The sequence below is a fragment of the Grus americana genome, chromosome 1, assembly GCF_028858705.1.
Source record: "Grus americana isolate bGruAme1 chromosome 1, bGruAme1.mat, whole genome shotgun sequence".
NCBI classification, from domain to species: Eukaryota; Metazoa; Chordata; class Aves; order Gruiformes; family Gruidae; genus Grus; species Grus americana.
In genome coordinates this window covers 30,315,426-30,459,604 of record NC_072852.1, presented here as the reverse complement: position 1 = coordinate 30,459,604, position 144,179 = coordinate 30,315,426, and the positions used below count along the sequence as shown (strand labels likewise).

Sequence of the window (144,179 nt, the reverse complement as noted above, 5' to 3'; positions counted from 1 at the left end):
AGCTGGCATAAGATGCTCTTGTTCTGCCTGGTGTACAAGTAAGCAATAACACATTGTATACAGTAAAGACAAGAAAAAACAAATTTGTCATTCTCAAGCTTGAGAAATCTCGGGAATGCTTCTTAAATCATACTTCTTGCGAAATAACTTGTTTCAAAAACAATAACTGATATGATTGGTGATTATGATGATATTGTCCACAATAAATTAAACCCCCCTCAGAATCTAAGTATTGTGCTGTTTGTTTACCCCAGGGAAGAAAACCAGCTGGAGCCACAGCTGTACTGGCAGCAGATTTCACAGCCTTTAGGTGTAAGATATATGAAAAAAAAACCCCTCTTTAGACGGAGAAGCAAGACACTAGTATAGAGCTGTCTGAGCTACGGAGACTAAAAGCTACTAGAGCCATAGCTCAAGGTCAAATGAAATACAATTCAACTTTCTGGGTCTAATAAATGTAGTAGTTTAGATGATATAAAGATCCATCGGTTCTGCAAAACACAAGTGAAAGTTTAAAAACAAATCTTTACTGGAAGACTTTGTCTTCCTATTACTCTGAAAGAGCATGAACAGCCTTCTCCGGGTATATAAGCACTGTAAAAATGTATGGCGCTCTACGTGAAGTATGCCATCAGTGCCTCAGTGCTTGCATGCAATTACAATGTATAGTAACTGGGCAAAAATGAGTTTATTCCAAAATCATCCTCAAATTCTGTTTCCTGCTCCCCACATGAAAAAGCTGCCTTTGTTTAATCTTTAGGCTTGGTTTCCAAGTTAGAAGTCACAAGGAAAACTACAGTTTTTGGTGGGGAACTTAGCCGATAGAGAACTACAAGAACACATATCATATATTTTCTGGCTGGCGGTAGGTAGGTGTAAAGGTTAATGGGATCCAAAGGCACTCTGAGTTCTGGGAAGAAAAGTCTGGGGAGAGACTCAGCTTACTGCCATTCACAGCAGCTGTGGGATGTGAGAGTGCTGTGATTTTCTCAACCTGCTTTCCTGTCACTTAGTTTTTAGCTGCTTTGCAAAGTCTAAGTTTCAGTGATTGCTGTCCTCAGCTGTCCCTAGCATTATGTCTTATTGACAAAACTGCTAGGAAGAAGCCAAGCTCCCTCTTTCTGTCCGCAGTCGTATGGCCCGGGTCAGGGCTCAGAAGGCGAATTCACTCGGCACTGACAGGAGCAGTATGCAGGGAGTTCATTACTTGCTGTGAGTCACCCACCCAAGCTGCCAGAGAGAAAAAGGTCTTTTGTATTTTCTGCCTGCTCGTGGCTCTTGTTGCTGTTGTGCGACAGGAAAAACAAGGCATCCTTTGACTCTGTTTTTATTTTTAGATGCATTTTCTCCTCTTCCCTTATTCAGTATTTGACATCTAAAAAGCACTGACTTTCCTGCTGCTTTCACAGACCAGATTCCCAGAAGTGTTGTTTGGAAGGAACCTGTGGACGTCATCTACCCTATCTCCTGCTTGAAGCAGAACTCGTCCTGGAACTAAATCGGATCAGCCATGGCTTTGTCTAGCCAAGCCTGGAAAACTTCCAGGGATGAAGGTCCCTTAGCCTCTCTCAGTAAGTGCAGTGCAGCATGAGTAGCGACAGGAGCTGACCATAGGCTTTCCTTTTTCACAAGTTTGCTGCTTGGTAGGAATGCAATCAACAGAGGAGAGACTGAGTAATCTCTCAAATCCTTGTTGATGCAAAGTAAATCATGCTGTAATGTGGTCCGTGGTTTTTGTTTTATTTTGGTGGTTTTCATGAGGCATCAACTTTTAGAATCATATCAACTAAGAATGTCATCTTACTCTGCTTTATGTGGAAATTTCTATTGGCATGATTGCAGAAATAGAATGTAAAATGTAACTTCAGCACACCCCCATATAAATAGCTTAGAGCCCCTTTACCATGCAGAAGAAAATGCTTGCTTGCCACCAAGCAGTTTTCCAACTGTGTGGAGCTTTAAGGGAAACCAGAGATAGTAGAGAAATGCTTCAGAGAGGTGCTGCTAATGAAAAGATGCTGGAGCAAAGATGATTATAACAAAGCAGCAATTCTTGTTTCCACCCTCAGGTATAAAGAACAGGTGCTGGAAGGAACACTTACCTTTCCCTGATAGGACTGGAGCCCCTGGCATGGTTTTTTATTTTCTTCTCCATTTCCTCTCAACCCACAGGAAAGGTTTTCTGAGAAGTAATTATAATAGGATTAGTGTGTGGTGGGAGTAAATGTGCTTATTTGCAGTGTGACTAGGGAAGATGGAGTTAGGAGAGTAGAGGAATATTCTGTTGGATTGTCTAAATTCTCAAAATTCTGGGTAAGGGCTGATTGAGTTGGTTATTTTTACTTAAGGCCAGTTCCCTAATCATAAGTTTAAAAATGCAGTAATGCAGAGGAGGACCTGAGGGTGATGGAGAGCAAATGAGACAGGAGTTCACAATATGATGAAGTTGCAAAAAATGAGTACTGTACCAGATATATAAATAGGGTATGACTTTTAAGGACAGGAAAATAATTCTGCTTCATGCGGCTTTGCTTACACTTGGGAATACTGTGTCCAGGTTTAAAAAGATTTTGAAAATTTGATGGTATCCTAGACAGTCCTCAGTAATCTTAAGGTTTGGAGGAATCATTCCTGTGGAGATAACAAAAGAATTTAAGTCTAGAAAGAAAAAGCTGAGTCTATGAGCCATTCCTCAGCCTGGAATAACCCATGTTATTTCAGTTATGTGAGACAATTGCTCGTGTAAAACAAAGGGAATGTCCTGAAATCAGAACAACTGCCCAGCTATTTAATTCTAATGAGCTTTCAGTGATTTGCCCTGTTTCGAGAGTGACCTTATGTACCAGTATAGGCCACTGAGGTATTTCCCGCATCACAGAAAGTTGTCACATGCATCAAAACCAGGATGGTGTTAGGCACTAGACTCCCCCATACCAGCTTGTCTGCCAGCATGTCTTAAAAATACAACTTATTCCATCTTTTCCAGAATTTTACAGCTTGTGATTTACTACTTCTGAGCAAACACAAATGAAGAATACTTGTTTCTTTCCCTAACCATGCACAGAGGCATCAGCATATCAATCAGGAAATGTGCTTTATCTAAAAACATGGGCCTGGAAAAGTAACTGGTAGGTTACTACGGACCCATATGTTAGGTAGGTCAAGGTATCTGGTCATTTTTTTAGTATAGTAAGATGTGAACATACTGGATTAAAAACAGACAATGAGCTGATGATGTAATTAGGAGTTGCCAGAGTGGAGGCATCTACTGGCTCCAAACAGCTTCAAAGTTTTCACAGGTTGCTTGTTTGCAATGTTTTTAGTATGCACTGCATAAAAATGCTGGATTTGTCTGCAACATGTGAGCCTCAAAAAAAGAAGTATAATTTTTTTATGTAAGCTTGTGTATGAATTATCTAATCTCTAAATTTGTCCAACTGCTTTACAACTAGTTTGGGAAAAGCAGACCATTACCTAGTCTGATTTCTGTTCTTAGATGTTACATCTCTAACTCATCTTCTGTAGATAGCAACATCGTGGATGTCAAATACCAACAGGGTGTCAGGTAGATTTTAATGCTGTTTTAATGTACAAGTGGAGGCTGTGGGGCTAATGCCAAGAAAAATATACAGTCTTTAAATTGCATGATATCATAACCCAGTTTTTGCTCCAAACCAGGAGGAGACTAAGTAGCTAAAAGAGTTGATAACCAGACGTAAAACTTTTTGCTTCTAGGTGTAAGTAGTTAGTAAATAATTATCTCTTATTAAATATCCAATGAGAGAATTAGAAGACACTATTTTATGGGTCTGTACAGGAGAACAGCAGCATGTTTCAACAAAGTTGAAACAAACTTGAAAAAGTGAACAAAGTTTCAATTACCAACTGCTCCTTTTGAGAATTTTTTTTTCTAAGAAATGGACTTTTATGAACATAATAAATCATAAACTTTCTTTTATGTTATTTGTAAAGAGAAGCAACATTAGGTTAGGTCAGATGCATTCAAACTCTCCTGCCATCCCTTTTCCAGCATTTCATCTATTACACACAGCTACAAGAAAGCCAGGGATAATGTCATGAAAGATCTGTTTCTAGCGATGCGAGTGGGAGTGTTGCTGCTCTTCAGCGTTTTGTGCCCTTGAGGTGCCTTTCCATCCCTGCTGCTGCCTGAATCCCAGACATAACCCTTTTATAATGCAGGTTGGGTTGTTCTCCTGACTTCTTCAGTCCTGTCACAGATATATCTCATCAAGTACAAAAATTTCCATGAGCACGTGACCTGTCCTAACTTCAGTCTTTCTTCTCTCCACAAAATAAATACATTATGTTCAAGATGACCTTCCTCTTCTATAAGGCCCTTAAAGACACTTTATGGTATGCATCTGAGTTAAGACAGCAGCTGTCAGCTCAGGTACAATGAATCTGACTGTGACAACAGAAGAGTCAGGGGATGAGGCAGCGCTTTCCTGGAGACTGATTCAGGATCACTTCTGATCTCATTACTCTCTGTGCCAGGTAGAAGAGGAACTCGAGGCCTGCCTTCATGTATAAAAGCTCGCGGACTTGATGATGAATGAACGCATATGCAATTTTTATCAGGAGAAACAGGATGAACTCTGTACATGACAGATGCTGTGTTTTGTTTTCTCTTTCTTTTCTTGCTGTGTTATGATTTGAAAGCATGGCCTGAAAAATGGCATAGAAACCTGAATAGTGCCACATAGCTAGGGCTACTGTTAATGCAAATTATCTTTTGCCAAAGGCCTAGTCCAAGACAGAATTAAGGGGTTTATACACACATATAAATATGTATAAATATCTTCTGTGTATGTAGATGTATCTTTCTCCCCTTCAGTGTTCATTTTCAGGAGGGAGAAGACTTCATGAGGGCCTCGTGCCCTGGGAGGCCAATTCAGATCAGTACTGCAAGGTTCTGTTTCTTTTGTTTTGTGCCTTTTCATGTTTTTTTGTCTGAACGTTGGCCTCATAGTAATTTGTTGTCCTTTGGCACAAATGGTTTGCTAATATTTGGAGGCTCTTTTGGCTTCTCTCTATCAATAGCAGAATTTGATCATCCTTCATATTTATTTGTTACAACTTTATTTGCTTAATTGCCCTAGCACAGTATACAAATAGACTTCTAGGACCAACTTTTTGGCCTACGGTAGCCAAGTCTGACTTTCCACCTGGTCCTGTACAACACTAAGCCCTGCATTTGCTCCTGATGAATACAGTTTGTGCTATCTGCTGGGTTGCTTTTAGCCTTTGGTTTCCCTCAACCTCTAATAACGGAGAGCTAAAAAACCATCTATGCCTCACCCCATTGCCTTGCAATCAAATGAGAAATCAGAGAAGCCTATTGACCAAACTGGCTTAACTGCTTACCGTACTGACTTTAACCTTGGGCAGGAGTTTCTGTTTCAGGTGTCATCACACATGGGAATATTTATTTACTCCATCCTTTAGTCTGACTGAAAGGTACTTACCAGACCTGTGTGAGTAATGGATTTTGTTGTGGGGCAAGCATAAAAATCAGATGTAAAATTGTCTGGATTTACTCCACATTAAATGTATCATTCTGACTGGAAATGAAAATGTAATTTTGGAATGAAACTTGTTTTAATTAAAAAAGCATTAAAATTATTCACTTAATTCAACCCAGTTGTAATTCTTTCCGGATTTGCCTTTCCTCAGCATAATATCTGATCTCTGAAAATGTCTTCTACCTCTGGTGTTGTGTTCAGAATATCCATTTACTTTAACTGTGCTGGTAAATTAGTGGCAGCATTTTTTTATGGATACTAAAAATAGACTTTTGGGGATCACAGCTTGAAAGTGTCTTTCTCCATCTGACATTAATTTTCTAAACCATTTTTATATTTGGGGTTTATTTTCTGGTTCCTTCCTTCACTGATTGCTCTCCCCAAATACGGAGCAGTGCAGAAAGCTGTCTAATGCTCTTTTCCCAGCACTTCCTCCACATATGAAGGTCCTCATGTTTCCTTTTACATGCATTTATCTACTTACGTTAGCGGCTCATCTTCTTTTACCACATTCTTAGACTTCCAGACTGTGTTCAGTATCGTAGTCATTTTTGAATCATTGTTAATTTCTGCCTCAATCCTAGACCTACTTTTTCACATATGTACTTGGTAAAGCTCTTCATAATCCTCTTACCCATTTACCCAGCATTACTAACATGGATTCCTTTTTTTTTTTTTTTTTTTTGATGTTCTTGCTCTTTCTGAAGCCCTTGAAATTGGCTTTTTGGAATATAGCTGTTTACATTCTGAAAAAGATCTTTTCATGTTATGCCAGGAAAACAGTGATCACCTGTTTCTTTAATTGGGATTTAGTTCTTCAGAGAGGTGGATTCTCCTGTGCTTGAAATCTTTGATTTGCGGATCATGAAATTGTAACCTGTGTGATTTAGTCTTCTCAAAGCTTTACGTTAGCTTTGACTCATGACTAGAAAAAACATGCATTTGGAGAACCCACATCTAATGCCAACTTTCACAAATTTCCAGGGAAAGATGTGATTTTTAGATGTTTTAATAGACTAGACTAGATAGTGCTGACTCATGCACTTAAGGCCTATGATATGATTATGTTTACTGGTTTCTGTTGATGGTCTGTTGGTGGAGCCCCAGAGCCCTTCTGATACCCAGGTGAACTTCTTGTATTTTGCTTTTTGAAGCTTTGCATTGTTTCTCTTTTTGTAAATGGTATAGCTATATTCTCTTCAGACGCAATCTGGTACTGCATGCTAAATTCTGTATAATCTTAATGTACTCTATAAACAACTCATAATCTAAAAAGAATTGAGACATGTAACATCGATGTATAATTCATGCATTCATTTATAGAGGGTGCAATATGCACATGCTAGCAGTTTCCTCCGGGGCCTGCAAACTGAATTGAACATTGTTTTGACTTATGTTCAGTGTAGTGTATAGAATAGTAATTCTCCAAGATGTATCTTAATTGTCAGAGGAAGAAGTGAATTACTATCCAAAGTAGAAAGTAGGACAAGAAAATCTATGTCATGTCACATTTATTAGTCCAATCAGAATATGAACAAAGAGGAGGGACCATGGAAGTGCTAACCTTGTCAATCATAAAGGAGAACAGCCTCAAACTTGAGATTAATCTCATAGCCATTGTTTAAATGTTACGAATATCTTCTTTTATCAAGCATTGTCAACTTTTAACAGTGGCGTCTTACAAAATATATTAGAGATCCTAATGGGTGATTGGTTGGGAATAAGAAGAAATAAAATTGTTATGAATTTAAATCATTAATTTAGTCTTTAAATTCATGGGGCTAATGGCAAAAGCAGATACCAGTCCTTTCCTAGAACTTGTATGGTATTTTTCCTGGGCTTTTTAGCAAGAAGGATATCTATATTATAACCATATTTGATTAATCATGTCTTGTGATTTTAAAAGTACATTGGGAATGCGCACAAACTGTTAACAGGAAGAATCAAGAGTAGTGTTATGGGAAAGATCTCTTGTAAATGTTTGGGGATTTTTTTAATTTCTGATTTTTCCTTTGTGGTTTGGTTTATTTATTTATTTGAGTGTGTTGATTTTCTTCAACCTGTTTTTTAAAAATATAAAAAAATAAAAATTCCCTTCTGAAAAGATTTTCCTTTTCTTGGCTTTTTTTCCTTCCTTAGTTAATATTTCATACTTTTGTTCTTGCCCCCTTCCTGTTTTTGTCTCCTTTCCACTGTAGCTACGTTACCTCATCTCTGTAGCATTGCCTCTTTGAGGTCAGGCGTGACCTTTCTTTCTTTCCACTGCTCAGTATCTGTAAAAATTTAGAAATACTTAACTAATTTCCACTATGATTCACACCTTATCCATGAATGCTAAAGTCAGCGATGAGGGTATGACAGGGGTTTACACTGTTTACTCTGTGCTGTAAGTATCACATTAGCCCAATGCGGGCAGATACCTGTTTCATAGCTGAGGACCCTGGGACAGGAATTTCATTACTTCAGTCAGAGGCAGAGTCCGGTTGGAGCCGGGCTTGGCACGCAGCTCTCCCTCACTGAAGTGTTAGTCCTTATTCCTGTAGACCGAGCCGTGTCTTACACACTACTGGTCATGACAGAGGTTGTGTACAATTGCAAGTGGCTCCTGGCAGCTTTTGCAGGGAGCATGTCGTGGCAGGAACAACCCTGGAAATTTCAGAATTGCTTTCAAGCTGCCTCCAGGAAGCAGGGAAGTTGTAGCCATAAACTGCCCTTTCAGCCCTGCCTGGCTATGTGGAAGAAAACTAATTTCCAGAGATCTCTTTGTCTGTTAAGTACAGAACATTATGAGAAAACCTGTGAACATGCTCGGAGTGAATTTTGGCATTTCTAGCAACTCCAAAGCAGGAGAGCAACTGGATCCCAAAGGTCGGCTCTGGCTTGGGGAGGCTTTGTGACACCAGCCTCCTCTTCTGTGTGCTCAGGTGAACCAGCGCTAATGCCATCGGCATCAGCCAGGTTTCCTACACAGCAACGGAGTGCAAAAGAATATATCTCAGTGCTTTGGAGCCGTTATCTCTGGGGAAGTTTTGTCCCAGTTCTGCTTCTGTTGTCATTATGGGGCATGTGAGTGCAACCACCACAATGAGCAAGGTGATGACGTTTAAGAAATAAGATCCCCTTTGTACACTTTTCTAAAGGGTTTCTTTTGACCACAGGCTTTCTTCCTCACGCTCATGACAGCACCGGCAGCATGACACTACTGGTATCACATAAGCATGTTAGCACGGTGCATTAATTTTAATGAGATGGTGAATTTAGGGCAGCATATGACTACCGTAATTTGGATGAATTCGTCGATCTCAGCCTCTTTGTTGGAGCCCTGTTTGAAGCTGTTGCTGTGCCCACGTTACTCGAGCGCGTCTAGACTCAAGCCAGACCTGTGCTGGCTCCTGTCCAGCTATGTCAGCTCTTCCAGCACTGTATCCTATGTGCTTCTGCCACTGGGGTAAGCATGAGGGGCGTGAATGCAGATCTCCCTGTTCCTGTCAAAACAGGCACAGTCTAAAAGTGAGCTCTCGTTTGGACTAACCGTCCTTTCCAAACATACCTTCAGACTGGTCCACACACCCTGTTCTCCTCTGAAGGGGAGCATCTGAGTACACTCCCTTTTGCATAAGGAAACAGTGGATAGTAAATAACCAAGTATTTCATAGTTGTAGATCCCTTAAATCTATATGATTCAAACAACATAAATTCAGCCCCTGTCCCATGAAGTAAACAGTTTCTCTGTGAGATGAGGCACAACACAGAAATAAAATAAAAAGGAGCCGGGAGCACAAGCTGGCAATGAGGAAATACTAGTTAGCATGACGGACAATGGTGTGACCGCCAGCCAAATCTGCTGCCTGTCTGGGTTCTGCGGGCGTCACTGCGGAGGAAAAGTTTTAGGAGGTTTTAGAAGACTTTGCAGACTTTTATACTGACATGCACTTCACTGAGGAGAATTTTCAGAGGATTTTTGAAGACTTGGCAGACTTTTATTCTGAAACCTACTTGTACACGAAGGAGGCAGGAAGGAAAAAAAAAGCTACACAAACCTGAGACAGAGCTGCACAAAAACCGCTTACAAAGTTAAGAAAGGAGGGGAAGTACACCCCAGGCGCAGTGGTCGAACAGAGGAGTTCAAGAATTTAGCATAAAAAGAATGTTAAACAGGTGAAGAGCTGGTATTAAATAGTCACTTGTCGTCTGCCTCTGTCATAAGGAGGGCAGCAGGATGCCAGCCCTGCCAGAGCTGTCCTGCAGGTATCCTGGGGACGTCTTGTGCCCTACGCACAGCGGCAGAGGAGTGGGCAGGTGGCGGAGGGCTGCGTTTCTTCCCTCTCCTCCTCCTCTGTGCTCTCCACAGCAAGGGCTCGACCACCTCTAGACTCTGCTCCCACCTTGACTTTGTTTTTTTCACCCTACAAAGCCAGTATGACGGCTGCACCACCTGGGAAGGCTTTGGCATGTATTTTTCCACTGTTTGCAGCTCTACCTCCAACAGCAGTTGTCAGATGCTCTCTTGCCCCTTTCGTGCTCCCACGTACATCCCTGCAGGGTGGTGTGAAATACTGTCAAGCAGAATAGCACTTTATACCCACTTTACCCAGATGTAGTGACTGTGCAGAAGTCACTAAAGTCCACAGAAGCAGAGAACAAGTACATAGTGTTCTGAAAAGTAATTAGTCACTGTATGCGAAATATCAGTGAAGCCTTTGAGGGAGAAATTGCTAAATGAGTCAGTCTTGAAAAAGTGCACCCATTTAATCAAGTGGATTTAAAAATCAATCTGGTTCATCTGGTGCAAATCTCTAATGTAGATTTCCGTTAATCCTTTTAACCCTTGTGTATATCAATTTTGCTTGTGTCAGTAAGTTACTGATGGAGAGATGATATAATAAAGGGCTTACTACCCATGAATTAAGCGCTCCAGTGCCCAAATTCTAAGTGTTTGGAGTAAAGTGCAATCATACAGTAAAGCATACAGGCTCCCTGTGCAGACAATGGGAAGAATTAAGTGCCTGAGAGAGGGCTTGGACCAGCCCTTGTGCAACGGGAATCTTGTCCAAGTTAGTGATGGGGGATGTTGAGCACCGGGGTGTATCTAAACGTTTGCCCCTTTTTGGAGTTTTAATGCCTAGCCTGAAAAAAGGGGTTGTGAACCTGTGTCAAGAGCTCCAACCCATTTTTGGATGTCTGCAAACACATATAATTTTAGAAGCCTCGCCTTCTGTCTGGTTGTGCCTCCCACCTTCTGCATAACAGCCGAACAGATGGAGCAGGTGCCCAGGGCAGGGGAGCAAGCCCAGGCCATCAGCTCTCCTCAGCCTGGAAAACTGCTACTGGTAACTGCCTGTTTCACCAGGGGAGGCACCTCCCGCCCCTTCTGCAGATGTAGGGTACCTGGGAGCAAGGACCACAGTCATAGGTGAAAGTCTAGGGTGGTAGCTTAGGGGTGGGGTGTTTCCCCAGAGCAAGGACATTCTTGTTCCATAGCAAAGTCACAGGGTTTTAGCCAGCGAATGGAAAACAACATGCCACACATCAAGTTTTCAGGGAACAGGATGGCTGGGGGGTGCTTTGGAGAACCTGCCTCTCCCCATACGCTGCACTGATGCCTCTGTGCCTTCTCTGGGATCCCTTTAGAGGAGGCCAGAGGCTGAGGATTTGTTTTAACATGGCCTCAAGTTTATTTGGACTGAGGTCCGAGGCCTTGTCCATGCAGATGTTTGGAGCTGCCCTTTCTTACACCTCCTCTGTGTCCATGTTGTGCTTTTACATGTGATGTAAAGCTCTGCTTCTGGTTCCAAGCAGCAAAGAGGGACTGTGCAGAAGAGGAAACACGGAGTAGATTGCTGAAGCAGTGCTCAGGATTGCTGCTACCTGATCCCTTGTGCTTCACATATGTGTCTGCAGCACATTGTTTGGGAAAAAAGCAGGACTGGAGGGAAACAAGACGAGAACAAGGTCAACCTCATACTGCACAGCGCAGATCAGCAAAATTTCTGGGTCAGAATGGATGAGGCATCTAAGTACCAAGTGGAGAGGTTTATAGCATAAACAGCAAGGCAGCGTTTGGCCTTCAAAGACAAAATTTAACTCTTGATCATTGTAGGCACATGCTATCTGACCTCAACAAGCAATCCTAATACTGTTTTCATCAAGCTTATGGGGATTTTTTTCTTAGAGACTTGCTTGAAGAGTGCCGGGTTAGGCTGATGTCTAATTGAGTTACCTGAGTCTAATTCTGTTGTCATAATTGCCTGGGGGAAGCAGAAAGGGCTGGTTACCAATTAAGATTTTAATGTTATTAATTTAAGAAAGTTTGAAGGGTATATGTAGTCTAAGGAATCTATCTAATTGATAGGAAAACAAGTTAAATATCCTCTTGCCTAAAATTCTAGCTGTGTTCTCCATCCAGGGAGTTTTCTATTTTTACATTTGAAAGGTCAGGTCTTCGCAGCCTGCGGGAGGGCTGGCATAGCCATGTCATGAGAAGCTGAAATCCAAGCTGCAGCTCTGCCTCCCCACAATGAGGGGCTGAGTGATGAATGGGGAGACACCCTCTTCTGCAGAACAGCTGTAACTTGTGTTTCAGCCTGGTGTGACGTCAGTGTTTAGGTCTTCCAAAATCTAGCTGCTCTCTTCCAGCACAAAGAGTAACAGAACAAGAAAACAACCTACCACAAAGGAATAATGAGGACGAAAAGATTGCTTTTTCCTTCATAGCTCTTTATTGAGCAGTGATGAACCCTCTTCTAGCAATCATATGAGAAATGTTCTGCAAAATGCTTGCTACAAGACCCCATCCAGTTCATCTTTGTGAACCTCAGCTCACAACAGACCTGAAGTACAGAGTACTACATAGTTACGAGGAGTACTACTAAAATCTGGCAACCCTGCTTTGGCAGATAAAGATTGTTAAGTCTTCAGGACTGAATGGTTGCTCTAGATATTTGTGGTAATGCAAAAAAGTAATTAAATATTAAGCAGGCTCCTATTACTTCTCCCTTTTTTCTCCTAAACTTTTTAAATGAGAGGAAACATTGTGTTTTGAATGACTGCTAGAGCATGTAAACTGTTATCTCTTAAGTTATGTAAAGTGCAGCCAAAAAATTAATCTTGCAGTACGTTTTGGGTTTGTGTCTGCCAGCCCTGTAAACAGCTCCTGTATGGTCAGTGCATTCACTTAACCTAATAAGTCTTTTGAGATCTGAGGTGGCTTTTCGGATGCTGAGGCTTGTTCCAGTAAGGTAGCAATGACTATCTAAGGAGCAAAATGGCAATTTATAATAGAAGCTGCAGAGTTCAATTTCCCAGAGTTTGACATAGGGCAGGTCTGTCTCTGTGATCCAGAGGGACTCTGCTCGTATGACCCGGAGGGCAGACCATCGTCTACCCGTCTTCAAGAATGAGGCAATGGTATCGAAGCAGAGCTCTGTGTCCTTAATGGGCTCTTAGAAGCCATGATAGCAGAGAAGGTGAAGTACTGCAGTTCCCTCCCTCCTTCTGAAGAAAAGCCAGCACAGCATGTCTCTCTAGACATTACGTGTATAAAGGTAGAGAAACTAAATGTGATTTTATGGAATATGCTGCTCTTGGGGAGTTCTTGTTTCTCCTGAGTTACCTTATTTGTCACTGAAGCTTTAATTGTAAAGCTGCACACTGCTTTTGATAACACTTCCCTGGTCTGCAAGTGGAGAAGCCTTGTGCAGTAACTTGTACAAACAGAAAGTGGAACCTCCATTGGTACCTCCATGGCGTTCATGTAAATGAATACACAATGTGGAAAAAAAAAGGAAAAAAAAAGATTAATTTCTCTCTACAGTGAATAAGTGAATAAAGATTGGGTGAGGCTTTAGCTACCCCATTTGTTAAGAAGCTCATTTAGCCTATTTTCATACTGTTTTGGTGGTCACATTCTGCAAGGATAGCAAGTAAGTTAGCTAGTAGGAGTGATTGCCAAAATGGAGATTAACTGAATATTGCAAAATATTGGTTAAACATAGTACTGAATTCTTGTCTTCACATGGGCAAATTTATTGTCTGATTTACATCAGTGCAATCAAGTTTAAAAAAAAAAAGCCTCAACAAAGCAACATGACTAATCTATTGAAACAGTTCATTTTTAATACTGACTGTTGACCGCAAACTACTTACTAATGAGGTTCAGGATGTGAATTATTGTTGAAATGAATCCTTGCATAGTTTTGTATAATGTGTTGAAGAAAATCACACTCTGTTTGCAACATACTTCAAAGCAGAAAGAGATTAAATTAATTTCACATGTTATATTCCTTATGAAAAAGCCCCTGGCCCTAATAAGCATTTCCTACTGGCCTTTTTTTTTTTTTTTTCTTGATAAGGGAAGACTTACCTAAAATAGAAATGGAATAAGCAACTGCAGTGAATATTCTACTAAGTACTGCAATAATAATATGGTTTCTTTCCCTTGAGAAATAGGTACTAAAACATTAACATTAAGGACTTCTGTTCTGTGGTGTAGGTCTGCTCTGATGTATACTCAAAGATAAATCAGCCACTGATAATCCTGTCACAAATCATCATTTTTTGTGTATTGTCAGTATCATCTTTACTCATTTGTAGTAATTCATTACCTAGTAGTTAAATTGTTAGAACTTGTTTTCAGAACTCTGATGGAAAAAAAAAGACTATTCAGTTTTCTCTCTGGTCATGTTTCAGCCTGGTACAACTTCCTGATTTAATATAAAAATACCTTGCAAGTTCAAAAGAACCCTTTGGGTTATATTTATGCCTGCGGACTTTATGCTGGATGAGATAACGTTTGCCTGTGCTATGGTGGTGCGAGTTGTATAAAGGTCTGGAGAATAGCTCCTAGCTTGACTTGCAACCAGGTTTGTAAAGTTATCCTTTCAATTACCAGCCCAGATACCAAAGTGCCTTTGGGAATTCCAGCAGCTGCCCACTGGCATCACCGAGCACTCAAAGTTTACTTTGAATATTGTGAAATGTATATGCCAAAAAAATGCCTAATATTACTGTGCTTTTTGTGGCTTTGTACAGGAGGAGTCTGATGAACTGGCATACTGTATTTCAGAATGGAGCTGCTAATGTTAATAGTGACGGAGCACAGACATACATTAATGAAACACTTAAACGCTCTGCTGGTGAGAGCTGTGGCAGGTAAGTGCCTCGGAGTCAGTTGCTTCATAGAAGTCACCTTCATTTAAGTGTCCATGTTTCTTGCACATGGATGAGTTGCCTCAGAAAAGACACACAAAAGCCAGCACATGTGATTGTGGACTTGCTTAAATTTTCCGTTTAAAAATTCACAATTTTTCCTTTCATCTTTGGCTTGGAGGAATTAATATCAGTTATTTCTCTTATGGCAAGAGTTCCTGTGTTTCCAAGCTATGTGGCAGGGGAAAAGAAAGCTTTGGTCTGCTCAGTCATGACTTTGGGTTATTCCTTGTCTTCATTTGTCATTGCTCAAGGAGCTGCAGGTGCCATCTGTGCCGCCCTGCCTGCTCCGGGCAGGGGCTTGGCTGCTTGGCCCCCAGCTCCCCAGCAGCTCGGCCTCTTCCTCCCTCCTGCAGCGATGCCCAGCGATGAGCAGAGGTGACTGGGCTCTGGGAGGACTCCACCAGCTCTTGCTGCTGGCGGGAGTGGGCCCCGTGCAAACACTCCTTGTTGGAGGACCCCTGTGTGCCAGCTGTCAAAGAGAAGGTGAAAGGAGATGGCTGGAGCTAATGGGTAAGAAAAGGTGAAAAAACCCAACATCCCCAAGCCTGGTGCAGGGATGGGGCATGGGGAAGCATGGCAAGATGTGCACACACCTACTTGGACGGGAGGGCAGCTGGCACCAGCCCTGAAGATCTTTTGGCTTATGTGTTGGTTTTGGGTCATTTCATGCATTTTGATTTGGCGTTAGAAATCCTTAAGCCAGCTTGATCAGTAAACTGCAGCCTGACTTTGCCCACCTGTAGAGTGCCTGGGCACTGACTGCAGGGCCATTAACAGAGCAAGAAACCCAGCTCATGACCCAGCATCTAGAAAGCAGGTGTTATGTTATCTATCTTTCTGTGGATTCAGTACCCCAGAGCCCTAGCTTTCCTCTGTTTAATAAAAACCAGCTGGTGTTATATGGAAACCTGTTCAAATTGGTAATGCATTTTCTGTCCTTCACCACTGAAGACGGAATTTGAAGTAACCCCACTCTAATTATTTGGCAACATTATGTTTGGTTTTCTCTTTCAATACTTCTAATTGTGCACTGAAAACAAAACCTACTTGTAATTTTCTGTGGCTTTTGTAATTTGTTATTGGCTCTTATAGATTATTCAGTAACTCAAATTGCTTTTTCTCTTAATTGGGTCTTGTCTGCATTCTGCCCTGGCCAATTTTCAGCCTATCACCTAAATTGCTTTGTGCCCTAATAAGATTGACTAGTTGATACGAGGTAGTGTAACATTTATTTTACACCTCATATTCCCCTCAGCTTGTGTAGAGAAATCATTTTAGAATTAACATATTTTGCAGCTGATTGTAGTGGCCGGTGGTTTTCCAGAATGTCTTGCTAGCTAAAAATAACCAGGAGAAGACTGTTCAGTCAGACTTTTCCTTCAAATAGTGATTTTTTCAGCCATCACTCATCTTATAGTAAACTTTCCTGAAATCAGTTTTTGGGATTTTAATACTTTTCTCAAGCTTGAACTGCACTTGTCTGGTTTACAGACTGAGTGAGTTCTGTTGGCATAGAAATCAGAGGTTGCTGGAGTTTAATGGTTCTGTTTACGCAGTAGTTAATAAACAAGTGCTCAAATACACCTTCAGCTCAGGCCTCTCCCACTCCTGGGTCTGTGTTGCTGTTTTTTAATGCCACTAAGTAACCTCCTGTATTTTATTCAAATTAAATATTATATCATGGGGAATAGGCACTTCGGATAGGCCTTTTCAATGATAATGAATCTGCTGATCCTTGTTCTAAAATGGACATAACCTCGTTTCTAACTTCTCCTGGTTCATAAGACACAGTAATATGAAACTTGAAAGGCATACATTGAAGTTTTGGTATATGAATATTGCTGGATCTGTTTAACTTCCATAAAAATTATCCAGAGATAATTTGTGTGTGTGACACATAAGAGATAAGGTATTAAAACAGTAAAATTATTGTTTATTTGTTCTCAGATAGTCATCAGAGAAATCTTGTGAAAGGTTGTGGTTTTTTGCAAAAGAAGTAGAACTATAAGTTTACCTCACAAATGAAAGTTAAAAATTATATATTTATGGGAGCAGAGGGAGTGTGAGGTGGGTTACACCTTGTTGGCTCTGAAGAGGTGGCTTAGCTGTTCTGCTTGGCTACCTCCAGCCCAGCTGGGTTATCTCCATAAGCACTACAGGTGTAAGGGGCCAGTTTTAGACAGGCAATAGCTTTCAGGGCACTCCCATACCAGCCAGCTGAAGTACAGAACAGATGAAGCCATGCTGATACCTCCTTGACAAGGGAAAAAACCTGCTACCCAGCCCCCCTGCTGTTCTTCTGTGTGTGAAGAGCCCCGTGCGGCAGCGTCTCGCTGTCCTCCGCATCCAGCTGTGCTGCACAAAACAGCAACCGGCTCTTCAGACTCAGCGTGCTGCGAATGTGTAAGGCACACAGGGGTTTCGGGGACCACACTGACATTTTCTGTTGTTTCCTGCTTAGCAGCAAGTCTGCTTGAATGGGGAAGATAATCAATGTCGCATGTCACTTCAGGACATGGTCTAGTAGACATGGTAGTGTTGGGTTGACGGTTGGACTTGATGATCCTAGAGGTCTTTTCCAACCTTAAAGATTTTATGATTCTATGATTCTATGTGGTTTCTACCTCCTGACAGATCCCATTAGCTGGGACCGAGCTGAGCCTTCGCTGGGTCTTTCGGTTCAATAGAAATCTGGATGTGAAGTCTGCCTCTTTTTTGCAGCCGTGATTCCACAGTAATGATATCTTTCCTTATGTTACCTTCCCTTGCTTACTAGTAGGTGTCATGTTCTCCTTTCTCACTCTTGTTTCAGCTATTAAACTGTCAGAAAAAGCTAGTGCTTTCTTACAGTGTTGAAGCTGCATTTGTGGTTTTGTGTGAAAATATTTGTGTGGTTTTGTTTTTTGTTGTGTGGTGGTTTGTTGGGTTTTTTTAAGTGTTATAATTTGCAACGTGTATCTTTTGCTTTCCATTGCAGTATCTTTTACTATAAATTAATAGGTGGTTGCATGGCTGCATTCTTCCACAACCTTGTTAGGAAACATGAAAAAATGAAAATTTTACAGCAATTACTTGTTCATTAAAACTAAGCTCTAATAGAAGAGTAAGAAATCTATGTGTAATTTACTTAGAAGTATTTTCAGCACTGTATATTCATAAATAGGAATATATACATCTTTAAATTAGTGTGCACAATGTACTTAAGTATGTTATTTTCCTGTTTATATATCCCTACGGTGACAAAATGAAAAGCAGAAAGCATCATTATTAATGACCTGTAAGCAAGTATAAAGGTTATATTTGTGTGGCCCAGAAACAGGATTAAAAAGGAGACCTAATTTTATAGTGCTGATGCAGAAGAAACTCATATCCATTTTTCTTTGGCCGCGCACCATCTCTGTGTAGATTCATTATGAAGTTATTAAAACAACACTGTGTTATCAAACAACCTTAAAACTGAGGATATATCTAGGCTTTATTATTACTACCAGCCACTTTGATAGAATATAAATATCATATGGGATGTAATCACTGTATGCAAAGGCAGCCATCCTATAAACCAATGAACACACCAGGGTGTTACATATGTGTATTTTACACGAATTTTCATATGCAAGCTTAAATTAAAATAGCTTGTCTTTCTATAACTAGTATGTCAAAATATGTGAGAAACTGAAATGCAACTGTAAGAGTCGAATTTCAAATATTATTTTAAATTTCTGTCACTGTTCTGAGAAAAAATATTTCATGTAAATATTCCCTTCCAGTGTCCCCCTCTTTTCCACTTTTCCTTCTAGACCTGGGAGGAACAGCTCTTTTTTAATTTATTTCTTGCATCATTGTGTATTTTGTGCAAATATGGATTCTTCTTCCACACTATAGGAAATTTGCACTAGTGTAGTATGGAGAATTTTGAAGGGTATAACTTTTTTCTGCTGGTGTCTTCCTCACCGTTTTATGCAAGTACCAGGCAAATACATTATCATTTTAATGCCCTGAACTGGCAGAAGCATTGATTAGATGATGAGAAACAATAGGCCATACTTTTCCTCCCAGTTCAAACTAATTATAAAACCTCATGTTATAACATGCTGAAAATGTGGTCCTCCCTTTGAGGGAGGAGAGATTAGACGCGGTGTTCAATAGGTTGTTACGTGACCTCGACGTTACAAGAAGCTTCAGGATCCATGGGGAAAAAGTGGTTTTACCCCAGTCTGCAGTGGAGCTGCAGAGGGGATTTTTCCTAGCCTGTACTTTAAATTCCCTTTTCAGACAGTTGTGTTAAGGAGTTAAAGATGGTGTCGTTATGCAGAACCTTCTTGTTGAGAATAAGATATGCAATGGCATGCACCAGAAGACGAAACGATTTGAATAGCTTAGGTTTCAGCTATTTCTCACCATTCGGAGTTCGCAAAGAAGCCAGTTGCTTTGACCAGACCTGTATTTCTGCTCAGCATGTTGGAAAGGTCCTCCCCGGACTGGGGCTTCTCCTGTTTCTACTTTCCAGCTTTAGCTCACGCAGTTATAACGTCTTGTTTCATACCTCAGACACGAAGCATGGTGGCATGTAACTATCTGGTATTTTAATCCCGAATTTGGCTGCACTGAGCTGAGAGGAGCCATTCGGATCCGGCGAGTGACTGGAGCTTGCTCTGCCCCTGCCCTCTCAGCGCCTGTGCACGTCCCTACACGGTGTTTGGGGTTTGAGGGCTCCTGCTGATTTACACCTTCTGCAAGTGCATGTGTCTCTTCTGTTACTTTGCTTGTCTGGTTTCCCTCCGCTGCTGATGGCCCTGTGGTCTTTAAGGAAGACTGTCCCTGGGCTATTTACTTAATTGTTGATCACTTATGGTAAGATAATTTCCTTCTAAACTGATAAGTTTGTTTGACTAATTATTATCTTACTCAATGTTCTCTACTTTTCAAGTGTGAAACTAGGTGGTTTTTGTATCGTTTTATTGACAAAATCAGCTTTTTTTTAAAAAAAAGAAAAGAAGCAGAAATCATTACTGTGAGTAAAGTATCAGCTATTAGTGGTTTCTTGTGGGATTTATCATTACAAGTAAGTAGAACACTTACTCCCCCCTGACCCCTCTTAGCAAATTTCAGCTCTGTCACCCATCTTTCTCAAGTTTATAATACATGTTTGGTACAAAATCAGTGTGGCTTTACTACTGAAGCAATGAAAAAAATCTGCCCTATTTAATAGCTGTTCTGTGGATATTAATTTTTCTGTACATTGAATGAAGAGACAATCCCCTACTGCATATTCACATCATTCTTTATTTCTGATTGAATTGCTTCTGTCCACTGAACCTCATAGAGGATTGAACAAAATTTAAATATCAATTGCATCTAAAGTGTATATAAAATATTTTAATAAAAGGAAAAAATATTAATGTGTAGAAATAAATACAAGCTACAAGATTTCTGAAGGGAATTTTTGTAAACGATCTATTTTTCTATTGAAGATTACAGTACAGTTTGAGCTAATTATCCTCAGACATCTTCTTTATTATCTCCTCTGCTTAATGACAGCAAGTGTGGTTGTGTGTAATGGTGTTAATTCTCCCTTTATTCCTGTGAATCTCAGGCCTACAGAATTTCTTTGGCTTTCATCCATTTTTCGGTATTCTGGAACTTCTTCAGCGCAAGTTCTCAAATAAAAGGTTCTGCTTTGGCCCCTGAGGACTGTAACACAATACTGGAGGTGGAAGCAGTGGAGGCCTGACAGATTGTGTTCTTTGATCTTCTGGAACTTCTACTGACTTCTCATCCTTCCCCTGCCTGAGAAACTACTGGGGATAGAGAGGAACCACTGAAACTGAGGTACGAAAGCAGGGGTTTATAGTGCTCTAAATTCAAATGTGCAGAAGTACATGGATACACCCTTTATTAAAGGTAGTGATTGTACTAAATTAAAAAAAAACACAAAACTTTCAGCAAAATAAAAGGAAAGGCTAAAAAATTGATCAAGGAGCAAACCTGTTAAACTGCTGGTGTGCTCAGCCTACGATGCTGCAAACAGCAGAGGTCTTTGAAAACAGCCACAGAACTGCTTGCTTGTCTTGCTTGAGGTCTTGTGCTCGTACACCTTGTTGTAGCATGTGAACTCCAATAAAATTTTTTGTTCAATTGATTTTTTTACACCGTTATGTCTTGCTTTGCAAATAAATTAAACAGAAAATAGCTGGGATTTTAACAAGTGCACATCTCTCTGCAAGCAACTAGAGCAGAAAATCTTTGTAGTAATTGACCTGTTGAGACTAATTCAAATATTCAGTGGCTCTAATGTCTTCTGCTTTACTTCACCAAAAGCTGAATACAACAGTCTTTAGGAGTAACTACAGGAACTGCTCATTTATCCAGGCGATTATTTTTGGATAAAGGTAGGGAGGCAGGAAAGGGAGAGGCAGGAAAGATGCTGTACTTGAGCAGAGTTCAGTCTGAGAACCTGTTTTCAAGCTTGTTTTCATTACGAAGCTTTGGGGCAAATCTGTTTTGTGTTTGAAAGCTGCTATTACATTTGTTTCACCTTCATAAGAGGAAAAACCATGCTGGAGCACTTCATCTGGGATGTCGTCCTGCTGGTGGCTGCTGTACATTGCTTCTGTACCTGCTTTTATGACTTTTTGCAAACCCTGAGTAAAACATTTTTTTAAAACTGTTTCTTCAGGCCTAAACCCAGTTCAATTTTTCTCCATGGCCAACTTCTTTTTTTCTAAGGAAATTACAATTAAACATATTCATTGTCATCTCCACTGGCACGGTTGATGGTTAAATTGGAGACCTTGAGGCCAGCGGATGTTCATTTCCCAGAGCCTGTGTTTGGGATGTTGCCACCTCCAAAAGCAGACATGAAGCACAAGACAAGTGCAGCTGATGAGACCTGATCTAGCTCTTGGTAGGAGCCTCGTTACTCTGAGTTCGTTGAGTGTTGGACCTCCCCCTGGTCACCAAGCCCTGTCCTGCCCGTCCCCGGGCACTGCTGCTGGCCAAAACAAGTGTACCCCCAAGGAGAGGTGTGCGGAGTGGTTCAGTACCTATTGCCAGCATGTGACCCTGGGCACCAAAACTGTCCCTGTTGCAACCGTGGTGAACGGGGGGCCTGGAGGTTTGCTAGCCCCTTGGCTGGCACAGGACCCCCAGCCCTGGCTCCACACCACCTATGCTCCTGCCCAGCATGACCTCTGTGGGGTTTCTGCTCCTGCCTGAACCCCTGCTCCCCTCCCATCCTGTCAGTGGCCGTCTCTGGCTTCGTTCCTCAGTCTATGACCCCAGAATGATTCTCTCCTAGGCCTTATCAGATGCTGGAAGCACAGGCTGTGGCTGGACGTTTGACTTGGGCCTTCTCGACGCAATGCCTGCAGCACTACATCTTTCAGTGCCACCTCAAGACCCATGTATGCAAGGTCCAGGCTCTGGGCATCTGTTTGAAAAGGCTTGCCAGGCAGAGCAGCTGCTGCTAGGGTTGCCCGGTGTCCAAGAAGAGGTAAGATTTCCTCTACTACATGTTTGAATCCCATGCACTGCATGGAAAGCATATGGGACATGGCTTTTCCTGTACTTTTGCAATTGCAAGGCATATGGAAAAGGAGCTTTTGTACATGTGGGGCTGGGTGACCTGATCTGCCTGCACAAATGGGGTTTGTGTGCCCATGGCTGACCTGTGCGCTGGCAGCAGTGGCTCTTCCAATTTTCTGTGATAAGTCACACATCCGATGGGGACTGTCCTAGACTGAACAATGTTATCTGTGTACCAAGACAGTGGATCCCAATTTGCTATACATTCATTGCTCCGAAAGATTGCGGACAGCCAACCTTTGGTAAATAATGCTGAACTTGAAGTCATAGACCATAACTTTCTGAGTTTTTAAGAACTGCAAATTCCAGTTTGTGCTCAGGGCAAATCTGGATGTTTGGAGGCACCTGGTCCTCACAAGTTCTGGGTGGGATTTTCCAAATTCTTCCTGCTTGATATCAGACATGACGTAAAGAGAGAGTGTTTTCATCAGGTGAAGGGACCATGAGGTGAATGGAAGAAAGGACAGAGGTGATGTAGAAGTGACAGGAGATGTGGAAGAGCCAGCTGGTTTTGCACTGACTCAGCTGTATTTGTAGTCAACTTCTCTTTACCACATGTAATTTTAATCTATTTGTTTCTGTATTTTTATCCCAGTTTCATATGATGTTTTCTGTTTACCTCAGCTCCCCTTGACCAGCTTCTCGTCTGTTGGACCAGCATTAGCCACACTGAACAATACAATCAGTTTAATGGTGTTTAAGGATGTTGAGTTCCTACAAGGGGCCAGCACACAACATGTGCTGCTCACAAAGCCTTCTCCTCCCTGGGCTGAGCAGAGCAGTTCTCCACAGCTCATGTGGGCATGCAGGGGCAGAAAGTCCTCGGTCTGTCAGTACCGGTTCCCACCCCCAGCCCTCAGCCCCATATCAAAGTGCGACAGGTGAGAGATTTAAGAAGTAATAGAAGAAAGGTGAGGCTAACACAATTCTGTTGTGAGACAAAAAAAAATAAAAAAAATCAAAGACAGCCATTCATTCTGCTGCTCATAAATGGTTTCTCTTCATTTACCTTACAAAAAACAGTCTCACTTCAGTTTTTATTGTCTTCCCCAGCTCCCTGTGAAATCCACAGACACAGTAATCGTTCCTCATTTCCTCCTGTCAAACAGAAGGTGACATACTGAACAATTACGTTTTTTTGTTCATAATAAGCTACAAGGTCTAAAAGAAAGGAAAAAGACTCAGTTTTAAAATAGTCTGGAGAGTGAGAGGACAGTCTGCTGTCTCATAGAAGCCAGGTCTTAATTTGTAGTAAAGAAGATTTTTCTTCTTGAGGACTATGAAATAAATTTTACCTCTCACTGCTTTTGATTTTCAGCATTAACACTTGCTGGGGCAGCTAATCTACTTTCTATTGTCCCAACCTGAGATGATTAGTGGAATATCATTAGCTAAGACCTTTTTTGCTATTACAAATCCTGTTCTCAATGAATACAACCCTTTCTCCATGAAGCCAGTCTCAGTAGCACTCGGGTTCAGGCTGCCTGCGCTGTGTGTTGCTCCAAAACCGATTACGAAGCTGTCGTCGGGACACGGGCTGCGAAACAAAACCGCACGTGTCCTGGTAATTCTCTGCTCCTCGGTACACGTTGTAGGGCTGGCTGCTTCAAAAACACCCCACGCATAACCTGAAAGGCCAATTTTACTTATTGTTCACTTTCTTGAAGTCTTGAAGTCTTGTTACAGTGGTAACAGTTTAAATGAAGCTATAATGTATGATATGTACGACATAACATTCCAGTGAACAGATTAGTCCAAAATAGGTTTTTCAATTCGGTTATGAACAGTTGGAGACATGTCTTCCTCTCAATTTCAGCATGAAAAGGGGAAAAATTACTAAACTTGAAGTAACCTTGTATGAATGGCAGATGAGATGCAAGTGAAACGTGTTGCAATAAATAAATATACAGTTTGAGTTCTATAATTTTCCATTGCATTAATTTGTCTGAATATATTTAGATCAGTAATTTAGACTGGAAATTAAGGCTGTTTATGGCAACTGCTGTATGTTGATGGAAATATCATTTGATGTGCTGTATTTTAAAACCATGTCATTGACTTTTTAAAATTGCTTCAAAGTTAAGTGCACAAAATTACTTTACCAAAATAATGTTTTACCATACAATTAAAACATAAAAGATGAAAAGTTAAAGGTCTTGCATATTTTATGCATAAGATGTAATTTTTCTAAGAGCATTTACTGACTGAGAATTGCTTTCATAGAAAGACACCGTCTGATGCAGTCAGAATATCTTAGCCAAATCTTTCTTTCTCACCATTCTCTCTTTAGTTTTTAATTCTGCATTTATTAATATATGCACTAACTTAATGTTTGGCACTTTAATTTTTCAGAGGTTAATTGAGCCATCCTATGGTTACAGAATAAAAGCAGAGGTCTCAGGAAACTCTGTGGGAGCTCTGAATTAATGTTCCTTTCCTAGGAGAACATACCGAAAGGACAGATTTTCCTTTGTAGCACCTATGGACCGCTTCTGAATGAGAGCATCCTTTTCCTGTGCACCTGCATCTGGGTGCATCATTCTCCCAACTGGCTGCCCATTTTGTCATGAGCAACCCCAAAACCTTCACAAAATCTTTACTTCTTGGAGGGGGGCCAGCGTTAGTTCCAGTTTTATCCACATCAAGGATGGGTAGCCCATAGGTGAGTCAAGCTTTGCCAATGCCCTGGGTGTCCAGAGCAATCAATGGAAACAAACAGTCACTTCCTACCAGGATATCCTACCTCAAGAACTGTTGCTCAGCCCCAGGAGAAGACAGACGTGTTTTGCCTGCTCCTAGAGATGAGTAGTAGCGAGGAGGGAGTATGGAGACAAGTAGCAGGGATACTCGTTCCTGCAGTTCTTGGTGCTGGAAACCAACAGGCTCCAAACGTTGCCCACGGTTGCAAAGGGATGATTCTGGCAGGGAGGCTGGGGTTGTCTTCAAAGGGAAGAGCAAGAGGGTGGGTGTTTGAGGGTAGAGAAGGAAACTTAGCATAGGTAGCGGGGGAGGAAATCCATTAATAGGAATAATAAAACACTTGGAATGAAACTTCAATAGTTGTAAAATTGAATGCTGTTTTTAAACTAACAAGTAAGGCTTTGGCATGCTTAAAAAATTTCATTTCACTGGGAGAGAAAACTAGAATGGAGAAAGTAAATTTTCATTAAATACAGAGAGAGCTCTCATCCTGTATTTTCAATTGTTGACTCTGAAGGGGTGCTCAGAAGAAAATGAAAACCTGAATAACTATATGAATGCTTCCTGAATCTGCATCTCCTCTTTCTAATTGAAAATCATGCATGGCAAAGCCCCTGGCTGACAGGCAACATTTGGAGAAGTAGCCACTGATTCTGAGTGTCCCTGCTCTTGATTGCCTGTTCTGATATGCCTGACATTGTGCAATAAAAATAAACGGCAGGGGTGCTAACTGGCTTGTAGATCCAGAAGCTGCAATTGCATGGCCATTCCATTGTTTGTAAAGACACTATTTGTAATTGTTATCCATTATAATGAGCACTACAGTATTTATGAAGAGGAAAATGCAAACATCACTGTAGGCAATTAACAAATATGCCACTTTCAATATTTCCATCCAATTCAAGTTTAACAGAGACGTTATTCCTCATCCTAAAGATTTGCTCAATTTTTTTTTTTTACATTGAGAAATCATTTTTACATTCCCCCCCACCCCCGCTTTTTACACTTAGAAGCACTTAAAAAATGACTTGGGCCTGTTTAAAATGTGGATTGATTATAATAATATGGAGAATTTACATCAGTGCTTTGAAAATCCTTAGGAATGAAACATCACTTTCTAAGAAATTAAACTGTCAGATTCTGCCCCCTACACTTAAAAGCAGCCATATTATAAAATTCTTTCCATAAACTGCATTTTAAAAGCATTTGGAGTTCCCTTATTCCAGTTGACAGGTTGTTCCAAAAGTTCAGTTTTGTTTAGATCTTCCTTCTAATCCTTAGATCTGTGTTTAGATCTTCCCCCTAATTTCTAGGATATGAGCAATTAATACTCACTTGTTTTTGTGTCAGTTTGTTTTGTGACTTGGTAGATCTTTTCCCTTCCTGTTGTTTATCACTGAGTCACATCCTCCCTGAGCCTTTGGTCTGGTTAATTGCCAAACCAATTTTTTCTGGTATGATAAACCGGGCTTCCCTAGTCATCCAAGCAGTCTCCTCTGCCTCCACCTAGTTTAAAAGCGGTGGTGCTGAGGACCCGGTGCCCACATGTTTAGGAGGTTTCCATTTCGGACTTTATCTAGTCTCTTTCTATGAGCTGAACGCCCGCTAGCAGTGGGTGCATTTTAAACGTGCCTCTGGAGTCTGTCTTCCAGGTTAGTTTCTCCTGAATGAATCTGGTGCGTGTGCTCTATGAGCGCTCGGTGGTGTGAACCAAGGCATCAGCAGCAGCGATTCACTTACTTAAAAACCACCCTCCTGGCCCAGGCTGAAACGCTGCTGTAGCCAATCCCCGATAACACCGTGGCCCTTCCTTGGGCAACTGGGATTTACACCAATGTCCTTTTCCAAAGCTCTTTTCATTCCGTACACTGAGGGTCACGCGTGATAATTGGTTGTCACCCTCCGCTGCTATCCATTATAATGAGCACTACGTTTTGTTATGGAGAGGAAAATGCAGAGATCACTGTAGGCAATTAACAAATAGGCCACTTCTGTCTACCTCAAATGTCTTGATATTAATTTTTTTCTTATAGGATGTCAATTAAAAGAAAATCCATTTTTAATAGGAAATAATTTTAAAATGCAAGCACTAAAAGGCCCGATCATTTATACACTTCAAATAAATGTGCTTCTGAGTTTTTGTTTTAACAATTCCTTTGTATTTTTTGGCTATTCCAAAATGGCGTGATTTTACTAGGATCTAAATGTGTTGAAAGGCACATTAGCCAAGAGAGGGGGAAAAAGGAGCTATATATAGTTTTACTGTCCCTTTAGGGAACCATTGCTTGAGCTTCATTAATATGCATTTTAGCACAATCTAATTTACTCATATGGCTGGCCCCAGGTGTTTGGAAAGGCAACCAGAGGAAAATCAGATCATACTAAAATTAGAGACAAGAAATATTGAATGCCTTCCCTTTTAGGTCCTTGAAAGGCACATATTAATTATAACTGGATGAATTTATGAAAACTAATACTATGAACAGCTCCAATAGTAATTATTTTTGAAAAATGATCTCTACCCATAAGTGTATTCTGATAAAAGTGCACAGAAAATATTCTGCTAAAGAAAAAAAAATATATACTGCCCCCTCAAAACATTCAGTGTTTAGTGCAGTGCCCCTGCAACACCTTTGTGATGTATATTTATTCACTGAAAACCACAACACGAAGCCTCGTTTGTTGTGCGCTGCTTCTTGAACGGCTTCAAATGGGGCAGAGCATTAGATTTTGATAGATTTGCCCTGTCCTAAGGAGAGCGCATCTCTGCTGGATTACAAAAAGCCAAGGCCAGCGACACTGGGGAGGGAAAAGTGAGAAGGTGTGGGGGAAAAAAAGTTAAAAAACTGTCTCCATATGGTCCGATTAAGTGTTCTGTGCTTTCACCAAGTCAATAGGAGGCTTTGGCAAGCAAGCGTTCACAGCTGGTCTCTGAACTGCTAACGGGATGTAGTGATGCAATAAAGGGGCTTTATATATTAATTTCCTAAGTGTCATCTTGATTTGCAGCAGGAAGCGTAAGCAAAACATTGTCAAACAAATTAGCCCTGAAGGTGCCTTTGGAGCAGCGCTCGGCGGTCCTGCCCTTGCCCGGGTGCTCTGAACTCTTCAACCGGGGAGGTGCTTGCCTGGGGAAGAGACTATTTCAGACTAGGTCTGTAGGGCTGAAACACCCCAAATTACAGTGGTAGCAGGCTACTGAGGGATGCATATGTTATGGAAACACTTAGTCACCTCCAGTGAGATTCTAATCTGAAATATCTGAGTTTCCTATGATGCAAAACCAGCGAGACACCAGCAGAGAGGAGGGTAACCACACCAGTCGTAGCACAGGCGCCCGTATGACCCGTGCTTGGAGAAGCAATGCCGACTAACGCGGCTGCTCCACCCGGCTGTTCCCACCCAGGAGCTGGTCGACGAGGCTCTGGAGGAGCTCGGCTCTCTCCAGGCCTTATGAAGACTGTGAAGGAACCAGGAGGGTATCTCCCCACAGGGTGCTCTGAAGAGTTTTAATCCTCTTGCAAGAAATTTGGTAAGAGATCCTGTTATTTCAGCTTCGAGCCCAGTTTGCTTCTTCGTAAAGAAGCGAAGCTAGTTCTGTTTGAGTCAGGAGAAACCACACTGAAGTGTACTCACATGCAAATCATTGGCTGTTTGTCAGATACACGGTTCATTACACCTCAGTGAAGCACCATGGACAAACATTACTTTGATGTGATAAGCAGTGTGACATTAAAGGTGAATACTAGAGTGCGCTGTTAAGATGGAGTTTAAAATGTACTTACGGAAAGGAATAGAGTCTCCACAGAGGGTGCCATTTAAGAATAGTCCATCTAAAGAATATTCTCCTAAAGCAAAACATCAAAGAGGGGATAGAAAATACGTTTTAGGCCAGGATTCTGGAAGGAAATCAAAGACATATGAATTTCATTAAATCACCAAGAAGAAGTAGATTCAAAATGTACATGAAAAATATTGCAGTAAGTGAAAAGAGAAAATAAAATACCCAGAAACTGGAGAAAAATACAGAAAAGATGAGGAAAAAAAGAGCAATTTAGAAGTACCTTAGAGAAAGAAGTTATACTGGTAGATGGAAAAACATACATATGGGAAGCAGATTTTGCTCCTGCCTGACCACAAAAAAAAGCAAAGACCATTCCCAGAACCAGCCGGTACATAAATATGATCCTGCAAACTTCACAAACTAATTATGGGACCTTTTATAAAGAAAAAAGAGATGGTTGGAGCCTTCTCCTCTCTGTACTCATTGTTTCTCCTAGCCTGAGCAAATGAGCAAGTTTACAGGAATGAAAACATTGCCTTTAATTATTTAACTACCTATTTGCAAAAGTACATGCTTTTGCAATATGTCAATAAATCACCCTCCTCCAAGCATCTCAATAACATTGCTACGTTAGTAGGAATGACCGTGGACCTTAATGAGAAGAAGTTTGCTCTGCCCTGGCACTCCAGCAGCCACCCACTCGCGACTGCGACCCACGGCCGCGTGTGCAGGACGAGCTAAAAACCCAGCAGCGAAGAGGACCCAGAGGAGGGAAGCCGGCGTTCTGGTGCCAGCCTGCAGTGTGCCCGGGGATCAGGCTCTCGGCAAAAGGGACTGGACAAAGCCAGAGCCTTGATAAGTACCCTTGCACCCTCGTACCCTTGTACCCACTGCCCGCAAACCTACCGCGAGACCCTTCCCCTTGGCCGGCTGCTGTCGTGCCTCCGTGCCTCTCCCTGCCGGGCGGCAGCTCACAGCTCAGGCAGCAGCGAGGAAGGGGAAGGTGAGGGGATGTGGGAGTGAGGAGACATGGGTTTGGGGCTAGAAATAGTGGCTAGGGTGTAACATGACAAGTTTAGTACTTTAGTCCCAAGGAGAAATAAGCATTTTTCAATGTACAGGCTTTCAGCACACAGTAAGCAGAACAGCTGCAGTGTAACACCATCTCTGTTTTATTTCCTGCTCAGTCCATCCCTTTCTCATTTAAATTACTTTCTTTATATCACAGGTTTGAATGCTTATTTTTCTGTTCTTTAAGCCTCTGCTTTGTTTCACGCAGGGAGTATTTTGTACTGCATATGCTCTAGCTGATGCTGCTGCAAGACTCCTCGGAGGTGGCGAGCGGGACCTCTCGCAGGGCGAAGAGCCAGACTCTTCTTCTTCCCGGCTGCGCCGTTCAGTTGGACGCTGCAGGCTTTCTTTAGTGCCTCTTTGCTCAAGTTCAAATGCCGTGAATGCTGTAAGAAAATACATAAACAATGTTAATATCTATTCCGCATGACTTTTTGATGAATATAATCACAGAAGGACAAGGGTATCATCCAGATGATATTCTATGTGTCTTCATTACAGTTAGTTCTGTGGTGCGGATATATGTATTTCTGCACAAAAAATTAGATCCACTAATAAGTACTTTTACCCAAGAGTGTGTCGACAGCTAATGGCTCAGGGAGTTATGTGCATAAAAGCCCAGATGAATTGGATGGTGAATCTATGCTTACATTATCCCTTGATGGCTGGTTAAATGTATGTAATCCTGGATACTGTAAGGGTGCTGTAATCCTGGATACTGTGCTAAGGATGCACCATCAATGTATACTGTACTTAAAACTAGGGATATTTAAGGAGGTCATGATACTGACAGTAACCAGTTATCGTTTCTGTTTGTTCAGGCAGTTGAACTCAGGGAGAATTTAAGAGGGGAGCTGCTTCTGAAACTCTCAGGGTAAATGCGGGACTGGCTACTGGAGAAGCAGAGCAGAAGGAAAGGTGGAACAGACAGGATATGGATACTTTGTATTCCGCAGATACGGAAAAGACTTTATGCCTGAATCGCACCATATTTAAATCTGAGTTGTACACATTTGCTGCTTGGGTAAGACATTGTCTGTCTAGAGTTAACTGTATATCTTGGCACGTGTAACTGCATGATTTTGCTGCAAAGCTGGGAAAAAGAAAGTTTCTTGGGTTCTTGACCTCACTGGCCCTGAGGAACCTATGCAAATTTACACCCATAAATAACTATGCAATTGTTATTATTAGCTAGTTGTGCTTCACTGAAGTCTAAAATTCCCTGCTTGTCATATGCCAATATGCTGTGAATGGATATTACTGTGCTCAGCTATTAACTTTGTGTCCAATACATCTTTGCAGAAAGCATCTCTGCCCTTGCGTTATCCTGGAGATGGTTGCAAGGTCAGTCTGAAAGTTCCTCAGGCTCCTAAATACAAGCAACTACTTCACTTGGGCATGTGCAGAACCTATTTGCTCCTGAACACCTATTACAATCCAGAATTTGGATGCATTTCCACCTCAGAGGTTCACTTACATGTGCTCTGAGAACACTAACACCTAGAAAAACAGCACTAAAAATGAGAGCTGGAGGTCATCTAACCCTCTGCTAGCCTCAGGCTGGATGAGTTTGTATCTGTATCCAACCTGTTGCTCAAGACTTCTGGTGATGGAGAAGCTACTGTCTCCCCAGGTGACCTGTTCTAGTGCATAATTACCTTGCTGCAAGAAAATGTGCCTTTATATCTAGCCTAACTATCCCTTCTTTGATTAAAGGCAACTATTTTTTGCCTTATCACCACAGACATGGATAACAGATCCTTCTTACTTAGCAGCAGTCAGTCTTTGAGGTACCCAAGTTTCCGATCATGACCTCCGACAACAACCCTAACTCTTCCATAACCTTCCTTGTAAGTTCTGGATTTTTTAGGATTTGCATCATTCTCATTGTTATTGTGTTTTCTCTGGTTCATGTCATTCACAGAGTGTGCTGCCACTAACTCAACACTGCACAGAATAGCTCAGTTTAGGGTTCCCCAGTATTGAATGCTTGAGACAAAATCCTGAAGCTTTGCAGACAATATTGGTGTTTAATTCATTAGTTGACATGGTCGTACTTACACCTGACATTTGGGAGCATTACCCAGGAACAGGAGCCTCTGATTTCTACCATTTCCTGAGCCGCTAGGTGTTTGGATCCACGCTGTCCCTGTAGCAGGAGAATGCGCTGGTTTTTAGCTGGTTTAGGTAGCTCTGCCATCAGCTGCAGCTGAGCCACTCTGGAGCGAGAAAAAGAAGATTCACTTTGGCAGAGGAAGAAAACTCAGGAGGGAGAAATGCAACCAAACGGTTATGACATGGGGATGGGAATGGCCTCCGGTGTTGATGAATTTTTATAGTTGGCAGGCCTCATTCTTTTGTATTATCGTTGTCAGTCTACTCTAAGAAGTTATAATGCAGGGCAAACCTCAAACCTGAACAGGGCAAAAAGTGTTGCAAGGGTTTGCTCTTCTCTGTCAGACAGGGGGAGGACCGATGTGTTCAGGTGCCATTTGCACCATTATTCTCCTTCTGCATCACTAGGGACACGCATGCCTCCGTTTCATGGGAGCTGCAATAGGTGTGATTCATCTAGAAAAATAAAATTAAAGCACAAAAAGCTCATGGATAGGTACTTACAGGATAAAGACCAGAGCCTTAGTCATAATGAATTCACTAGGATCATGTAACTGGAACTACCTTTCTTCAGAAGAACAGCCTTGGAATAAGAAATCACCAAAAAAAAAAATTTCCATTTGAGGCAATGGAAAATTATGTCACATATATTGTGTACGTATATATAGGCAGGGAGGTGTGTGTGTCTGAAAGAGAGAGACCTGAATTCTAACCTGAATTAAAATGTTAAAAATAGTAGGATCCTGTTTAGCAGAGGTGACATGAGACCTCCTTAGTCTCCCAGCCTCCCAGTAATGCGCGCTATCTTTAATGGCAGACTGCTCTATTTCGATCACCAGTACATCACCGTGCATTACAATGCTTCGTAGCTCATTCTCCTTTCGTTCCTCAGATGGTATCCTTCTACCTTTTGAGCCAGTCATGCTGGTTTTGCGCATCATCTTTATGTACTCAGCTAAGATGATTTATTCACGACGAGAAGGAATTACATGTTCAGTGTGGGTATGGAGCGTGACTTACCAACACAGTGCCCTTGTGAAAACCCGTGTTACTAATCTGTGTAATGTAACAAATAAAACACGGTTGATTTGACAGCAGGATAAACAGAAACATTTTTGTCTTCCTTTCAGCTGGTGAGTTTGATGATGATTACTTTTTCTTTAAAATCTGTAATTTCTCTTGGTATTTTAGCCACGATGGCATTGCTTGATGAAAGTGAGGTCAGATGTGCACAAGAAAGGACAAGTCATAAGTGAAAAAAAAGTTGCAATGCAATGTTTATAAAGGAGTTTAGTCATCATTAAAGTGCCTTAATTGTGTAAGATAATTTTGGTAACAATAAAGTCGGGTGCTCAGACCATAATGTGTCTTCTGTTGTCAAATTCCTACCACATTTGCCAGGATTTTGGTCACAGAGAGACTGTCAGGCTCCACTGCTACGTGTCTAGGCAGCAGGCAGTGAGGGGTGGTCTGGCGAGGATGGCAGCAGATAGGCGATGCTGTCTCCAACGGTGGGGAAAGGAAACCCATGAGAGTAAAAGTGAATTAGTAGACGTTAAGGTTGTGCCTTTATATAACCGGGTAATATAAATTGCCCCAGGTAAGCAGAAAATCCAGGTTTAATTTTCCCAACATGCCACTGACTTGGCATGTGAAACTGGGCAAATCACTTGCCTCCTTTAGGCCACAGATCCCTATTCTGGATTTGTGATGCTGCTCTTTGCCTCAGCACCCTGCCCTGAAGCAAACCAGGACCATTGATGAGGTGCTTATATAGTGGTGGGCTACGTGAAAGGGAACTACGTAAACCAGAAATATTACTCCTTTCTCAAAATATTAAATTAACATTTTTTCCTGCGGTTTTTAATTACACAGAATTAACAGTAGTTTGTTTATTCAGTTGAATTGGTAGATATATAACCAAAAGTAAGAAAAAGAGATCTTTTCACTCCAGCAGAAACTTTAATAGTGTTTCCAGCGCCAGGATGAGCTGAGAGTCCACCAGCGTGGCACTCACCCCCACGTAGCATCGGTGAAGAAGAGGGACGATACTATCCCGCACCCGGGATGGAGAAGTTTGCCACCAGAGGGAGTCGTGTGAATACAGTACAAGTGGTTGTATCGGCACAGGAGAGGTCATTACGTATTTAAGAGATAAGGCTCAACGGTTAAAGTTTTCTCTTTGGCCACAGGTAATTCTATAACAGTTCAACACGCAAAGGAAATCAGCTTAAAAGTTTGGCTTTTGGCTAAAGGTGCCTGGCTGCAAAACTTACTCGGTACAAATGCCACCTTCGTGCTTCATACTCAACCTTCACAATTTGCGCGGAGTATGCGCTTGCTCAATAAAACAAAAATTCTAAGTAAGCCACCCAAATTTTACACTTTAAAATACAACTTTGGGACTGAAAATCAAGACGTGCTTTAAATACCATGGGCATTTTCACTGAATTGGTATAAAAATCACGGTAATCTGAATTTTTTCTGGCAACTGCTTTACTGGTGATAAAGCAGATTACATCTGATTGCTGTAATGGCTCTGCATTGCTGATAGCAAAATGAGCTGGAGAGCATCATGCAACAAACACTTTGGCTCTGGAGATGAGTAGAGGGTGGAAGAAATACAGCGTTGTTGTTACAGAATTATTCTTTTGACTAGATCCAATGAGGTATGGGATCTATTCCAAATAATTCTGACATCCTTTATACTGCCGATATGGTTTAAAAGTGCCTCACAACAAGCAAGAACAGAAGCTGATATGATCTCATGCTTCAGCAAGAAATAGAAGTACTTTAGAGAAGTCTGTCTGCTCAGTGCCTACTTTGGTCTTACTTGTTACACTTTAACTCACGGTACTTCTCAAATGTCTTTTAATATGGAAATACATGTACACTCCTCCCTGAAGTAACAAACCTATTAAAATTTTAGAAACCTATTCATCACTCATTAAAAACAGGTTCCCAAAGCTGCACAGGGTTAAACTCTGTATGCCAGAAATATGAAGAAGCAGCAGACTGAAAAAGAACTCAAATACCTGAGAAATGGCAATTTCAAGCCCTAGGGATGCCCACAGATCCCCCACAAACTATGAGGATCCTGCTTTCTATCTTCCTTTTCATACCTAGCAGAATGGAGCTGCTGTTGTAGCAACCTAGTAACCTCTTCACTTTAAATTATTGCACATATAGAATACCACCTGTTCATAAACACAAATATAACAAGTAAAAAAATATTTATAACATTTTCATTTTTTATAACCTTCATATTTGCAGGAAAGCTTTAAAAATAAGTACAAAACATCATTAGTTTAAAAATGCAAAATTAAAATGGAATATGGAATTTGGCTCAATTAGGTTATTGTTAATATTTGAGACTATTGATACTATCCTCATTCATTTTCCCGGGGAGTGAACATGGAATTTCTTGTAGGATCCATGGAGGGAGTTTCATCACAGTTTGCAGGAGTAGTAGTGAATCTAGTTTGCCGTTGATCCTATACTAGAACTCAAGCAAACTTTGTAGGTGTTGCTTTTCTCACACTTCAGACGGGAGAATAGCAGAATCTGCAAAGATTCGTTGAACCTGCCGTCCGGTCTTCTCTATCCTGCTTTTTGTGCTGTGCCCCAACAAACTGTCACGGGATGTATCCATACATCACGGCTCCTGTGCTTAGTGTTGGCGGGGGCTTTTATAGGACCTATGTAATGGACCTGCAGCATTGTGCCTTCCAGAGCTCTAGAAGGCAGATGTGCTTGTGGAGGGAAGGAGAGTAACTTGACTTTTCCTTAACATCAGTTAAAATCAGTACAACACGTTCAACAGTGCTTACACGGCTCCATAAAGCAATGGTAAATACAGTTATCGCCCTTACCTGCTCCTTTGGGAACGGCGAGGTATAGTCACGCCATTTTAAATTGTCCACATGGAAAATTGTGGCCTATGTCAATTCACAGGTTCAAAATATGTGTTGAAATTTGCAGCTGAGCAGGTATTTCAATGATTATTTTGCTTTAAAATTGATCGGAAAGGTTATTGGTTATTAAACAACTTCTGACTATAGTTTTAATCATTTTTAAATGTTAGTAAAACATGTTTCTCCACTTTTTAACAGAGAATTTATTTAAATTGATTAAATTTAGTTAAGTACAAGTGGAGAAAAATGTCTCATTTTTATGAGATAAAATTCTTAATTCAGCTATCATTTTGATTCAGTCTAGACATTAATGCTAGAGTATCAGTTTGAATATGATAGAGTATTTTTTCATATATAATGCTTTATAATGTCCTTATATAAAATATTAAGTGTTCCAAGATTAAAAAATCATGGTACTTCAGCGTAAATACAATTCTGATTTTACGTTTTTATCCCAGTTTGGAGTGAAACACTGTGAAATATTACATTTTCCACAGAAATTAACATTCTGTTTTCTTGTTGTATTTTACTTGTTTGAAAAAATGCCACTAAAACCAGTTCAAGCCCGAAGATGTTCCATATCATGAACAAGAAGTTCATAATGACATGCTTGGTGCCTTATTAGCTTGAAGACAGTGAATCAGATTCTGTAAAACGCTTAGTTTCGTAAGTAGTTCTTAAAGACACGACTAGGCCAAATCTTTTATCTTTAGTGATATTTTAGGCAACAGAAGAATCTCAGCAATTAAAAAGTTGTTCCCAAAGCTAGTTATTTCCCCAAGTCAATTGAGAAATACACAGTTTAGGGATTTTTTTGTGCGTTTCCTTCTAATTTAGCAAGCAAAACAATGTGGAAGATGGGGCCATCTTCAGAGCTGATTAAAGAAACCTCAGATGTCAGGGAATACACGGCTCTTTTAAGAAAAGAAGAATATTAAGTAGCCCTTGAGCAGTGCTGCGATGTGACATTTTTACAAGGAACTCATTTGGAAAAAAGTGAAGAGCAGATACTCAGAAGAGACTGAGAAGAGTGCAGCTATGATGCTTTCCTATCATCTGGAAAAGGCAATGACTTGTTACTCTTATCCACGAGAACATATTCCTCAGTAGAACCAAATCCCAGCAAAATAGATATTGTCTGCTGGGCCTGTCTTCTTAATTCTCCCTTTTTATTTTCAGTAGCATTTATCATTCCTAAGGCCTTGCTTCTAATCTCCTCGGAAAATTAACCAAGATGTTAACGGCGGAGAAAAGATACGAATGCTTACAGGAGGAGATAGGAACACAGTCATAGCTCCACTCATGAGCAGCTCTTGGATACTAAAGAGCAGTTCCCACGGGCAATGAGGTGGATACCAGTACGTCGAACATTTTATGCAAGAAAAGCCTCTGCAGTATTTCAGACATATTTCTACCCAAAAGGCTACCTGAAAAAGATCTCCATAAAGATGTTTTTATGGCATTCATTGTTGGTGTTTCCCATAGGAGCCAGATTTTGTGCAGCTCTGAGCATCCACAGGAGTCACTCCCAATTCTGGCAGGTCTGCTGGGGCATGCAGACACCCTTGGAGAGCTGGTGACTTCCCCCAGACCCTGAGCTGCTGCACTGAAATGCTGCTGTCACCCCTGAGAGAGGCTCATCTGGATCCACCTCCTGTGGGAAGGACCTAAGAGAAGGGCAGACTGGACCTCCACTTGCATCCCTGTGTAGTCCCCAGCCCGGTGGGGGAGCGGGAGATGTGCTTGCACACACGGTACCATTCGTGTCTCTCACGAGCACCACACGTTGTAATACCTTCCCTTACACTGTCCGAAGTCACGTGGCTGTATAACGCATATATGGCAGCTGCATAGGATGCCCTGAAAAAGCGTGCCCGTTTTCATCACCGTTGAAAGTCAGACCAGCTTATTTGGATTCATCGCCGCTATGTGAAACCACGGGGTTTGATTCTCATTCAGGGTGCTGTAAGGAGAAATCCCACTGGAATTCATCTGAAAACTGGGTAAATGTGAGAAGAATCAGGCTCATTTTGTGCAGTTATTTCCTGAATGTGGATAAATGCAGATCACCTCATGCTCTTTATAAATTGCATTACTCAGCTAATGTATAACTCCCCTGTGGAAAGCCACAGCCTGCTGAAGGGAGCCTAGATACAGTCTCAGCTATTTTAATTTGCCTTGCATCTGTTTACTTGCAAAGATATTAAAAGACAAAGTTTTACAAACCTAAATCTATTCTTGACGGCTTAAGGAAGAAAACAGTCCCTGGGTCTATTTGCCTAACTGAAGTGGGAACATCTCTCTCTGTGCACCTTGAGAGCTTTCTATCAGGGCAATTGCCATCCCTACTCGGAATGCAAACCCTGTTCTGGTTAGGTACTACCAGGGTTACTAATGGTTACATTTCTTCCCTTTATTTGCTTGTTTTGTGTCCTCTCCATTGTGTACTCTCTGAGCAATGAGCTGTGAAACCGCATTTGTTCACAAAATGAAACTCCAGTGATTTGGTCCCAATGCAGCAGAAATTCAGACATTTGCCTTTACCTGTAAAAGAAGCTTTGTCCTCAGCGGTTACAAAGCTGCATTGGGTTTGGTGCAAGGTTTTGGTAGCTGGGGGGACTACAGGGGTGACTGCTGTGAGAAGGTGCTAGAAGCTTCCCCCATGTCTGACAGAGCCAACACCAGCCAGCTCCAAGACGGACCAGCCGCTGGCCACGGCCAAGCCCATCAGCCATGATGGTAGTGCCTCTGCAATAATATAGTTAAGAAGGGGGAAAAAACTACCAGCAGCAATTGCAGCCGGAGAGAGGAGTGAGAAGATGAGAGAGGAACAACTCTGCAGACACCAAGGTCAGTGCAGAAGGAGGGGCAGGAGGTGCTCCAGGCACCGGAGCAGAGATCCCCCTGCAGCCCCTGGAGAAGACCATGGTGAGGCAGGCTGTGCCCCTGCAGCCCATGGAAGATGACGATGGAACAGATATCCACCTGCAGCCCCTGGAGGACCCCAAGCCGGAGCAGGTGGGTGCACCCACAGGAGTCTGTGACCTCATGGGAAGCCTGCACTGGAGCAGGCTCCTGGCAGGACCTGTGGACCCATGGAGAGAGGAGCCCACGCCAGGGCAGGTTTGCTGGCAGGACTTGTGACCTCGTGGGGGACCCACACTGGAGCAGTTTGCTCCTGAAGGTCTGCACCCTGTGGAAGGGACCCACACTGAAGCAGTTCATGAAGGACTGTAGCCCGTGGGAGGGACCCCACGCTGGAGCAGGGGAAGAGTGTGAGGAGTTCTCCCCCTGAGGAGGAAGGAGCAGCAGAGACAACGTGTGATGAACTGACCCCAACCCCCATTCCCCATCCCCCTGTGCCGCCTGGGGGAGGAGGGAGAGAAACCGGGAGTGAAGTTGAGCCCAGGAAGAAGGGAGGGGTGGGGAGAGGTGTTTTAATGTTTGGGTTTATTTCTTATTACTCTACTCTGATGTGATTGGTAATAAATTAAATTCATTTTCCCACATTGAGTCAGTTTTGCCTGTGATGGTAACTGGTGAGTGATCTCTCCCTGTCCTTATCTCGACCCATGAGCCTTTCGTTATATTTGCTCTCCGCTGTCCAGCTGAGGAGGGCAGTGACAGAGTGGCTTTGGGGGGCACCTGGCCTCCAGCCAGGGTCAACCCACCAAAAAGTGAGATAAAAATAAACAGCAAAGAGCAAGTGCCAAATACCTGGAATCTCAGTGTGGTCTACAGTAGGGATTTATAAAATTTTATTTGTTCCAAAAAACAAACAAGCAAACAAAAAAAAAAAAAGAGAAGATAGTCCCTGAATTTTGTGTTGCATTTCCAAGTGCAAACAACAAAACCCTTCACATAGATGTTGTCAGATAGCAACAACTGGAAATCCACAAACAGCTTGTTGTCCACATTAGGAAAAAAAGTATATGACAGAACCCCAATTAGCAGACCCTGGGAGTAGAACTGCTCAATATTTTCTTTGAGGTGAGCACATCAACACATCTGAAGGCTCCCAGCCTTGGCATAATGCAGGCTAATAAACTACAGCTGGTTAACTCTCTAAAAAGCCAGCTGGAGGAGGCATTAAATACCAAGATTTGAAAACAAATCTCCCAGCCTCTTTGCAGGACAAGTCTTTTCTTCCACGTTCGCTTTCCAGCCCAGCAACTTCCAGGGGTTCCCTTTGCAGGGGCTTCTCTGCATTCCCTAGGAAGCTTCCTGCTTTCCAGCACCCCTGAGGTTGACATCGTTTCTGTGCCCTGCTCCTTTCAAGCATCCCCTGGATTGTGCTGACTCCCTCCTACCTTCCCCATCCTGCAAACTCAAAGCTTGCTCCAACTGAGCAAGCACAGGCCCGCTCGAAGAAAGTGCAGTTTCTTTCCATCCTTCCTTCCCTTCCTCTGGTTCCACCTCACCATCTGTGGTACCTCCCCCTCAGCCACACAGCCATTGGATTATTTTATATAAAACATACATTATATGGTACCATTTACTGTAAACGAACACAGATCAAACATCAGAGAGGGCAGAAAACGGGACAGGGGAGCCCTATGTTATGAGGAGCCATCATTGTGAACAGCAAAGTATCTTACTCCTGTGAAGGAAGGGAATATGGAAGCACTTAAAATGAACTGGCATTTGAGGGAAAAACTTCTCTTTTCCTCATGCAGAATTCCCCATTGCCCAGCCACATTCCTCAGCTGGATGCACAAAATATTTTAGCCTGAGGGAGACAAAAAAAAAAAAAAGGAGAAAGATTACGGAGACACCATGCTGATGGAATATAAAGGTTAAGACTGAAATAGCTTTCAAATCCAAATATTTAGTCCTTTTAATTTCCTGAGAAAATTTTGTAATTTAGCCTGTGTTTCAGGGCAAGCCAAACAAGTTTGCTGTTTGATCTACAAAGACAAAGGCTAAGCCATGTTAACAGCCTCTTGTGCCCTCTCAGATATCCACCAAATGCTGCGCTCTTCCCGGATCACCAAGTGAAAACACGCAGTAGTTGTGGCAATCGGATGCAGACGGCCAACTCCCACGCACGGTGCTCCTGCATCATTCTTGCTTGAAGAGTATATGGGTGTTTGGGATTACGTTCCCCTGCAGAAGAATTCCTCCAGGTATGGAACAACTTGGTTCATGGCAGAACTGTGTCTTGGCGTCAGGCTGGTTGGAAGCCTACGCGTTTTGTGAATGAAGGCAGGCACAAGGCTGTATTTGCAAAATTAGATATTAAAAAACAGGACCTCTGAGTAAAAATTATGCAAACGACATGGTTTTCCTAATCACCAGGAACCTACACCTCTGATTGCCTCTGGTGCATTATCTAGTAAACAATCCATGGGAAAAGCACTTGACCAGTGCCTCAATTAGACCACTTGTATTTAGGTGAGTTTTGGCAGGCATTCAGCTTGAGTAATTTTTTTGCAAAGTTCTAAGCTTGCCAAGGTGGCATTTAGTTAGGAACATTTCACCAGCTCTAACACTTTTTAAACTCTCAGAGAAGTTTCTTCCTTATTTTGTTGGAAGCTGCCTTGGGTAGAGCAGAACAGAGGATAAGACATTAGTGTGGTTAGCTTGAGACCCAGGAGAACCAAGTTCAATTTTCAGCTCCACCATAATCTTCCCATATGACAGCTCATTGTTTATGCTTCATCATTTTTATTACTTTTGAAACAGAGCTGAATAACTTTCTAGATTTCTTCTCAGACCATGAGTTGTTCAGCTCAGTCGAGGAGTCACTAAATGAAACTGAAAGGCATAAAAGTATGGGAGACTAGAAAGGGAAGGTTTTGTGTCTCTAGGAAATAGGCATGACACTATTTCCTTACTTAAAGCTTTAAAACATACTCAGATATCAGTAGCTTGACCATTAAAGTACAATACCTAAAAATAGTGTTTGTTTAAACATCTGATACAAAAAACCAATAACAAATTCTTTTAAAATGGAAATCTTTAGTATTTTCTATGGAAGACAGCAAGCGTCCAATTTTTCCAGTTTTTGGAAATACTGTGTCAATGGCAATAGAGTTCATAAGACATGTGAGTACATGATTATGTAAAAACACAAACAAATAGTGACTAATTGCAGAAGCTTGGTCTAAATTTTATTTTAAGAAAACTCTCATTTGTATACACTTGTGTGGATTTAACGTGAATATTCCAGCACAACCAGGTAACTAAGAAAACAGCCGCTGAAGCTGCAAAAAATCCAAAGGATTTATGATCTTACTGAATCAAAGACAAATCATCTGTTGGCTCAGCGCGGTCAGAATTTCACTCACAATGTTTTAATTCTTCTCTGGTCTCTGAAGTTGTAAGTGAGAACGGAAGTGTAGCAGACATGGATAATATATTGGAAGGGTTTTCTTTTACTCGTATCAGTGACCATAAAAAATGGACTCAGAGTGTGAGGTTATAGTTTCTGGGTTTGTTTTTGTTTTTTTTTTTTTTTTGGAAGGGTATAAAATGTTTTGAAGCCTTTAACACACCTAGCATTCCAGGGTTAGTAGGTCCTTAAATGAATTTGACAATCCATTTCACACTTTATTTTCCCTTACATTAAAGAAGTGATGCCAGCGTGTTTAAAAAATATTAGAAGTTATGTCTAAAACATGGTTACTCAAAGAAGAAATCAATGGGAATTTATCTTACTAAGGCCCGAGAAAAGGCTGCAAAACTGAGTTTATTATGATGCAATTCACAACAAATAGATTGCTTTGGATTAGAACTGAGAACTGGTGATTGGAGATCTCATTCTAACATTGTTCTTGGAACAATACTTTAAAATTATAGAATCCTAGAATGGGTTGGGTCGGAAGGGACCTCAAAGATCATCTAGTTCCAACCCCCTGCCATGGGCAGGGACACCCTCCACCAGACCACGTTGCCCAAAGCCCCATCCAACCTGGCCTTGAACACTTCCAGGGAGGGGGCTGCCACAGCAACCTCGGCAACCTGTTCCAGTGCCTCGCCACCCTCACAGTGAAGAATTTTTTCCTTAGATCTAATCTAAATCTACCCTCTTTTAGTTTAAACCCATTACCCCTTGTCCTGTTACTACTTGCCTTGTAAAAATGAAGGTGGTTGTCACCTATCAGTTGGAGAGAAATTTATTTCTTAGTTTCGAGATGAGGGAAAATATGCACTTTAGGTGCATAGTATTTCCTAGGGCAAATCTGTAAAAACAGTCTCTTTGCCTTGCTAGTAACAGCTGAATGGATAAAGGTGCACAAGTCAGCCTCCTTCCCCTGTACTTTCCCTTGGCCAGTACAGTTGTTCAAACTCTTGTTTGGAGAGCTTTTGATGATGCCAAGTGTGCAGCACTGCTCTCTCCATGTCATTGAAAGAGACCTGTCATTTGCAGAGTACCTTCCAGAAAGGATTAGACCTTTTCAAGGTCAACTGTATGGCTGATGCCAGATATTTTATGTGATGCAACTCTGACATTTTTGGAAAAAGAATTTGTAGAAATAAATTGATCTGTACATCTGTCTTCCTTCCTTCCATCCATCCATCCATCCATCCATCTATCCATCCATCTCCTAGTTTAAAAATAAGGCTGACATTTCATATGGCAAAAATATGGACCACAAATGAATCTTAAAGATGACATATTTGTATAGTAAAATGGAGGTCTAAAGGCATTGTGAGACATAGTGTTTGGTTGTTCACATCATTTTAATGACTTTACATGAATCTATGAATTTGTATGCGAGTTTAATACAAATGATAAATCTGTAGCAAGTTTCAACTGTTTGCAGTTAGGGCATTAATTTATTATTAATTAATTAATTAATCTGCAGGTTTGACCTGTCCAATTACAATATAATGGAAGAGCATTATGTAATCATAAATTACAACAGAAACCAAATTCTGGGATTAATCTGACTTTTCCATATTTTGAGCATGACTGAAGTTTTCTCTCTTACCTTGCATCATCAACAACATAACTCTTCCAGGAACCATCTCAGGAGGAAATTGAATTAAAGTTCTTCATTAACACTCCTTTCACCTCATGGAGGATGGAATGAAAACTTGTTCCATCCTTTTTTTAGGCTTACATTATTTCTGAAAAGACTCTGCACTCCCTATTCACCTACACAGGTGTCCTTCTGAGCCACCTCTCACAAGTTAATTTCTCACTGGGGAATGGAAATTAATATTTCATATTTATGTTCCAGTATTTCTGGTTCTGTCCTAGGAATCAGTCAACAATGGTCTGGAACACTTAGGAAAACCACACCAAACCAAACCAAACCAATCATACAACATGATTTGATTAAACAAATTTGACTCACTAAAACACGAGGTACTTACTTGAAGCTGGAGAAAATTGTTAGAATAAGTTGCATAGGTGTAACTCTGTCCAGAAAATAGGTTAACAGTTATATACAATCATGTAGACAAGAGATACAGAAAAAATTGCCTACTCTGCTGAGTCAAAATAACAGGGCTATCTTGCTTTTCTCAATATTCTATTGATGTCGATAGATAGCAGTTAAATCATTCCACAGATAAGACAAGCTCTGCATCTAATGGCAAAGTTCTACAGAATTTAATCTGGAGCATATTTACAGACTTTTTTTAACAAAATATATGGAATTTTGGATGATTTATCATAGTCCATTACATTCCAAAAGCTTTTAGAATCACTTCGGTTGGACCATATTGATTATCAACGGTTCTCTTGGTCTTTAATTATGCGGTTGACAGCCCTTATCAATGACAAAAAAGCCAGCCTCACTGACACTGAAAATGGGACAGTCTTTATGAAATAACATGGTCTCATTAATGTTTGCTCCAGAACAGCATCCAGATGCTGTCCTTAGTCATGACTGACTTTCACTTAGAGTGAAATGAACAAACATAATATGGTGCGAAGACAAACAGTAACATTCATCTTCTCTTTGGCAAAATTGTGATTTTACTTACAGCTTTCATCACAATATACTTACAGTTGAACTTGAGCTTATCAACTTATCTCCAGGCTTTTGCAGAGTCCCACCAAGCACAGGTATTATGACCCTACACAGGTATTTCTACAGCAGGGAGCAGTACAAAGTGTAAGACAAAACAATGCAATAGTTGTAACTAACGAAATGATGTAATTGTCCTTAAACTCCTAAATAACAGTTGTTCTTAAATTCTTTAAAAAGATATAAAAAGGTGCATAAATCCATCTCTTTTTTAGGTCAACACTTATACATATGCTTTAATTTCAGCTTGTGTTTGAATCCTGTTGAGTCCAATAGAATTTATCATGCTGATGCTTTCCTGGGCAGCAGCCTGCAAGAAGTGCATGAGGTAAGATGTGAGCCAAGCTACAGGAATGTACTGCTATCAGAATTTAAGTTTAATTCTCATGGCAAAGTAGTATCAAGCAAATAAAACAAGTAGACAGCTGCAATGCCTATTGCCTACCCCGCATAGCCAATATAATGTATTATTTCTCTCTTTCTGCCCAAACAAAAATAAATGCATATTGTTAATAGAAGCAGTAATGCATACACACAGAACTTTTAATTTTCAAAAGAGTTTCATGAACATGAATTAAACTCAAAAGAAATGTGCTCTTTGAAAATATCATGAAACATGGCTTTTACCTTTTCTGACATATTTTATAACTTCATACTGTCACATCTTGTGGAGTAGGGTAAATTGTTGACATTAGCATCTTGACAAAGTACTTGTTTATAGACATTTAATTTACCTTGGAGAAGGAAAAGAGAGAACTGGATTTTCCAGAGATTTTTCAAGCTGTATCCTACCCTACGATACAGGAGTTTTGCATCTGAAAATTTTAGGGAAAATTAAGAAAAATGATACAGCAAATACTAACATATTTATTTTGTCACTGTAGTTGTAATTTCTGGAGGCCATACTAACATTTTTCTTCCACGATCTCTAAGGTAGCTTGACTTTCAACCACCCAGGCAATTTTACAGGTCTTAAGTATGACTTAATAGGAATTTTATTCAGTGAAATAAAGGTTGTTCCCCTCCCCTCAACATTTACAAGAAATTAATTGTTAAAATCAACATATTTAAAAAATGGTTATTTTCTTTCAGTGCTGGGCAGGGAGGGAAATAGATGGGGTCTGGTGCCTGGGACCTCCAAGCATATGAGGCCATGCTTTCCATTTTATACATGACAGAAAACACATGGACAAAGGACTTGAAATGTGGAGAAGGGCTCAGGGAACAAACCAGCCTTCATGTGTCCAAGCTGGGCAACCAGCACATGACATACTCAGAATTATCGGCTTTTTCTGAAAATGTTGACTCATTTTCAAAAGTGTGTGTTTTCCTTCTCTATACAGAGCACACTGTAAGATGATTCTATTTCTAGACAAACAGATGCCAGTAACTTAATTTATTCTTCTTAGATTTCACATCTTATACTGTGTTTGTGAAAGTTGTGCCCAGTTCTCCGTGCTGTTTTTGCTACTGCTGTAGATACTCTAAAAATAACATATGTGAGGGTGATATTTTTAGTGATCATTTTAAATTACCTTGTCATAGGTTGCAATCACATTAATCATGTTGAATGTTTTTGGGTGCTCAAATAAACGTACGTACCTCCATAGGAGCACCGTTATAATTTAATACCAACACGCTTTTAATGCAAGCCTTAGCTTTAATGAGAGACATGCAAGATATCAGTTGTGTGTGAGACTGAGGTGAATTTTTGGAAGAGATTAACTTATATTATTTTTCTCAGATGAGGACGACAGAATAAAGAATAATATGAAACTGAAGTAGTCTAGAGAAAGATAAAAAAAGTCTGCTGTGGACGGAAGCACTGATGAGAGTTAAAATCTTGGACCCTGAGCCCACTGTCTGTTATTCCTACCTTCTTCTCTACTGGGAACTGGCCATTTTAGGAGGGACAGAGGCTGGGAGATGTTCTGAGTTATTGGCAGGGCTCCTACAAAACCTGAATAAAATACAGCTTTTGTCCCTGAGTGGAAGCCCACAGAGAACAGTGACACAGCTGCTGCCCGCCATCGCTGGCAGAATCAATCCCCCACCCAGGAGAGCTGCTCACATGGGGATGCGATTTGCATATAAGCATTGCTCCCATGGGGAAATTGTTATGCAAAATAAACCTTAACAAAGGTCTCCCTTGTGTCATTCTCCTACACAGCAAAATGAGTATTAAATAAAATCTTTCTGTTTAACAAAGGGACCTGTCTGTAGCCCAGCTCTTTGCTAAGTGGCCATAAGCTTCTAGTTTAATTCAGGATTCCCATGTTAACAGCATTTTCTTATTTAAGGAAAAGGTGGTCATTTTCTCTCTTGAAAATGTCTCACACTAAATTCCTTTCCCATCAGTTAAGAGATACTTTTTGACATCTTTAAGCCACTGATATAATAATTTCTGACAGCATCAGTGTGCTTTAGCCATGGCATCCTGGAATGCTACTACTTCTAAAAATGTAAGAGAAAATGGCCATGATTTTTAAAAGTATGTTGGAAGTAAATAAGCATAGGTATTTATTTTAAAGGCATTTTAAAAGAGTTTAGAAAATGCTGGTTATACTTCAGTGTCTTCTGTTGTGAGAAAGCAAGCTGTTATTTCTGTCACTTGCTGAGAACTGCTATCTTAATAATACAGACCTGTGCTTTGTGGCAGAGTCCTGAGCCTCACAAAGATTAGGCTGAAAATATTCACGTCCTTTTTGGAATTTGGGAAACCCAACTGTCTTAAAACTATGGTAAATTCTGCTATTAAAAAATACCATAGCAAAGAGTTTGCATGCTGTTCTGCTTGTTTTATTTGGTGCAACGTTAAGGCTGTCCTTAAAAATGCTTTGCTAAAGCTTGCACAGGGACAAGATTCTTTTTCATTGCCAATATCTTGTCTAAATAGGAACCCTCCAAGCAGACATTTTACATTGAAGTTTTTTTTCACTATTTGGGACTCATTTAATTAACTCCTTTTTTAATAAGCAAAGATATCAAATAAGTAAACATGGCTAATGAAACCTAGTCTGACAACATTCCTATCAAGGAAACAAAAATCTGTGCACGAAAGAAAATTTAGGCATTTATTAGGAGCTGGTAATCATCATGGCTCCTTGCTCATAGGAGCGCTATGAATTTGTCATCTACCAATATAAAATCACAAATCAAATCTTTCCTTGTTTTGTGTCACAGTTGAAATCCTTTGTACAATCCTGACTAAACATCAAATTTACACTCTGTTTACTTGCTGTACTTAGACATAAGAAAAGGCTTTAGTTAATTACAGCATTCCTATAAAATATGTTATAGGGGATCACCTTCCTCTTTGAAATAATTTTGGTGCAATGATACGATTTTTTTCCATATTAGTCATGTCATCCAACACACTTCCCCATCCCACTCTCTGTAAAATATCTTTTAAATCAAATCACAGCTCTCAGAAATGTATTTGCAAAGTCTTCTTCCAGGAGTGAAAACTGTATCTTATCAAATTTCATTAGCATAGCACTGCTTGTCTACAAGTCTAAATAATTAAGTGAACTCTTGAAAGAAAATTGTAGCCTATTTATTGCAGCAATCTGAATGTTTGAGTATTAAAAAGTACTTCTTACTATGAACTGATCACAAAAATTTTTGGAAATTAAACTGCTTTACACATGAGCTCTATAACAATGTGCAAGAGGGAATTGTGACATTAATGCCTGTGATGACATGATGGCACTTTCAGTACCGGAGTTCATGAGTATGGCCTGCAGGCTATCTGAAGTGAAGGACTGTGACTCAGCAGCATGTGAGGTGTTTTTATGTATACAATAAAGGGCAAAATTTGTTCCAGACCCTTTCTCTCTGTAAAACCCTCTGGACAGGGCTGCAGTCATCCCCCTCTCTCCCAACAGTCACCAGGTTTCTGATCTTCCCAATCTCTGTTTTCTATTTTGTGAAGGTTAGCCAAGGATGTGGATTAGAAATATTGTTGATTATTTTCTATGCCTTTTTAAATGAAAGCTACCTTTCTTTTTCTTTTCTTTTTTTCTTCAGCTTTTCCAAATACGTAGTTTTAACAGAACTCCTAGACATTTCTCTTGTATGGTTCCAGCTAATCCAGAATCCATCAACATGCCTTTGTATTTGAGTATTCAGCTAAAAGTGTCTTGAACTTTCAAAACCTGACTGTTTCTCCCAGAGTCAATAGTCCAAAACCACAGTAAAACTAGTAACTAAATAAATATCAACAATCTCTCCATAAACAAAATCATTCTAATAGATTTAAGAGGCATGATCTTGTTTATTTGTGAGGGTTTGGGGTTTTTTTTATGATGGAACTGTTGTCACTACCATCATGGAGCTATTTTTGGTTTGTTTTTAAATTATTTCTTGCATTTAAAACAACCTTGAATAGGATTAAGTCTTATCGATCTGTAATTCTTGGGTTCACCCTTTGACCGTCTTCTTAAAAGAGCAGTAAAACACTGCTAATCTAATCCTCCAATAAATTTTAGCAACAGATTATATACATCTGCTTGCCTCTCCTCTTAAACATGCACCTTGATTTTTATCAGTAAAATCAGATCTCAAAAGTACTTAACAAGTGAGACAATTATTTTTATCAGAACTTTGGAGCTGGGGAAATAGAAGCATGGGGTGGTGATGTGTCTCAAAATCAGCCAGGAGATCAGCATGACAGCTGAGAACTCAGATTTCCATGTCCCAGTGCAGAAGTAAGACTATCTTAACTTCCTTTTGAGTTTCACTGCAAATTCCTTCTGTGTGACTGGTTTCCCTTATTTTATTAACTTATTTTAGTGCTGTTTTGGATGTATGACTGTCTACTCTATTAGAACAAGGAGGTGCTTCTGTATTGTCTCTGATGAGCTGCAATGTAAAAGTGTAACTTCTCAGCAACACCTGTAGGCTTCTCAATTGTTTTCTTCAGAACTCTTTCGTAGTTTGGCTCAGTTTTCCCCAACGTACGACTCATCAGATGGATCCAGCCTGCCTAACAGTTTTCCTAGCCCACAACATATTCCTGCAGCCTCTTTTCCAAGCACCCACAGGCATGAGCAAGGAGTGGGATGGTGGTTGAATTCACGGTTTTGCCAGCCCGTGATGTGTTCCCTGCCTCCTTCGTTCCCTCTCTCCACAGCCCCTTCATCAACACGACTGGATAGATGTGCCTCTATCACATGGCAAAAATGATAGCATCTATCATTAAATTAGGCGTGTGTTTCTGGTCCTAGGAGTGCACTGGCAAATGTGGCTAGATGATGCTTGTGCTATGGCGTCTGATAAGCTTATTTGTTTCTTCATTGTTTGATGCCTTGATGTCCTTCTCCTGTGATACTGGTGCCTGCCAATGTTAGCTGGTATGGGGCCTCCTCTGCCTCTTAGATACAGGGCACAGTACTTACTGCTCCACTGTTGGCAAGGTGCCTCACCTGAGAAATGTGTCTTACCAGATATGCAAGGTAAATCTGATATGAAAATGTGTGCTTGGCTGACTTTATAAAAATAATAAATAAAAGTACTAAGTCAGATCTCTCATTTAGATTAATATTCCTGTCTGGTTCAGAGCACACGTCTTGTCCTTGCGTTCTTCCAGCAAAGTCCTACTGCCTGCAAAAGCAACTCCCTACCTGTATCAGGCTTTGATTCTGCCAGTCTTTTTAGTCAGTACCTCACTTAGGCACACTTGTAAAGTTTAAAACTTGCTTAAATGTTTTCCTTTTGATGTGTTTATTTCAGTCTGAAAGTAGGAAAATGCACATTTTTATTAGATGGCCTACTTTAAAAGATGGCTTATTTTAAAAGAAGCTGTGACGCATTTTTCAGATAATCCTTACTCCCTTCCTAAATCTTCCTGTTTCTTGGAAAGATTTTCATTCCCTTAGTTTCACTTACCTCTTTACTTGCAAGTTTCTGGAACAGAGGAGAATTGTGTACTGAATCGGGAAACCCAAAAGAGTCACTTTTGCAAATCACTTCTGTAAACAAGGGTGGGTTGAGATGTGCATTGAAGTACTTTCCTGAATTTCATTTCACTGAGAATTTTGTTTCAAAAGAGAGTATAAGATCTTTCCTTTACTGTTTCTTTGCTCCCCTTAGAAGTTAAATATACAAACTTTTGTTGTAATTTACTATAGCTGTTCCCATTCCATCAATAAAAGTCAAATGATAATTTTAAGGTTAAAACAGAATTGATATTCAATATATCTAGATCTTTTTTCTCATTCTAACAAGGATTTTTTCTGGGACTTTGATAGAAATCACTTGCCAAGTATGTCTGTTTCCAACACCACCGGCAACTATTGCCAGGAGTAAGAAATACCTTATGAAATGGCAGACCTTCTTCTTATGGCCTCATTCTACCCACAAGTAAAAGGAAGCTAACATATTTTCTGGAATACTGATGTGTTTTATTTGCCCCTCTTTGAGGAGAACTTTTAGAGCCTCCAGAAAATATTATAGAAATGCTATAGAAATGTGGAATTATTATTTTTCAGAATAATCATCCTTCTTTATAAAAGTTGCATGTAATTTAGTAGATTTGAAATGATAACTGTTCCACATAAATTGTGTGTTAGAAAACATATTTTAGAAGTTAGAAGGACTTAATGTAATAGTATTGCTAGTATGCATTTTGTAGTGTTTTCAAAGCAAAATTATAGTTATCTATTTGTTGGAATGGCTGAGCAAACCTAAGAAACAACTACAACATTTTCTGAAATTCTGTATCACTTTTCCCATGAGAATGATGGAACCATGTTGAGATTTTTGAGCCCATCAGGCCTTTTGGGAACAATTCTGATGAAGATTTCTCATAGAAAAATACACAGATGGAGAGGTTTGTTATGATCACAGTTGGATGAAAACCATCCTAGGGATTTGCAAATGGCAGTTGGTAGAAAATATGCAAATTATTATTCTGATGTAGTATATCCAGAAATAAATCTGTTATGAGTTATTAATTTTTATAGAGACTTCTTCCTTACTGTTTATTTGTTTTAACTTGCTTTTGTGGAATTCATGAAATGACAAAAGAACCTTGCTATAGAGGCTGAAATTACTGTCATCTAGAATGGAGATGGGACTTTGTACTTTCTCTTGTATCTCTGAGCTAACTGAAAAGGAAAATGGAAGTAGAAATATTGCTTGATGGAAATTACTACTACTTTAATGGTGTAGACATGGAGTAACGTCAAAGATCGTTTGTTGAGTTACCACTCAGTGTGGTATCACTCAGAGTGAGTTACCACTTCAGACACTTGAAATCAGTAGGAAACATTGGCAAGCTACATTGAAATCTGCTATATTGAGAGATTATTACCAACTGCGAAAAAATAATTTTTTTTTCTCTGTCCCTAAAATGTAACAAAAAATATGCGATACTTGATGAGAAGAGATCCCAATATGAAAACAGCCTCACTGGAAGAAAAAGATGACAGTGATGATAGAGGTTACATCTATAGGAGGGAGCATTTAGGATCAGATCTTTAAGATGTGACCATCTGTTAAATACACAAAATGTGACGAAACCAAGAAAACTGACATTTCTAACAACAGACATCATTAAAGAAACACACATCATGGCATGGAAAGCTAATGAATCCATGTCTATAATCCTCAAATGTTTATCACAGTTCTATAAATAAATGACTCTCCCGTAAAAATTTTTACTTGGCCTTTTGGCTGAGGTCTATACAGGTATGGACAGTGTGGGCTTTGCTAGGAGGCTGGACACATGAGTCTGAGCTTCCCACTGCTTCTGGGACTGCCTCAGTCTAGCCAGTAAGAAGTACAACATTGTCAGCATCACAGTCACTGGCTAAAATACCTAGTCTTTGCAGAAGTCATTACCACTCTGTCCTCTTGATTATCTCTGACCATAATAATAGAGTTCTGGTTCACAGAATCACAGAACCACAGAATGGTTGAGATTAGAAGGGACCTCTGGAGATCATCTTGTCCAACCTCCCTGCTCAAGCAGGGCCACATAGAGCAGGTTGCACAGGACCATATCTGGACGACTTTTGAATATGGAGACTCCACAACATCCCTGGGCAACCTGTGCTGGGCCTCAGTCACCTTCACATAAGGTGATGTTCAGCCTGCAGCTCCTGTGTTTCAGTTTGTGCCCATTGACTCTGTTTCTGTCACTGGGCACCACTAAAAAGAGCCTGGCTTTGTCTTCTTTATATCCTCCCTTCAGATATTTATATACATTGATGAGATCCCCTCGAGACATTTCTTCTCTAGGCTAAACAGTCCCAGTTCTCTCAGCCTTTCCTCACAGGAGAGATGCTCTGGTCCCTTAATCATCCTTGTGGCCCTTCATTGGACTCTCGCCAGTATGTCCATGTCTTTCTTGTACTGAGGAGCCCAGAACTGGACACAGTACTCCAGAGGTGGCCCTACCAGTGCTGAGTAGAGAGAAGGATCATCTCCCTCAACCTGTTGGCAACATTTGTCCTAATGCAGCCAAGGATACCGTTAGCCCTTGCCACAATGGCACATTGTTGGTTCGTGGTCAACCTGGTATCCACCAGGACCCTCAGGTCCTTTTCTGCTTTCTAGCTCCTTGGCCCCCAGCATGTACTTGTGCTTGGGGTTGTTCCTCCCCAGGTACAGGACCTTGCACTTACCCTGGCTGAACTTCAGAAGGTTCCTGTCAGCCCATTTCTCCAGCCTGTCAAAGTCACTCTGGATGACCACACAACCCTCTGGTGTATCATCCACTCCCGGTTTTGTATCATCAGCAAACTTGCTGAGGGTACACTCTACCCCACCATCCAGATTGTATACAATATTAACCCCTGGGGTACACTGCTAGCTACTGGCCTCCAATAGGACTTCGTAGCACAAACCTCCACCGTCTGGACCTAGCTGTAGAGACAGTTTTAAATCCTTCTGACTGTCTGCTCATCCAGCCAATCAGCTTCTCTGTGAAGATACTATGGGAGACAGCCTTACTAAAGTCCAGGTAGACTATATTGATTGCTCTCCCCTGATGTACCAAGCCAGTCATTTCATCACAGAAGGATAGCATGTGGTTCAAGCATGACCTCCCCCTTGTGAATCCATGCTTGGTTTTGCCTATGGGCTCTTCCTTTGGTCCCACCACTCTTGCAGTCCCTCCTGCACTGTTATGACAGGGAATTTTAATAATTCCTTTATTCTAAAAACTCTTATGGCCAGTAGCACAGGCACTTTCCTAAGAGACATGTTGTAGCCTGAAGAGAATCAAAGAATTAGTAAACAGGTTTGATAATTACTATTAACATTGCTGTAATTAGACAGATTTTAAGGTATTAATAAACAATTAGAAAGGCATTATACTTCCATCCATATATAGAAATACTGTATATTCTGTTTAATTCAATATGCTCTTTTTACATATGATTCTTCGCTAAAGATACATAACTTGAAATTCCCAAGTCTGGGAACCTTGAAAAAAGAATGTGTACAAAACTATCTTGAACCACATGTGGAAAAACTATGCAGGTCATTTAAAGTAGTCTTTCAACGTTTCATTTAATAGTGTGCATTGCGCATCAGTTGGAAACCCCCTGTTTCCAAATAAAATGGAATGTTCTGGTAAACATGCTGACTTTTGGACTAGTATTTAAAGTACTTGCAGTCAATTTGCCTGTTCAATCTATTCCATCACCAAGCTAAACCCTCCATTAGTATATTCAGAGTGAGTTACTGTGATGGTTTATATTGCTTTCAGAAAGGACAGCACAATATTTCTAGGACTGCGACTTGAGATTATGGGATGCCAGTCTTTCAGTTTTCATTTAGACAGACCATGCTATCTTCTATATAATCATTGTTTTAGAACCTAAAATTCTTTTGTCATAGGATCTTCTCTCATTTCCCCACCGACAAGATCTCAGTATGAGTGACTGTATGATATGCAGTATAATATATTATTATAATTAACATATTATTAGTGTTGGGTACTGTGAGGTATAATGACTGTGTGCAAATTTGTTCAGGTCAGTGTCAGACCACATGCACAGAATACTAGTGATTCCTGCTTCAGGTAACTCTCACCTATAAACTCTACTAGATTGGCTCCAGGGTTTACAGCTGTTTTGCATAAAACAATGATAACTTGAGGGTGGGTGCAAAACAAAAAGAAGATCTTGTGTTATTTATCAGCAACAGCAGCATAGTCTACATGCTTCTTGCTGAATGAACCAAGAATCTGTAATGTCTTACTGGAGAAAAATGTGAACTCTATGTAGGCCAAACAGGATTATCTTCTTAATGACAGCAATTTGCATTACTCTTAATAGGATTTATTCTTAGTGGCTTGTAGCAGAGAATGAAAGAAACATCTCTGCTCTTTCAACAAGATGTTCCCTAAATGAGTTCACAGGGTTATATGTAATACTGGTATTGTATAGGCACAACTGTGAAACAAGGCTAAATTCAATGGCACAGCCAAGAAGAGTCATGGAGGAATTGTTTTAGTCCTTTTAAACATAAGCAAACATTTTGTTTGTGAAAAGAAATCCTCATATAATTTTTGCTTGAGACAAGGCAAGGAGAAATACAGGCTATTAAGCGTGTTCTCTAGTGCATTACTGGAAGGTTTTTTGTGAGGAGCAGAGTGCAGCATCTGTGGTGGGTGCACAGAGGAACAGTTTTGCCTCAACAGCAGAGCCAGGCTGCCAGCCTCCTGCCGATACTTCCTTCTCCACAGAGACAAAAGTCGGATTGGATAACACAAGTTAAGACAAAACAAATTTTACTTTAACTGGATAAATTAATGATACCTAAGATTTGTTCTCTGCATACCAGATAAGACTGCAGTTCTACAGAGCTTTCTGGGTAAGCGGTCTGGTGGAAATCTATGTGATCAGGGGACATCTTGGCACAAGAGCCACGTGCCACTGCCTGGTTTCTCAGAAGCTGCTCTGTTAACCTACACAGTGAAGGTGAGGTGATGAAGCAAAGAGCCTCCGCTACCAACGTACAAAGTACAATATAGAAAATGTGCAACTTAATAGTAACAGTTTTTCAGACGTCATTTCATGCTTGCTACATACCCACACACAGGCTGAAGTCTTTGCATAACTTAGGCCAACGTCTTTAAGTTGTGTCAAAAAGCAGATGCTACTTATGAGCTTCGCACTGGGGATGTGTAGGCTGCATAGTAAAACAGCTAACCAGATAGCCTTAACTACGCAACCTTGCTAATTTGTGAACTATCATCCCCTTTTACCCTTTTCTATGTTTTATATGCTTTATGCTTATGCATTTGTAAAGATAAAGGAGATCAAGCCCAACATTTAACACAGTATCATATGGTGTAATGTTATTACTAGCTAAAATAAATTGAAACTATGTCATTGAAGAAACTATACCAGAGAACTAAAGCTATCTGAAGGCATTTTGCTATAAGCTTCTCCAGCTGTCTCTATGATCTGACCACAAAATACTGCAAATATTGAACCATGTTAATTTGAATAGAAATACGATCTGCATTACACTTACTTTTCAACAGTTGAAAAACTGACAAGTATTCATTGTGAATGGATATATTTAATTGAAAGAGACACCAGTATGAAATACAAGCCTTTAAGAGGAACTAACTCTATGGCTTAAGTTACTGTAAGACGTGACTGGCAGCTGATTGACTCTGAATTCCCCAGAGGAAGTTTTACTTCTGAAGCAGTCTTAACAACTGTATCACTGAAGTGTAGCAATAATCAAGAATTATGTTTTCATAGATTATCTCCTGTTGTTTGATAACCAGGCAAAGTGTCAAACGATTTCATGTCTTAATAAGGAGCTACTGAAGAAGTACAGGACTATCAAGAAATATTCAGAGATGTTACATAAATACTCTGTAGTCCCTCACTATCCCTTAGTGAGTTTTATTCACTGAAAAAAATGCTTAAGGCAATAGTCTTGAGTTACTTTCATAAAAGGTGAAAGAGAATACTATAGGAGGGCAGGCTACTGACCAGAGTTAACCTGTCAGATGTTCGGGATGTGGCCCAGAATGTCATAGGCTGTGATGGCATCAGCTATTTTGCACAAAGAAACAAATTTTTTGAAGTTGCAGAAAGAAATAATGTTGACATTTCTTTTTCTTATTGAATGATAAAGAAGGATACAACTTGCAGAATGCAAGCGGGAAAATTATTGCTTGGATTAGTGAAAGTGCCCCTTGCTTAGTTAAAACAGAAGTCCTGTTGATAAACTGGGCTCCTCAGCATTATCTTTTAATTTATCAAGACAGAATGGGGCAAAACTATGAAAGAGAATAGGAGCACTGTTATAGGAATGTGGATGACTTGCCTGATTGAATTCTGACAAACTAATCAGTGCAACTCTGAAAATGAGCTGAAAAACTCCCCTTTTGCATCAGTTCAGCTGGTAAGCTAAAAAAAAATTACTTTTTTTTGCATGTAATATTTACCTCAATAATAACTTGTTTAAGTGCTTCTCAAAAGAGTACGTATCTGAGTTAAAAATGCTCTGAATGACTAAAATGCATGATGTGCACTTGTATTTCACTAAACAGAAAGCCCAACAGTTACGTCAGTCGAATTATACCAGTCAAATTAGTCTATTGAAGAGGGAGAACTTCATTACACTAAGAAACTATGCTTCTGTACAGTAGATATTATTGTAAAGGAGCCTGAGTGGACTAAAGCCATGAATCACTTGTACTTCATGGTGAAGAGCATGAACAGCCTCTTAGAATGAATAAGACTCTTCGAGTTGGCCTGTAAACTAAAAATATTACCTGTATCTCAACCTTAGAGTGCCAAAAGAGCTCAGTGTACTGACTGACTTCCAAGAAAAGGGGATTTTCTTTAAAATTAGCAACAGAATGTATGGTAGTCTTGCATATAAAAATAAAAAAATGTGGCTGCAAGAATGATCAGCTGTTAGTTGGCAGAGGTGGAGGCTGTGGTTGGGAAGTGTTATAAAGAAATAAACCCAGCCCCATCACGTGGCACACAGCACGTGCCACCACGTATGGTATGTAATGTTGGGGTTGATCCCCACTTAGTAGATAAGGTAATTTTGAACTGATCTGATACCTTTTGAGGAATAAATATTTTGTACACTTTCCTAATACACTCACAACAGCATAGACAATCCCAGCTTGACTGACATGAAGTAAGGACCTGCATCAGAAAATATGATTCCATTTCAGTAGCAAAATCTTGCATGGAGTCAGCAGAAACAAAGATGAAAGTTTGAGTTTGCAACAGAATTGTGATACGACTGAGCTGAGTCATTACCTCTTGAAAATATTAATGTCAAGCTCTAACTCAGTCTTCAGTGTGCTTTAATTTGTCTCCTTCAAGAACTATTTTAGCTAATGCAGTTCTCCACTGTGTGCTTTAGCTAAAACAAAGATCCCAAGAACGATGAGAAAACTCAGAGGTAAGTGATCAGTGAAATGACCCGAATGGTGGGGTTTAGAACTGCTGCTCCTCTTGGATGCCAATCGTACTCGCACCATCTCCCCATTACTGCTGCTGCACGTGTACTCACAGTATAGCACACCTGTGTTGGGAATCCTCCCTAATCACAGGTTTTGCCTTTGTGGGCAGGTGAGGAAAGAATATTTTGGTTTGACAGGACTTCTTGTCCTTGAGCATCTGCTCCAGATCATGTTTGCTGCTCCTTGCAAATTTTTTCCCCAGTTCAAATGCAGGCAGCCATGTAAGACTGTACCAATGACAGAGCCACTGACAATAACACAAAATACGCTCAGTGTAATCTCTGTGGGCTGCTTTGTTTTATACAAGGCTGAACAGGGCACTTATGCACTCTGTCCTTGGGCAGGATCGAGCAGCAGTGTAAATCCAGTATCACTAAGTGGTAGTAGTGATGTCTTATAATACAGAACAGGAGAAGCAATGGTGAAACCTGGGAGCTCCTTTGGTTTTAACTGCAGAAGCAAGTGGGGACTGGATATAGCAGAAAAAGAAGAATCTAAAAGAAAGGTATGATAAGGTCTAATGCCATTTAGTGTGACAGTGGCATAAAAACTGTAGGACAGAAGACATCTGTGATGTCTTTTTTCTGTGTATATTACTAAGGATACCTCTCAAAAGCATGCCAGTAAACAGATATTCACGTTTGCCAGAGTTGTAAGGATGCCTGTAAAAAAATTACCTGTTTCATCTTATCTGTGGAAATGGTTTATTTTTAATGGTAATATTTTAAATAATGAATCACTTTCAGAGCTGGGAATAAGCAAAGGCATTTTCCATTTGGTTATTCATTCTCTTTATTTGAAGAGGCCATGTAAGAATTCAAATTAAATGAATCTAAAGTGGCTGTCTTTCAAGACAGAAAAATGTAAACAACATGTATAAAATCATTCTTGTTATGGCTTAAGAAGACATATTTCATATCGGAATAATACTAATTCTATATTTCTGCAGCTATCTTACTTTTTTCCCTTCAGACTTTACCCCGAGAAAAAATTAGATTTGTTTTCCCAGTATGGTTTGAAATGAAATATTAAGTAGTTGATTTATCAGGAAATTTAAGGTGTTGTTTCCAAACAGTCTCTTTTTGCTTGAAACAAATTTATTGCAGGGACAGAAAAATGCATATTAGTCATCAAAAGCTGTTTATAGATGAATTTAAAGTGCTATCAACTAAATGATTCTCATCATGTAGACCAAATTCCAGACCAATAATGCAGAGGAGAATTAGTAGAGGATGGATTAAATAGTCAGAGGTAACTGAAAATGAGGAAAAGTAATAATTTGCATTTGGCTTACGATATAAATCCAATATAAAGTTTATGTTTTCTAACTTGTGATCCAAAGCTTACTTTTGATACTGAGGCCAAAATTTAAAAGACGATTGCTTATTTTAGATATGTATTTCATGGGAGCCAAGTCAGATCCTAAATACATCAGCTTTATAAACTTGGAAATAATGCTGACTTCAGTTGTTACAGTGCAGCCTCATAGTGTGAAGAGGGAAAGCTGATTTTGTTGTTTTTTGTTAATGGGTGAGACATGAAAGCTATGTCTGGGCTGAGGGTGGATGGCCTCTGCACTGTCCCTCAGTCCTTCACCTGGAGGGATCTGCTAGGCTGCTCAGCAGTTTCCTTCCAGCCTCTGCTTCTAGATTTCTATTCCTTTGGCACAGACAGCCAAGAGTCCTTTTCTGAGGCTTAATACCTACCAATGTTCTTCTGAAGGTGGAGCAAGTTTCATGGTTTCCTTTTAGACCATGTGCTGTCTTCCGTAAAACCAGTGTCTAACAGTTACCATGCCTGCTCAGGAAGAAGGAGGCTTAAGTTTTAGGCTATCTTTAGCCTCAGTGAGACTAGCCCCCCACACTGACCAAAGGCAAAGCTGGAGAAAACTCCTCATTCTTGCTCATTATCGATTTCACAGTCAGCCAGGACTCGATGGAAAGCAACAACCTCTCCCCTGTCACCCATCTCTGACAGCCACTGCCAAGACCAGGAATCAGAACCAGGATTCCTCCTGCGGCAGTTGTAATACTGTATTTAGTACTGAACTGCTGCCACTCTGCATTAAGCTTGACCTAAACATACATAACGGAGTGGGCCTGAGAATGATGCAGACACTCCATCTGTGAGTCTTGACTGGGTAAAGGCATGAGATAAACACTAAATTTTTCAGTCCGGGCAGTATGATTGAAGTTTGAATATTGCACATGGATATGCACCATATTAGCATCACTGATTTTTTGTATCATCACAAATATACATAAAATGTAGGTGTTGACAGATCTACTGTTGCCTAAGGAGCCAGGCATATGTTTGAGTGCTGCACCATTGAGATGAAGTGCTTCAGTTCCACAGAAGTCCCATGTCAGGTGCCCACGTGCTATGTGGGTCTGGGCATTAGCACCTTCCCGAGTCACACGGGATGCCCGTGCCAGTTTTGTGGGTATAAGTTCAGCAGAGGGCTGAACCTAGCTCTACGCCCTAGACTAACACTCCCTCAGATGCACTTTCCTCTGCTTTAATTCTGTGTTCAGCAGTCGCTTGTTGAAACATCAGGATTCCCGGATTTTGGCTACTGTCTTTTGTACTGAGCAAAACGCTACACTACCTGTACAGTACTGCTGTAAATTTATAGCTTGCAGAGCTTGGTGAAATCTTTTGGGATAAAAGGTCCTCTGTAAATGCAGGTGTTTTATTAGTACGCAAGGGAAAATATATTGAAGTACTAAGTAAATATCTGCAGGGTGCTAAGCAAAAGTTAACTGTCACTGCCAGTGAAACTAGGACAGTGACAAATGGCCTGAAAGAGATACTTAAGGGCAACAGCAGATGCTTTAAAGCTGGATGAAGCACTGAAAACAGACACTTGAACCCTTTTGTTTTATAGACTCTTTCTTACATACCAGAGTGAAGCCACCAAGAGAGTGATATGCTTGTTTCTCCCTCAGGATCCTCATGGCAAAGGAGCATCAAACATTTACCACAAAATAGTTTGTACCAACGGCAGGGGAAGAGGAGCCAAAGGCCTATATGTAAAAGAGAACCCACTAAAGATGTTTGGGATTGTGGGAACGTTTGCCAGCAGATGTAGAACTGGTGGCTGAGAACTGGGATAGTTTTGTAGAGTGTAAATCATAAATTGTCCTTTGTGGTTTTGCCATCTAATGTCTCTATTCAAAAATGTATTGGTTATAAGTAAATTAGATAAGGATACAGCATCTAGTATTGTGACAACGTTTTCTTGTGGAGGCCAAACCTCTCTCATCACCTAAAGGCTTTGCCAGAACTGCTATTATATTTAATGAACCAGAAAATAATATACAGCCAGGTTAATATTCTTCCAAAAACTTCTATTATAGGCCACTGCTAGGGGAAAGGACACTGTATTAGTGACATGTGGCAGGAGGTCAATTACTGTGCAAAGTCATTTCACCAGGTAATATTTAGTGTTCAAAACTTCACCTGGCTCGCACTGATTGGAAGGCAGCCTGCATGTGAAATGCCCCGGAAAATGCAGAGCTGTTTGCAGTGCGTTACTGCATCACAAATGTTACCTTTTGCATTTTTGCTATTTCCAAGCTAACAAATGGTGATGGCTTTGCCCTTTTAGCTATAATAATGTGTTCTTCAAACCTCAACAACGCCCTCCCTAGGGACTAATTTAATGGAGAAATTTAATTATGATTTTCCCCCATCCTCATTTTTGCAAGGTGGTGCACTTCTAGACTTAGTGCTGAAATATTATGGAAAAATACAGTTTCCCCTGGAATGGTGGCTTGACTAGACATGTGAAATATTAAATGGTTTAGGACATTTTGTTCTAATGAGATTAGAAAATAATTCTGCTGATACAAATGATTAAAGCAGGGTATGATAAACATACGGTTCAGATAAGCACCAAGACTCTAAGATGATTATCTAATCTGACCTTCTCTGTTTCTTTTGTTCACCTGGCACTGCATAGCAGTAATAGCAACGATGGGCCGAGTCATGGTATCTTTTCTTTAATTTAGACTGTGCTTACAAGCTTTTACTACTGCAGAACCACTCACTCCAACAGGGCTGCAGCATGAGGACACTACATTCCTAACCCTCCCTGTAAACACCCCAACCCACCAAGGGATTTTGGTAGAGTCACTGTTTCATCGGCCCTTCTGCTGATCTATACCAAGCTGATCTTTCAGCTAAATAAATTCTTTTTCTCCCTGGATAGGATTAAGCAATACCCTCAAATAAAACAGTTCCTCTAGCCTTTCAGGCTTAATAGTCTTTTCATAAGTTTCTTTTAAGTGCTGCTGTGGGCTGCTCTAAATCTTGATTAATTTTTCAGCTCTTACCCAGCCAGAAATTGGTCACAGTATTCTGGTGGCAGTCACATCTGTACCAAATGTGCAAATGAGACAATCTCCTTACTCCTCTTCTACATGGCTTTGTTTAAATACTGAAGGATTTCATTTGGCCCCTTCAGCCACACTTGTGCCCTGGGAACTGATGTCTGACTGATTACCAGGACAGTAAGTCATCATGGGAGTGATTGCTCATTAGTACAGAGCTCCTGATCTTTAAGTATGAGCCAATAAACTGAACAGAAATGCATATTGTTTGCTTGTGCCTGCTCAAAAACACAATTCAAATTGTATCAGTGACCTGTCAGCCTCATTTTTTACTGCTCCCTCAATCCCTGTAAACTTTCTCAATCATGATTTTTGTTTTTTTCTTCCAGGTCACTGATAAAAAAATGAAACTGTCTGAGACCAAGAACAAATCTGTGAAGGCTGCAGTAAAAATTTTTCTATTTGATGAGGATTCAGAGTCTACAATTTCATGCTGTCAGTACTTAGATTTCAATAGCTTTAATCTATATCCTGTTTCTTAAGCAGAAAGTTGTACAAGTCTAGGTCAAATGATATACCAAAGTGTAAGTATGTTACATCTCCAATATTGCTTTTAACAATTACATTTGTAATTTAGTCAGAAGTACTGAAGTATAGGTCAATTAAAACTTTTCTTCATTGGGATTAATCATTCATTAATCCTATCGCGAATCCCACCATTGGGAGTAATTATTTTCTAGGTTTTTCCAGCTGTTCCTTTATCTATCCTGATATACCAGGCTAATCAGTTTGTAACTTCAGTAAAACCTTACAAGTATTCACCCAGCATAAACTTTTTTTGCAGACAGTGGTCCAAGATTATCAGCAATGATTTTGGAGTTTATCAGGTAGGCTATAACCTAGGGCACACACCTCTTAGCAAAGAGCTATGATCACTACCCTCTAATGTCAAATTCCTTCATGCTTGCTTGCCTTTTCATTTCATCAGTCTCACAGCACTGTTTAAACAGTGACTTAAACAGCTTATTCCATAGTCTCATCTTGGGGCATGGGATGAAGGAATTGAAGGTTTGAATTCACTCAAACTGAGGAGGGAGTGAATTATCAGATCTCTAATCATCCCCAGAGCCCTGTTTGAAAAGAATCAGCCTTCCTCAGGAGAGGATTTTGTGCTCTGGAACTTGACAGCACAAGAGAGCCTCCCAGGACAGGAGGTCAGAAGTGTTTCTGTGCCCATTGTCACTTACCGGCGAGCTCTTACTTACTTTGCTCAGTTTGTAGGCTTTCTCAGTTGCCCTCTGGGTAGGCAACTTCTTCCCCTTAATTTCATATGCTCTCTAAGGATATATGTTGCCACTCCTCTGAATCAACAAGTAGGAAATAGTTGCCTTATCTTTAGGCATTCCAGTGCCTAAATTATGGTCATCTCGATTGTCATTTTCGTCCTCTACTTGATATTATTGAAGTCAAGGGTAAAGAGCCATTCACTTTGCTGGCAGTGTGCCTAGATGATAGTCCACATCCTCAGCTGTATATTGATTTCACTAGCATCAGAGGACCAATGAAAAATAAGGACTTGCTCTCAACCTATATTGGGTAAATATTCAAATAATTGTTCTTTTTTTTTCTAAATAATGCCATTCTATTTTTAAAGAAAAGTTGTAAACTCTTCTAAATTGCATTGAGATGTTATTAATCTTTCATCTCATGTGTCGCTAAAGTGTTGCATACCCATATTTCCTAGTAAAATGAAAGTATAATTTAATAACTATACTTAAAATTGTACTTAATTTTGGTGTGTTGGGGATCTCAAGATTAAATTCAGCGGGGCCAATTCAATTAGAGATACTGTAGACCTCGGGGAAGATGCCAGCTTCTGGAGAACATAGTTATTTATCACTATGAGCCACATCATGTCCTCTGAGTTAGCTAAATACATACACAGAGCTGGACTTAAACTGAGGACAAGACCTTCTGCTCTTTTAATGATTAGGCAATGATAACAATGCTATCAGTGAGAAAGCTTGACTTAAAACAAATTTGACAATCCAAATCTAGAAAGGAACACTTTAAAGATTTTATATCTGAAGGTATTTAAACTAGAAACAATCCTAAAGATCTCAAGCAAAAAAACTGGCATCCACCAAAATGTGGCTGGATTACAGAGATAATTGTATAAACAACAGGAAGAAACAAAGTAAGACCCGCAGTGATTTCTGATCACTGGTTTCTACTTTAGCAATTTTATCTGGAAGGACACTCAGAAATAAGTTTAAACTTTTTTCAGTGTATCTGTACACTGAATATAAAATGCTGTGCACAGTGAGCTTGGGAGGTGAAGAGCTCTTCACCTTGGAAAGAGAAGATCTTCCATCTAGAGTTTTAAGATTCATTATTAATGAAAGAGTGAAATAAGTAAACTTTTGAATGCTGTATAGGAAATTTAGATTTTCTAACAACATTGACGCAAAAATAAACACCTCAGATCCTTCTGATCTATTTCTATTTTAGGACAGGAATGAAGGGACCAATCTGCTTCATAAGTTATCTTCCAAAAGCAGCCCTAATCCGTGGCCCTAAATTCAGAGCCTATCTCCTACCTAACCAGGACATGTGCTCCACAAACTTTATATTCCAACTTTATTCCGACTTGCATTCTGTGAGGAGGAAAATGTATTTCAAATCCTGCTTCTGTGTCATTTTACAGAAGAAAGTATTGGGGAAATTCAGTTCGTTAAGGGAAAAGCAGCTTTTAAGAGTCTTTGATACACGCATACGCAGATCAGCCAAGCTGACCCATGCTATCCATTTGGATCTGAAGTGAAATTAAAACATGTTATTAAACTTGTTCATCTGCACTAAGGATGAAACCTGCTAATTATTATTAGCTTTATTATATACTGCAATGTTGGCATCAGTATTTCATAACTAGCCTCATAGGGTAAAATGTATAATCATTTCTCTTTCTTCACTACTTGCACAGCAGTCAACTGCCTGAGACATTTACATGAATTTAAATCTTGTAGTGCCAAGCTGTTTTTCATTCCCTGAGCAATGGAGAGAGGACAGTACAATTTCTGTGTTATTATTTACTTTGGATATCCTTTCCCATATATGTATCAGTCCTGCAAACTTTTATGTACATAATTAAATGCTTGCACCTAAACAATTCTTTATCTCACTGCGGCTAAGACTACTAATGCTCTTATTTGATGTTTTTAAAATTTTTAGTACTCTAAATTCAGTTTATAAAATCTCTTCAGAATTTCCCACTATTTCTAGAAGCTTACTTTGCTGCATGCTTATTATTAGCAGGATAGAAAAAAAATTGTTTTGCAACTTTTCTTCCTTTCTTCATGATACCTTTTGGCTTCATTCATTGCCCCCCAAAACCATGGGGAAGCTCTCACTGGCTTAAATAGGTACTAGATCAAGCCCCGAGTGAATCATTCAGGAGTTCTGTTCCTATGATCAGACATTCACTTGCCAGGGGACCACTGCTTCCCTTTTCTTGCCATTTCTGTTTGTTGCAATCCACTCCCCTTAGTCTACTGGTATTCAAATAACCTTTCTTTCAACTACAGTAACACAAGTCATTTATTCCCAAGTCATTATTTCAGTTCTTTTCAAACATTGGCAGCTACTATCCTGATAATACTGAATTGTACTATGAATTTCTCGCAGGAGGAAGAGCCCCAGGCACCGGTACAGGCTGGGGGCTGACTGGCTAGCAAGCTGCTTTGCAGAAAAGGCCCTTGGGATCCTGGTGGACCCAAATTGAACATGGGCCAGCAGCAATAAGCCCCTGTGGCAAAGACGACCAACAGCATCCAAGGCCGCCCCAGGAGCATTGCCAGCAGGTTGATGGAAGTGATCCTTCCCTTCTCCTCAGCACTGGTGAGACACATCTGGAGTGCTGGGTCCAGCACTGGACTCCCCAGTAACAGAGAGACGTGGACATACAGGAGAGAGTCCAACAAAGGGCCACAAAGATAATTAAGGGCTTGGATCATCTGGCATATGGGAAGAGGCTGAAAGAGCTGGGACTGCTTAAGGAGGGATCTTACCAGTGTGTACAAATGCCTGATTGGGGGAGTAAAGAAGACAGAATCAGACTCTTCTCAGTGACAGGACAAGAGGCAATGGGCACAAACGGAGAAACAGGAAATACCACTTAAAAATAAGAAAAAAACTTCCTTATTGTGAGGGTCAAACACTGGAACAGATTGCCCAAACAGGTTATGGACCTTCCATCCTTGGAAGCACTCAAAACCTGACTGGATGTGGCCCTGAACAACCTCCTCTAGCTGACCCTTCTTTGAGCAGGTGTTTGGACTAGGTGATCTCCAGAAGTCCCTTCTAACCTCAGCTTTTCCATCATTCACGTTAACAGAAAAATACTGGGTGGAGAAGGTATTGCAATGTGGTTCTTACATCCTTGAATCCAATTCTGTGCACGTGTATTACTGAGAATAATATCTGCTATCGGAAATATCAGCAATGATGAGTTGTTACTGGTGATAGGCTGTATTTGCAAGATTAGGCCCTTCATAAAATCAAGAAATTTACTTCTAACAAGCCCATGCTTTCAATTAAGGGTTGTGGGTTGGTTGTTCTTTAACAGAGCTTAGTACAGGACTGCATTCTATATACACTTCACTGGTTAGACAGGTTTGATGGAAGGAGGGAATCAATAATTTAAGTTCTTTTAAAAATATGCATAAGTACATCACAGAGAATATCAAAACTTCAGGGGAAAGGTGATATTATTATTTAATGCCTTGTTGATGAGGTTTATTTTGGTAAGCTCTTGACAGCACAAGGTAACATATCATCTTTGCGTTGACACAAACACTATCAAAATGTGAAAGGATGCATAGCAGAAAAAGATCTGCATCTAAAATAGATTTTTGAGAGAGCAAATTATTTTTCTCCTTCCCAATAGCTTGTTGATTTTTCTTTGTTACAGTGCTGCCAACACCTTTAAGCAAAATTGAAAAGCATTTTTGTTATTGTATGTCATTCTTTCCAGGTCTGTTTAAAATTCTCAGTTTATTTCCACCTTCCATTCAATGCTGAAAAATATTTGTAGGTATTGGTGATGGGGATGAATGTCTTTATACTTCCATTGCTTTTGCAATATAGCTGCTTTCATTACTCATTGCACTGTGTGCACTGTGCTATTCATTTTTACATTGCAGACCAAGGCCTTTTTCTATTTTTCTCCTTTATGTCCTTTGTTTGGTTTGCGATGAGAGTGATTCTGAAAGCTCCAGAGGGCAGTGTTGTGCTGAAAGCCTCGGTTCTCTGGGCTCTGCCTGGATACTTTTTGGGCACCAGGAGGCTGAATGTTATTTACTCACATGCAGACTTGCTTAAATGGCTTAAGTCTTAATTCCACAATGGCCTTGGATATACACATTTTATGACTGGGGTCCTTGCAACAAACAAATTAACTGTGCTTGAGCACATAATATGATCTTCAAGGTTTTTCAAATGCTGAGTTAGATTAAATCAATTAAAAAAAATAAATTCTCAGTCATCTTAAATAATGCTGTGCCAGATTCACCAAGCAGGCTCAATGGGTTGGAATATTAATTTCCCTGCTTGTGTCACATGGGGGAAAAGGAGGAAAGAAATAATCCCAACGAGGGCACAAGGCAATGCTGTTTCCCTTCTCCCTCAGGAGTTCTGCAAAGGAGCAGCAGTTTTCAGTTCCAATTAAGGCCTCACAGGATCACACCAAGAGAGGCTGCAGGGGAAGTATCAAATCACACACCTCCTTCAAGTATGGCCTCCCATACCTTCCCTCTGCCTTGTCATGCCCTCAATGGGGTATACACCAGAATTGCTAGCTGGCCTGGAAAAAACAGGATCACCAGGTCCAACTGCCACTGACCCCATAGTCCTTGAGAACTTTCTGGCTGCATTTGTCTCATTTTTAAAGCACATTTCACATTTCCCCCTAAACCAAAGACATCTTGGCTGTGTCTAAACTGACCTCGCCATGCACAGAATGGCTACTAATGAATGGTTACATTCCAGCAGCCTTCAAACCACCATACTCTCCCACCCAGACCCACGTGCCTACCTGCCCATGCATTTCTTCTGCTCCTTGCCCCAAGACCCCTATGTCTCTTGTAGTCTGTTCACATCATCTCTGTTCCCTGAACATCCACACTGCTCGCACGTACTCTGCCTCCTGACACTATAATTTCCGTCATCTGTTTGTCCCCTTCTTTCACACTGAAAACCAATGTCCATCTTCTTCCTCCCATTGCAGTTCCTCCCTTTGCCAACCCTGCAGTGCCCATGGTTTATTCCTTCCTTGGTCCTCAGAGACAACTCTTGCTGCTCAGTGTGCTGCTTGGGTTAGAGGTATGAGCAATGACAACATAGGTATGAGTATCCTGACTAGTCAACCAGTTGGCTAAGGACATGCCCATGCCCATGAGTACAGCACCCCCTCAGACTCTAGAAATCATCTTGTGAGCTGTGTGTGGCTTACAGCCATAGCTTGAACTGTTCGGATGCGAGCCTGCATTCAGGAGGAGGCTTTCAAGGGCTGGTATGCCACCTCTTTTAACCATGGCCTTCAAGCAGTAGCAATGGACAAGCATAACCATAGCATGACTTGGACCCACCAGAGGTATCCCAGAATACCAGTCAACCTGGATTCTTTGCTAAATGATACGTGTAGGAAGGTACTATGAGGTGGTCATTGTGAGCTGAGGCAAGGACCTATGATGGACAGAACAATGGTCATGGAGCATTTTCCACTTTAGGTTGCTCTTCAGCCTCCATACCACTGACATGCTCAGGACATGAATTTGTATTTGCTGAATTTTTGTTGAATAGGGACAAATATGGAAATATGGTTGAGTTCTGTAGTTGTTGCCCTCCAAGAACATAATGTCTCAAGGCTGTAGCAACTGGAAAAGGAGAAAGGAAATAACTGACAAAGAGCGGGGCAGTACTTGTGCAGAGGAAGTGGTGATAGGACAATTGTCATCGAAATACCTAATACCTATACCTCCGGTAGCAAAATATTACAAGTCAGCATTCTTCATGTGAGTGCTGGCAGAAGTCTCTGCCCTATGGAACTACTATATTACATGTGGATTTTGAGGATCTACAAGAAGGCAGGGTCACTTGCACCCACACTGGTGACATGGGTGTCCCATGGGTATCCACAAGAGCCTCACTGGCAGGAACAGCTATTGACAGGCTGCTCAGCAGTGCCCCTAAGTGAAGCAAGTTTTCAACACGCTCATGAGACCGTAAGAAATACATCACTCTTTAAACTGCTCATACAGCAGAGGGAGGCTTTGCTATTAGCTCTCTTGATAAACATATCCCCAGATTCGTGACTTGAAGATAGCGATGTGCTCCATGCTGAGAAAAGGGAGTGGAAAAGAAAATATTGCCATCTGCTTGTGTAGAAGTTTAAATTCATGCACCAGCTCTCCTGCACAGATAAAGAAGAATGAGTCTTCCCTTTTCGTTACATTCAGTCTTGAGAGTGAGGCAGTGTTCTCACAGAGACCTGAAGAAAGACTGAAAGGGTGTTCACCATCACGCCTCAGGCTCTGATTTAGGTGCCTACAATGAAAGTCTCCACAATTCAGAGAACCTCTCTCCAAACCTATCAATCAAACCATCAGTCTGTTTGCTGAAGCTCCCCTGACAGCCAAGGGAACCTAGATTGCTCTAGGTCCCCCAAGGGACACACTTAGCGTCCAAGGTGTTAGTATTCCCATAAGGTCATTAGGTATCACCCAGGTTTTGCAGGTTTGGGTTCAAACATTGTATTGCTATGATCGGGTGTCAAATATTAAGGTATTAAAATAACATTGCTAAAATCCACCTAACTGATGACAGCATTACAGAAGTATTAGAAAAAAATCAGGTATCAATACTTGTTTTTATTTATAATATTTTGTGGTAACCCAGATACGGAATTGCCCAGACAACTGTGACTTAATCATGTGTAACTGCCAGCTTGCATTTTTGCAGGCACATCTACCCTGACAAAAGCTTTTAATATTTAAAATCATGCAGATTATCTATTCAGCCCTCAGAAAACTCATTGTGATGAATTCAGTATCTCAGTTTCAGGCACTTCAACTGCTGACACCTTTCTTCAGGCTATGGAGAGACTTTATTAATTGTACTAAAAATCCTGTGCAAACATTTTAAAAATATTATTTAGTACTCAGTAAAATATTTTTTTATTTGAGTATGTTACCATCTATCAATGTTGTCACGAGTCTGTAGATCTCAGAAGTGTTTTTTAACTCTCCTTTTAAAATATATTTTTATTCTAAGAGCCTCTGTTTATGCAAATTTATCAGTCGTGTCTACTCAGAAATGCTTATATCATATCTGAGGTCAGGAATTCAGCTGTATTTAAATTATATGCCAGATGGATGGGCAATGCATACATTTCAGTTCTTTGACAACTTAATGAACATATCTCTTGGCAAGATGAGGTTATCTGAACATCCCAAATCATCTGTCACAGTTGTCTCCAAATTTTTGGGCTGCAGCCTGCTGTCAGCAACAAAAGCTGACCACCACACTGTCTCATCAACCTTTAACTGAAAAAATTCTAACAATTATTTGCTTGCCTAGGGCGGCTGTGGGCATCTTACCATGGCCTTGTCAATTACAGGGGGTAAACCCTGATTTAGAACAAGTTTCAGAAATCTAGAAGCATTACATAATTAAGTCTCTCATCCTTCAAGTAAGTTATATTATTAGCTATTTTATTCAACTGGCAAACTACGCAGAAAAAAGTTTTCAACCCACATTTTCGAGCTGACCACTAATATGGTCCCCTTATTTTTGGAAGACTCTCTGGAAATACTGATGGCCCTAATCTTAAAGAGTGGTCAGGAAATAGAACTTTTCTTCGCAGAATATTTTCAGTTTCTCAGGAAGGAAAAGTCTGAAAAGTGAAAGTTGAAATTTCCTGCAGAAGGCCAAGACTTGGCAAAACAAATGAAACAGAACATTTTTGATCAGTTTTACCATCTTTACATCTACCATATTAACATAATCAATACCTATGGGTGCTGCATTCCCTTGGAAGTTGATTCACTAGTGTCTTAAACTGGGAATCCAAAACGTCCTTGGATTGCTTAAAATTAGTGGATAGCTGAAAAGTTGGCATATACGAATCACCCAAGGTCACCCATGCAATGATGTTAGTGGCAAAGCTGCAATGAGAACCTGGAAGTTACTGGCTTTCATCCTAATGGTCACTTCACCAGACCAAGATACCACCATTATGGGAGATAATGATAATAAAACACTGCAGTGCTCTCAAATTGCACAGAAACTGCACTTGCACTGGTCTGAAAAGCTATCATTCAGTCTGAAAGTTATCAAAATTGCTGGGCCAACATACTCTAAATACATAGTGTCACTTATGAAGAACATGTAGTTTTTCTTAGTAGAGTAACATTACAAAAAGAGCGAGAGAAAGAATATGGAAGTAGAACAGAAAATCCTGTTAAAATGTTAAGAAGGGAAGAATGGTAAATAATGGATACTATTCAGTCTTTCTGCAAGCTCCTACTGAACTCATATGTAACACTGGCTACAACAGGCTGAGAGCACTGAGACCACAGTTGCCCAGACCTCACTCACTAATGTTGGAATCCCTTAGCATTGCTTCCTTTTGCCATGGGTTAGCACATCATTGATACGCAGAACTTCTACTAGACAACAGCAACCTGTTCCTGTCTGGGTGATCCTCACTGTTGGCTCTTGCCATTCTCCTGCAACACAGCTGCTCTTTGCGTCTTCATCCCTCCCCTTCCCTGACTGATGTCATTCCCCTTTCTTGTTATCGTCAACCTTTCCATCTTACCCAGAGTCCTCCATCTCCTGGAATCTCAAATCCACATCTCCCCACTTTACTCCAAGGAGATTCATCCAAATTTGGTCCTTCTGCCAGCCTTTCCTTCAGCTATCCTCACGTCCCACCACCCTTCCCAGTATCCAGTCCTGTCCCTCATCCACTCCTTTGCTGGTTTCATCACCTTCTGTCCTCTGTCTCCTCCCATAACAATTCAGACACTATGCAGTCTCTTCCTTAATTTAAAAAAAAAAAAAAAGAAAAAGAAAAAAAGGAGGGGGGTCTGTATCCCGCTTATTTTGGCAATTATTCCTCCATCTTATTCTACCTCTCCTTTTTAAGCTCACTGACTGCAATTGCTACCTGGAGTCAATCTCCCTGGCTTTCACCAATTGTTTTCATTGAACCTTACTTTCAACATGACCTCTAATGATCTCTTTCTCCCTACTGCTGTGAATAAGTAGTTATTTTCTGTTCCTCCTTCAGCTTTGATGCAACTTCATTCTGCTCATCTTGGCCTATCATCTTTCCTTCGTTATCAAGAGGTTCCAATCTGCTCATGTTGACAGGCTATCACTGACAATTATCACTGACAATTAGATTTTCAGGAAACAGCCTTTGTACTTTCTCCCAAGCTGCTCTTCTCTTCTGAGAACCCATCCCCTTGTTATTTTTCAATTCTTTTAAAACTTTCATTTTCAATCATCTCTCTCCCCTCAAAAAAAAACCCCACCAAAAAACACAAAACCAAACAAAACCAAGCAACCAAAAAATATGCTGGGATCTCCTTGCCCATCATGCTTACCAACACTGTCTCCTAATTTCCTTAGAATCCCACTTGTCTGTACCCATCTCATGTTATCTTTTCATTGTTTGCTTTTAGACAGAGGCTGCTTTTTCACAGAACCTAATACAAAGGGGTATTTGTCTATAAAGAGGCTATTAAGCAACATGGTTATATAAATTACAATAGTTCAGATGTCATTGCTGTAAGCATAATATGAAGACCTTGACATAAAGAAAACAGAACTAAAAAGCTTAAGAATGTGAACTGGGCGTTAAAAACTCATTTCTTAGACATGCTGGGCATACATGAATGTAAGGTATACATCCATTGTATGGCATACAACCATTGTCTTCAGAAATTAAGGCAGATACATAGAATCCTGCCTTCACTGAGAGCAATAGGCATTTTATTACTAATTTCAGTATGGTCAAGGCTTTTCCATCTGAGTCTCATCATACACGCTTTTTCAATATTCGCAAAGAAGCAGTCAAGTAGAATATATATATAACAATAACATTTCATAGTTATATTCAGTGACTAGAAATTATCTTGACAGCTTGGTTTCCAATTCTGTATTAGGTTTGAATGCTAAGTCTGACAATACCCAGGTACCAAAGCCAAGTTTAATGGATCACATACACAACTTAAGAAAACATTGTTTGGTTGGGGTTTTGTTTGTTTGTTTGTTGTTTGTTTTGGTTTGGTTTGTTGGGGGGTTTTTTGTGGTAGCTAGTTTTACAGTCTCTTCTGAACTTTAAATGAATAAATTATTTAACAGCCAGCACTTGTCCTTAGATGGCATAACTTAGATGTCAATACCACCCAAAGCATCCACATTTGCCAAACCTGTCTTGCATGAAATGGAATGAGGCTATTTGCATAAGGAAAATGTCAAAGCAGGAAATTAACCCCTTCAGGGATTTCATATAATCAAATATTTCAATAATTGTTATTGTATCAGCATTTATGTAACAATGCCAAAGCATTATAATATTTCCACCGATACTGTGTTTACCAGTCAGACTGGCGGTCTTCCTGTTTGGGGAGGTGAATGGGCTTTTCTGCGATACTGCCTTTAAGTTAGCACGCTGAGAAGCAAATTTAACATGAAATTTTAATACAAAAGATACAAAATTGAATTGTTTTCTCCAATACAAAAGGGTACAACAAATCTCAGCTTTTGTGACAATGTGCCTCTTAGAGGAAGGTCATCTATATAGAAGAGTCTCCACAAACAACGGTGGCTGTCTTTCTGAAGATGTACATTGGAATGAGAGACTAAATGCTGACTGGGGCAGACTATTTGAGCCCCTTGTGTGCGTATATGCTAACTACACTGAAATACAAGAGTGTCTGAGAGATGTGGTAAAACTGTGAGGAGCTTCCACACCTATCTCCATCCTCATGAAATTCCTCACACCAATTTTGGGCCGAAAAGGATTTGCTCAACCCATTCACTCCCTTTACATGCACTTCTTTCCACCTATTAAGAACAGAAACCACTTACAGAAAGCACTAAAAGAAAAACAAGTTTCAAAAATTTGACTGTGATGAAACAATCCATCTGGAGTAAATCCTTAGGCTGCTGAATTTAGTGAATATTACTACCATACAAGGTGCTTGGGGCTGGAACCACCCTGTAATGTGCACTGGTTCCAGTCTGCCCCTATGTAAAGAAGTGGGGATAAGGACTCAGCTGCAGTACTACACCCCCACCTTACTGTAGATGCTCTTACCACCACTTAGGAACTTACAAGGAGGTTTACAAATTAGTCCAAAAGCATTATTTACAACTATTAGCATAGGAAGCTATTACTAAATGTCCCTCACTTTCCTTGTATCTGATTTTATACTCACTTACCATACACTAGTGTGATACTCTGTGCCCTCTACCACAGCTTGAGCTGTCCCTGCTTGGTATCAACTACACTACATTATTTTAGAGAGTCTGAGAAAAGTATATATATATATATATATATATACACACATTATATAAGTACATATACACTCCCTCTTGAAACCAATCAAAAGATTGCTTTTGCACATAGACTATAACAGAGATTACATTTAAAGTCCTGCTATGCCATGCTCTCACTGAGAACTAGTCAAGTAAAAAACATGAACACTTATATAAATTATCAAGAGATCTTACACTCTTTATTGAGACAAGTTTCCACAAAAGAAAGAGAAATTTTTTCTTGAGTAGGGATTGCAGGAACTGAGCCAAAATTACAAAGATTACATATCGAATGGTATGCTACTTTCTTTTTCTTTTTGGTTTATGCCCATCTTGCTATAGCTATGACTGAATATGTTAATCAAAATCCTATAGAACTGTACTCATTTGTGTGTGTGTTTACTTTCCATTTACATAATCATCTTACAAAAGGAGCATTTCTCCTTTCTGCTAGATGTCTTACAATGTAATTTAAAGTTGCAGTTACCAAAATATCCTATTCTACCAGTCCCACCACTATCGATTCTAGTGCCCAGTCATTACCATAAATTATTATACAGGAGCTAAATATACATTTCCAGTCTTCATGATGTCCAAACAGTCCTACAGTCAGAGAAATCAAATGTTCCCTGTGGTGTGCCCTAATAATCTGCATTGGGTGTTTTGGATCAAATATAGGAGAAATTTCCAAAGCTTAAGGGCCTTCACAGAGAATTCAGGAAACAAGTAATTGTAGAGTGTCTTAATTTCAAAAATAGGATTTGTGTGTCTGTAACACAGGAAATGCTTATGGAAATGAGCAAGCACATACACTGATATATATCTCCATAAGCAGTACAAAGCTACAAATATGTTTTACTATTAAATATGTATTCTAAAGAATACACAAACTTGATTAAGCATAAAATCAAATGCTCAACTGGTAATGGGTAGGATGGAATGGAGTAGCTGAGATGGCATGCATTTTCAAAAAAAAAAACAAAAATCAAGATTAAAACAGATCTCAGTCACTTCTGAGGGGCCAACAGGGCATGAAATACCAACCAGCTCACAAAAACCGTTTACCTCTGGGCCTCTGCTTCTTCTGTTACTTCTTCTGTTTTGAGAAGACAAGCATGTATCACCTGTCTGTAGCCTACGAATGCTGTCTGGGCATTTCTTATCTCTGCTCACTGCTGAATTTCATCCGTTAGTACTCAGGGTATGCACCACCAAAATCCTACTTAGACTCAACATGAAGTGGGTCACAGGCCTATGGTGGGCCAGTTCCACGGGAGGTGGTTTCACTATGGGACAACAGTAGGATTTTAACTGGATCATAAACAGGGGTGAAAACTTCGTTGTATCGTACAACCTGCTGCCTCGAGTAGTCATGAAGTATCTGTGCCACCCTCTTCAACTATCTCAAGGACCCGATCCGCCAAAATTATTACAGTGCAAAACTTTCTATTTTTAGCAATTTCTTCAATTTGCATAAGGATGGTAGTGTGCCTGAGCTTGATGGTTATAGAATGAAAATAAAAGGGCTCAGGAAATGCTGTAGTTGCTGGTGGCATGAGAATTGTATCTATACTGCATACATACACTGGCAAAAGTAGGCAAGCTGATAGATTATAACCATGCAGAAAATGCAATGCATATACGATAACATTCTTCATTGCAAAGATAACCTTAAGAGATGTATTTCTGGCTATTCTTTCTTTCCCCTCCAACATACTTGTTTTTCAGAGTTTGCCTTTGCATTCCTAAAATTGAAACTTTAACATTCCACAGAAATAACAGAAAGAATGAACTGTAAGTATGTGATTGGTTTTTTGCGTCATAAGCGATCATCTACATTCTTCAACCATAACCTTTGTCAATTTATTTAAAATGTGACTACAACGTCATATATTGATAACACAATAATTGAAATTCAAATGAATCATTTCATACTTGGGATTTTTAATTCCACATTACAGTAGAACTTGTCTTAGCCAACCAATGAAGGGATGAAAAAAATATACATCTTTAACTAAATTGCTCTTTAACGAAGATGAAGTCGACTTTTTGTGAATTAGCACAGGGATAATTTTGAATAATCTCCGGAGATGGTTATTTGCCTAATATTTGGAGAAATTTTGTTGTAGCTAATGCAGAGTTTGTTGAAAATTATATCAGATGAATTCTGTTTTTGTATCTCTTGTGCTTATTAAATACAAAGCATAGTACAAAAACTGTGATGCGAAGAATAAGTCTCTCACTGGGCTGCATCAGCCAACTCACTGTCTAAACACATTGTTCTTTAAATGCATCAGGTACATAACATCACTAAGTACTGAAAATGGCAATAATTGTTTTGTTATCTAAATGTTATGAAACATATGGACAACTAACTGCAGTTACTTTATTTTAAATAGCTGAAGATTGTTGTTACTTATTTGGTTTTTTAGACTATTAAAAAATCTAAATTATTTACTGTGGCACTCCTCTGATCATCATATACTTATGTAATTACACAGTTCAGCTGAACAAAAACCACCACAGAAACTCTCCACTATTTATAATGAGCAATCTTTAACATTCATCCTTCTTTTTCCACGCTGGCTAGTTGAAGACTTTATCCATTTAAATGGACAGCTTCATCATATTTTTTTCTAAATATAAAGCATGAGCTATTTTCAGGCCACTCAAGGAAAGTCATGGTGTGTAATATCAAACTCTTTGATTTGTTGCTGGCATATGCATTGCAAAATGTCATCTTGTCCTGTTTTTAATGGTCATGACCAGAGAATGCTTATGATCATTACTGATTTAGATCACTGATTTATTCACACTCAAAATCACTTCAGTAAACAAAAGCAGAGAACATATATTGGATTTTAGATTTGAAGAACAGTATCTCAGACTGCACCTTCTCTTTTCTCTGAAAAGTCAATCAGATTAGTAGTGTGCACTTATACAGCTCTCAATGAATATAAACCAGGAGGAAGTTGTCTATGTGGTATGCAGAACTGTACAGTCAACTCTCGGTTGTCTGTGGGTGTGTAACCCAGGTTGCAGATTAGCAGTGCTATGCTAAAACAAAGCAAAAAAAAAGGAAAAACACCCACCATTTTTCTTTGAATTTCTGATCTCACTTTTTACTTCAGCTTAACTTCATTCCTCGATAAATGTAATAAACACAGGAAGTTCTTATCTAATGTGCATATGCTTTGTATTACCTATGTTTTAGCTTTATGCAGGTTAATCTACTCCATTTCTGTTTTCAATAATTGAGAGCTGACTGTGTAACTATGAAGGAGCCCAGCAACCCACAGTTTTATTCAACATTTGCTAAAAACCAATTGTTTGTCAAAATACCTCTCTAATTCACCTCGAAAATCATGAGAGTTCCCTTTTACTTTTTTTTTTTTAAACCCATGAGTAATAACAGCTTGCTGCAATACTGGACTCCTATTAATATAAGTAAAATGTTCACATGCTTGAAAGGCAAAGGAAAGACAATACAAGTGAACAAACTAAATGCGCTTACAAAGAGATAGATACCGTGGACGACTCTGCCCCCAAGGGCTAGAGACTGATGGAAAGCCATTTTGTAATAATATTTTGTAGCTGTACCAAAACCAGCATTAATTAGCCAATTAATTAGCATTAATTGGCTAACTGTACATTTTATTCATTTAGAGGGTCGTTAGCACTGAATATGCTTTAAAAAAATCATATGCTCTTGGGCAGCGCAACAATAACCCCTTCTTTATGAAGGGCTTGGGAGAGGGCAAGTTGTTTCCTGCTGCCCCCTCCCCATTCCCATTTTTCTCTGCATAACCTAGAGAGCATCTACTTTGTGACCAAAGCCAAAAGTGTGCTAGCCAAGCATCATGGAATGACAATTCCATGAACTACAAAGGCAGCTGGAAGGAACTGGCGGTGTCTGTCTGTCGTCAGGGAGGGAACCCAGACACTGAAAAACCTTGGGAAGCTGCTGCAGGAGCTTATCTGCTGGGAATGAGGGATGGTTGAAACACTTCTTAAAGAGCAGGAGAAATATAAGACTCAGTATATGAAACATTTAATCTCGAAGAAGGATTGATGGAGAGGCTGCCAAAGGGCCAGTGGGGCAACAGAGGGCAGGAAAGCAACAGGTGCAGACAGCCTTTTCTCCAGGGAATCTCTTCTTTTCCTTTTTTTCTGCCACCGTGAAAATTAAAACTACTAATTTCACATTACCCATGAGCATTAAAGATCAATGCAGATATAAAATAGTGTGATATTCTTTGCTATTCTGAGAAGAAAAGAGTAACCTACCAGCCCTGTACTCTAGCTTTGGCAACAGCTTAACTCCTGTGCTAATAAAATGAAAGCAAAAGGCTTTCCATACTGTGACACAACAGTGTACCGGATTGAAATAAATCTTCTTGCTCCTTTGAATTTATACCCTAATACATTGGGTTTGACATGCTGACTAGGATCAAAATGACACTGATGACAAAACCTGCAAGCACCGCTTTAATTCATGTATACATATAATTCTTGTAGGAATCTCTCTAAACTACTTGACATCCTGTGCCAGTGAGTTCCACTGAGTAATAAGTGCATAAAACGTTACTTCATACGTTGCCTTTTAATTCACTGAACATCCCCTTGTTCTTTTAACGCTGGAGAAAATAAAAGGAAATACTTTGGTCACAAGACTTCTTACTGGAACAATTATAAAAATTCACTTTAAAAAAAGTACCTCTCCTCTGTCAGGTTGTAATACAGTTGTGTATTTTTCAGTTAGCCAAAGGAATTATATTCATATCAAAAGAAAAACATTTAGCAAAATATTTGCTTTCAGACTTGTTTACTGTTTATTTTTTTAATTTACATCAGTTACTGCTTGCAAAACTTCCAGGGAAATAATTTTAAATTTTTTTTTTCTTTTCCCACTGCATAGTAAATACAGCCTTCTTAGTATTTCAGAAGCATAGTACTATAGAAATGTTAGGGCCTGCTTCTGCTCCAAATGAAGTTAATGGGAAAACACCAACTGACTTTATTAGGAGTTAGGTCAGGCCCCAAATTTGCAGCTTTTGAAGTTTCATAGTTGAAAATTTTCTGGCTAATCTTCAGAACCGACTACTTCTACAACTATAACACTATTTACAACTTTATTTATATGTACTTCTTTATTACAATATGTAATATCAATGTTCCTTGTAAAGGTTACTATGTTATAGAAATTAGACTGAAGTTATTGCCAATCAACCTTTTAATAAACTTAAGTGGGATAACTTTCAGAATTTTTCTCCACATACGATTCAGTTTTTATTCACTCTTACTGTCTTTGACAATTGCTTAACTACCTTAATTTCAAAGCCTTTTTCAGTGTAATAAAAAAGTCCTTTTGGTAGAAGTTTATTGGTCCCGTTTCAAATTACGTTCTGAAACATTCTTGTACTGATGAGGACTCATTATTTTAGCAATTTTTCTGTTTCAACACAGTATATAAAGCCATGCCTCTCAACCAATCAACCTCAGTATAAAAGTGTAAGTGAGGTCAAACAGATTGCTCACTAAATCTTTGATCAAGTTGTCTGATCACATATAGACACAACTCTCTGAATTGTTGCATATGTTGTATAATGTTATCATACAAATTTAAGCATTTCCATTATTGACTGCTGCTTGTGTATGTATATATTAACTTGCTGGTCATAAAACTACAACAAAGGACAAGATATACCAATACTGAATTAAGACCTCTAGTCTTGTCTCCAAAAATTAAGAAAAATACGTGTTCTTTATGATTGACCAACTCATGATGTTGTGCTTCAAATATACACATTTTCCAAAATTAAACGGTGAAGTTAATGTCAAATACTGTGTTGTAACTTTAAATATAACTGACATATTAGAACAGATAGATGGGTAATTATGATAAACTACACAATAGTGCTACTGTAGATAATATCATTTATCAATCCTGTGGTCCCCATCATTCATGCATTTACAGTTTGGGAATACAGTGACTGCAAAGGATAATAATTCATAATGGCTACATTCTCAGTACTTCATGCTAGCTCACTAGACAAAATAAAAAAGGTTAATTGTATAACTGGAAAAATGTAAAATTTTATTCCAAGAAAATTAACAAGCTACACAGGTAAATTTTGGCAAATGCAACTTTATATTGAAATCCACACATCTGTATCTTAAAGAAGGAAAGACTCACAGACTCTAATGTTTTTCTAAAATACTAAGAAATCATATTATATGCTTTCACAAGTTAAAACTTAAATAATTTAAAACAACCAATACACCAAAATGTGCAGAAAATATAAACAAGACTGTGCCTTCAGTAGAATAAATGCTTCACAAATTGTGCAAGATATCATACTAAGGCTGCGGTCTCCCCATGACAGCTGTCTTAAAATATAAACATACATCAACTGCCTGTGTTTCTCAGAACAAACTAGAAAGGGCGGCACACCTAGAAAAAAATCATATCATCCCAGTGATGTGCATACTGATTTTGGGAACCATTGGAGTAAAAAGGAAAAAAGAGGACTAAGTGATCTTTCATGCACTCCCAAATGACTGACCAGAGTTATTGATTCAATTTTCCTTGCTTATTTGCTTCAATGCTAAACAAAATGGAAGATACTAGATAACCCTTTAAGGCAACATGTGTTTATTCTGTATAATTATAACTGTTCAATTATGACTGGATATTATCATTAACGTTGCCTAACAGACTGATATCTAGCTTTTTAAAAAATATAAATAAGAGTCTATTAAACTTTATACCAAATCAGCAAAAACCACAGAATACAGTTAAATGTTAGTAATTTCACTGTTAAGGAAAATGGTATTTAGAAAGAGTAATATATTTGGAAAAAAAAGTAAAGTCTAAATCTGAACAAAAATACTGCTTTGGAATGCTCCCCAAAACTTACTCACAAGGCAAACAGATTTGTAAGTGTGATAATCCAATAATGCATGGCACATCTTTAATCAGTTACAGTACTTGAGTCCCCAGTTTTCAGTCTTTGCAAAACAATAATTGTATGAAATGTTTTAAAGGTCTTCAGATGTCTAAAATTAGTTTTATCAACACATTAACCTCATATCAACTTAATTTATTAAGATGTCCAATGCTAATCTTTTTTGATGGTCTTATTTTATGTAGTGATATACACAGCATTTAGCACTGATACTTAGCACCTGCTACTTTCATAATCTAGATTTCAACCACATAAAGGAATTCAGGGCAGTAGTTCAGTCCTTTGTTCTTAATTACAAACCTTCAGCAGTGGTCAGCAGGAACATGTTTAGGTTTAAAATAGGATTAGAGGTGAGCTATTGCAAAGACTGCAGAATGTTGCCCAAATCCTTACAACTGCTGACATCCCATTCTTGATTTTCTTCTCAAGACATGGCTACAGGCCACAATTGCTTAGCAGAGAATGGTAGTGTTTCACAAGGCTAAAGATTTACAGATGCTCCCTCATATAACACAGTAAGGTTCCCTTGGTAACCTGGATTTTCTGCAGTAAAGAAGGGTTGTGCTGAAACAGCGCCTCAGCTCCCTGTTGGAGAAAATGCAGACAAAAGGATTGATTCCAGCTTGGGCAAAACTCATCCAGACAGCGGCCGTTAGAAATCCCCCTGGTACTACAGGCCCTCTTGCAAAAACTCTCCAGTAACAGGCTACCAAATAGGGACCCCACAAGGTCAGAAAGAGGAATGTCATGATGTAGAACATTCTGCTGATTCTCTTCTCCATTTTGAACTCATCTAAAACCAGTAGCCTTCTCCTGCCTGTGGTGTTCGCGTTTTGCCTGATTCCCAACAAGGTTGGAGGTGTGGGACCCCTTCCAAATCCAGCCAGCCAATTAGCAGCTGCTTGACCACTCGCTCCAGGACCATGAAAAGTCCAGTTCTGGCTCACTGCTGCAACAAACTGGACTGGCTTCATTTTCCTGCGATCGTGAACAAAAAATATCAGCTTGAGGTAGACAAGCTGTGTGGCTAGGAGGATAAGGGCAAGAAGAAGCATAAATCCCAAGGAATCATTAGCCCTGAAGGAACGATGCTGGAAAGTGCATTGGTCTTCCTCCCTAATGAACGAGTAGGTGCCCACATCTAAAACTGGGGGGAAAGCCATGGCTACAGAGAGGGTCCACACCATACAGATAACGGCCAAACAAGTCCAGAAGGTCAGCCTTTTTGTATAAAAACGGTGGTGGGCAATAGCTAAGTATCTTGTGACGCTTATGCAGAATAACATGAAAGCAGTGTGAAAGCAGGACAAAACCCCCAAAAAGGCAATCACTTTGCAAGTAAGAGTCCCATACGTCCAGGTAGAGCCATTTTTTACAGAGGTGAAAACAAATGGGAAACAAATTGCAGATCTGAGGATATCTGAGCAGCAAAGATCCAACAGGAAGTAGTAAGGAGCTCTATGCAAGGTCTTATCTTTGACTAGCAAAATGGAGATCAGAAGGTTACCCACCACACTGACTCCTATTATGAAACCCAGTGAAGTCAGTTTCAGAAAAGCTGTTAAAGGAGAGAGATTTTGTAAAATGTTGTCAGCTGCATGGCTGTAGTTCGCCATAGATGGATGGATGATATGTATATTGCCTCAGTCAAGTCTCATGATCTATATATAAGAACAAGGAAAAAATAGATCCATACATCTTACTGAAAATGTAATCCACAAACAGAACTGATCTTGTGTCTAGTCATACAGTACATCCTCTTCGTTCTGATTTGTCATGCCATCAAAATATCTGAAAAAAAATCGAGCTATCAGTTCTTAAGTTAACAAGAAATGATGTGAGAAAGTGCTAACAAAGATGTTAATTTATGGAGAACCGAATGAAGTTGTAAATTTGAGTACTATTGTTTGTTTTTAAAAATCATGAGGCTTTTTTTTATACTTACTGTTTAGCATGATTGATTATTGGCATTTCATAGATTTGGCTTGTTAGTTTCAGAACTGACCGGTGCCCCTTATATTTGGTAGCATATATAATTTTACAGTTAAAGCCTCAGAGATTTTATGAATCAAAAGATTCCCAGTTTGCAAGCCCAAGAGTTAATCACTGACATCTTTTTTAAAAATCCCCAAAGACTCCTGATATTTTGACATTACCTACATTTATTCTATGGCTACAGTATTTGTCAATGTTTTAGAGGCAGCTGCTGTGTTGATACGGATCACACCCAAAGAAACCCTGCAGAATTTATGTTTTTTAACCCAAGTCACCAAAGCACATTAATCACACTGTGTTAGTTCATGCACATTGTAAGAGAAACAGTATTCATTATCCCCCTCCCTTCTTCCTATAAACCATAATTTTATCATTTAGGCTTTCAAATAAACAGGTATGTCAGACAGTCGATAGCACTATGCTTGAGGGTCTCCCCCCCCGCTTTAATGCAAATCTTTAAAGCCTCAACATAATTAATAATAAGCAACGGTCAGTGTAAATACTGTGCAAAAATAGGCAACACACCCAAGCTATAATGCCCATCCTTTCGGGAGGGCTGGTTTCAGTTATGCTTAAATAAACATATAATAAATTGATTTTTTCAGCTAATTAGGGCTTTGCGATTCCCACTAATCCTCCCAGTGAATCATACCGGAACACATTTCATGCAATAAAATAAAATAAATTAAAGAACTGTCTGCTGCTGCTGGGGGGGGGGGTTGTTTGTTTGGTTTTTTGTTTTTTTTTTCTCCCTCCAGAGCCAGGGACAGGAGCCACAGCAGGCATGATCAGGCTCCTTCGTTATTCACACGAAGTGTTTCCTATGCCACCTCGGGTGTACAAAGGATATTCCCACTGAATCCCAGCAAAATCCTTCCATTCTTACCGTCCACAAAAGAGCCTGATTGCTGCTGTGTAAACAGAGGCTGATCAGATCATGGCATCGTTTTAAAACCATGAAATCAGGCTCCCCCTCCCCCCTCCCGCCAGCCCCGCCGCTTCCCCTCCTCTGTGGAGCTGTCCCCGCCGCGCGGCCGGCCCTACCTCCGCACACACACACACTCACACACACTCACACTGACACACTCACGAAGACACCCGCTCCCCCCCACGCACGGCCATGCAGGGCTGGACTGCGCCGCGCTGCAAGGGAGCCCGGGTGCCGCTGCCTGGCAGCCGCATCTGCCGGAGCCATGCGAGAGCCTCCCGCGGCGGGGAGCTCGGGAGAGCGGAAGAGGCATTGTCTGTGAACACTTCCATCATACCGCTTCTTTAGAAATAACCCCCCCAGACCCGCTACCTGAGGGGGGCAGCCCTCCCCACACGCACCTGCAGCTGCGGCAGCCCTTGGCACCCCCAGACTCCCCCAGCCCCTCTCCTCCTACCTGTTGGTGCCGGAGATCCCCACATGCCAGAGCTGCTCCTTCCCGCCGACCGAGGGCTGCTTTATCCTGGCGGTCTTTTAGAACCTCTTTTGTTTTCCTCTGCCGTCTTTCATTCTTCTTTCTCCCAATCCTTTCCTTTTTTCTTTATTTTTTCTTTCCTTTTTCTTTTTTCTTTTTTTTTCCTCGGTACCTTGACTGAGAACCCAGTCAGTGGCTCGGCCGGCGCATGCTCACTGCGCCTCCTCCCTGCGCGCCGAGCCCCGTCCTCCCCTGTCGCAGCGGCACAATCTCTCCCAGTAACGCAGCGGCGGCGGCTGCCTCAATGAGGGCAAGGCAGCCTCAGTGGCGGCGGCAGCTGCTGCCGTCTCAATGAGGGCAAAGCAACCTCCGCGGCAGCAGCAGTCTCCTCAGTGGTGGGCAGGCAGCCTCAGCGGCAGTAGCCTCCCCAATGAGGGGAAGGCAGCCTCAGCAGCAGCAGCAGCAGCCTCCTCAGTGAGGGGAAGGCAGCCTCCGGGCAGCACGTTCCCATTGCGATGCATAGCCGAGCTGGATTTATTGGCGAGCCTGGGCAAGCAAGCTTGAGGAAAGGGAGGGGGAGGAATTAGGTCCTGCGCTCCTTGTTTATGCCTTTGAACTCCCCCTCCCGCCCTTTTCGCTTAAAATGGGGGCTAGGAAGCGGCCGCCGTGGTGCACGTCGCAGCCTGTCAGGAGAGGGACCAGCCGGTTTTTTCAGCTGTCGCTGCTCGGATCCTCCCGCTCGAGGCTCGTTTTCTTTCCTGCCGATTCCCACCCGGTGAATTCCTTCTTCCTAACCCCTGAGCCAGGCAGACCTCCTTAAGGAGTACCGTGGTTCGGGGAAGGCGTATTTGCCGCGGGGCCGTTAGGACACCGCGCCTTCCGCCTGGCTCCGCTGCCTCCCGCCTCACAGCCACTAAAGCGGCTTCTCGGCGTTCAGCCCAAAGCCGGCGCAGAACTGCCAGTGCGCTGCATGGCGACAGTGATGAATTTTAATGTAAGCCTGTTCCGTCTGTAGCAGGGCCAGCATTCCTCCTCAGCGCGTAGGGCGAGAGCGGTGACAGTGGCAGTCGCCGCGGAGCAGCTCCCGAGCCGTTAACCGGTGGGGATCGATACCGAGCCGCCCCGATGATGTCATGCGGGCCGGTGGGCCGAGGCGGTGGCGCCGTGAGGCGGCCCGTGGCCTGGGCCGCCGCAGGGGCCTGTCGCCGGCCCCCGCACCCGCTGGCCCCGACGCTGGCTGGGTAAATCCAGGAGGAAACGGGAAGGGTTCGGGTAGAACTCGAAAGAGCACGTCCCTCCACCCTCCCACCTCTTCAGTTTTTTATGGAAGTTTATTCGGGAGAGGCAGGAGCATAAAGAAAGGCTTGCCCCAAAAGTAATTTGTTTTGGCCGCAAGGCAGTTGGAGGAACAGATTATTTTGGGTCGAGAGATTTGGATTCTGAGAAACTTCTTCACTGGGAGCTTCCGCTCAAGTCAGAATAAATCCTTCTGGGGGATAGATTTATGGGGTTCATTCATAATGTGTGTCACATCTTTGAGACCGTTAGTAGACTACAGGCATTTTTTAAGGCTATTGTCAAAGTTTGGGTTCATCTTTTTTTGGCACTTGCTGAAAGTCATTGGAATTGGTGGCCAAACCACAAAATTAGCTTCAGTAACAGTCTGATCAGGCCCAAAGGTCTGCAGCTGCTGGAAAACACAATTATTTAAAACAAAAATCGCACTGTTTCATGCATGTGACTTGCTTCAGATAAAATTTGTTCTTGAGCAGAAAACTTGCACAGAGCTCAGGTACCATACAATCTTTTCTTATGTAATTATGATGATTTTGTGTTGGTGCTCATCTTCGGGTTTAGTTTTCCTTTTAAAAACTGGCATTTTGAGTGGTTATTAAAGTTACTACTTCAGGCTGCACTTTTCATGTCACAGTCAGCTAAGCTAAGCAGACCTCTCCAGCTATCCCTTTTCTGTTGTTAAATATATGTACCCAAACTTACATACACAATTACTTTTAAAGTCATTCTCAATGTTAAAATGGAAGGATAAGGAATTGGCTACTAAGTCAGCAAGAGCAGGCACTTAATGGTCACTTAATAGCAAAGAATTCTCCAAATGCTGTGAAAATTGAACACTTAAAATACCAGGTTAGGAAGCAGATTTATAATATGTGGTACAGGATGGCTATAGTATGTTCATGGTCAGGGCCTATTCTTAGACTCTGATTTATGGTTTGTATTTAAGAGTAAACAATACAACATGATTATCATTGTAAAACAGATCCAGTGCAGTAGTTTTTAACCTGTTCTGTCTGTGCTTTCTGTTAGAGATGTTATAGAAGTATATTGCTATATAACATTTAAGGATTTGCTTTTCTTTTATATCTGTCACAGACTGTTTAGAAATAATCCGTGGACTTCAGAATTCATTCAGTGTTCGACCACTGGTTCAGGATAAATCTATTTGTCATCATATGTGTAATCTGAGAACCAGTGCTGTAATTTTGTTCAATGAAATGTAGGCATCTATACTGAAGTAAATGTAACTAAGCTAGTTTCCCATCGTAGTCAATGGTGAGAAAAAGATGCTTTGGGGAGCAGATCATCTCATTCTGCATCACAAGTCTAAAATACGTCAGATGGATTACACTCTATTATTTTTATTATAAGGGTAGAGTTAGGCAGAGAAACCCTTATTGGAAAGCGAGAGACTTCTGGTGGAGCATGAGATAATGCCGTGTTAAGCTGTTGTGCTGGGAGCAGGTCACTTCCCCCATGGAGCGAAAGCAAATCCAGGAGTCCTGGCATTGGGAATCTGGGAGGCAAAGGCAGGTACCAGCTAAACATAGCTCCAGGAAGCATGAACCAGGAAATGAATGTGCTATTGGAAGGGGATGAAGAGAAGAGCTATGGAAGGACAGGTGAAGAGATCTGTGCTAACTAGTTCTTCAGAACAGTTGGGCTAGAGATATGGAAGGTTCAGGAAAAAAATCTGTGAGGCAGCCTTTGTTGCAAGGTGAGCAGATTAGGAGTAGCCAAGCAGAATTTCTTGGGGCTTTGCCACAAGGAGGTATCCTGAACCCTGAATAAACTGCCCACTCCACAGTGTAAGGGTGGCAACAATAAGGGCAACATGAAGGAGGTTCAAAACACCCAGACAACCTGCGTGCTGTATAAGAATCTCAGAGGAAATAAGTGATTACTATCAAGAAGGTAAATTTCTTTCTCTGCCTTTTTTTTTTTTTTAACTTTAGTATTTAAGTCTGCTTTTCCCCAGGAAGGAAGGGTAAAGGGAGAGAGTGCAGCTGAAATGTAAGTGGAAGAGCATTCATGTACCCCATTAGAGCTAGCAACAGACTGATTAGAGCTTTCCCTAGAAAATGAGAGAGCCAAGACTATTTCCCTGTTTTTCTGATTTAGATCAAAGACGTGAACCATCTCCAGGTTTGGGCAACCCCACTGCAAAGTTATTGACAGATATGATACAGAGCTGTTTCATTTTCTTCTGTTGGAGTTATTTGATAATCATGTCCTAGAAAGTAACTAATGAAGTACTGTGCTCTGTTGTTGGTGACTGAGGATCCTGTATTCCGATTGTCATTTTTTTTCAATTTAGGTACAGTTTAAGAATGACCAAGGGACTGGGTCCAGTGAATTGGACCCAGTAGGTCTATTCCCAGATCAGGATCACCTTATTGGAGAATCCTGCTTTGATATTCTTGGTCTTTGGCATCATCTGCGGATCTGGGCAGCTCATTCCCGTGAGGTGGTGGTGATGCTTGGGTGCACATGGCCAAGGTACCAGGAACTCAGGCACTGGGGTGGGGGACAGTTGAGTGCTATTGCAGAGGAACTTTGTTGGTGCGTAAGTAGCATTTTGGGTACTTGGCACCTAATTTCTTTTGAGGATACATGTCCTGGAATCCTGTACCACAGTTGTGAGCCAGGTGAGGATGCCGGGTAGATGATTCTTACTGTTTCGAGCTTTTTCCTCATAAGGGAGAGGTTTTTGAGAATAGTCTGATGCTGAGAAATCTCACTAATGGAGTCTGAGGTAAAGATTGGGCTAGAAGACAGGCTAGTGATGGCAAGTAACTGTCAGTTGAAAAGATTGGGTGAGATATTGACCTCACCAAAATCATTAACAACTCTCTCAACAGTTTTAGCAGCATGAGAATTTCAGCTTAGGGTTGGAAGTTGTGAATAGCTAAAATGTAAAATATTCATGTCCCTATTAGTAATTGAGGTGTTTACTGGCTGTCTTGAAATCTGTATATATGCAATGTCTACCCAGTCTGTATAATGCAGACTCTGAAGTACTGTAGGATTTTGCAACATTTCTACAAAACAAGACAGATACTCTGCGAGGTGTACCCACCTCTGTACAGAGGCCAGCACAGGATTTATGTATTGCTTAAGAGACTGTGATAGATGCTATCAAAGTACATCCTTTTCAGAGGGCTCAAGGAATTCTTCCAAGGGAAATTTCTTGCCTGTGCAGTAGATTTGTGCAACTTTAAAATAGTATTTAAGTAGGACTTATGTAATACAGAGACCTGTGTAAGACCCCTGCACGATGGAGAATTTCACCTGCAATATATTTGGTTCCTGTGCTTTGTAAAGTATTTGCAGAGTAAAGACATTTGTTGGTAGTGTCTGGCTCCTGGGTCGGCTCTCAGCACAGACATAAATTTCACCCCACACCGAAAATCTCTTCAGTGGTCTGTCTCACTGATGCATGTTTTCACCTATAACAAAATTGCATTCATGTGACTATAACAATTGCGATGGATAATAGTTAATTTTTTTTTTATTTAGCCAGATCCTCAGATGGTTTATAAATATTTCTCAAAACTGTTTAATTTGGTGTTTTTAAAAATGTTTCATAACTGCCCTTTGAAACTTAATTTTTGCTCTTAAAAGTTGATCTGTGTTACACGTTTACACAGGGATAAATGAAGGTTTAAGGGCAAATACACCTAAGCTTATCTGCTAGGCATATGAAAAAGGCTTTGTCCTGCAGAGGAAAACCTCTACTCTCTGTGACTCTAATGGGAGCGAGGCACCAATATGCTTCTGAAAATCCCTTTAGATACTTACCTGTATCCTCAGGCTTCTAAACACCAGACGACATTTGAAAGACTAGACAGGTCTTTTGCATCTAGGTTTTGTAGATACATTGTTAAATCAGTGTTGCAGTGTTAAGTTTGGTTATTTTTTGTGCAATTTTAGTGTGGACATGTAATTTCTTCACTTCACTTGCATATCAGGTAGTTAGAAATGCAAATGAACTTAACTGTGGCTATGAATAATTACAAATGTTAAATTGCACTGCTAATTACTTGTGCCTGCAAAAAGATAAGCTACATTTTTTAATTGCTGGACTTCAAAAATGGCCTCTCTCTTTAAAGAGAGAATTAGGCAAAGAAAGGTTCATATGCAGTCTTTCTTTGTGCGCCATATGTATGTTGTCCTGTACTGAAGAATTACCAAATTGCTTGTTTTCACAGCCAAGGCGGAGTGATAACACGTAACTTAAAAAAGATAGAGCCAGTCACATCAACAGTGATACAGATCTATGATTGAGCTCCGCAGAAGGAAAACAAAAAAACAAAGGAAACTTCATAGTATCTGAAGAAGTAGTTCCAAGTAGATACATTTGTTGAGATAATATTTTTGAATGATTGAGAATATTTCTCTAATACTGCCATCTTGGCTCCCTTGTAATTGTATATATAAATAACATGATATTCAAAATTTAATCTTTGAGTAATTTGTTTAGCTCAAGTTTTGGTTTTTGGGGTTTTTGGTTTTTTTTTAATAACAGAGAGTAAAACTATCTTATATGTCTGTATAACAAATCTTTTAATGTGAACAATTCTGAACAGTCTTGTTAGTGGGAAGTATTGAAATTGTTATTCCATCAACACTTTTTAGTTACTATGGGCAGCACTGTAGAAATGCCTCAGTAACAGGGTCTACAGTGAGGTCCTGAGCTCCTGAACCAGAAGAACACTTGCTGTTATTCCCTGTGATCCTGGGAAGCAGAGAGAACCTCTTGTCAGAACATCAAGAGCATGTGGACCAAGGTTACTGAAGTTCCTGCTATATCCAGTCTCTCTGCTCTCTTTCTGTGCCCAAAAATCTGTTGGTGTTTTGGTAACTGAATGTGGAACGGGAGGAAAAAGACTTGCTTCTTTCTCCATTACAAAAAATAAAATACCACTCCTTACAAATCTTGTAGGTGGGATTTGCTGAAGCAAGTGCACAGACACTGGGAATAGTCTTACAGAAGTAGTGATTCATTTATGGAATGTATTTTCATCTGCAGTTTAATTCAATTAATTGTACATATTTTAGTATAAGCTACATTACAATATGTTTTTCAACTACTGTAAATACATTCCATTTGCTGATTTGTGAATCCATCATAGTGGTACAATTCAGCAACCAAAATAAGAATTCATGACTAAACCACCATAGGTGAAAGGCATGATTTTTGCATGAGGCTTGGCTAACTGATAATACGAAAACAATCTGGTGTGAAACAGGTAGAGTCTTTCAGAATTTAGAAGGTGAACTGGGAGCACTGACCCAGGGCCATGCTAATGACTTTTTGACTCCGATGCGTGTTTAAGCAGTCTTGGCCTCTTCGCTGAGCGTTGTTCTCATATCTTACCTTCTGACATTTCATGAACCACATTTGGGTAAAAGTGGAGCATCCCCACACAAGAGAAGATTTCCAGCCACTGCAAGTCAGCACCTCCGGACCACTAACATAGAAAGCTGTTAATTTACGCCAGTGGGGGAATCTGTTACTGTGATTTTAGATGTGTCATGTATTAGCTTTAGAAACCAGCGATAGGCAAAAACTTGTAGATTTTCTTTTTTAAATGAAGAGTGTGGTTTGTGTTGTTTGTACACCTCACCCCTTCTCAGATATTATGTTTGATAGTCCTTTTGTCTATGCTATTTTAACACTTGAGTTTTCAATAAAATGCTTTCTTAGAGGCTATGTAATGTTCCCGGTTTACCTTACTAAATGGAAATTCAAGACCTGAAATCAGCTAACCACTGCTGAAGCACACAGCAGCTCTGCAGTGTCATGGTCATTAACAGTGCCAATCACAGCATTCAAGAACGCTTTTTTCCTATCGCCATTACAGACACCAGTGGAACACTGTGGAGCAAAATGAATGGGGTTAGTGACATTACAGAACAGAATGCTCGCCTTGAGAGAGGAACCTGAAATTGCCTGAGACAGGGAAAGGATGACTTCTTCCAGCTGAGCTGTGTCCAACATTTTTATGCACCCAATACTAAGTGTAGACAGCCTCGTGTCTGAGATGCACGTAACTATACCAGTTAGGTAAACCTACTTTATCCCAAGCTCTTCTGTAGTTTTCCAGCATATATGGGTACGTGCAGAATGCTTTGTGGCTGACTGGGGGGACTGCCAGGCTGGCAGGTGTTGCTCCCATCTCTTTTTGTGCTGTTGGCTCACCGGAGGTTATTAGGACACGATCGGGGCCTAACGAAAGGAGTGATTATGGTTCATTATTTTTCATATACTTTCTGTCATGAAGCTATATAATGACTAAATGAATTTATGCACGTTTCCTCCCTTTCACTGTCTCTTGAACCTGGAGGCTGATTTTAGTGAAGTCAGATACATGAGCAGAGAGGTCTCAGAGGCAGGTGAGGTTCCTATAAATTTTGTGAACGTAGGTGTTGGCTGCTTGGCCTAGAGTTACCTTTCTCCCTTGCTGTTCTTTCAGGCTGGCCACCACTCCTTTGGAATCCTGGTCCATACCTAAGGCTTCTGCATACAGTGATTCATCAGCTGGTCAAAACTGGCCTGGAGGCTTATTCCCTTCCCAGTTTGAACTCTTTGTGACCAGGCTTGGCTGTGCTTAGCTGTGCAGCTGGACACGGGATACGTCACCGCGGTTTCTGTATCCAGGGGCAGAATGGCAAGTAGCAAGCATTGCACCGTGTTAGACCCAAGGACCGAGCTGATTCTGTGACAGACTACACACATCCTGTTCCTTGTTCGGCATCAAACGGATCAACAGTCACACTGCTGAGCTCTTCCTTGCTTCTGTTGCAGTTACTGTGCTGTTTGTTCCAGTGGTCATAGAACTGTTTGCATGACTATTATTAGTGTGTAGGGATATATGTCAAATCAATCACTTTTGTAGAGCTGAGATATATAAATACTTCAATTTTCTGCCATCTTTAAGGTTAGGTTAGAGGTGAACCATGAATGGACAGTATGTTGTAGGATTAGAGAGACTATTTGGCAATAGCATTTTCTATTTCTAGCAATATACAGAGAGGGAGATTTAAAAATAATAGGATAAAATAGGATAACTGTCACTGACAGCCTTCAGAGAACTTTTAGGCTGTGCTTAGGGACAAAAATGAACAGTGTCAATGTTAGAAATATTTATTTTTGCTGATATGACTGGTTCACATCTAGGCATTAGATTTCCGACTAATTTATTGTTTAAATTTTAATTTAAGAAAATACAGACATGTACAGTATAATGGCTTTGGATTGCTTTAAAGCTCTGCAAAGAAAACATAAATTGGTTAAGAAAATAAATTGGTTAAAAAACCTCCTGAATGATAATTGCTTTGACTGTATAAAGTTGAGACAATGGAGAGTCAAGTCTGTAGTGTCTGAGATGGAGAGTGAACACTCGCTTTGCCTGCAGCTAGCATGAATGTATGTTCTACTGGTGAACTTCAGGTCTTACGATCTAGAAAGTGGAAATACTCTTTGATATTCCCATGTCAACTCAACTGTTACCTGTTCACCGCAACTAATTTGATATCTAGAACCTAATGCCATGGTTCCATCTTGTCAGTTTGTTGGATAAGAAGTATGAAATGTTCTCATTTATATGTAGAATGAGGAGAAGCAATTTTAAGTTTTTTACTTGTGAGGATGCAGAGAACATCTATCTCTGGATAAAGGTAGGTCACCTGCTAAGAAACACGACAGTTTGAATTCTGCAGATACTATCAGAACAGCACTGTGATGGCACAGTAGGAAGAACTGCATGAATGCAGCTCTATGATGCAACTGTAAACATAAACCTATTACTGCATTGCCTTTTTCATGGACGTGTGAAAGAATGAATGTTTTATTGAAATGTCATCTGCAAAACTAGTGAAGCCTCATGTAGCAAATGGCAATATCTTTTACTTAATTAGACTAGTATTTGCATATAGTTAGGCAATGTTTGAGTATGGTATTTAAGGAAAAGGGTAAAAAACTGAGCAGGAACAGGATGTTGCACTGTAGCAGATATGACACTCAGCTGGCAGGAGAAACACAGGGGATCTGGTCCCTGCTACCTAGAGTGTTTAGTGCTGGTTTTGCTTTGTTTTCTGATTGACCACATAATGTCCAGCCGTGGAGCTGGGACTAGGACCTAAATCTTGCCATAAGAGGCAGATGTCCTAAGTAGCAGACATGGGGGTCAATCTGTCTTGTCCACACACACCCACCACTCCTCCCCCTGACTCCCCCATTGCTCTTGCATTTTTACACATAGCGGGTCCAGGATACTCAGGAGAGCATGCCTTCCAGGTTTGTACCTCCTGGTACTCCACAAAACTTTTTTTGGAGGCGGGAGACTGGGCTTGAATTCCAGATCTTCTCTTTTGTGTGATGTAACTACTAGGCGGTTATGGAAAAGGTTATGGAAAAGGTGGGCTTCCTGCAGCATTTGTGTGTTCACTGGGCTCAGCACTGCTGCTGGGGTACCTTACCTGAACACACCAGGCAGATCAGACTCTCCTAAGGACGTTGCTGTGAGCGAGACATTTCGGTTATGCTCTGTCTCACATCCAGATCGCAGAGATTCTGCGCTGCACACTCTCAGGCAGTTCTGCACATGAATGGTAAGCTTGCAACCTCAGGTCCAAAGTGTAAATGCCAACTGAAAAGTGAGCACTGATAAGTCTTGCTGTTGCTGCAGTGAAGATTTCTGGGTCCCTTTTTGGAGGGTTTATGTCCTAAATTCTGTTCAATTCATGTTTTAGATATTTAAATCACCCATTAAGCTCTTGCAGTTCCTCACTGCCTAATTTTATTAAACGTCAGTGAACTTATTCATTCTCCATTATTAAAATAAAATGTGGAAGGAAGAGATCTGAATACTAGTAATCTGTTTTTCCTAATCTGGGATATGTATCTGGACATAAAAGCGTTCTTTTGATGAGTGAACACACCAATTCCTTACAGTATAGGACCAGCAGTAGCCAAGTAAAATGTACCTGTTGTGTAATTCTGTGCTGCATTGTAAATTTGCTATTAATGTAATGCTTCAAAAGCTAACAGAACATTTAGTTGATATACTGTATCTCTCTATTATGTATAATATCTCCTCATAAATATGCATGCATAACAAAACTGTGGCAATTTGAGGAATTTATGTAAAACTTATGAATTCTCTTTGATATCACAGGTCCTCAAGATATATCTGTTTCAACCTGCACACTCTATATTGAAAAGAGAGCAGTTTTTTCTTTCTTTTTTTCCTAACCTTTTTGGTGTATTGAATTTTCAAAGGACATTGCCACAAGGCCAACCATGGAACATGATGAAATGCAGACAACATGAAATCAAATGGAAGACCTTCAGACAAAAAGAGCTGGCAATTGCTCAGGATGATTTATTTGCCCAAGTGGGTTAGTTACCAAAACACGGATCGCATCTTGGGAAAACTTGGGGAAGCTGAAAAAGAAGTAAAAGTTAAAAAATGGAGGGTAACTTAATGGCAATTCTGGAGTAAGACAGGAGAAATCAGAAGAAAAAACTTGTTGTAGGAATGGAAGAAGTTATTTTCTGCTGTTACAGACAGCCAGAGGCAATTGAGAACATAGAATTAGTGCAATTGCAAGGCTAGGTTTAAATGCTCTTTTGACCAATTTAGGCAAACCTAGTTAGGTAATGAGTGGAGCTGGGATAACCTTTGGTAGATACAGTGAGAAGTTCAAGAGAGCTAAAGTTATAGTCTTAATTACAAAACTTTCAGACTTCTGCTTCACTTAGCAGTCTTGGAATACAATTGTGAACCTACTTAAACCAAAACTATTTTAAGGTGAGGTAAGTTTTCAACCGATAAATCCTTTACCCTTTATTTAAAAATCTGCTAAATTTAGGATATGGATATTCAAATAGGGCTCCTAATGAACAGATACAGTAAGATACCTTTCAAAACAGAAAATAATGCTAAATGCTTCTTTTTAATGTAAAAAACCCTACATGTTAAATCGTGCCTGGAGGTTTCTGAAATTGAAAAATATAAGAAAAAGGAAGAGGATGAATAATTATTAGCACTAAGAATATCTTGAGATTTTAACATTGGGCTTCCAAGTGCTAAAATGAAGAGACGCAAGTCTAGTAGACTTTGACTCAGCATTATGGTTTAAGGCTTAGGTATGCTGTAATGTGGAAAAAAACCTGCATTGTATAGCAGTTTTAGGAAAGGATTTCTGAAGTGTCTCTACCAGGGAATGGTGAAAGATCTGTTCTGGTCTGTTTAGTGTGAGCATACTAGAAGAAATTTTTTGAACCAGTGTAGTTTATGGGCTTTTATTATTTCTGTGGTTAAGTGTAGAGAAACGCACATATAAAACTCATTACGAATGTCCCAGTTCCATATAAGCTGCACATGTCTCAGTCTTGGTAATAAGACCAGAAATAGTTACTGTAAGCAGGCAGCAGGGATCAACTGGTTCAAAAATACAAAAAAAAAAAAAACCCAAAAACTTTCACTCATGAAGTTTACTTCCTTAGCATTTATTTCTTAAGAAACCCGACTGCAGCCGTAGCTGCAGGACAAAAGGAAAGTGGTTTTTCAATCCCAGATAATGGAAAAAACAAAAGCCCGGTCCTGTAAGAGGACATGGAAATCTTACAGAGCAAATGGCTAGGCTACTACTGCATGAAAGAGAGTGTATTTAAGGTATGTCTGTCAGTGCCTCTTCACTCTGTTTCTATGACATTTGCTTCCCAAGCCTTGTAATTTGCACTAAATCAGGCAATTTTCATTGTCCGGAGTTAAGACAGTTGGCATTATGATATATTAAGGCAGCAGTCTGACAACTATGTACAGCCAATTTCAGATTATTTTGGTAGGGTGCATAAAGTGATCATATGCTCTACATTCGCAACTGGAAGGTCAGTATTCCTTTGAAAGTAAAAGGGATTTTAATTCTTAATTCCTATTAAGTCTATTGGGAGTTAAGCAGAGAAACCTCTGACAAAACTCATGAAAGTTTCTATCTACAGCTATAATAATTTCCTCGCTGGCCCTTCTGAAATCGAGAGCATGTAATCCTTTTTATTGGGACTTCATTGTTACTTCTGAATAGGAGAAGAAAATTTACAACGTGCTTCTCAATAGAGAGAACCTTATGTAGACTAGGTGAAGGGAGTTCCTGAGGAACAGTTTGACATAGTCACAAATCAGATTGTTTTTATTACTGAAACGATAAGAACAACAAAGCAGAAAGGTAAGCTGATGTGCATCAGATGTGCACAGCACACATACATTAAAAGTGTATGAAGAGGCACTTTATATGAGTATGGTGTCCTTGAGAGTGGGCTGTCTTGTGGATTTCCCTTTGCCTTAGTCGATAAATCTTGGGGGGGAGAAACAATGGAGTCTAAGTTGAATATACAAGTTCTGAAGTGTATTTGTGGAATAAAAGTGGGGAGAATATTTTTTTCTAATATTTATTAAGATGTAGGTCAAATAATTTACTGTAGCAGGCTGAGAGAAAAAAAAGTCAGCATCTATTTTAAGAACCAAATTAGATTTCCACATAAATGGAAATCAAGAATAATTCTACTGCATTACACAGAAGTGTAAGGGCTGGTGCAAGGTCAGAATGAAGCCTCTTGCAATTCTGTTCAAAATGAATTTAAATCAGGATGACTGCACTGATTTCAGCAACTTCAGGCTGTTTTTTAACCAGATGAAAATTTGGCATTCAGTTATCACAGTAAATAATTCAACTAATATTTTCCAAAGGAAAGAGATGGGGATGGAACCTGATGCGGCTGCAGTTCCCCAGGAGCACCATCTGGTGCAAGGTGCACTACTGGGCAAGTCACAGGGACTCCTCCATCCTATCGATGTAGCTACTGCATCCAAACCTCTATTTTGTCTTTGACTTTGTCCTAAACTCCCACTGATGCCAACGAGAACTCTGTGTGCGACACAGTCTTTTATTCAGGCTGTCGAATCTTAGTATTTTCAAAATGTTGACTTGGGCAGGAGTTGAGATAATTCGCATTTGAGGCTTTGCACTGAAGCACTTGAATTCCATTTGGAGTACAGTACTAGCGCCATAAACCCATCTCTAAAAATCCCACACTGAAAAGAGGATTACTGTACATATGCTATATTTGCTCCCTGTTTTCCATAACCTTTTAATGCCTCAGGGATTGAGTTTCACTAGACGCAGTGGGAGAATCCTGGTACATCTGGTTTCCCTGTGGTCTTACATGATGACTGAACAGCCTCACAGCTTTTGCGGTCAGGTTCCCTATGGGCTCACACTGTGATTAGATTTGTTCACCACAAATATATCCTTGTTTGCCATAAAGGTACGAGTGAATTGAGCTGCTGTTTATGCATCCCATTTACAACTAGGATTTCATAGAATCATACAGTAAATTAGGTTGGAAAGGACCTCTGGAGGTCACCTCATGCATTTCCTGGCTCAGCCTCTTCCCAAAGACGATTTCTTTTTTCCCCTTTTGTGGATGGACGATTTAGAAATATCCTTTCAGCTGACGGAGTGACCTCTGCTTTCCTACTTCTCTCAAATGCAAGCGCTCACCGCAGCCCACGCACATTCCATATTTTAAAAGATTATGTACAGTTTTTTAAAAAATAAAGTGTAACATACAATACTAAGTTTTGAAATGTGAAATCTGGCATGGAAGAAGGTTAAAGATGTATAAGCCACACAGCTATTCCTGAATGTCTAAACAAATACCTGCACACTTATCTGGCTTTTGTCACAGCAGGAGATGGCTCCGTGGAGCGAGATGGTAGCACTGGGCTGGGCACGTGTTTGGCACCTGGGGAGACCCAGATGTCTGTCACTTCCCAGGCAGGATTTAAGGTCATCCAGCATCTCTTGCATCAGGACAACCTGCTGCCATAACACTGGCATGGGAGATGGTCAGGGCAAAGTTGTACGGGGTTCAAAAGACACAGTTTGGTCACCCCTTTAGGAAAGCTTCATTTAATTTTAGGACAATAACATTTTCTGAGCTGACTTCACTGAGATTTTCAGCAGGGCCATAATTATTACTAGATAACACCGACTTGTTCTTGGAAAAGCACTTTTTGCCTATTTTTAATGTATAATAGTTTCTGGGATTTATGTTTTCTTTCTGCAAATAGAACAGAATGAAAAACATATCTGTGCGACATTTATTGCTGAATACTGGTTTCTTATTGGCAACTACTCCAGATACATGATCAACATCTTTAATTTTTATGAAGAGATGAAAAGTAACTTAGGTAAGGCCCATTGGGATATTACATTTATGAAAAAGGACTCTTTTTTTTTTTTTTTAACTAGATATAGACTATAGTCTATAGACTCTATGGATGATATGCTCTCTCCACATCTCAGATAAACTTTTGGACCACAAATGGCCTTTCTGAAAAGATGAAACTTTAAAAAGGCATAATTGTTCCTTGCTATTCATGTAGACACTGAAATAAACATGTGCTTTCAAGGAAAAATGAGTCAGCATGACTTCTGCTAATCCTGCAGATCATTTGCATAGAATTAAATAAAGTTTAAAACTGCTACCTTGTGACTTATGAACATGTTAGGTTAAAGTCTGAGAAATAAGTGCAGGTATCGACCGTGTAATTTCCGTAGCCATCTGAGGTCAGAAAAAGGTTGGCAGAAAAAGTCCTTGAACAGTTCTAGAAATAGTTAAAGACATTCTGGTCTCACAGGTAATTCATGAAATGGAAAGCAAAACATATTTTGATACAAGTGACAATTTTCTTCACTTTATTTGTGCCAGGACTAAAAGTGGTCATGTTTTAGGACTGCTGCTTTTCTGTGAGCAGATAGGGAAGGGACACACTGTTGTATAATTTTATTATTTGTGTCATTGCAATGTGTGCAAAGAGCTGCACAAACAGAAGAGAAGAGAGACCCTTCTCTTATAGGTTTTATGGAACTATGTTGCTCCACAGCATTTTGACTCCATTGAGCAAGAGAAGGTAATTTTCATGCTTTTATACTCGCAAAGTGGAGAGTAACAGTATGAAGATGTGCACAAGTTTTTTAGTGCAGCTGGGAAAGCTGCTCCTTGTTGGTTCCAGTTAAAATTTCCAAGACAAAGACTTGTGAGGCCGAACGCAGCCAGTGCAGTAAAGCGCAAGCAGAACACAGACTTTAACCCAACCCAGCAGCGAGCTCTTGCTTTCTGCAATAGCATGTCTGGGGACACAGTTTCACAGAGCATTTACAGAATCACAGAATGGTAGGGGTTGGAAGGGACCTCTAGAGATCATCTAGTCCACCCCTCTTTGCTAGAGCAGGATCACCTAAAGCAGGTTGCACAGGATCGCATCCAGGAAGATTTTGAATATCTCCAGAGAAGGACATTCCACAACCTCTCTGGGCAGCCTGTTCCAGTGCTCTGTCACCCTCAGAGTGAAGTTTTTCCTCATGTTCAGATGGAACTTCCTGTACTCCAGTTTGTGCCCGTTGCCCCTTGTCCTGTTGCTGGGCACCATTGAGAAGAGTCTGGCCCCGTCCTCTCGACACCCACCCTTTAGATATTTATAAGTGTTGATGAGATCCCCTCTCAGTCTTCTCTTCTCCAGGCTGAACAGACCCAGCGCTCTCAGCCTTTCCTCATACAAGAGAGGTTCTTTCCTCCCTGCCTAACGGTTGCAACTCCTACGTCTGCTGGAGACCACTCCACTTTCAGGCCTTCACTTACACTGAAAGCTTATACGAGGCTCTTTGCTTAGCACTCTAAAGAGCTGTTTTGTTATATTTTTCTCATTAAAACCTTGGTTGTGATCCGATCAGATGAATGATCCAAAACCAAAAGGCAATGCTGACTGCCTAAGGTGTGCCTGCACCTTAATGTGATAGAGGCCCTCACGTATTTTCTGATTTCATTACGGAGAAATTGAGCTGAGGAGACCAGTACATCTGGAAATGTTTTGAGTATCTCTATAATTTAATCGCTCTTTTATTTTAAATTCAAAATAGATGTGTTTTTATGGTATTTACCATACCACAGATTGGTATGTAAGTTCCAAGTTGCTTGCTGGAAAGCTTGTTTTCTGAGTGTTGGAAATGTAGTATTTAGGTGCTACTGTGTATTCATATAAACTGAAAATCTTCATAATTTCAGAGTGGGTTACATTCTTTAACAATTTAATACTTAGCAGCGTGGGTTTTGTCAGTCAGTATCTAATGTATTAACAACTTGTCCCTTAAAAGTGTTGAGATTGATCTTAGCAGGAATTAAGTGTTTTGGCTCCTGTGCATCTTTAGTGACATCAAATCTTGTCTGATATGTTTTGCTGCATTTGGTTCTGAATTAGTGGTCTTACTTTTCTAATCTGGTGAACAACTCGCACTTTCTGTTTACTTCGTATCACTTACTAACAATTTGTTCAAGCGTAAATTGGGAGAACAACCAGATCCAAGCCCTCCTTTCCGCCACTCCTAACAATCTCTTGTCGTTACATCAGCTTAGGTCTGCCAAACCTTTCATCAGATGTAAAAATGAACGGAAAGGTTACTTTTCTAGTATAATAATTAGAACATTTACCATGGTAACAGACCTATTATGGTTCATCCATTTAGTCATGTTTTATCTTATTATAAATGGTGAATTCAACTCCCTTCTCCCTTCCTGCAAAGCTGATGTAAACAGCTTTGTGCAAAGAGGAACCAGAGCTTCAAGACTGTGTCTAGTCAGTACATGTAGTCTCTGGGCTAGTCCAGGGATAGGTCTTAGGACAGGAACATGGTGGCTGAGAACCACAAACACATACTACAGAAATCTCAGTGAGCATCCTGGAGATAACCACCCACTTCCTGTGACACCACCACGAGTCACTGACTCTCCTTCCACTTGTCCCACTCATTAAAGGATACAATAGAGATGCAACCATGAGTATGTTAAACATACAAGGGTTCTCAGATGGAAGATGCCATACAATTGCCAAATCTCATGACAGTATTAAAGCAGCATCACCAGCAGGATTTATCCGAGTGGGAGAAAGGGTTCACGGCAGTGGTTTATTAGGTTTAATGCACCCAGAGAGGCAAGTGCATTAGTAAATGGGTAAAGCGTTTGCATTCCAGCCCCAGGTACTGCTGTACCCAGCAGAATGGTAACTCCAAGCTGGTCTGCAGCACTTGAAGGTACACCATAAGGAGTGAAGGACTTCTGTTCATTCACAAAGGGACTGTACACTGACTATTAAATGTTCGTGGGATGGCTGGTTTTGAGCTATGCTATTGTTAAAGCTGATAGAAATCATAGCAGTCAAAAGCTACTCGTTCCTGACTTGCAGCTTTCTTCCACTAATTAAAGGGTAGGTTGTGTTTGTTAAGAGGCGGGCATTATCAGGCTGGTTTTGCTTTCTGCTCTGAAGACAGCCACTAATGGTATTAGTTTAGTGCACAAAGTGAACTGCTTTGTGCACTAGCTGAAGTCCCAAAAGAGCTAGAACCCTGTTTTCATAAAATGCTGGGATAAAACAATCTCTTTGGAAGTCTAAAAATGTATAATTCAAATAACTACAAAGCACTAGAACATAATTTTTCTTCAAAAAAAAAAGAAAAAGGTTCTTTATATCCTTGGGTCTCCAGCTAGAAAACTGCTATAAATGGCTTTTCCGGTATAAAGGCAGCTACATAATAGTAATGTTAAAAATTCATAGTCAAAAGGAAAAATAAATACTTCAAGTTGCCCTTGTATCAGAGAAATGGGCTTCTTTGCAACTGCAAGCTGCCAGTTTCAGAGTAAGAGGACCGGCTCCCTTGAAGTGCTCTAAAGTAACTCATACTGAAACGAGAGAATTTTTATACACACAAGTAATAGGACCAAGAGAAGTACACTCACTGTACAAAAGTTCAACTGAAAACATACCTTACGCCACATTAGTTTGTAAAGTTACCTAACATAAACAGAACTACATAAGAAAATAATATGTAACATAAGGAATTACTGCAGTTTCAGTCATTTCTGTCATTCCTTTTTTCCTTTTCATAAGAACTACTTCATCAAACTGACAAATCATTTGTGAGAAGTTTATTAAGACAGAAGAAAAACCAGAAGTATCTGATTTCACACTCAAATCACCAACAAATGCAAGTCTTTAACAATAAAGCTTCTGTCAGAACGCAGGAAACACCACCATTACGCTGTGCAAACACTTTTCCATGAAGTACACCTTTGCTTCAGGCGAAGAACACAGTTCCTCATACCCCTATCAACTAAAATTTTGTTCCCCTGCAGTGAAACTGTTGCACAATTCTGTGAAACTATTGCCAGAGATCTTTTGCAAAGTGAAGATAAAGGAGTCTGTGAAAAGCTGCTGGTGATAAAATTTATCCTACTGAAAGAACAGTATTTACTATTCTACTGAAAACTTGGCAAAATTCCATAATTTTGAGAAATATAAAGTGAATTGAGTGGTGATTTTGTGGTTTGGTTTTTTGTTTGTTTTTTTAAGGGTAATGGTTTAGCCAAGCTGCAACGTGGAAGACCCCACTTAACATGTGCTTGCATCCACCCAGCTGAGTAACCATGGACAGGATCATTTGCTGCTGCTAGGCAGCTTTCAAAGGTGACACTACTGTCTGAAGCTCCTCTTAGGGCTGTAAAATTAATTTGTACATAATAATTGTGCACCATGTCCCTTTCTGACTTCTGGAAGCCACAAAAAGGGTTCATGAACATCTACCTGGCAAGACTTGCATCTCATCAGAGTAACTTTGAGACCATTATTATTCCTGTAACTTGAGAGCAGAAACCTACATTCTTGTGGCTTGCTAGTTTGAGTTCTACAGTTCAACCCCAAGCAATTTTGGAAGCTTTCATTTTACCTTCCTCCCTCTATCAACCACGTCAGAGGGACATAAATTGCAAGAACAAAATAACCAGGGCTCTGTCTCCTCAGAGGCTGGAGAGAGAAATCAAACCAGCCACAACTGGCATACAGAATACAGAAATCTTATGCGTTTGGAGAACATGATAATCTGCCAACCCAATTACTTATATAAAACCTGCCTGACAACTTTTCTAGCCATTACTTTGTGCTCTACTGAACAGAGACACTCGCAGAGAAAGGGGAAGACTAGTATCAAAATATATAGCTTTGCATCCCATTTAACCTTTCCCCAGCTCTGAAAGATAAAAGCCAAGATTTCTAGCAACAATGGCAGTGTCCACAGCACAAGATCAGAAGGAAATTCTGTGAACTGTGGTGAGCTCACCTTCCTATGCTCCTTATTCTGCTCCTTGTCTCAAGCGGACAGCTAGAACACCCTAAGAAGCCAGAGGGACTTGCGGTGGACATTCCTGGCTGTGCCATTTCACCTTTGGTACTTAAAGAAACAGGTCCTGGATGTGCTACTGTGTAGAGTCTTTCAACCGTTTACCACACAATCTGACTGAGCATGAACAGAATAAGGCTATTTACATCTCCCATTTCGCATCAGGATTTTTTACTTTGGTTTTGGTCCTAATCTTCTGTGGAACTCTTATGCATCAATTAGGTAAGAAGTTTAGCTAAATGTTTAGCTAACAACGTAAGTTTGTCATGAGGAAGACACTCAAGAACAATGGACCTGTTGACTAAAACCAGGATTTTAACAAAACGTGTTGTTTCCATATTGGAAAAGAAACGTGCACAATTGTCTTGTTATAATTCTAATAACCCCCCCATAATGCAGAAATACTAGTCATAATTCCTTATTAAAATAGGTAAGTCTTCAGTTTTGGGGAAAAAAATATAAAATGAAACAAGCCTTAAACCTGGTGTGCCTAAAGGAAAGCCGAGTACAAAAAATAAACATGAGACAACAAAATATATCCCTCATTTGATTAACATAGCCTTACATGTACTTCTTTGTGAAATATACGCTAAAGAAAAATAATGGTCCCATTCTTCAATGTATCTATTTTGTAACAAGAACACAGGCTACAGGAGAGGCACATTCTAAAATAAACACACGTAAGAAAAAAAGTTTTCCATCTTTTCTTAGTTCTCCAAAGTTTCATCCCTGTGACAGCAGAAGTGAGCTGTTAGGTGTTAATTGTCATTACAAAGAATGTGAGCACATGTACACAAGTCAAAGCAGTCTGCTCGCTAGCTCTCTAGTTAGGAGTACTTCCAAAGCTCTGTCATCCTGACTGGAAGATTAATAGCCGCTTCCTCCTGATTAACTCCTGAAACCAAAACTGTGGAACTCATTGATGGTCTCCTTCACATGTTCCATTTATAAACATTTACTGTGAAACACTCTATAGTTTTCCTTCCCCATTCTAAAAGTTCTTACCCTTCTCTAGGCAATACTTAATCACAAGCAATATAAAATCATCTTACTGTCATGAGGACAGACTCTACAAATCCCTTTTACTGGGTACAGTCTTGATTCTTTTGCATTGCACAGTAACAGGGGTTTGGAGAATTATCTGTTACATGGGTTTTGAAAGTTATCCAGAACCGAAGCTCAGCTTTACACCCCAGATCTCAACCCAAAGCTGTGTTTGGAAATTCACTTCATCTGAGCATCTTCTTGAAATCATTGCTGCCCATTCCTTTTCCTGGCATACAAACCGAGGCAGGCACAGAACCCAACAACACTGACGGTGAGGCCTAGTAGGAAGGCGATGGTATCTCCTGCGTCTAGGGCTTCAACTACTGGCAGCACCAGCAGCAATGAAACAAGGACCAGGAAAAGTTTTGAGGTGTTCTCGGTAGAAGGCATGCTGCCGACCAGCTGATCCCAAAGGGAAATTATATGAGGAAAGTGCTGGAAAACAGGTAGTTCAGCAGTATCTACAAGGAAAACAAAAGGAACGTGACAGGATTTCCCTTCCTTCTCCCCTAGAATTGTCTTTCCAAAAGGCAACAAATATCTGCTTGGGACTCAGAAAATTTAGGTTGTATCTTCACAAATACAAAAGTAAATGACTTACTATCATGTCATAACTACAGTGGGTTTGCTATCTTGTTACACAACTCTGTGGAAACTAATCTTTTGGAGTCTTACTGCGAGGTAAAGTCAGAGTAGGCTCTCCTGCCTGCAGCCATCAGTGCCTGCTTACTTCATGCTGCGCTACACGGGCCCGTTTCGCTCGGTGTTTGGGACCAGCGTCGATGCGCACCATGGACCCTTCTGCTCAGGGGCAGCCTCGGGACCCGTGAGCTGGGGGAGGCTCTTGCACACTGCAGGGACGTGAATTCAACTGTCGGCTCCTCCCGGGGCCGGCGCCTCCGCGCACACGCGTGCTGCAGGACAAACATCCTCGCTCTTCACTCCAACTTCGGCAGCGTGCCTTTGAGGCGCACGCCGGGACCGAGCCGGCCGGCCGGCTCCGCAGTAGTTTTTCCCGCAGGAACGGCTCACTCCCGGGGGACACACGACAAAACATACTCTGCGGTGGCCGAGGCCGCCTGGGCCACCCGGAACAAGCGGCTTTTCCGCCAGCCTCCCCCCCCGGCGGGGGCCAGTGACGGGGCTCTGGCCCGCACCCCGGCGGCCCCCGCCTCCCCCGCAGCGGGCGCGAAGCGGGACAGCGCAGCCCCCGCTCGCCCGCGCCCCGTCCCGTCCCACCGCCGGTGGGCTGGCTGCGGGACGTCCGCTCCCTGGGGCAGCCCCCCGCGCAGGCCCTGCCCGCACGGCGCCCCTCAGTCACCTCCTGCCGCCGGCTCTGGGCTGGGGGATGTCCCCGCTCCGCGCCGCACCGCCCGGGGAGGGCCCTCAGCTCCTGGGGGCGCCGGCCCGCGCCACCTCGCCGCGCTCCCGCAGCCCGACAGCGGCCATGACAGGAAGGGGCGGTGGCGCGGCCGGGGGCGGGCGTGACCCGGCCGAGCCGCCTCCCGCTCCCGGCACCCACCGCCGCCGAGCGGCCTTCGCTGCTCCGCGGCGCCCGGCGTGATTGCTGTGGGCGGCTCGGGGGCACTGGCGCTGCCAGCGCCCGGACCGGCACCAGGCACCTGCTGAGACCGCCAGGCCGGCCTGGGCCCGCGGGGATGGAGCCGCCTGCGGGCGGGCGGGCAGAGCGCCGGGGGCGGTGGGGGCGGGCGCCACCGGGGAGCCCCGGCCTGGGGGCGCCGACCTGCTCCCGAGAGCGGCCTGCAGCCAGAGCCGTGGTGATGCCCGTTATGATGAGCCTCAGACTAATGAGCGCAGCACTAATGAGCACTATGATGAACCTCAGCCGAAAGAGCAGAGCACTAATGAACACTATGATGAACCTCAGCCGAATGAGCAGAGGCCACACACGCGCACTGTGGCGTTCTTGAAGCAAAATTATAAAAATGTACCGACTTGGGCTGATTGTCTGCTCTTTGCTCTAAAAATAAGGAAAGAGCACAAGTTACCTTTAGTTTGACTGCAGGCACTGCCTACTTCATTTCAGATGCAGGTTCTCGTGTAACAGTAATAACGAGTACTCATCAGTGCCACCATAACCGGTTCCTACTCTGAGTGTTAAAGCAGTTTTACAGGGCGGAGAGCAGCATGGCACCTTGTAAGAGGTGAAAACTAAGAGAAGTGTTATCAGCTAATTACCTGAGATCACTCCCAAGACCTAAGTCAAACTTGTCCTGATTTTTATCTTATTTCTGCTTTGGACAAAGCTGCTTGAGGCAATGTTGTGTTACACAGAACGGGGGTTAAAATGTCTTTCTTGTAAAAGCCACAGTGGGATACTAGCTAGTTCCTAGTCGGAGCTCAGGTTTTATTTTTCAGTGGAAAATGTGTGTGCCTAAGTTTGGATAAAAGACCTGTAAGCAGTCATTATGGATTCAAAGTACGTGTATCTTTGAAATGTTTGCAGAAATAACTAGAAGAAACTCTGCTAATCTAATGGCAAAATTAACCTAGAATTTGTAATCCATGACTTCAAGCATTAATTCATGGTAACCCATGTTTTCACACTGTTTCCCCAGACTTGTGCAAAAAAATTGCAGCTTTTGTAAACATTTCTTTTTACAGAAACAATTTTCGATGAGCTGCTTAAAGAGCAGTGGAAATCCAGATGGATTGTTCAACATACATATCACTTGCGTCTGCCTTATATAATTTCACTGTAATTGCCCTTGAGCAACCATTCTTTATGCTTATAGGAACTTTGTAAGTCTGAGGTGGAGTGTTACTAATGTGCTGATCATCATTCCTTTACTACTGCCCTTTTCCCCATATGTCTGGATCCAGCAGCAGTCAATCATCTTAGACGATAAACTTCCAGGGATAGGGAAGTTTTCGCTCCCTCTTTTTACCAAGCAGCATGAAAGCATCTTCTTTATAAGCAGCAGTGCCTAGACTCTGTGATAATACAATAATAATAATAAATATCAATATAGCTGATAAGTATCCCTTTTATTTATGAAACACCTATTTCCCAGTTTTTCTGATCTGAAATACTTCATGCCTCACGTTCAGTTCTGAAGGCATTTTCTCAAGAAGCTGATGCCAAATAAACTCACTGGAGAAAAATCCTGAAATTTCTGAGAAAGTTGTCATGGCATGGAGGAGAACAATGCTACGATGCCTGGCCCTTTCCTTAATGAATTGCAGATAAATCGTAACCCCTACAGAATCTGAAAGCGGGCAGTTTGAAATGCAGGAAGTAGGTGTCATCTCAATCACTGCTCTTATCTCAGAGTGGGCCTTGGAGTCCTGGCCCTCTTAGTTCCTTGCTTGGCTTATTTACTGCATCCTGCACTGTTGACAGGTAAATGTTACACTGTTCTGCAATGTCAAAAAATGTTTAAATCATCCCTGTAGATTTCAGTGCTGTATTTGCTGTCGCCACCACTTACCAACTAAAATTTTCAATAGTTGTCATTTAGTCTCACAAAACAGATGCGAGGGGGTTGAACAATGACTTTCAAGCCTGTCTTTTATAACTAGAAATGTCAGTACCAAAGAGCTACGGCATTTTTGGACTTGTGTATTTTGAAGGTGAGGAATGTAAAATCCAAAGGGAAGACTGGACTTAACATACTCATCTTATTGTCTCTCCCCTCTTCTCAACAACCGCACTAATTTACAGGCAGTTGAAATGATGTGGAGAAGTAGAGTAGGGATGTGCAAAATACTAATTGTAAGATAAATAATTTATTAGTAATATGGAAGTGCCATTGAGAGCTAGAAAGCAGTGCCATTTGGGGATATTTCTTTGGCTTATTAGCTCTTTCAATGCCATTGCATTTTGTAGCTTTGGCTTCAGAAACAGTACTGCTTTGAAAAAAAGCCAACAAAATCTAAACAGTGAAGGAGGCTCTACTGGGTTTTGTGCTGTCTGAATAGCAGAGAAATGTGTATTCAGCTTCAAGCTCTGCCATCAACTTCCTGCATCACCTCAGGCAAATCTTCCTTTTGACCTATCGCTGCTTTGATTGCTTAGCTCGAGCTATTATGTAACTAATATTCAGAGGAAAGACAGAATTCCCAGAGCTGACAAACTAAAGCTTTGTAAATTTTGAGCACAAGGCTAAGGAGGTATACATGAGACTGGAAATTGAAAATAAAGTGCACTTTCTGGAGAGGAAAAAGTTATGAGATAATCAGCAGAGCAAGGCTACACCCTGAAGGGGTATTCAAGGTGGGGTTTTTTTGCTCCTACTTGGTTCATCTTCTTTTGAGAGCCATTTGTTTATTGCATGACCACACTGATCTGAGAAGCTTTCTGATCAGTTTTTGGACTTCACTTGTACTGCTGTAATGAGAAATGCTAACTCTGATTACCGATAAGACATTGACTACAGGGCAATGATTATCACTTCTACATCAACATGTTCACCCTTGAGCTACTTTTCCCTGGTGATACTTAATCTGACATTTTAGCTGTCTATCACTATGTCCTCATCTCTTCGCTCACAGATCTGCATCCAGTTTTTCTCCTACAAAAAATGTGACTTGCTTTGTTTGGACTTCTCTGGGTGTTTTTCTTTGAGCTTCTGTGGTGGGTTGACCCAGGCTGGAGGCCAGGTGCCCACCAGAGCCGCTCTCTCACTCCCCTCATTCACTAGTCAGGGGAGAAAAGGCATAACGAAATGCTTGTAGGTCGAGATAAGGACAGGGAGAGATCACTCACTAATTATCGTCACGAGCAAAACAGACAAAACTTAGAGAGGGAATTCATCTAATTTATTACTAGGCAAAACAGAGTAGAGGAATGAGAAAATAAAATCAACTCTTAAAACACTTCCCCCCACCCCTCCCATCTTCCCGGGCTCAACTTCACTCCCGGCTTCAACCTTCCCCCCCTCAGCGGCGCAGGGGGACGGGGAATGGGGGTTACGGTCAGTTCATCTCACGGTGTTTCTGCCGCTTCTTCATCCTCAGGGGGAGGACTCCTCTCATCGTTCCCCTGCTCCAGCATGGAGTCCCTCTCATGGGGTGCAGACCTTCAGGAGCAAACTGCTCCAGCGTGGGTCCCCCACGGGGTCACAAGTCCTGCCAGCAAACCTGCCCTGGCATGGGCTCCCCTCTTCACGGGTCCACTGGTCCGGCCAGGAACTTGCTCCAGCGTGGGCTTCCCACGGGCCGCAGCCTCCTTCAGGTGCCTCCACCTGCTCTGGTGTGGGGTCCTCCACGGGCTGCAGGTGGAATCACTACACCCCCTCATCCTTCCTCCATGGGCTGCAGGGGGACAGCCTGCTTCACCATGGCCTTCACCACGGGCTGCAGGGGGATCTCTGCTCCGGTGCCTGGAGCACCTCCTCCCCCTTCATCTGCACTGATCTTTGTGTCTGCAGAGTTTCTTACATCTTCTCACTCCTCTCTCCGGCTGCAAAAGCTCTCTCTAAGTGTTTTTCTTCTTCTTAAATATGTTATCACAGAGGCGCTGATTGGCTTGGCCTTGGCCAGCGGTGGGCCCGTCTTGGAGCCGGCTGGCATTGGCTCTGTCAGACACAGGGGGAGCTTCTAGCAGCTTCTCACAGAAGCCACCCCTGTAGCCCCCCCGCTACCAAAACCTTGCCACACAAACCCAACACAGCTTCCCATCAGAAAGTAGACTCTACCACAACCACCTCACTTGCCTCTGCAGGAAAAACCAAGTTAAAATACAGCATGAATTACTTCTGTCATTAACCTTTTCCACATTCGCTTCTCAGTCTCCTGTCACAGAAATGTTGACTTCATCCTTTCTCTTCCTTCCTCTTGCATTATCCCCTCCCTTCCTATCATGTGTGTCCACTTCATCCTGCCTTCTTTTTTTCCCATCTATTTCTCGAAGTCCTTGAGTTTCCTCTCAAATAAGTATGTAGTCACAGACCTTCCCTGTCATGAAAACAGCAGTTGGATTCCCTTCCTGTACTATCGCTTCATCTGTTTCATTCCTGTCACCTCTAACCTCTCCAAACATGCTGTCCAAAACTGCTCTAATTGTATCCTACATCTTCAGTATGGCTCATTCCTTCCGCCATCAGCTGGACTTGCTCATGTTGGTATCTCTAGTTAGCATCAAACATGAAGGCCTGTGTTTCATCATTGTCTTTTTGACTGGTGGACTGCTTTTAAAACTCATTCCTCTTCCCAAATCCAGTAAATGCTTGCTTTTTTTAAAAAAACCCCTTCCTTTCCTGATTCTTCATTTCTCCTTCTTGAATCTTTAGCACTGAATCCTCCTTTGCTGCTGCTGAGAGTGCGCTAGGCTTCCATCTGTATTTTTTCCTCTTGGCTCTCTATACATTGTCCCTGGCCACTCTTATCAACAAATACAGCTTTGAATACCATCCTTAACTCATGTTTGTCTTTCCCTCTCTTTTTATTCCCACTTGATGGTGTTGAAGTCTTACTGTATGTAGCACAGCAGCTCCTAGGCCTAACAGGTCTCTTCTATGACCTAAAGTCATGTCCTGACAATTATTCTTGTCTCCCACTGTGACCCCTGCAGCTTTGTTTATTCAAAACGCTGCTGTGAAGGGGCCTCTCTGGGGTTTGTCATTTTTACTGTGTTCCCTCACTCCTTAATCCTCTGGTGTTACACTTCCTCTTTTGCTGAACCAAAGACAATTTTCTTCTCAGTCCTAGAAGGTCTTTGCAGTATAATCTTCCTTCATACTGGCTTATCCTATTGCCATGTCAGGAGGTTAACTTCTACCTTTCTTTTGTCACCCCGGCAGACTCCTTTTGATCCCTCTGAGAAGCAAAAGTTACTTCTTTCTGAGAGCATGGAAAGGCTTACAGAAAGAATTGTGCCCCTTTTTGATAGAAAATTCTTTCCTTTGGTACCACATGCTTCCTGCTGTCCTTTATAGAGACATGAAAATAGAGCATTAAATAGCCCAGTGATTCCTTCTCCCTCAGTCCTTTGCTCCTTTAGCCTGGCAGGGGATCTCCTCTGCCCACTGGAATCTCTTTGAGTTCTCTTGCCAGCACTTCAGAGTTGTCTCTGTGCAGCGCTGGCTGGAGCAGAGCGGCATGGAGGCAGCTGCCAGCCCTGCAGAAAAAAAACTCTGGAGTTGGTGCTGGCAGGAGGCGGGAGCAGCGAAACCGCAGGAGTGAGTGCAGAGGATGCCAGCCAGAGTTAAACACCCATTGATTGACTTCCCTGCTGAACTCTGCAGGGGAATGTGAGAGCTACCCATCAATAATGGCAAATCCGGGGATTCCCTGCGATTATTGCGAGTGCTGCCATGCTTTTTCTGGATTATGAGGAGCGGACTCCTGGGGGTTTTGCAGAAGCATAATAAAGTAGAGGTAGATATCAACTGGAATGATGCATCCAAACTCCCTCCAGCTTTGAGGAAGTAAAGTCTGAATCCAGTCATCTTGATTTCAGTCTTTGTACTAACATAAGCTATTGAGATGTTCTCACATTATTCATCAGTGGTTCCACAGGTAGGATGAATATTGTGTATCGTTTCTGTGGTTCTTTTTGAGAAAAATAAATTGTTGTACAATATTAGCAAGGAAAATGTATACAGCACAAGCAGTTCAGCTTCAGAGGGCTTGGCGATCCCACCTCCATCAGTATTGAATGGTAAGCAAAAGAAGATACTATTCAACACAAGAATGACAGAGTGAGATTTAAAGGGGGAGTAGCAGCTGTCATCCACACATTGTTTTGTATAGTACATGGGGTTTTTTCCAAGCTATGCTGTCAGATGTTTTCCTGACTTCTGTGCATATGGTTGTAATAAGTAGGAGAAATTTCATGAAAATAAAAATTGATTTAAACATAATAAACTTGTATAATCATATGCTTCAAATCTAGATCTAATCCATATTTGGATACCTGTTTATCTGTAGGAACATGTCAATAGCCTTTTTAATTTTTTTCCAGCTTTAGGCATTATTAGAAATAAAGCTTGCCTACTTATGGAGTTCCAGCCATCTAAATCTGAGTGTGTTAGTCATAAATGAGAAAACTGGTATTATAAAAAATGTCCCTTACATTTGCATGCCTAAAATATACTGTTTTCAAGATTGGTGCTCAAAAAGGAAGGTTGCTGAAATTAGAAGATAATTTGGGAAAATAAGAGGTTAGTGTCAGGCTCAAGGGAGTGTATCTTTGACAGAAGAAATGGCACAATTCATAAGGAGGAGCTGTGCTACGCACCAAAACTCGCTGCCTAGAGAGCAGCTGAGGCTGGGAGGCACCCCTGGAGATCACCTAGTCCAACCACCTGCTCAAAGCAGGGTCAGCTACAGCAGGTTGCTCTGAGCTGTGCCCCGTCAGGCTTTGAATAGCTCCAAGGATGGAGATGCCACATCCTCCCTGGGCAACCTCTGTCAGTGTGCAATCACTCTCACAGAAAATAGTAATTTTGTATGTTTAAATTTAAATTAAATTATTTATTTCAGTTTGAACTCTTCACATCTTGTCCTGTCACTGGATGTCACTGAAAAGAGCCTGGCTCTGTCTTCTTTAACCCCCCATCAGATATGTCTATGTATTGCTAACAACCTGCCTGAGCCTTCTCTTCTCCAAACTAATCCATCCCAGTTCTCTCAGTCTTTTCTCATGTGCCAGATGCTCCAGACTCTTAATCACCTTCGTGGCCCTTTGCTGGACTCGTTCCAGGACTGGACCCAGCGCTCCAGATGTGTCTCACCAGCGCTGAGGAGAAGTGAAGGATCACCTCCCTGACAAGGCTTTTCCTAATGCAGGCCAGGATGCTGTTGGCAAACGGTAAGGTCCTAAAATGCTGCATTGCTCTCCAAATTTCGCACTGATCTGTGGAGTAGAGGGATTTTGGAGTAATTTATACACCCCTCGACAGCTGTTCAAGTTATCACACTCTCATTACATGCTCTGTGGTTCTGGGGCACTAATTAGAACATGCTTTCGTGTAGTCTTTCTAATGGGGCCTTAAAAAGCCGTCTCAGTATTTCTGTTCATCAGCTCAGCACATGCTCTTGAGGAACTTTTTGGACTGACTCAAAACTTTCAGAACCCTTTTGTCAGGGTCCAGTGTCAATCTCCTGGGCAGGGACCAGGCTGCTCAGCTGCTACACATGAACAGTGAACAGTCCTGCCACACGATGAGCGAGAGGTTGAGATGACTACAGATTTTTATGGAAGTATATCAGAGGCAAAAAGCAATTAAATTTATACAAAGAATTAAAAATGAACAAAGCCTGGAGAAGGAAAACAGGAAAAAATAAAAAGTGCTGAGCCACATAGAGTGAAACTCAGGGTGAGAGTTGCTGAAGACAGAGAAGAGAATAAAACTAAACTCTTTAAAGGAAAAGGAAGTGTCATAGTTGCAGCTGACTATGTTGAGAAATAATTAAAATGTTTCAATTCATCTTGGACATCTTTATTTAGTGTTTCCGAGCTTGAATTCCCTATCTACAGTATTGTCTCCTTGACATACATTGGAATTTTCCCTTGCCTTCAGTGAGGCAGTGATTCCACCTGTATCTGAAAAATAGGAGCAATTATTCTTCCCAATATCACCAAAATTTCATAAATTTTTTGGTGTGTGTGCAGCAGTCCAATGGTAGTGGTGAGCCCACAGGAAGTCCTATAAATAATTACACTGAAAGTCACTTATCCTAAAAGCTACATGCATTTGTTTGGTAAATGCTGAATTTTTGCTGTTGCAAGCTAACAAATTGTATTTAATTTGTGGAATCTATTTCCTGTATCTTATCTTATCTTGATCATAGAAGGCCCTAAAAATACTTTGTAGAATACAAAGTAAATCTGGATTATTTCAGTGCCAGTCTAAAGGGAAGGGACATCATTCATGAGGGGCACATTTAATGAGCCAACTGTCCGTTTTCAATAGCCTGCAATTCATTCCAGCACTTGGTTATTTGGCTCCCTTTTCATTAGCAAAACAGTTTGAGTTTCACTGTTGAACTAAATACACAGCTGTCATTACAAAAGACACCGTGATTCAGAAAAAATATAACTGCTTAATGCCTTTGTGTTTCACAGATTACACAAACTTTTAAAGGAAAATGCATTTAGCTTCTGTTACCAGTCTGAAAATTCATGCAGTGAGAAATATCGCTCGTCATGTGTAAACTGAGAAATATAGTTGTAAATAAATGGAATTAAAACTGACATATCTCACCTTAATGGCTCCAGTGACCATGGTGGTAAAAACGTGAGACACAGGAAATTTGAAAGCTATATATATTTCATGTGTATGTTTAGTAATAATATACATATCAATAATCATAATAAATATGATATGATATTATACGTATCATATTATATCATCTCACCCACCAAAGTTACTGAACATTTTTTTCATAGATATAGTGGGTTTTGGGTGATGTTTAAATATCAGCTTTCATGCATGGATTTCATGGCATGTTATGAAGGACAACGGGGATGGTCATCCCCATTTTACAGTTGGAATAATCAAGACATGGAAAGATGAAAAGAATTCCTGAAATTCTTGTGGAAGATCAACAGCACAGTCAGGAAAGGTTCCTGTGCCTTCTTATTCTTGCTACTTCTGTTCCCATTGTAGCTGGTGCTAACTTCCACAGATTTCTGTGGAAACAGAAAAGGAAACTCCTTTTGTGAAAATGTGCCGTCTCTGTCAAGATGTATGGAATTTCCTGCCAAAACCACAAAGCTGATGAATGTCTTAGGAGATGCCTTTTGCAATGACAAAGTTCAACCTTTTCCATGCCGACTGGCCTTATGTTCAAGCTGAGATACCAAGATGACTGTGATGGAAGCTGTAAAGATACGTACAACATAGATATATACTTTATGTCACTATTTTCAAAATTTATTGGTAGCATCTTAAATCACAAAACATTTTATTCTACCAGTGCTCAAATTCAAATGGGATAGAAGCTGCTTCACTTAGAGGGCTATTTACTGTTTTGTATAATCACTCTTGAGAATCAGTCCTTTCTCCAGAGAAGGAGTAGGGAAAATTACTCATTTTATGCATTAGGGAAGTGTTACTTCTCTTCAGCAGTGTCTAGAAATATGATCTGCAATCGTTTCATCTATGGCTGCGAACTCATTAGTATCAGAACAGAGCAAGGCTTGAACTTCATCACTTCTTAGATAAAATACCCAATACCCATGATAATATACATGTATAAAACACAAACACACGCAAAACGTGTGTTACTATGTATGTAAACATATATAAGTATATACATATGCATAAACACACATACACTCTTGCAGTATGTAGGATGTTTCACTTCCCCCTTAGTCTGAGCAGTGTGACAGTCTGCACATTTGGCTGACATCCCGTGAAGTGCTTAATCATGTGCTACCTTGTATGCATTGACGTGGTACCCGGGCAGTCAATGAGGTGAGGCAGCTGTTTAAATTTACCCACATGCCTGATTGCTTCACGCTGTCAGGAGCAGCATATTCAAGGCCCTGCCAGATAAAGCCCTAAACATATATCCCAGCAAACAGAGAAGGCAATAAGTTCCTGTAACTGGCATCCTGCTTTTTGACAAGACTTTTCTCAGTATTAATGTTGGATTTTCAGTGTATAGAAACCGGGTTTTATGCCTCAGTGCTATGTACTGTCGCACATCTCTGCACACAAACCAGCAATGGCCGTTCAGACAAACTTTGTAATTACATGCAAACATGTAGAAAAGGCATCTACATTAAAGATCATTTGAAAATGGATTCTAACGTGCAATGCTTCCGAGGATGTGGAGAATAAACTCCTAAAAAAGAGGTGACAGGAGATTACGAAATTTGAAACCAATTTTGTCGGAGCACCTGCATTCTAATACTTTTGACTAAATTATAAACACATTGTCTATCAGTTCCTATTGCAGAATATCGTGAAAATATTTAATAGGTCCTGCTAATTGCTCATATTCATAGTCTCTGGGTACTCCTTTTCCCAGTGTCGGTCATCTTCTGGAAGTGTCAAGCACTGAGGGATTCAAAATTTATTCTGACTCTTTTATGACTTGCAGTCCAAATAGAGATAATAAGTCACACTTTCTCTTCACCAGCCTGTAGTAATGTAGCCTCTTATTTATCCATGATTGCAGGCAATTAGAAAGCATATATCCATTAGGTTGCGTATTTTGGAACACAATAGCTATATGCAGATTAGTTTAGACATTGCTTTCCTTACAAACATTGTCCTTCTGTTTCATGCCTTTTTATTATTTTTGATGCATCAGAAAAGATTTATGCAGGTCATGGGGAGGCCAAAAAGGAAAAGGTTATATGGATCAAAGAGGGAGATGACAGGAGCATGGACTGGTATTTTAACAGTAGGTATAGAGTGAAAAGGTTGGATTTTGATTTAAAGAGAAAGCTATGTCAAGGTCTATTGACATTTAGGTGCCTGGCGCAAAGTATGGGTAGAAGATTAGACTGCAGGCTGTGGATAGAGCTTGGATTGTTCATACTGTGGGAAAGAAAAGAGAAGATTGGATTTGATGAGTTTTAAGATGTGAAGCCAGATGGAGATCATCTAATTTTATTGCTGTAAAGCAACAATTTCTGATCAGTTCTCTAACTTACATTACTGGACCAGGTGCCTTGTGCTATGATGCTGAGGCTGTCTTGGGAAGTCCCACAGAACAGGGATTATATTGGATAATACACAAGAAGGCTAAGAGTTAACATTTTTTTCCACACTCAAGCTGATGGCAATCATTTAACTTTAGCAGGGTGTGGTGGGTTGAGCCTGGCTGGGGGCCAGGTGCCCACCAGAGCCACTCTCTCACTCCCCTTATTCACTAAACAGGGGAGAAAAGGCATAACGAAATGCTTGTAGGTCGAGATAAGGACAGGGAGAGATCACTCACTAATTATCGTCACGAGCAAAACAGACCAAACTTAGAGAGGGAATTCATCTGATTTATTACTAGGCAAAACAGAGTAGAGGAATGAGAAAATAAAATCAACTCTTAAAACACTTCCCCCCACCCCTCCCATCTTCCCGGGCTCAACTTCACTCCCGGCTTCAACCTTCCCCCCCTCAGCGGCACAGGGGGACGGGGAATGGGGGTTACAGTCAGTTCATCTCACGGTGTTTCTGCCGCTTCTTCATCCTCAGGGGAGGACTCCTCTCATCGTTCCCCTGCTCCAGCATGGAGTCCCTCTCACGGGGTGCAGACCTTCAGGAGCAAACTGCTCCAGCGTGGGTCCCCCATGGGGTCACAAGTCCTGCCAGCAAACCTGCCCTGGCGTGGGCTCCCCTCTGCACGGGTCCACTGGTCCGGCCAGGAACTTGCTCCAGCGTGGGCTTCCCACGGGCCGCAGCCTCCTTCAGGTGCCTCCACCTGCTCTGGCGTGGGGTCCTCCACAGGCTGCAGGTGGAATCTCTACACCCCCTCATCCTTCCTCCATGGGCTGCAGGGGGACAGCCTGCTTCACCATGGCCTTCACCACGGGCTGCAGGGGGATCTCTGCTCCGGTGCCTGGAGCTCCTCCTCCCCCTCCATCTGCACTGACCTTGGTGTCTGCAGAGTTTCTTACATCTTCTCACTCCTCTCTCCGGCTGCAAAAGCTCTCTCTCTCTAAGTGTTTTTCTTCTTCTTAAATATGTTATCACAGAGGCGCTGATTGGCTTGGCCTTGGCCAGCGGCGGGCCCGTCTTGGAGCCGGCTGGCATTGGCTCTATCAGACACAGGGGGAGCTTCTAGCAGCTTCTCACAGAAGCCACCCCTGTAGCCCCCCCGCTACCAAAACTTTGCCATGCAAACCCAACACACAGGGTAATCGTCAGCTGAGTGTGGTTGAAAGAAGAATGCTGGTCCAGGCAGGATTTGAATTAGTACACAGATGAAAGGCTGCATAACCCCTTAGCAGCCACTGAGAAATCCTCATTCCTAGTTTCACTGCTCTAACAATTTTCTGTAGTGAAAGGTCAGCAACTATTACTGAAAGTTCTTCATGCTGTAGTCCTTCATTTTGCACAGGATCACCTTTTTCTTTGTGCTTGGACTGAAAATCTCAACAGCAAGTCATTGTGACAGTAATATATTTGTAAAAAAAGTTGTAGTGTGCAAAAACTGCTCTTAGGAAGATGAGGAAAGTTACCTGGATATTTAATAATCCTATGGTGTTTGGCTTTATTCATAATGTCTCTGTGGAGCGTCAGTTGTCCTGCTGTCTACATGAAGGACAAATGATAAGCCCTTGATGTCAGTTTGAGGTAGGAAAAGTGTTACTACTTGTTAGCATTACAAACCCTAGTGAATGACTGAGAGATCAATGCTTTGGGCTGTATCTGGAGTTAATGTGTTGAAGAAGTTCAATACAAAGTCTTTTCCCCCACTTGGCTGATACTAGAATGGTAACTTATTCCTGGAAGTAGAGCATATTTATTATTATTTTGCTTTCTAACAGTTTTCTAAGTATCTGCTCTGAGTTTAGGATAATTCTGGAGGTAGAATAAATCTTATTGACTTGTTTGGTTCACTTCCTCCAACTGACATTTCCAAGCTGATAAGATGCATCAATCGTACTTCCCTGAAGATCTCGATATTACAGAAAAGCATATTACTTAGCCTTTAGATGCAGTTGACCTTATGATGAGATGAGTAATGAGGGAATTAATGTTCTTTAATCCTCCCAGTGATCATCTAAGGAAATTTGGCATAACACCTCTTTTTTTTTTTCCATTACTCTTTCTATGAATTACTGAACTGAGCTCTGAGTGTTGTTTTCAGTGTTCCAGTTGTGACATTTGATTATGAGTAACTGAATATGAACTATTGATGGCTTTATCAATAACAATAGCAATTTATTGATGGAAATGCACTAGACAATTCAAAATATCAAACCTTGAAAGCACTGCAACCATAACCTTGCCAAATGCAGGTCAAATTCATCAAGCAGACTTGGGCCCCGTATGTATCTCCATGTAATACCACTGTTATCGGTACTACCTGGCTGTCTCTTAATCCACAAGTGTCTGTAATCTTTCCACCAGGCATGTACAGAACCACCTGTGAGTTGACACTGTTCTGTGGTTAACGAGCTGCCCATTAATCATTCCAGAGAGATGTTAACTGACAGCTCCGGAAATGGGACCCTCAATGCAGCTGGAGGGGTCTCCACCATGTCAGCGTAGCCCAGACTTTGGCTGTGCTCGAGCTGTGCTTCAGCTGGATGTAGCTTTTGCCACAGCCCAGGAACCAGGTGTGTAAATGCCAGTGTGCGTACAGAATAGTGTACTGCATGGAGCAGCACCTTGCACCCAAAAGATTCTGCTTCAGATCTTTATTTGGGCCTGATTTAAAGTAGGGACTTGAACTTGCTTTTTCCACATAAGGCAGGAGCGTCCTGGCTGCCAAGCTGCTCTGTCTCTCAGGAAGACAGTGTGTCCTTAGATACAGAAAGACATACAGTTTGGCGTTACAGGCAGAAATGAGTGGGTGTCGCAGGAGAGGTCAGCTGCTTTGCTTGAGCCCAAAATTTTTTCGTGTGCAATCAAGTCTTACATGGCTTCTGAGGATCTTGTAGAGCGGGTCTTTGGCCTCCCCTCACCCCATGCTGCGCAGGGGCGAGGGGAGGCTGGGGACTGTGCTATTTCAGGGTGGAATTAAGCTCCAACGTGATCCAGCACTGGTGGCAGAGGGCTTAGATGTCTGCTAATTAGCTTCCAGGCATGACCAAGAACATCCCAGAGCTAGGTACTAAGAAACACGCAGTACCCTCCACTTGTGGCTGTGCAGTGCTGGGGATCCAGCCAGGGGTCAGGCTTAGTCTGTGTTTGGCTCCCATCTTTCAAAGCACTATTGGCCAGTGTCATCTTTTACGTTTTCTGGTGAAAATTAATAATATTAAAAATAGCAGTAATATGTTGTGCCATTATAAATACATTAAGAAACAGACAAATAAATATTATGCTAACCATGTCTATTTATTTTGTGAGTTGCTCTTGGATAATTAAGTCGCTGGTCCTTTAGCACAGCTGTTTTTGGGGGTGGCGGGTCCAGATACCTGTTTGTACCATGGCCAATTTTCTTTGCTTGGTCCCTGCCTGTGGCCTTCTCTGGCACATTTCCCAGTCCTTCCTCTTCCCCAGTCTCCTAAACACCTTTGTCCATCTCTCATACTTGTCTGCTGAGAACAACTCCTGCATAAGCCATGGGGCAGTCTCCCAAGAAACATTCATTGGTGGCTGTAGTTTCTCATTACAGAGATGAACAGTGTAATTTTCAGGAAGTGGTGGCAGCTCCTAGAATACTGACTGGCCTTTTTTTAAACCAAATTTGTCTTTTTCTCATCCTGCAGTTCTTCAGTGACTCTGACATTGTTTTCTAACTGTGCAGGTGTTTTGTTTTTGTTTAGCAAAGTGTCAGGAGCTGTCAGCACATGATTCATTGATATCATTTTGTGATTATATTATCTGTGCAAGGAATTATAACAAACCATGAAGACTGATATGAGTGGAGAGTGAATGGAAATGCACAAGCACCAGAAGAAACAACAGGAAAATGGCATGCGTTGATGATACCTATATTAGAATGTCTTCAGGATCTCAGTGCATCCATGTACAGATTCTCAGGACACCCAGATCAGGAGTGAACGGACACTGAATAAGTCTTAACTAATGGAGGATCAGGAATTATACTTCATTCATAAAGAATACAGAAAAGCATATCCAAACCCAGCATGTCATCACCAACCTAAGAAGAGCCCAGGAGACATGATGAGGACTCAGTAGCTGGCATCCCTCACCTTCTGTATCACCCAAGACAGACAGACTGACCACCTGGGTGCTGGTTCATTATTTTAACATTTTTTATTCTGGATTGGGAGTTAATATGGACTCACTATCAGGTATATAGACACATATATAATTTTAAATTGCTTAAATTCATGTCCTCCAAACTATAAGCCTATTGTCAGACACTGCTGTCACATATAGCATGTCTGGCAAAAGTAGATGTGACAGAAAAAATGTCTGGCTTAACTGTAGCTGTAGCTATCTTGGGGAAATGTAGTAGGAATACCTCATTTTTGCCAATCAGTGTAAAAATTCTAAAAATCTGAACTAGTTAGATATCATGGCATTAACACTGACCTTTCATTTTGATCATTTTATGGTAACAGGTCTTCTTCAGTACTCCCTCTGGATATGTTCATGGAGTATTTAATTGTATATTTATTGTCATTGTACTTCAGGACTGATGACTTTTTTAGGTAACTTCTTGTGTAACTTCTTAAACTTTTTATTAATATCACTATGTTGTTTCCATTGTGTATCTTCTTACAGTTGTGATTTCAGTTTACCAGTACAGACAACTAGAATAGGGACACTGATGGCTCTTACAAGAAATCTTTGTGATTCTCCTTGTCTGTTGAAGCAAGCACAATGGTGATGCCTCAGTTCACTATGAAATATCCTTGCATTCTGTATTATTCATTTCTTTCATTCCAAAACACAGAATGAAAATTATATGGTTTTTTTGTTTAGCAGTTTAAATTGTTTCTACATTTTTCCTCAGGTGAAAATGTCCTTTATGTGGACCTTATTATAAAAAATACATTATATTTTCTGGTGAAAAGCCTTGGGTGCCAAACTCCAACCCGACATCTTCCCAAGATGTTTAATACTTGTGCAATAGGATTCAATATTTCTCAAGGCATTTGCCAGATTCTTGCAGATGTGAATGCCTTAGAGAAAATATTTGATAAATATATTTGATAAATTTGACAAAATATCAGCCCTATTCGCTGATATTATAACCTGTAGGCAGTGGTGATGCCAAATCTTGTGGCCTGATTTCATCACAGCTGGTAGTCAAAAGGCTCATGCTGACTATGTGATTTTTGAGCAAAAAGTAACCAGAGCGATCAGTGATTGCTTCCTCACTCCCTCACTAGTTATAATAGGAGTGAAGTGCTTAGGTGCTTCCTTTGTTTCAAACCACTTTTTCAGCACAGTACCCAAGCCTGTCAAATGCATCTTTACTACAAACATTATAACTCTCCATGTGTACCTGAATAATGTTTAAGTCAGCGATTAATTTGTAGCCTTCCCTGTCCTGGTCAGGCATGAAAAAACGAAGCTCCCATGACCACTGAGGAGAGTGCGTAATTGGTCACACGTGCCAAGACCCCTGGACTGTATAAATCTCTGGTAGGACAGAGAGAAAACTGACCACCCAGGTCCCACCTGTCCTGCAGAAGGTGGCAGCATCTGGCCAGTGATGTGTTCTGCCACAGCTGATCAAGCAAGTGGCTGTATTAAACACCAGCTGTGAAGCATCATACTGCTAAAAGCATGTTTCCCATATCATGTTAGTTCTATGGCTGCACTTTTGTCCCTTAGTACAATGGGCTGTGAGCAAGAAAACAAAAAGCTTTGACTATCACATCAAAGCTCTCTCGCTAAGAATCCAGGCCTTAAAAGACACAATTGCAGCCCCAGAACTAGCGGTAGATCTCACTTTGTTCTTGGAAAGAAACACTTTCCCCTTTCTAAAAATTCCCGGACTGTTAGGACTTTGACATCTCAGATGATTGACCCTGAGCTGGACCTGGTAATGGGCAGGGACCTGCACTCTGTTTCAGTCTGCCTGAGATTATTTTGTTGGCTCTGGGAGAGATTCCTTTTCCTAGGAATGTGTATTAAGCAAATGGGAATCCAGAAGTAGGCAAAGAATAGCAAGGACTGTACAACCTGTGCACCCAGATGAACCCAGGGATCCTGCATCTGTGTTAACGGCTCCAAGTCTCAGCTCTCATACAGCCCTGCTGCATAACCTTGGCTCATACTGCTGAGATAGATCTGTGAGAAATTCTGCAGAAAGGTCAGAAAGGTAAAATTTTAGATAGAAGTAGGATTGTGGAGGCAGGATTGTTAGCTGTTGAAGCATTCAAGAGGAAAACACAGCATGGAAAGGTGTAAAACCTTAAAGGAAAAACCCAAGGGTTAGTCAGGAATCATAGGGTCATTGAATTGAATCATCACAGTTATTGGTGTCAGTGGAGCTGGTGGGGGACAGCAGCTCAGCTACACCTAGGGTCCCCTCCAGATAGTTGTAGAGGAGGAGCCCTTCTGGCCTGCAAAGACTTTCTAAGGCTGGTAAGCATGCTAAAGCCTAATAGCTAGGCATTATAATATAACTGGTTTTTACTTTTAAGCATGTATATCCTGCTTGAAAAGACTGTGCCCAGCTGAGGATGTCCACATTAACCAACCCTCAAAACAGCCAAGAGGACAAAAAATGGAGGTCAAGTAAGCGATTGTGGAAAAATGATGACTTACTGCTGTAAATTTGCTAGGCTTCAGGCTATGGAGAAGCAGGAGGACCTAGTGAGTGGTTTAGCTTGGAGGAAAACTAAAGAGGAGGAGACACTAGCAGTTTTTCACCATAGTCAAGGAAAGAAGGTAGTGAGAAGTCAGACCAAAAGTCCTTCTGTATTAGAACAGTGTGTTTGGCATGGCACACTCCTGCCATGCTCAAACTGTGCACTTGAAAGATCCCTCTTTGCTCTCACCGTTTCACTGTATCTTTTTCCGCTAAGAGCACATTTCACTTGCATACTAGTAATCCATAGTAAGATCCTCTTTCTTGGTTGTGCAGCAGAATAAAACAACGGAAGGTGCATCCAGGAGGCCATGACCCATTCTGTCTCAGGCTACCTGGTGGTAGGGTCTCTAAAGGGTACAGAAAAGGTAGGTATTTAAGCAGTTTGCAAAGTCCTCACAGAGGGAAATTAATATTCATAGGGAATATGCATCATGTCTTAATTCAATGTCCTGCTCACCAATCAAGGCTGACAGAATTTCACTGTATTTTCTACAGATGTTTTCCCTGAGGCTTTCCACACTTTCTTATTAAATCTTTTTCTTAATCTCACTTTCTTACTGACCCCAAAATTCATTCCAATGCTTATTTAGTTACTTCCTGTAAAGGTTAATATCTTACATCTGGACGGTCTCCTGTAGGAGATTTGCATAGCAGTCTTAAAATCAGTTCTCTTCAGTGGTTGTTAGAATTAAACAGTACCTGAGAGGACAAAAATGAAATTCTCATGTCTTAATATTCCTCCTCATCCAATAGCTACTAATAATTAATGTTGCTAGGTATTTAAGATGCTTACATTGATATCCCTGGTTATTGACCGTTAGATGAACTTCTCTAAGTTATTCTTGTCAGTTTATGAGCACAAATTTGGTTTTATCTTCATTGATCTTAAGTCTTGTTGTTCTTGCCATTGCTTTCAAGTCTCCTGTCATTTTCTAAGAGTTAAGGAGGAGTTGTTAAGTCACCTTTTTACTTTTTGTGGTGAATGCAAAGGTGTGTCTTACATTGGTCTTGGTTTCTTTTTTATGCTCTTTCATTTTTGAAAATCTTAAGAACTTAGGTTTGCTGTTTTTAAATCAGATGTTCAATTTCATTCATTTATATTGTTCTTCATTTTCAGATTTCCAAGAATTGCTGTTCTCATGTATTATCCATACATCTGATACATAAAATTTCTTGAAATGTCATTAGAAGTTATTGTGACAGAAACAGTTCTGCCAGTGTTTCAACCAAATCTAGAAAAGAACTCCTTCTGAAAGAAATCATTTACCATTTTCTCATGACAAATTTGAAGAAGAGAACTGCAAACTTACAACTGTGATTTCTTTGTCTGTTGTTTCAGGCTGTGTGACCCATGTTTCCATAATTTATGGTCTTCGAGGATAACCATGTTTTCCTTGTCCACAAGATCTAACATGTTTTGCAACTGCCATGGACTTTCACCATACTATTCCATTTTTTTCTGATTTATACTTCCTTTATTTTCATTATTGAGTGCATAATTAGAAAAAGACCTTGACTATGGTACTATAATAATATCACTCTATTATTAATATGAAAATCATTTACTTGCTTTCTGGGGATAATGGAGATCTTATTTGATTTTTAAATTATTAAAGCTTACCCACAATGCAGATACACGGCTAACAGACTTCATTATTAGTTTTCCAGATAAAATGAACTTTTAACTATTACAAGGCTTTGCTAAGGCTTGTAATCAATTGCTTCTTGTCAACAAGAAGATTTTTTGGTGTATATCCACAAAAGTACATTTCAGACCAATAATGAGTGAATTTATTATGATCTTCCTAAACTCAGATTCTGGATTAGTTTAGTGCCAGGAAGGGACTTCTCTTTGTAAACTAAATTCAATAAGAGGAACTTCTTTTTTAGCAAAAACAATGCATTGGAGGTGGGGAGGATGCCAGATATGGTATGTGATAAATCCTTATGCTTACTAAGATTGAAAACAAAGGTTCATTTTGATTCTTCCACGAGAATCATGGTTTATCTGACCAAAGTGAAATGATAAGCTAGCACATTTATGCTCCGTTGTGTTACCTTGAAATCAGGGAATGCATTTGTTTTAGTGTAAACTCATCAATATGAGTTTATTAACACAATAACTAGAACTAGTTTACTAGTTATACTCTCATGAGAACATGTTTTCATGTTAGAATCCAGTGGAAGATACTGTGGGCAAGAGAATGAATAAACTTTATTAGTAACTAACAGTCCTTGAAAACAAAGTGTGGTACTACCAGCAGAGTACAGGGGCAAGAGAGATGTACAGATTTACCAGGGCAGGGAAACGGGCTGTAGCATCCCTCCCAGCATCACCCAGGAGATCTGAGTTTCTCTGTCTCGTGATGTGATTTACAGCCCCTCAATTCATACTGCTTCTAATCTCAATTTGAATTCATAGATAATTAAGTGCAGTTACTCGTAGTTTGTAAAATGTTTAGGCTTCTTTAGATGAACTTTGTGAAGTACAAAGTATCTTCTAAAGGTGCTTAAAATATCAGGTGCATTTGGATGCACTCCACCAATATCACAGAAATAATCTTCACATCAGCTCCAGTCATTAAATTATCTTATTTTTCAGGTTGGTTAATAGATGTTCGGAGGAGGGCCACGGAGATGATCAGAGGGCTGGAGCACCTCTCCTGTGAAGACAGGCTGAGAGAGTTGGGGTTGTTCAGCCTGGAGAAGAGTGGAGAGGAGAGGAGAGGAGAGGAGAGGAGAGGAGAGGAGAGGAGAGGAGAGGAGAAGAAGGGAAGGGAAGGGAAGGGAAGGGAAGGGAAGGGAAGGGAAGGGAAGGGAAGGGAAGGGAAGGGAAGGGAAGGGAAGGGAAGGGAAGAGAAGAGAAGAGAAGAGAAGAGAAGAGAAGAGAAGAGAAGAGAAGAGAAGAGAAGAGAAGAGAAGAGAAGAGAAGAGAAGAGAAGAGAAGAGAAGAGAAGAGATTCCAGGGAGACCTTATTGTGGCCTTACAGTATTTAAAGGGGGCTTTTGAGAAAGATGGGGACACACTTTTTAATAGGGCTCATTGCGATAGGACAAGGGGTGATGGTTTTAAACTAAAAGAGAGTAGATTTAGACGACATATAAGGAAGACATTTTTTATGATGAGGGTGGTGAAACAGTGGAACAGGTTGCCCAGAGAGGTGGTGGATGCCCCATCCCTGGAAACATTCAAGATCAGGCTGGATGGAGCTCTGAGCAACCTGATCTAGATGAAGATGTCCCTGCTTATTGCATGGGGTTGGACTAGATGACCTTTAAAGGTCCGTTCCAACCCAAACCCTTCTATGATTCTAGGATTCTATGATTCCATGATTCTATGTTATGCCTCCTAGAAAAAGAAAGGACACTGGCATGACAGTCAGGAAACCTGGATCATATTCTTTATCACTGACTTTTTTTCCATGCCCTTGGGAAGTCATTTGACCTCTTTGTGCCTCAGTTTCCTCTCCAATTTCTCACTGATACAGTTTATAAGCTCTTTGGGACAGGAATTTGCCATTTAGTACATGATGGTAGAGTGCCTTACAGGACAGACCTGACACTGGGAGTATTAATTAGGTGAACTAGTCACATCAGAAGATGCAATGTGAACTTGGCTATGGTAACTGCTATTGAGTATACTCATACTCTGCAGGCATACAGGATAATTTTATTTACATTTATCCCTGGGTGAAGACATGTGGACTGACAGTTACCACAGCATCCTTAGCTGCAAGCTCATCCTAAACTCACCTGCAAAAGATTCTTCAGCTATTTTTACTTGTAATATCATCTCTCTGTATATATATGTGTGTGTGTATATAGATATAGTAATGGGTATATAAGTATGTAAATATATATATATATTTGAAAAGAGAAAGGGTATGATAATATTTATAAAATGTTACTGTCATAAACAGCTGTTTGGTGGTTTTTTTCTTTCTTGGTATGAAAATGTTACATACCAAGAAAATGTCAATTTATGCACCTGTATTTCATTCTGTCTTAAAAGAAGGCATGACCAAAAAGCATGAAATATAACATATTCTGCATATTTAGCAGCAATGCGTCCCTCTTTGGTTGAGAGGCAAGGACTTGCAGAGTTCAGATTTCCTAACATCTATGCTTTTAGAAATCATTTCAGAGGTCTAGTGCTCTGCCTTTCTTTTCTCTGTGCCTCATTGGGCCAAAATGGGCATCATGTCCAACTGCAGTCTTACTTCACAGTGGTCCACATCACAGTAGCAGATGTCAATGTTTAATACTGTCTATAGCTTTAATTGATGACAATGCTCAATGTAGAAGTACATTTTAGGGCACTGAAGATGGACCAAGGATTCATATTCTTCAGGGAACTGATTAATTTTAAACTTATTTCTTTCCTTGTGTCTATATTTAGTGTAAGAACAAATCATTTTCATATAATTTTCTGTTCTGGTTACAATCTTAAGGGTGTCAAGGGAATGGATAAATGGATAAATGTTCTGCTATTTTCTCTTTATTATTATAATTTTTCTCACAAGATTGAGAAAAAAGGGAGAATATAATGAGAATAAAAATGCATGGTATTGAAGCATTAAAATTTGGTGATAATTCATTCTTGTGACAGACTACAGCAAGTACAGAATGCAGTGTAAGATATATTCATTCTCCTGACAAAACCTGTAGAAGGAGTAGGAAATGGTCTAAAAGTAATTTACTCTTATGACAATCGTCCTAAGGCAGCAGTCTTATGTCCTCTTAGAAATGTCCCTTGTGCCAACATAGCTGCGGATATTTTATTTAAAGGTACTCATCAGTTCAGATTTATTTCTAATGTACAGAAACAATACTGGGTTTTGTGCATAGGTCATTAATTCTACTTTAAGAATATGAATATCATTTTTTCTGTCAGACTATTCAAAAGGAAAAGATGTCTTCACTCTGAATTTCTAGATGTTGACATTGATATAGGAATTTTTTATGATGGGATCTTACAAAACTAAAAACAATCAGGTTTTGGCTTTTCCCTGCGTGGGTTTAGTTCTGAAGTAGTGTATTATTTACATCAATGAGAATAGTAATGGTTCAATTTGGAACTCTGCTCCTTGATTTAATCCCACTGCAGCTACTGAGATGTGGAATAATAAGGGACTTTTTTCCCTAGCAATGTTGGCATGAGATTTGTGGGCTTGAAATATGTCACTTGAAATTACATGTCGACACAAAATTTAGCAATAGTAAACACTCAAATAAAAAACTGTTAGAGCACAGAGCATTATCTGTTTCCCTGAATTGTTTCAATTGACTTTAATATAGTTTTACTGAGAAATTGTCCCAAGAATTTTACTGTTTGGTGATTAACCAATAAATAGCATGCAATAGATTCTAGTTTTAGACAGTATTTTCCCTGCGTTAGAAATCTCAAAGCTCTCTGCCAGAAAGGTTTAGACACTGCAAATGCTGTAATTGTCCAGGTGGATGATGATGTTGCTATACACTCAGCATCAGTTTGCACACTGTTGGTGATGAGAAGTGTTTTTTTGTTGACAGACAGGGGCTTATACAGACCCTGGACTAAGAACGAAGGGATAGCTGAGCTTTCCTTTGGGCAGGGTATCAAGGAGCTGGAACAAAGGTGCCTTCAGTGTGTATTGAACAGCCAAAGCCTACCTCAGAATTGCAGAGAAATTGATTGTATTATCTCACAAATAGTTGTCATGAGACTAACTGGAAAGAAATCTAAATCTAGTCATCTGTCACCCTGAAGGATCCATGTAGTAAGGTATTTCAAGTAGCTAAGATTAGAGTAGCTTCATTTGCAATTTAAATTTGCTACAGACTGGTTTTTGAAGGCATATACGAGAGTCCTAGGATGTGAAGTGTAGTTCAGTGGGGGGTTATATTTGAATTATATTAAGGTAGTATTTCTCAAACTATCTTTTGCCCATAACTGGCTTTCCCCCTCATCTAGTCTTCCAGGGAAGGTTGAAACGTGTGTACACAACCACCACCCCACACCATGCTCTGGTTTCTGCCTATGCAGCCCTGCTCACTGCAGAGGAAGCCTAGGGGATTGATTCAGGAGTTTGGACTCCAAGGGGTTAAAAACCACTGCAGTGCTCTGGGCTGCAGAACTTAAAGATTTTTTTTTTTTTTGGATCTGACTCCAAATATCCATTGGTTCCCATGAACATGCCAGGCAGCATTTAGAAGCTAAGACACTGCAATTTAGAACCACAGGTAATTAATTTCCCTTCTCTTCACCGCTTTGTTGGGACGACTTGAAGGTTTATGGTAGTGCAGGGCCCAAAGAGAGATTAATAAGAGTTTTCTTTCCCGGTTAGCAAACCAACATACGCTCATCTCTGTCCTACCACAGGTCCTTCTGCTCTCATTCTGGGGCATGGCAAGCCCATCCCCGGTTCTTTAACTGGTGTGAAGTATACCAAGGCCTAGCTGCTCTAGCTGGCAGTACAATGTAGATGTAATGTTTCTCCTCAGTAGTTCTAAAAATGAAGATTATCTTGGTACATAATCTTGCAAAAGTAGCACAGATTCAGTCCTGTCCTCCTGGAATTATGAGCCTGCATGGTAGGAACACCATCAAGTAGAAAATATTATTGGTGGGAAAGATTCGTCTCCCATTATTTGAACAAATGGGGATTTTTAATGTAAGAAAAAAGCAATTTGGGTGCTATCAGCTTAACAGGGTTATTTCAATGAGTCCCATCTAATCCCACTATGTTGAGATTTTTGAGTGTCCCAATACTCCTCAGTCACTGCAAATATACACCTCATTCTTCCCTTGCAGGCTGCCTCTGGGGCAGTTCTGGTCCTGGCACCACCACCAAGATTTTAGATATGCTGGGGCAGATCCCTGTATCCCCAATGCTGTTCTTGCTTCTTTACCATAAAGTGATGATAATTATGCTTAGCTACTATCAAAAATATTTATCTGTAAGCCCTTCCAATCGCTTTAGGTAATTAATTAGTAATGTTTGTTCACCATTTTTAATGTGGTCCAGGTATTGTTGTTATTCTTTATAACCAATATGTTCTTTCAGTGACAACCCCCAAGAGCCAGACTTGTTCAATAACCAAAAGCAGAGCGCAGGCAGTACGGTAAAGCAGGGACTGAATACTGTTAGAGATCACACCAAGGATAACTCAGGACAAACAATTGGCTTGGGAGCCAGAGAAAGACATCATGAAAAACAACAAAGTGAGAAAAGGGCATGCAGCAGGGCAGAATATTTATCCCCCAATTACAGCCACATGCTGTTTAGTTTGGTGACTATAAAACCCATGCCGAACTAGGATGCATTTCTTTTCCAAGAGAGAATATGTTTGTGTTAACAATAAATGGTCATTGTTTTTTAACAGCGCAGCAATTCTGATCAGATGCTGGAATGAAGACAAAGGAGGTTGAATTTATTTAACTTCTCTCAGGTAAACAAGGGGTCATAGACCGCAACACGCTAGACTTCAGATTTCAAATGACGGTGTCTTCTACAGAGTTGGCAACAAAGTCAAAGCTTCTTTCAGTCAGCTACTGGCATAGAGGAAGGAAGTAAAGATTGTGAGAAAATGTTAGTCTTTAGAGCTTGGAATTGATGGCCTTAATTTCTTGGTAGAGATTAGATACTAGTAAAACAATATTTTTAATCTCAAAGCTTCTCTAAAAACCTACTAACAAGAAAATGCTATAATGAAAATCCATATCAAGCTGATTATATTGTCAATAATAATGAAAATGTTTCCATTGGTCTTCATGAAAGTGGGTTAGATATTGCAGTGTCTCTGCATAGAATTTGCCAGCTAAGTGCATTTTTTTTTTCTAGAGACCTGTCAAAACCTAACACGGCAGTATGTTCCTTCTGCGTGAGATGAAACAGCTACACTGCCAGTAAGAATATGTCAACATGGTAAATTTTCGCCTCTCTGGAAGTGGGCAGCTTGATGATTGCAGCCTGATTGTGACACCGAGGAACATTACTGTCGACTCCGCTACCTCAGATCAGAGAGGAAACCCAAAGGTATGTCAGCCTGGGTAATCTTTTAAACGGTTTTAAAATGCAGACGGTGGTTTCCCCCTCTTGAAAGACAAATTGCATGTCAAAGGTATCAGTATGCACTAAATAGCTGTGTGGTGGTGGGATGCTTTTGCCTCTGTTCTAATTTGGTTCCAGTAAAACAAATGCACAAACTGAATAATTTGGATTTGCACTTCCTGTATATTTCCTCATTAGAAGGTTTGCAGGTAGGTATCTTGCATCAGCAACTGCAGAGACATCTCCTGAAGCTAGTCTGTCATGGCTATCTCCCTGGAAAGGCAACATCGCTTCTTTTGTATGTCCATTAGCAGGTCTGTTGCAGGGGGGATGCTCTGAGCATGTTTTCATTGCTGCTGTTCTTATTTTTAAGCTACCTTAAAAGCTACTTCTTTTTCTAAGCAGTAGGGCCTCTTGGAGCATGTTAGAAATGACATTTTTCATGTTACTTTTCAAATAATACAGTAATAATGATATAATAATATTCTGTACTTCCGTAGAAGTTTGCGTTTGCTATTCTCAAAGTGCCATAGAACCATTTTCTAATGTACGTCTTTAGACAAGTGGATCAGCACAAATCTCAGGCCTGATTCTCTTCCCTCTTGTGTGGGCTTTGCCCTTGCAAATGTGTTAATTTGGCTTAATTTTCTGCCTGGTGTCCCTCCCATCTTGCCAGGGAGGGCTGGAGGGGGTGGTATGGGCTGTATGGCTGGGGACATGGGTGACAGAAAGCGTCAGGGCGTAAGCCCCCATGTGAGGGAAGGGGAGGTGTAAAACTTTCCCTGGGTTTCCCAGGTAGTCATAGTCTTCATGTCAGTGCCTTGCTGAGCATGAATGAAGGCATATTGCGGAGAGGAAAGCTGTGCAGGCACTTTCTACTTCAGTCGCAGTAAATACTGTACCGTGGAGGTATGGCCAAGTAAAAGCAATCTCAAGACAGCCTTCATGATCCCCAACATGGAGACAGTTGTGTGTAAGCAGCCCCCATCAAACTCAGCGCTGTCGTTTTCCAGATACTATCTCTGGGAACATTTACTATGGTTGTGGCTGCACCTACCTGTGGGGACAGGGATGGGGCGCAGAAGTATTGGATATAAATTAGGAAAGTTTCTGGCTTTAAAAAAAAAGTTCAAAGACAAGATCGTCTCCCTCCTTATCTGACGTGGTTTAAGATATCATGCTGTCCTTTAACTTCCTGAGTTATGCAGTAAGAGCATGCAACACTGTTGCAGAAAGATGGATAAATATTTTATTTCCTTCTGAAATGTCTTTTATGAGAGAGAAAAGTTTTCCTCTTAGTTCACAGGATGAATCTTTGAGAAATTCTGGCACAGTTGTTTGCACCTATAGGCAGCGCTGGCTTTGCTAAGGAGTTTTGTACAAAATGGTGTGGCTTTATATTGTATGTCACATAAGGACTGCCGCGTGTCAGAGAGGCTGCAGCTTGACTCGAATTTGATGCTAGGAGAAGCGGTTGCAGCAGCAAGGCACACCAAGAGCATCACACTGTCAGGTGTGGACATGCCTGTGGGCATCCACATGTTGAATGCCCCACCAAAAAGGTCACAACCTGCAGATAGTTTAGGAAAAGCCAATACATCTGCACTTGTCAGTCAGGGCCTCACACGCACACTTTAGCTGCAGATGATAAGAGTGATGCTTTGCTCCTAGAAATATGTTTTGGCAGCAGAAGTTCAGGCTCATGGCCAGGAGCCACCTCACCCTGTAACAGGAGTCATTGTACCCACTGAAGGGATCCCAGAGCTTCAATACCAATACCGTTCAATTCAATACCGGTTTCTCAATGGAACAGCTTGATTTCCTCCCACTGTGCTTGTAATAGCTTAAGACTGAGTGTAAGAAATAGGTTTTATTTCAACAATCACAACATTACAGAGATCTTCTTTCAGACTTGTTCATTGTTGCTGTTAAATTCAGAACACATAAAGAGGCAATAATAGGGCTATTTTTTTCAGAATAATTTACAGCTGCTGAAGGTGTGGGCCTCAGACGTGCAATCCTGACATAGATACCACTATTGGTGTGCTCTCTGTTACAGACTGAAAAAGTTTTAAAGGTTGTTTATTTTCTCCTGCTGCCTTGAGTCTTTGGGGGCACTGTGTCCATTTCAAACTGCCTTGGGATAACTCTGGAGCTTGCTGTGACTTTCTGCATTTCCTTTCCTGTTCTCTTTCATTCTCTGAAATTTGTATACATATGCTTTTGAATATTCATGTTTACCCTATTTTTTAGGATTTGTTTGAGAACTTCTCCATTGTACTCCTCGTGTTGCATGTTGCCAAGTAAATTGAATAGAAACTACCTTGTTCTTGCTTAATTTAAGTTTTGCTTATTAAGCTCAGCCAGTTCCGAATACTAGCAAGCTGTCACTTCTCAGCATAACCTAGAAGCCATCCACACATTTAAATAAGCTCCTATAGAAGGTACGTCAGCCTTTCCGAATTTCCTTGTGGTGGTTCATTAGCTGGCAATAAGACCACAAAACCCCCTGCCTAGCCTTTATTTATTTCTTACATTTATTTTTTTCCCCAGGATCGTAATTGTTGATGTACCAACATTTAATTGGTGGGTTTTATAAATTTATGTAACATCAGGGAGAAATTCCCACTATTTATGACCCAATCTCAAATCCTTATCCTTCATAATTCTCAAGAAACAGCATGCACTGGCATTTGGTATCAAGGCTATAAATGTCTTAGTCCAGGCTCATGGCTGTAGGATCTCTATTTGAAGCTACACTCCTCAACGTTCAGCTTAGTGCTGTTTTGTCAAATAATTAATTTTGAAGTCAGTGACCTCCTTTTTTGTAGCTTCTTCCTCAGCGTTTTCTCTCTAAGCCAGATCTTTTACCTTTGGTAAGTCCAAATCTCTGTAGCCTTAAAGAGGTCATTGTTCAGCTGGCAACGTTTCTTTTGTTGCCTGGAAAGCCTTTGCTGATTTTTCCCCTTGTTTTTACCTCCTCACTGTGAGAGAATTGATTTAAAAGGCTTAATTGCCTGCTTACCACCTATTACACTTTCAAATATCTTTTTTTGCTAAATGCAGAATTCAAAGCAATTTTTTTTACCATTATCATATTTACTGAGGTCATAACAGGAAAAGAATCATGCAGTTAGCTATGAAAACAGTGTCTGCCATTTTCCTCATAAGTAATTCTATACTTTGTGGCATATTTTGAGTATTTCTGTGGAACTTACTTAAACCACTGTTGAGCAAGTGTTGATTGATTACAGCAAGAACAGGGCTTTTGGCAAGAATTAAGCTTAACATTGGCAAGTTGCTTGATAATTATTAGAGTGTGAAAACCAACAAAAATACATGCATTAGGCAGGGAGCTCAGTCTCAAACCACATTTGTAGTTACGTGTTCTTCTTAGGAGTGATTGTAAAAGCCAGAGTTAAGCTATTTAATGTGAAAAATAAAATCAGAATTGGTAATATTTGCTGCTGAAATATATAAAAGTGTTAAAATTGATTTCAAAATAAGGTAACCAATATGTGAGGGAGGTGTTCATCAGCTATATTTGTTGTTAAAATGCTTCCTATTCCTTTCCTTTCTCTTTAGCAATTCTGCTATGATATTTGTTGGAAGAGTTTCCTTTTGTTTTTGTCTTCTGTGATTTAATTGTAATTCTGTCCAGAAATTTCAGTGAAATCAACCATTTACAATTTTTTAAGGGTTTTTGTAATTAAAAAAAATGAAATGCATTTACAGAGGAAAAGTGGAAGCATTTTAATCTTGAAATAGAAGGAAAATTTTCTTGGTAAACTCCCAAGGAAAATGCCATGAAAATAAAATTAAACAATTTAAGTATAAAGTAGTATCTACTGTTGTGCTGGTATTTGCAAAAAACAGGGTGTAACACTGGTATCCAGAAGAAGTTCTAATCTTGAAGCGCTGTTCTATGCAAAGTGGTACCTGGACAAGGACATTAACTGGTTGATACTGATTCTTTAAGGCAGGAGCCTCCAGATCTATTGTATTTGCATCTCATTTGACAACACTTCACTTTTGTCCAGCTGGGTATAACTTCTTACCTAAGGACTGGGCCTACTTCTGGTTTCCTCCACCTTCCTCTGTCCTGTGTCTTCCTCTTCCCTGTGCCCCCACCAGTGCCACAATCATGCATCAGCTTGACTCTCTCATCAGTTGCTCACAAGTGAGGAAATAAGCATCTCTGGAAGTTATTTAACCTCTTTCAGACACCTTTCTTGGATACTAGAAAATACCTTTTTTAGATGTCTTTTTCTCTCCTCTGGTCATTGGGTAACTCAGACTTTCATGCCCAAATTTTTAAGTGTCTTAAGTTAGGGCAAATGAAATTTTACCCATCATCTCTTAAATCAGAAGTTTTACTCTTAGGAGAAATTTACTGCTGTAGAGTACAGATGGAAAATAACATGCTCCTATTAAGCAGGCTTTTGAGGATCCAGACTCATAGGATATGACAGGTATGCTGTGATTAATGCACGTTAACGGGAATCACACTGCTATAGCATCACCAGGCTACCTTTAAAACAGCCCTTTGCTCATGGAAAACTCTTATTATTCAGCTTTATCTGGAAAAGGTTTTTCACCATGAAAAAAATTGTAAGGACTGTTTTCCCCTAAAACCTTGACATACTGGTTTGAGATATTACAGCCATAGTTTCTTGGGCATGGAGGAAAAAAAAGATGAATGTGGTTGGTCTGTTTGTTGTTTGCTTTTTTTTTTTTTTTTTTTAGTGTGGTATTTTTCTGCATTGTGCCTTGCTCAGACTTTCTTGTCTGAATGTCTTAAGGTCTGGAGATTTTCAAGGCAATCTAGGTCAGCATATGGATTTTAGAGCACACGGAAAATTTGATAATAAATGATAAGGTCATCTTGACATTGAATGTGATGGTGCTATGAAGCAGCAAAAGCTTCTGTATTAATTCATGGAATGTATAGATAGGTGTTGTATTTTGAAAATTCAATGGGTACTTCTGCACCTGCACATGAGGATTTTGATTTGTATTTTCACCTTCATTTAAATTACTCAGGAGGCAAGGTTCTCTTCAAAAATCCCTGTGTTCTCGTCAGAAAATGATGGCTCTGGTCTGACCTTCTTTAAGAAGAGATGGAGAAAAGTGCATCAGCCATCAAAGCTGCTATAAAAAAAGAAAAGAGTGGGAGCGGCTGTTTGGGGATTATACAGTTTTCCAGATAAATGGAGTAATGGAATTATTTCCATTAGGATCTGAGGATCAAAGATCATTAAATCTGGAACCCTAGTTTATGTGGAGGAGGGTGATTCTGTTGATCATGGATTCCCATCTAACTGACTTGGGATAGTTGAACAGTCAAATATTGAATGACGTGCAGAATAATATAGCTGTTTATGTAACTCCATCACACCTTCAGAAACTACTGTACCGCATGTGTAGCTCAAAATCTTAAATGTTTTTGAGGTAGGAAAGAAGCTCCTGTGAACAGACAAGACAATGGGGCCTAAACAACAACAGAAAAGGTATGTATAGTTGCGTAGATTCTTGTGGGGTTTTTTCCATTGGATTTCCATATTCTACCATGGGCTACTGCCTTTAGAACCTAGCTCTCTACATGCAATGACATTATGCATTGCATGCATTTGCTACCTGTTCACCAAGTCCACAGCTATGACATAACAAAATATATACCAAAGGATGACAGAATTATTATAGTAAGACCATACATTAAGACTTGCACAAGTCTCAAAATTTATCATGTTTTAATTTTTAGACCTTTCATAAGTTAGTTTACATAGGTTGACCAGGTACTTCTAAAGAGTAGGTGATTTATTTGACCTGCATGCAATTTAAGGAAGGACATTGCTGATATGAGAAAAAAATTGCGTAGACATGTCTTATGAAAGCAATGTTCAGATAGAAACTGGTAACATAAAGCAGGCTTCTAGACTTGTATTTATAATTAAATATGGGAGTCACCTCATAGTCAGATGACAAAGTGCTGAAATGTGGAGAGCTGCAAAAAAAATTAATAATTCTTATGTAACTGGAAATTGCGAAAGGGTTAAGATCATCTGAATACTCTTTATATATGTACAAACTATAGACAGAAAATCATGTTCGCTTAGAGATGTGTTCAGCTTTTGCACTTACCATCCTGAAATCTGAGATGCTTTTGATTGAGAATATTTTGTCACCAATTTTATGAAGTCTTGCAGAAACGTACATTGCCCATTATATAACAAAAGCAGTTTATCAGCTAAGTGTCGTTAGAAATTCTGTAAGCAAAACTGACAAAGGCCCAGTTCTCTTTCAGCTTTACAGAGAGACTCCTTTGACTTAATAGATTTGTTCCCATGTAACTGAGGGCAGGACTGGGGCAGAAGGGCATACTGGGAAATTCATTCTCCTGCCTTCATAAATAAGGAGTTGGTTCTGACATAATGTGGTTCTCACATAATAGATGACTGTCACATATGTTGCAAAACCCACTATTGTGCCCTCCTCTATATAAGGCTAGAATTGAGCCCAGTGTTTCTATTTTAAGCACTGAAATACAGAGTCTAATTAGTGATGTACTTATGTATTATTCCTACACCAGAGAAATAACTCTTACAGAAGGCTTGCACTTGTGTAACATATGTTTATTTAGCCTTTCATAGATGTATTATCTAACTATTGCTTTTATGGTTCAGGCCATGGATTATTAATTGAAACTGTAAAATAAGCAATCATCTTTGGTTGCCATAGCAAAGCTACCCAAAATATAGTTGCTGAGGAAACCATACTGAGAATATACACAATATATAACCTAATAATGTTGATATACAGCTTTAAGACTACTAGGATATAAAATATACTTGTTGTCTTGTTGGGAGATTAAATATTGAATCTGATACATGCTTATTAATTTCTTTTTAAAAATCTTCCTGTTGCATGTAAAGATATAGCTTACTTAACTATCAGATATATTATCTGTATGATAATGCTTAGACTATGTAACATTTTTTTAAAAAAATCCTGCTTCATTAAAGGAAGAAATAGACTTTGGAAAAAGATCACAAATGGATGAAAAGTGAACAAACATCATAATGACAAATGCTGCTTTTCTAATCCAACTAAAGAGCCACAACAATGAGAAAAAGAATAATTAAAATTATATTTTTTCCCTGCAGCATTGTGGTACTTTCTAATCATAGGAAAAGGCTAGAATGACCTGCAACTTCCAAGATGGGTTCTGTAACATATGTTGTATCTTTTCTGACAGAAGCATGTGTATAACCCTTTTTGACATACTTCCAGTATGGAGATTTCAGAACATCCCCATGCAGCCTCTTCAAGGGCTTTGCTCCTTCACTGTTAGTAAGATTTTCCTAGTGTCTACCATGAATATTTATTGCTGCAGCTTAAGCCATTTACTCCTTGTCTTGTGCATCATGAACAGAGAAAAGAGTATTAATTCCTTTCTGCAGCATCACTCAATGTACATGAAGACTGTTACCATTTCCAAATTAGTCATATCTTATTTGATTAAATTACCACAGTTTTCCATTTTTCTTGATACCTTATGTTTTTTCTTAGATTGCTACAACTTCCTTGAAATTCTGTGCCCAGAAATGGATCCCATATTGCAGTTGAAACCTAATCCATGCTAGACAGAGCAAGGGGACTATTTCACTTGCCTTCACATATTCCTAATTATAAATCCTACCATGACTGGTTGTCTTTTTCTTGGGAGTAGGACATAATTCACTCATGTTCAATTTGTGACCCACTGTAATCCCTAAGATCAATTTCTGAAGAACTGCTCCATAAATCAGATGTTGTACATCCTGCATTTGTGCAGTCAATTATTGCTAAGAATAGAAACTTGCATTTATTCATGGAGAATTGTTTCCTGTTCTTCAGTAGATCATTTCTTGTTTGTTAAGAATATTTGAACTCTAATGATGCTAGCCAAGATATTTGCAGCCCCTTTTAGTTTTGTCTTTCACAAATATAATAATCGTAATAATGCAATAAAAAGAGCATAAGAAGCCTTTCTATTTAATCTTCAGACTCTTAATGAAAATGTTAGTTAGTACTAAAGCCAGGATACACTGCAGTGGAACTTCAATGCATCCATCTATTTTAGACAGCTATCTACTGTCAGCTGTTATCTAGCCGCCAGTTGTCCAACCAGTTTTGCATTGTGCAGTAGGAGATCGAGCAAGACCATATTTCCCTAACTTGTGTATGACATGTCTGTCCTGCTAGATTGCTTTCCCTAGACATTCGGCAGGCTGAGATTTCCTATTACCTAAAGGTCCCATACTTACTGCTACCTCCTGCAGATAAAAAACTCCCTTAGCGTAATCTTCCTTGTCTGTAATCAACTGCTCCCCATGACTGTACCACTTTTTAATTTTCTTAACCTTGAATAAACCTTCCTTCAATTGGCTCAACTTTCTCCATATCTGGGTCTCCAAGCTGCTAACTTGGTGCTGAGTATACAGGGTAACATCTCGTTATTTGCCTGCTCTTAGCGTAAAAGCTATATCCTTTAATATTGACAAGTGAGTCATGTGAGATTTTCCACAAAATATATGCTATGACTATTTAGTCACGTCCTTAATCATGTAGTAAGATTTCTAGCTCTTCTTATTTAGCTTCACAATTGTGGTGAAGATATGCAGACATTTAGGGTATTTAGCAAATTGACTCACCATCCTCTCTCTCTGCTATACCATATTATGGATAGGATTAGCTTTTTCATCTGCATTTAGACCTTTCCCAAGGCTCTTGTATTTTGTCACAACCCCTTCACAACAGATTAGCATGTGACATGAGGAAGGCGCTGCCTTTGCCCGGCATCACAGCGAAAAATGACTGCGGAAAGAGTCTTGTCGCTCTTGACAATGTTCCCACCTAACCCCAGCCCTTCAGCCTTTCCCCAGGACCTCGCTAATATTCCTGATCTGGGTTATGCCGGGGCTGGGCAGAAGAGGACTGGTGGGTGAGTGGGGCTGGGCTGGGGATGTGATCAGGGCATCCCAGTGCCCTGTGGACCTGTAGCCACAAGGCAGGTCTGAGACCCCACCAGGAAGCCCAGGAGACAAGTCAGGGTCTGGATCAAGACCATCAAGGCACAAGGCTGGACACAGGCAGAGCTGCAAGGTGGCTCTAGCAAGCACCTAAGGAGCTCACTGCAGGTCTCACCTTAGGGAAGACCCCAGAGGATTTCATGGCACTTTTTCACAACTTGGCTGTTTTCCGTGAAGTCAGATCCCAGGTTACATGGCTGCACCACATCAGGGCAGACCTTGAGCATGGGCAGTTAAACCCTGGAGGAGGACTACCATCAAAGCCGTTTGGATATCTCAAATTTACAGGACAAAGTACTCTGTAAATTAAACTTTATTTTATGAGCTCATTAGGAGAGAAAACAAAACCACAATGAACAAGGGCTCCATCTCCTTTGTACGGACTAGTCTAACACATGAATTCACTAATTCCTCAATTAATGCAGTTTCTAACCCACAAGTTCTCTAATTCATAACTCACCACTCGTAACTTAGAATCATAGAATCATAGACTACCAGGTTGGAAGGGACCTCACGGATCATCTGGTTCAACCTTTCTTTGCAAAAGCACTGTACTGGATTTGTGTGGCAAGGTTTTGTTAGTGGGGAGGCTACAGGGATGGCTTCTGCAAGAAGCCACTAGAAGCTTCCCCCATGTCCAACAGAGCCAACCCCAGCTGGCTCCAGGACAGACCCACTGCTGGCCAAGGCTGAGCCCATCAGTGATGGTGGTAGTGCCTCTGGGATAACACAATTAAGAAGGGGAAAACCAAAAACCAGCAGGAATTGCAGCCAGAGAGAGGAGTGAGAAGATGAGAGAGGAACAACTCTGCAGACACCAAGGTCAGTGAAGGAGAGGCAGTAGGTGCTCCAGGTGCTGGAGCAGAGATTCCTCTGCAGCCCATGGAGAAGACCATGGTGAGGCAGGCTGTCCCCCTGCAGCCCATGGAGGAAGGATGATGGTGGAGCAGATGTAGATATCCACCTGCAGCCTGTGGAGGACCCCACACCGGAGCAGGTGGATGCATCTGCAGGAGGTTGTGACGCCATGGGAAGCCCACACTGGAGCAGGCTCCTGGCAGGACCTGTGGCCCTGTGGAGAGAGGAGCCCACACTGGAGCAGGTTTGCTGGCAGGACTTGTGACCCCGTGGGGCATCCATGCTGGAGCAGTCTGCTCCTGAAGGACTGCACCCCATGGAAGGGACCCACGCTGGAGCCATTCATGAAGAAGTGCAGCCCATGGGAAGGACTCATGTTGGAGAAGTTGGTGGAGTGTGAGAAGTTCTCCTCCTGAGGAGGAAGGAGCGGCAGACACAATGTGTGATGAACTGCCCACAACCCCCATTCCCCATCCCTCTGTGCCTCTGCCGGGGAGGAGGGAGAAAAATCAAGAGTGAAATTGAGCCCGGGAAGAAGGGAGGGGTGGGGAGAGGTGTTTTAATAT

The 144,179-nt window shown here is 40.7% G+C and overlaps 2 protein-coding genes across 4 annotated transcripts; both read right to left on the bottom strand.

Annotated features, from left to right (window-relative positions):
* Nucleotides 1–23,483: 23,483 nt before the first annotated feature.
* GPR85 (G protein-coupled receptor 85) lies at nt 23,484–86,860 on the bottom strand. 3 transcript variants are annotated; one of them, XM_054817199.1, is made up of 3 exons: nt 85,662–86,860; nt 28,823–28,885; nt 23,484–23,965 (listed from the first exon to the last, which is right to left on the bottom strand). In XM_054817199.1, exons 1-3 carry the CDS (start codon nt 85,684–85,686, stop codon nt 23,682–23,684), a joined length of 372 nt encoding a protein of 123 aa, XP_054673174.1. In that variant the 5' UTR covers nt 85,687–86,860; the 3' UTR covers nt 23,484–23,681. The 3 variants fall into 3 exon arrangements, with proteins under 3 accessions (XP_054673174.1, XP_054673157.1, XP_054673166.1); XM_054817182.1 differs by lacking the exons at nt 23,484–23,965; nt 28,823–28,885 and adding an exon at nt 80,438–84,072; XM_054817191.1 differs by lacking the exons at nt 23,484–23,965; nt 28,823–28,885; nt 85,662–86,860 and adding exons at nt 80,438–84,072; nt 85,163–85,243.
* Nucleotides 86,861–104,010: 17,150 nt separating this feature from the next.
* Nucleotides 104,011–107,814, bottom strand: SMIM30 (small integral membrane protein 30). Its single transcript, XM_054817273.1, has 2 exons — nt 107,641–107,814; nt 104,011–106,780 (listed from the first exon to the last, which is right to left on the bottom strand). Exon 2 carries the CDS (start codon nt 106,707–106,709, stop codon nt 106,524–106,526), a length of 186 nt encoding a protein of 61 aa, XP_054673248.1. The 5' UTR covers nt 106,710–106,780; nt 107,641–107,814; the 3' UTR covers nt 104,011–106,523.
* Between the last annotated feature and the right edge of the window lie 36,365 nt (nt 107,815–144,179).

Excerpts from the sequence above, each read along its gene's own strand:
- GPR85 (XM_054817182.1), bottom strand. The coding sequence starts at position 83,897 with ATGGCGAACTACAGCCATGCAGCTGACAACATTTTACAAAATCTCTCT.
- SMIM30 (XM_054817273.1), bottom strand. The coding sequence starts at position 106,709 with ATGCCTTCTACCGAGAACACCTCAAAACTTTTCCTGGTCCTTGTTTCA.